General features: G+C 41.6%; 2 protein-coding genes and 1 pseudogene across 4 annotated transcripts; 1 reads left to right on the top strand and 2 right to left on the bottom strand.

The window, feature by feature from the left end:
* Positions 1 to 591: 591 nt before the first annotated feature.
* Slc44a3 (solute carrier family 44 member 3) lies at positions 592 to 82,680 on the top strand. 3 transcript variants are annotated; one of them, XM_046462125.2, is made up of 15 exons: positions 592 to 1,443; positions 1,806 to 1,913; positions 6,313 to 6,455; positions 9,270 to 9,406; positions 10,477 to 10,570; positions 21,417 to 21,577; positions 23,361 to 23,450; positions 24,611 to 24,735; positions 29,018 to 29,204; positions 39,850 to 40,015; positions 53,342 to 53,498; positions 56,138 to 56,224; positions 78,372 to 78,509; positions 80,861 to 81,097; positions 82,499 to 82,680. In XM_046462125.2, exons 1-15 carry the CDS (start codon positions 1,417 to 1,419, stop codon positions 82,601 to 82,603), a joined length of 1,962 nt encoding a protein of 653 aa, XP_046318081.1. In that variant the 5' UTR covers positions 592 to 1,416; the 3' UTR covers positions 82,604 to 82,680. The 3 variants fall into 3 exon arrangements, with proteins under 3 accessions (XP_046318081.1, XP_046318089.1, XP_046318112.1); XM_046462133.2 differs by having other exon boundaries at positions 594 to 1,443; positions 56,141 to 56,224; XM_046462156.2 differs by lacking the exon at positions 592 to 1,443 and adding an exon at positions 1,570 to 1,703.
* A 1,577-nt stretch (positions 82,681 to 84,257) lies between these two features.
* On the bottom strand, positions 84,258 to 113,098 carry Cnn3 (calponin 3). The gene is made up of 7 exons (XM_046462166.1): positions 112,779 to 113,098; positions 90,588 to 90,709; positions 90,312 to 90,378; positions 89,068 to 89,205; positions 88,579 to 88,695; positions 86,645 to 86,791; positions 84,258 to 85,390 (listed from the first exon to the last, which is right to left on the bottom strand). Exons 1-7 carry the CDS (start codon positions 112,833 to 112,835, stop codon positions 85,049 to 85,051), a joined length of 990 nt encoding a protein of 329 aa, XP_046318122.1. The 5' UTR covers positions 112,836 to 113,098; the 3' UTR covers positions 84,258 to 85,048.
* A 19,979-nt stretch (positions 113,099 to 133,077) lies between these two features.
* LOC124104317 (S-adenosylmethionine decarboxylase proenzyme-like) lies at positions 133,078 to 134,644 on the bottom strand (annotated as a pseudogene).
* Positions 134,645 to 144,179: the final 9,535 nt, after the last annotated feature.

Here is a 144,179-nt window from a genome sequence, read left to right on the forward strand (position 1 = left end):
GTTTTGAAAGAAGCACAATATAGTAAGTCTCATATAATGAAAATGAAATTTGGACTGTGATTTTATTTTAAGGAAAAAACTTCATTTCCAAGAAATGCAGTTAGGTTTCTGATGCAGCTTAGTGGCAGGCCACATGCTTAAAGTGTGGCAGGCCCTAGGTTCAATCCCCAGTGCTCGCTCGCATTCCCTCTCTCTCTCTCTCTCTCTCTCTCTCTCTCTCTCTCTCTCTCACACACACACACACACACACACACACACACACACACAGAAAGTAAACAATAATCTAGCAGCCCTGAGGGCTTGGAGGAAGGATACAAGTGTTGAGTGGAGAAAGGGGGACAGGGAGAGGCGATCATCTACAGTTGTTTTTATTAATAGTCACCCCAGCAGCGCTTCTCTGCTGATCTGACTGACCCGGAAAACTCCCCTGCCCGCCCTTGCTTCAGGGGTTGCTGACATTTCAACTGTACAGTCAAGCAATGATCAGCCCCACGCAATGCAGGGAGAGGTGAGGCCGGAATCTAAAATACTTGGTCCCAGCCGCCTCCCACACACTCAAGAAGTAAGGCAGTCTCCAGGCTCTGCAGGTTTGGTTCTCACTGTAGTACCCGGAACCCGGATTCTCTAGGGTGGACAGTGGGGAGACAGCCTGCAGCCTCGGGATATACCATCCTATAGAAACAGAAACTGCAGGGGAGACACCCAAGTGTTGCTGGAGGAGCCACCTGGAGAGCCTGCCTCTTGGAGTGCTGGGTTCAGTTCTTGCCTCTCTACAACTTCCTAGCTGCGTCTCCTCAAGTTACAACACCCCTGTTCTGTGCCTCCGTTTTCCTCACCTGTAGACTGGGGGTATCAGTAGCTTCCGCCTCGTGGTTATTGAAGAATGCCTGTAAAGCGGGCACAGCAGAATACCGCCCACAGTAATTGCTGCTCACCTGTCATACATCGCTCTCACTTCCCCACCCCGCAGGACAATGAGGTGAGACTTCACTTCCTGCTCACTGCGGTGGCAGAACACCTACATCAGGCCGCAGGAGGGCCCGCCCTGGGTCGTGGCGCGGCCGGCTCTGCCCGGGTCGTGGCGCTTGCAGAGGTTAGGCGACATCCTGGGAGCCACTGCCGCGCAGGTGGTTGATCCGGCCGGCAGCGAGGTGTCCGGGACCTCTTCTCCAAACAGGGCAGGACGCCGGCCAACAGCGGAAAGAGCTAAGCAGAAAATCAAGGCAGAGAAAGGGCGGACCTCAACCCAAGATCGCGGGGGAAGGCGCCCAGGGCCCAGCGCAGGGCGCGCGGAGGCGGCCGCTGTGCAGCACTGCGCCCTCCGCCCCTCCCCGGCGGACCGGCCCCGGCGTCTGGGCTCTGCGCGCACCGCGGCCGCGGCCGCTCGGAGTCCCCAACACAGCCGCCGAGGACACGATGCAGTGCCTGGGTGCCAAGTACCTGGTGAGTGCCTACAACTTTGGCTCTCGGATTAGAACCCGGAGGGAGGAGTCGAGGCTGATTCCTGCAGGCACCTGCTACCTGCCCAGCCGGGACACTGCTGCCCCCAGCCCTCGGGGATAAGCCTCTGGTCAGGCACCTCCATACCCCCGAGGGCACCTGGCCGGGAGGACTCTGGGCCCCCACTCGGGTGCTGGGGCAGAGATGAGGGAGACTCTGGCCGCGGGGCGGGACAGGGGGGCTGCGGTCAGGTGCACCTCCAGGTAAGAACTTGGCGGCTAGAGATTTAACATCCGCTCTGTGAGGTTGGGTGTCTACCTGGTTGTTTATTCTTTTTCTCACCTCTCCTTTTTTTTTTCTGGAAGGTTTCTGAAGAGAGAGCTCCCAGGCCAAGAGAGTGGCGACCCCAGATTTATAGGAAATGCACAGATACAGCATGGCTATTCCTGTTCTTTTTCTTCTGGACCGGTTTGGTAAGCGTAGCTGCTTGGCAGGGAAGAGGCCAGTGTGTGTGTTCCGAAATAAATGTGCCTCAAACGTTAATTGCTTAAAGTTTATGCTGCAATGAAAAACTTCTGTCATTAGTCCAGAATGAACCTTAGTCCGGGGGAATTCTTGTCTGGCACTTGCTGCGGAATCTGTCTTGCTGCAGGCTCCACTGGTTAACTTCATTAGGAAACTGAGAATCAGAGTTTGCTGTGGGATCATTGTATAGTAAGGCCAGTGAGAATTATCTGAGCTCTCTGAGTGGAAGTTCTCTTACCGTCTGTCAAACCCCTAAATCAAATATTTCTCAAGTTTTTGCTAGCCTCTAACAAAGGCAAATCCAGAGAGAGCCTAGAAATACATTACTTTTGTTTTCTCTGAAATGCATACACACTCTTGGTATATTGTGTTTAGTATCTCGGAATGAGCCCTTTAGGTAAGTAGGTAATAACTGTTCCCACTCTAGTTTCCAGGTAGTTGCTGGGAGACCTCATCCGGCTGTGCCATGTTAGTCCTGGGAGAGTCTCTTGGAAGCTGAACCTTGACACATTTATACTTATTTTAGAGTTGTAAGTGCAGCAGAAAAAGTCTCACTCAACTTTTTTCAAAGGCCATGTTCTTGAAATTTTCCATGCCAGGTTGAGGCATGCTATTTGCTGCATGGTAAATGATTAATTTATAAAACCTGATAATAACTACCAGGTAGTAACTATCTTTGTTGAAAGAGTTCAATTAGAATAGACCCTAAAATATCATGTTCATTGTTCTAAGTAAGAAAAGCATTCATGTGTTCACTTGTTGACTTTGCAGACTGGTTTCACATAGCCAGACTGGATTACAGGCACAGTGGCAGGTTGGCCTGAAATTTTATGTTGTTGCTGATGCTGTTTATACCATGGCCTCGAGGAGCTGAGAAAGGCAGTGCACCTTCAACACCTTCTGCCTCCCTTTCCCACAGATGGCAGGTGCTTTTATCTGGGTCTGCTATTGTATCAGTGCAGGGAGCAGCTGTCCTGCCTTGTGCCTGGCAGCTTTGACCTTGGACTGCTATTGTCATTTAGCGATCTTCCCTAACCCCTCTATGGTTCAAAGCTAATACATCACTTCCAAATCTCAGCCCAGCAACTGTCTGTGGGAAGGATTTATAGATGGTCCACTGCAGCCTGAAGAATTATGAACCAGCTGAAACATGACATGAAGCTGGAAAGTGCTTTAAAATTACACTGTATTTGCAGAATAGATCTGAAGATTTCCATATATCCAAGTTCTCTTCACTGAGTTCAGATTTAATAAGGAGAGTCCTTTCTTAGTTGACTTTTTGTAGCTTCTGCAACATTTTTAGCCACAAAACATATTTAAAATACAGAAAAAGGTCCCCCCCCCACCGTCTTTGTGGATCTGCTTCTTGTCTTGTGACAGATGTTCTAACGGGTGATATACTGGACAGGATTATTGTTGATAGTGCTGCCCTGAGTTTGGGCTAGACAATGAAGGCTTGGGGGAAGATGTCTGAATTACAACTATGGTCTTTTGCAGATAGGAAAAGCACCAGCTAGTGCTTATGTTTGCATAAAATACACAGAACAGAACATCTTCAACTCTGGGTCAACTCTGCTTCTACTTACCTCCCCACGATACCCTCCCACCTTGTCCTTTTCTATTCATATTTCAAGTCTCCATTTCCCTAATATCTCCCATGCACATTGACAGTAATCTCTTTGGTGACCACAACCTCCTATATCACCTCTCAAGTGCAATTGCACATGTATGTTTGCAATTAGAACAATGATGGTTTAGGGTACTAGTTGTGTTATGGCAGGGACTCAGGAAAACTCAAATCCTATTCCTACTTCCTCCTAAAAACTTTCCATTTCTCCCCACAAGCTTTCCAATGAAGAGATCACATACACTCTCATGGCAAATGAAAAATGTCACTTCATAATTAGGTCTCTAGTGAGCTGTGTAGAAGTATAAAACCCTTTTCTTCCCCCTGAGCCCAAATGCAATCAGGACCTTATTTACTGTGCTGCAAGTCAGAAGGACAGGAGGTGGGCATGTCATTGCTGGGTAAGCTTACCATGCCAGCTTTGGGGGCACAGAGTCATCTCTACATCCGCAGACTTTAAATGAGTGAGACCCTGTCTACTAGTAAGGGTGATCTACTCATTCTCAATGAATGACCTACTCATTCTCAAATCTGGTCTCAGATCACAGAGAACCCTGGAAAGTGTAGGAGCAGGAAACTCAAGGTCTGAGCTGAAAAGTCCTACTCTTTTCTAGGCTGAGTTTCTTTTTATTTTATTTTGTTTTATTTTTTATTAGTTCTAATTAGTTTTACATGACATAGAATGCATTTTGACACACCATACATAAATGGAGTATAATTTCTCATTCTTCTGGTTGTACATGATGTAGAGTTACACCTGTTGTGTAATAATATATGCACATAGGGTAATCATGTCCAATACATTCTACTGTCATTCCTACTTCCACACCCCCTCACCTCTTTTTATTCCTCTCTGTCTAATCCAAAGTACCTCTATCTTCCCTAGCCACCCCACTTTATTGTGAATTAGCATCCACATATTAGAGAAAACATTTGGCCTTTGGTTCTTTGGGATTGGCTTATTTTGCTTAGCATGATATTCTCCAGTTCCATTCATTTACTGGCAAGTGCCATAATTTCATTCTTCTTTAAGGCTCAGTAATATTCCATTGTGTATATGTACCACATTTTCTTTATCCATTCAAATATCTGTTGAAGGGCTCCTAGGCTAGTTCCATAGCTTAGCTATTGTGAATTGAGCTGCCATAAACATTGATATACTATAAATTGTATTATACTGATATTAAGTCCTTTGGGTGTAAACCAAGGAGTGGGATAGCTGGATCAAATGGTGGTTCGATTGCAAGTTTTTGAAGAATCCTCATGCTTTCCAGAGTGTTGCACCAATTTTCAGTACCACTGGCAATGTAAGAGTGTATGTTTTCCCCCATATCCTCTAAGCTGAGTTTCTTGAGGACAGGGACTAGGTTTTGTTCATCCTTGGATACTCCAACAGAGTCTCTGGCACACACTTGACACTTAAAGAATGTTTGTTACTTTTACTTCCAAATTAGCATTGAAAGCAGAATATCTGAAATGTATTTGACTTTGGATGCCCCTTTGGAACATATATCCATATAGTATGTTACTGAGTGGTATACTATATACTCGGTCCCGCAATGAGCTTGTTTGCATCAAATACTAAACAGTATTCTAAGTAGGTATTGTATTTTGGGAAACTAGCAACACTAAATTTGTGTTATGGGAAAAAACATATTCAATATTGGCAGAAGGCCTGGTAATGCATACCAGTGAATAGTTGTTTGAACTGAAATTTCAAATATACCGCATTCACTATAAAATTAGATAAAAATGACCATGAAGCCTGGCATGGAGGCCTCAAGCCTATAGTCCCAGCTAAGGAAGGAGGACTTCAAGTTGGAAGTCACCCTTAGCAACTTAGTGAAACTCTCAGCAACTTTGCAAGACTCTGTCTTAAAATAAAATTTAAAAATTAAAGGACTGTGGATGTAGCCCAGTGGTCAAGTTCCCCTGGTTTCAATTCCCAGTACAAAAAAAAAAAAGACTATTGATTGCAAGATATTTGTGTCCAACAGAATTCCTGAAATTCTTTTTTCTTAAGTTCTCTATTTTGTAAATTTAAGCAGTTACTCCAAAACACTATTTTAAGGCTTCTTGTAAATAATATTTTAATCCACTTCAACTGTGACCTTTACAGAGATCACTAAAAGACGCCCCAAAATTTTTTTTTAAGAAGAAAGGAAGAAAACTTGGGGGAGATAATGAGCCTGGCCTTGATGCACTTAGATAAACCAAAAACCTCAAGGAAAAAAAATTAGTTGTCCCAGTGAAATGTGTCAAAAAACAAAAATTGACAGATTCCTGAAGAAAGTCAGAAGGTGAAGAGGTAAGAAAATGGAGAGGAGGGGCTGGGGATGTGACTCAAGCAGTAGCGCGCTCGCCTGGCATGTGCGGGGCGCTGGGTTCGATCCTCAGCACCACATAAAATAAAAATAAAGATGTTGTGTCCACTGAAAACTAAAAAATAAATATTAAAAAATTCTTAAAAAAGAAAATGGAGAGGAATCTACGTGTTTCAGGTTGCTACCCCTACACACACACCTAACCTGCCAAAACCCAGATTCTAACAGCAGGATACTAAGCAGATTCAGTTGTTGCTTCTAAAGGAGGGAACTGCTGGGGACCTGGAGAGATTTGTGTTTCGCCTGGTTCCATCTTATATCGACATCTTCAGGGACACAGGGGATGGTGTCTTGTGTCCTGTGAGCAGGTCCTCATGTACCCCTGGGCTTTTCTAGATGTTCATCATGGGCTACTCGGCAGTGGCTGGAGCCACAGCAAGACTCCTGTTCGGCTATGACAGCTTTGGCAACGTGTGCGGCAAGAGGAACTCCCCAGTGGAAGGGGCCCCTCTTTCAGGGCAAGACATGACCCTAAAAAAGTAAGTGTCAGAGTTAAGTCCCCAACCTATAGAGGGACTGTGTTTCAAAGCTGTACGAATTTGTGGTTTAGAGTCCGGAAACTGTTTTCCTATTTAAAACTGTCAGCCTCTCTCATTAGCAGGAGGGTCGTGTGTGTGTGTGTGTGTGTGTGTGTGTGTGTGTGTGTGTGTGTGTACTGGTGAGGGTGCAGCTTTGTCGTCCTAGGTGCAGCTTCAACCTCTGCTGCTTTTCAGCTCTGTGGCCTTGGGCAGAATCCTTAGCCTGTCTGAGCCCAGTTTGCCTAATGATAACTGCGATAGCTAGGGCACAATAAATGTTGTTACTGTTATTATCCATAATGTAATAGAATCACTAAAAGGAAGGGGATTCCACTTAAGAGGTAGACAAAGTAGTTATCCTCAGAAACAGGAAAAGCATGGTTTCCAGAGGAGGAGCAGGGAGAATGGGGAGTTACTGTCTACTGGGAACAGAGTTTCCATTTTGCCAGAGGGAAAGAGGTCTGTGATGGACGGTGGGGATGGCAACACGTGGTGGCCACACAGTGAATGTACTTAATGCCACCCACCTGACTTAAAATGACCAAGACGGTAAATTCTATGTCTATTTTAACACAATTTCAAAATTTTTAAAAATAAAATATCTATTTTCCAAACACCCAGGAGATGGGTCCCCCTTCTCTTTGTGCACTGCCTCCCTTCCTGCCATCCTCAGCTGGAGGGAAAGTGGCTTCTGAGACCCCTCCTCAAGGCCTCTCCCATAGTAGACAGCCTACAGGGCTCTTCCTTTGACATTCCTGATTTCAGCAGCCTGGTTATGTGTTAGACAGTGGCCCAAGAGCTGCCACTGCCTGCAAATGAACCATGATTGGTGATACCAGTTTTTTTCTTGTTGTTGTTTTGTTGGGGGCTGGGGATTGAACCCAGGGGCACTTGACCACTAAGCCACACCCCAGCTTTTTTTTTTTTTTCTTAGTTTAGAGACAGGGACTTTTTAAGTTGCTTAGGGCCCCCCTAAATTACTGAGGCTGACTTTGAACTTGTGATCTTCCTGCCTCAGCCTCCTGAGCCACTGAGATTACAGGCGTGCACCAGATTGCTGGGCCTAATTTTGTTCTTTGCCCTATCTTACCCAGCCGCTGGGTAGCTGTAGGCAGGGTCTTCTAAATGTCCTGGCTCTTAAACTGCGTTTAGTTCCCAACATTGGCCACTTTGTCCTTTCCATTTGTCACTTCCCAGTATTCTGTGTTCAGCTGTTCTCTGGAGTTTATTTGAACACTCTTGGGCAGGATATAGTTGGCAGGGATGCCAGTGTGTACTTTATGCATCCATATCTGGCAATCTATGGGCAGTTTAACTAATGCCTTCTCTCCCTCAGGTACCTCTCAGAATTATGCCCTGAAAATGCTGAATCTAGAGAAGGAAAGTTTTGTTAACATTTGAGTATGGTTCACAAGCTGTGCTACTCTGTAGATGACCCCGGGTTGGCATAATATATATTCAGTGATGCTGAAACATTTGATTAAAAGTTTGCCTTATTAATTCTCATAGTTGGCAGTATGTAGATACTTTTTAAAAATTTTTATTGTTGGTTGTTCAAAACATTACATAGTTCTTGACATATCATATTTCACACATTTGATTCAAGTGGGTTATGAACTCCCATTTTTACCCCATATACAGATTGCAGAATCACATCAGTTACACATCCACATTTTTACATATTGCCATACTAGTGTCTGTTGTATTCTGCTGCCTTTCCTATCCTCTACTATCCCCCCTCCCCTCCCCTCCCCTCCCATCTTCTCTCTCTACCCCATCTACTGTAATTCATTTCTCCCCCTTGTTTTTTTTCCCTTTCCCCTCACTTCCTCTTGTATGTACTTTTGTATAACAATGAGGGTCTCCTTTCATTTCCATGCAATTACCCTTCTCTCTCCCTTTCCCTCCCACCTCTCATCCCTGTTTAATGTTAATCTTCTTCTCCTGCTCTTCCTCCCTACTCTGTTCTTAGTTGCTCTCCTTATATCAAAGAAGACATTTGGCATTTGTTTTTTAGGGATTGGCTAGCTTCACTTAGCATAATCTGCTCTAATGCCATCCATTTCCCTGCAAATGCCATGATTTTGTCATTTTTAATGCAGAGTAATACTCCATTGTGTATAAATGCCACATTTTTTTATCCATTCATCAACAATAAGAAAACAAATAACCCAATCAACAAATGGACCAAGGACCTGAACAGATGCTTCTCAGAGGAGGACATACAATCAATCAACAAGTACATGAAAAAATGCTCACCATCTCTAGCAGTCAGAGAAATGCAAATCAAAACCACCCTAAGATACCATCTCACTCCAGTAAGATTGGCAGCCATTAGGAAGTCAAACAACAACAAGTGCTGGCGAGGATGTGGGGAAAAGGGTACACTTGTACATTGCTGGTGGGACTGCAAATTGGTGCGGCCAATTTGGAAAGCAGTATGGAGATTTCTTGGAAAGCTGGGAATGGAACCACCATTTGACCCAGCTATTCCCCTTCTTGGTCTATTCCCTAAAGACCTAAAAAGAGCATACTACAGGGATACTGCTACATCGATCTTCATAGCAGCACAATTCACAATAGCTAGACTGTGGAACCAACCTAGATGCCCTTCAATAGATGAATGGATAAAAAAAATGTGGCATTTATACACAATGGAGTATTACTCTGCATTAAAAAATGACAAAATCATGTAGATACTTTTTAAAGTCTACAGTTAAATCCAATGAGAGGCCATGCTCTAAGACATGCTTTCTGCTTCATTTGTCTCCTTAGACATGTGTTCTTTATGAATTCCTGCAAACCGGATATCAAAGGTAGGAAGCTTGGTTCCACTGCCCTCTGTGTGTCCAGCTGTCCTGAAGAGCAGCTCAACACCTTGGAAGAGGTTCAGCTCTTTGCAAACACCAGTGGTAGGCACCAAGGGGCCAGTTTGCTCTCCCTGCCACACCTTCCCACAGTGGAGTAACCTGTGGGGATCTAGAGGGGGTAATTTAGCCTGACCCTGCTTTCTTTGGAAAGCTACTCCTTTGGAGGTGCCTCATCTTGTGTGGAAAAGGACTTAAACATTTTCTCATGAGCTTACTCAATTTCATTCCAGCCTCTCTGGATTTATGAAACCTAGGCTGTTTGGCGCCTGCTCCCTGCAGCAAAATGGTCTTCCACAGAGAGTAAGAAAGAGACATCAGACTCTTTTTTTAATTATATCTTTTTATTTTTAAGTTTTATTTTTCGTGGTACTAGGGATTGAACCCACAAGCACTCTCTCACAAAACTACATCCCCAGACTTTTTATTATGAGACGTGGTCTAAGTTGTTGAGGCTGACCTTGAGCTTGCAATCCTCCTGCCTCAGCCTCTGGAGTTACTGGGAGTATAAGCATGTGCCACTACCACCTGACAGACAGCAGATTCTTAAGGCCTGAGGCTTCAGGTCGAATTGCCTACAAGTTGGTCCTTTGATGAAATTGTCAGGGCTGGTAGATACTTTGTTGACCTGTTGAATAATCATAAACTGTACCAAAAGCATTCATGTAGCTGAAATACTTGCTCTGGACTCACTGGTTCAGATTTTTGTTTTAAGAATTAAACAAACAAAGGAAAGAAAAGGAATGTGAGGCAGCCCACTGCAAATTTTATCTGCCTAAGAAATACAGTGCCAGGTTTTTAAAATGATTTGCAAAGCCAAGTTAAAAATATCAAGCTCCTGCAATAAATTATCTTCAAATAACTTTCATGTCATTTTAGTACCAATCATTTAATGTTTAGTTTTGAATTTGTGGTTTTGGAGAGAAAAGAGGCCCTAACTCAATCTAAAATTGCATGTTTATTCATTTTGTTTTTAAGTCACCTGGTTCCTAAATCCAGGTAATGTATTCTATCTCCTTCTGGCTTGGCAAAATGATGTGATTTCTTTAGTGGTTTCCCCCAGGAAAATGGGTCTAATGTAGGAAAATAGTACTGTCTGTGTCTTGTGCTTTCAGGGTCTTTCCTGTGCATCTATAACTTGAATTCCATCAACTACACGCGGAATCCAAATGCAAACTCACTGTGCCCTAGGCTACCAGTTCCTCCAAGGTAAAATCTTCTGTACTTCTTTATGTATCAACAATAGCTATCAGGTACTTGTCTTCTACTCTTCTAGGCATGTTTTGTAGAAAACATGAAGGACATATTGAGTAAGCTCCTGCAGGGAGCTTAAGGTCCACAGAAGGCCAAGGACAAACAAGGAGGGATCATTTGCAACACACACAATGGACAATGTACTAGTAACCAGGATAAATAAGGAGAAAATTTAGCAAACAATAAAGATATATATAGTCTTCCAACAACACCCTACAGCTAGCCATATATATAATATACATAATATGTAATTTATTACCAAATGAGAGATTTTTATGAAGTAGTTGGTATGTGTTTTTTCTTTAATTGCAAAGTAAAAACATTGTGCTTTTTCATACAGCTACACATTGTTAATTTTGGTTTTTGTTTTGTTTTGGGGGGGCTGGTTTTTGGTACTGGGGATTGAACCCAGAGGTGCTTAACCACTGAGCCCTTTTTATATTTTATTTTGAGACAGGGTCTTGCTAAGTTGCTTAGGGCCTCGCTATATTACTGAGGCTGGCTTTGAACTCACAATCCTGCCTCAGTCTCCCAAGCCTGTGCCACCACACCCAACTATTGTCAGTTTTTATAACTAGATTCCTCCACAAGAAACAGCCTGGGAGAGCAAGGCAGAGTGGGTTCCATATCTTTCTTCTCAAGGATCTACTGGGTGAACTCCTTGCAGGTGTTATTCCTCCCTATCAACTATGGTACAGTGTAGGCAATTTACAAATATTTGTAGAATCAAGTTGTAATGATGAAGTAGTGATTGCCAGGGCAAACCGGTTCACATTGGCACCTTCACAAAGTCCTAAGGGAAAAATACAATTCATTATCACAGTCAGGCTACTGAGATTTGTTAATGGAGAACTTGGAATGGGTGTTGCTATCCTTTTGAAAAACATAAGTATATTTACAGTGAGTAAGAACTGAGAAAAAAATCCCTGAGAAATAATAATAATTTAAGTGAAAGACTTGTGACAACTTTCTAGTAGTACAGTCTTTGTTAAATTCTTGGTTGGGACCCACATAAGTAAAATAATATATCACAAACCCAGTGTATCTATACCATCAAATTTACTTAGGTATAGAAAACAGAAATAGAGATCTTGCAAAATAAGACTTCCCCTGCATAAGATTCATAATAATAGTTCCTATTCTGCTGCACTTTAAAAAATAATTTATTTCATGTTCTTCTAAGTGGTTGTAAGTACAGCTTGAAAAATACTAATCTTGCAGGTATTCAAAAAAGACTCAAATAAGTTTTAATTACATATGAAGCAGAATATAGTTAGTCATTTTGGTGACATTCTTTTCTTTTTATCTGTTCTTTTTAGGTATGCATGACAGTAGAGTATATTTTGACATTCTATACATATATGGAGTATAATTTCCCATTTCTGTGGTTGTACTTAATCTGGAGTTACACTGGTTGAGTGTTCATATATTGGCATAGGAAAGTTATATCTGATTCATTCTACTGACTTTCCTATTCTCATTCCCCATCCCTGCCCTTCATTCTCCTTTGTCTAATCCAATGAACTTCTATTCTTCTCCCCACTCCCCTATTTTGTATTAGCATCCACATATCATAGAGAACATTCAGCCTTTGGTTTGTTGGGAGTGGCTTATTTCACTTACCATGATATTCTCCAGTTCCATCCATCTACCATAATTCCATACCAAATGCCATAATTTCATTCTTATTTATGGCTGAGTAATATTCCATTGTGTAAATGTACCACGTTCTCTTTATCCATTCATCTGTTGAAGGGCACCTAAGTTGGTTCCATAGCTTAGCCATTGTGAATTGTGCTGCTATAAACATTGATGTGGCTGTGTCACTGTAGTATGCTTATTGTAAGTCCTTTGGGTATAAACCAAGATGTGGGATAACTGGGTTAAATGGTAGTTCCATTCTAAATTTTCTAGGGACTCTCCATATTGCTTTCCATAGTGGTTGCACCAGTTTGCAGTCCCACCAGCAGTGTATGTGTGAACCATTTTTCCTACATTCTTGCCAACATTTATTGTTACTTTTATTCTTGATAATTGCCATTCTGACTGGAGTGAGATGGGATCTCATCATTCTAAATGGAGAAAAATTAAAAGCATTTCCTCTAAAAACCAGAACTAGACCAGGATGCCCCCTTTCACCACTGCTATTCAACATAGTCCTTGAAACCCTAGCCAGAGCAATTAGACAAAAGAAAGAAATTAAAGAGATACAAATAGGAAAAGAAGAGCCCAAATTATCCCTATTTGCCAATGACATAATTCTATATTTAGAAGACCCCAAAAACTCCATCAGAAAACTTCTAGAACTCATAAACAAATTCAGCAAAGTAGCAGGATATAAAATTAACACCTGTAAATCAATGATATTCACACACCAATGATGGATCAGCTGAAAGAGAAATCAGGAAAGCTATTGCATTCACAGTAGCCTCAAAAAAAAGAAAAGAAAAAAGAAAGAAAGAAAGTACTTAGGAATCAATTTCACAAAAGAGGTGAAAGACCTCTACAATGAAAACTACAGAACACTAAAGAAAGAAATCGAAGAAGACCTTAGAAGATAGAAAGCTCTCCCATGTTCTTGGTTAGGCAGAATTAATATTGTCAAAATGACCATACTACCAAAACATAATACAGATCAAATACCATTTCTATTAAAATTCCAATGACATTCTTTAGAAAAAGTAGTCATAAAATTCATTTGGAAAACTAAGAGGCACAGAATAACCAAAGCAATCCTTAGCAAGAAAAGTGGTGCAGGAGGCATCAAAATACCAGACCTTAAATTATACTACAGAGCTATAGTAACAAAAAAGGCATGGTATTGGCACCAAAACAGACATGAAGAAGACACAGAGACAAACCCACATAAATATGGTTATCTCATACTAGACAAAGGGGCCATAAGTATACATTTGCGAAAAGATAGCCTCTTCAACAAATGGTGCTGGGAAAACCAGAAAGCCATATGTAATAGAATAGAATTGGTGGCATTCTTTTCTAAAATGAGCACTTGTGTTGTAGGTAACTGAAGGAAGCCAAAATTATTTGCAGAAGAGAGTACTCCGTCCACGTTTCAATGTTATCTTATTTTTTAAATTCTGGTTGTTGTCAGATATCATCAAATATGTCTCAACGAAACCTTACCCAGGAAAAAAACCTAGTATGTTTAAATGGGTTGAAGAAAAATTATTCAGTGCTTAAAGAAAAAGATTTTTTTTAGGAATCCTATTTGTACCTGTACCTACAGATGGAATTGAAGAGAATGGAATTGTTAAGGTTGCCACTTAAGCAGAGTTGGGTGAACTCTCCTCCTACAGTATATGGGATGACAACCCAAATTCCACAGCAAGCCTCTATCTTGATACTGATGGCAATCACAGAGAACATTTAACTGAACTTTCGATACTTAGTAGGTACTTTCTAAGTTCAAGTTTGTGATGTGTATTAACTTTTGGGGCCTCACAAAGCTTGTGTGCCAGGGGTATTTTTTTCATCCCTGCCCTAAACCTTCGAAGACTGATCAGAGAGAGGGGAAGTCAGCCACCCAGCCAGTGGGATGACTGGCATTCACACCCCAGCAGTGTCCGTGTTTGTTTCTAATCCAGTCTAAATGTTCAAGGCCAGGCTGAACCACCTGGCCAGTGGCCTCCTTAGGCTCCCACCAAGCTAGGAGGGAAACCATCCCTACCTTGTGTCCTTGGGTCGCCATCTTTCTGCCTCTCCCGCCAGTCCTAGCCCTTTCCACTCTCAGATTCAGACCTTTCCAATACTAACTTTTCAAGTGAAGACAAAACGGTTGATTGACTGGCCTTTTCTTGGACAGAGTGAGGAAAACAGAAATAGGCTCCAGGGCTCCGTTTCCTTTTCCTACACAAGTCAGTGTTTGTTTAGGATGGAAATTATCATATTTATCGTGGAAGAATGGTGCCAAGATTCAAAAGCTAGAAAACATGAGAAGTGTGGCTATAGGGCCAAAGAACATTTTCCAAATACCTCTTTTTGACTACACCAATTGTTTCGTCTTCCTCTGTTGATCCTATGAGGTATTAGCATCCCCTTTTTATGCAAAAGCTGAAAAAGGTATGAGCTTTCAAGAGCAGCAAAAAAGTACTGCAAAAGATAACAAGCAAGCATATCTTTTTCCTTTTGGTGTTCAATATAATACTGTATTTTGAGTCTCCTGTGTATTTAAAAATCTAAAAGGTTTGAGACTCCCCCTCCAGCCCCAGTAAATTCTAGTTCTAGCCTCTCGCATAGAGGTTCCAGCTGGGCGCTGCTATGTTTGCTCTGAGAATTCCACAGACAGGGTCACCTAAATATGCAGGCAGCTCTCCAGAGAACTTCCTGAAAGTCTGACTGGCTTTGCTAGTGGTAGGAAGAAAAGGAACATGGAGAAGAAACCTCAGACTGTGTCCTAAAGACAACCCCCTGCCTCAGTTAATGATATACTCTGGGGGCAACTAGTCAACTACCCAACCTGGGTGGCCCATACATCACATGCTTCTCTGTGTTGCCCTCAGGGTAGAGATGGGTCATTCTTTCCCAGTATATGGTCATTAAGTGCCTAAAAATCACTATAGTTGACAAAATGAAGGTCTTATGAAGAATTGTGTTTGAGGAAAAAACAAAGTAGCATTAAAGCTGTATCTGAACTTAATGTTCAGAAACACTGAATGAAAGCTCAGAAAACATGTGCTTTCATAACATTTCCGGGAGAATGGGGCTCAGAAGTGTAGCTCAGCAGTAAGATGCTTGTCTAGTATGCATGAGGCCCTGGGTTCCATCCCAGCACCACCATCACCACCAAAACAAAAAAGAAAAGAAAAAGAAAAAAATCAGATTTATTGGTGTTAAGAATCTGTTTAGTGGTAGAAAAAGAAATTAGAGGTTTAAAAATTGAAAAGCAGAACGTAAAATTACTACTCTGCAAATGGTATGACTATAGACCTGGAAACCTAATGACTAAAAAGCTCCTATGAACAATAAGAGAACTCATGTAGGTGGCATGCAACATGATTAACATACTGAAACCTAAACATTTGTGCTTTTACGAGAGCAAGAAAAAACACACAGAAAAACACAAAAGTGCCTAGAAGCCAATTTAACTAGGAATCTGCTAGATTCATAGGAAGAAAACCTGTACATGTTCTTCAAATACAAAGAAAACTTGAACAAATGGAAAGGCATACTGTGTGTTCTTTTTTTTTATTATTAGCTACACATGACAGTACAATGATCTTGACAATTCATATATTTGAATCAAATGGGGTATAATTTCTCATTTTTCTGAGTGTACAGGTTGCAGAATCACATTGGTCATATAGTCACGAATATACATACAGCAATAATAATGTCTATTTTATTCTGCTGCCCTTCCTATCCCCCCTTCCCCACCCCTCCCCTCCCATCACTTCTCTCTACCCAATCTAATGTGACACGCTTTTTTTCCCCTCTCATCTTCATACATGTATTCTGTATGACAATGAGGGTCTCCTTCCATCTTCCGTGCAATTCCCCTTCTCCCTCCCTTTCCCTCCCATCTCTCTTCCCTATTTAGTGGTAATCTTCTTCTCATGCTCTTCCTCCCTACCCCATTTTGAGTCACCCCCCTTATATCAGAGAAGACATTCAGCATTTGTTTTTTAAGGATTGGCTAACTTCACTTAGCATAATCTGCTCTAATGCCATCCATTTCCCTGCAAATGCCATGATCTTGTTATTTTTTTAGTGCTGAGTAATATACAGTTTGCTAATATAAAGAAAAAATGTCAGTTCTCCCTAAGTTGATCTATAAATTTATCATAATTAGAATAATAGGATTAGACCCAAATGCTTACAAGAATTTACTACATGATAAGATTATCTTCCTAAATAAAGAACTATTCAACAATAGTATTGTACAACCAGTTAACATCCAGGAGGAAAGTACTGGAAGAAGTCAAGGGAGAATTCTTTTATAACCTAAGAGTAGGAAAACTACTCTTTATGGCTTAAGATTCATAAGACAAAAAATTCATTAATTTGACTACATAAAAAAGGAATCATTTCTGCCATACAGAAACACTGGAAGCAAAGTTAATAGGAAAATACTCATAATTCATATAAGAAAAAAAATTGCTTTCTCTAATTTGTGAAAAATCTTGCAAATCGACTTTGAAAAGACCAAACTCTCAGTGTAAAAATGGGGTAGGGCCAGGCGTGGTGGTGCATGCCTGCAATCCCAACAGCTCCAGAGGTTGAAGCAGGAGGGTTGCAAGTTCAAAACCAGCCTCAGCAAAAGTGAGGCGTTAAGCAACTCAGTGAGACCCTGTCTCTAAATAAGATATAAAATAGGGCTGGGGATGTGGCTCAGTGTTCCAGAGGCCCTGAGTTCAATCCCCAGTAGTCCCTGCCAAAAAATGAGGTAGGAATCTGAATAAATGCTTCAAAGAAAAAAATAAAATGTTTCTTTTTTAAAAATATTTTTTAGTTGTTGATAGACCTTTATTTTATTTATTTTTATGTGGTGCTGAGAATCGAACCCAGTGCCTTACTCATGCCAGGCAAGTGTGCTACCACTGAGTCCCAGCCCCAGCCCCAGCCCCATAAATGTTTCTTAAACATAAAAGAGGCTGGACCTCCTTGTGATAGAGGACATGGCATCTAAGTCTCCACTGTCTTCACCTATCAGATGGTCAGCCTCTAAAGGTTTGATAATGCTGTTTTGGGCCAGGGTCTAGGGAGATGAGCACTTTCATAGATTGTTGAGCCAGTGCCCCAAGGAGGGCATCCTTGGCCCTGACAAATGTCATGGCCCTTCACTCTGTTGCCAAAGCCACTCTCCCTCCACATTTCCCAGGGTGGTTCAGATCTTAACCTTTGGGCTTCCCTAAGCTCAATGAGTTTCCCATGAAGCCCTTGTCTTCTGACTTAGGAGAGGTGCCCATGACTCTCTTTCCCTTGGGGACAGGGAGGGGGCACATGAACATTCTCCAGAAAAAAAAAGAAAAAAAGAAAAAAAGAAACCTTCAGAATTGCTGTTCTAATGACTCTCTGCACTTGTCAGCACCCGAACAGTAGTGAATTTCACTGTATACCAATAAAAAATAAAATCAGCCAAGGTGTCAGGAGCTCTCAGGATAGAACATAGACAATTAGGAATCTAACTCTATTACAAATATTTCACAGTCTCACTGAAGGAGGTGAAGAAGTTGTCCTAAGTGATTTTGGAAAACAGCTTTGTGACTGTATGCTATAAGCTAGAGACAAAAAGAGCCATATATAAACACTGCTTGATTGAGTGAATTTATCACAGCAGTACCAACTAGCAATTCTTTTTAAAAACTTTTAAAAATTATTTATTTATGGACTTATTTATTTGATAGTGGGGATTGAACCCAGATGTCGTCTACTTCAGAGTTATATCCCCAATTCTCTCTTAACTTTTTATTTTGCTGGGCTCAGTGGCCCACACTTGTAATCCCAGTGACTCGGGAGGCTGAGGCAGGAGGATTGAAAGTTTGAGACCAGCCTCAGAAGCTTAGCAAGGTTCTCAGCAACTTAGTGAGAAGCTGTGTCAAAAAAAAAAAAAAAAAGGCCATGGGGTGGGGTACTGGTAATGTAACTCAATAGTAAAGCATCCCTGGGCACAATACCCACTGCCAAAAAGTAAAATATAATAAAATTTTGTTTTGAGACAGTTTCTAAAGCTGGTCTTGAACTTGAGATACTCTTGCTTTAGTCTTCCAAGTAGCAGGGATTAGAGGCATGGGCCAACACGCCTAACCTGACTAGCAATTCTGAATGTGCCATGGGGGGGGGTGATTATAAGGGGACCTAGAATAGAGATACCTGAGTAGCAATAAGCATGTCCAATACTCAGGTTTTTGTTTCTAATTGCTGTTCTCTAAAGGATCTGTGGAGAAATGAAGGATTCTACAGCTTAGATGAGGAAAATACTAGCTAAGCCTGGTGTCATACCCAGAAAGTAAAGAAGTGCTCAAGGAAAAAATATAAAAAGGACCAGGCATATCAGAAGGACACAGGGGTCCACCTTAAATACCTGCTAGTGACTAATTAATGATCATATTAGATTTTAACAAAAACAATAGAATAAATACCCACGAGCCTATGCTGATAAAAATGAATAATTAAATAAGTAAATAAATGGAGTAAAGAGGCTAAATCTTTACAGAAGAATCCCCATAAGATAAATACTTCTCCCTCCAGGAGATAGAACTTAATTTCCCTCCCCTTAAGAGTGGGCAGGTCTTAGCAACTTACTTCCAAAGAATAGAGTATGGAAAGAGAAAAATGGCAACTCCACAGGGGAGAGACATGGCTATCCCACCTTAATCAAGCCACCAAGTTCAATAGTGATGATAATCATGTTCCCTAACCATGCCTTTCTCCGATCTTTTCCCAAAACCCATAACTGTGGTCTAACTGCATGAGAAGACATGACAGAATTCCTACAAATGGAAGGACATCTTACAAAATTCCTGACCATAAATCTTCAGAAATGTCAAGGTCATGAGAAACAAGGACAGACCAAGAGATTATCACAGACTAAAGAAGAGATATAACAACTAAATGCACTGTGGGATCCTGATTGGACCCCAGAACAGAAAACAGATATTGTAGAACATGATGAAGTCCAAATAAAGGTTGTGGTTTAGTTAATAGCATAGTGTCAATGTTAAGTCTTCATCCTCTCAAGAGCACTGTTTTGTGTAAGATGCTAACATTAGGGAGAAGCCCGTGAGGGGCACATAGGAACTCTCTTTCCATCTTTATACTTTTTCTGTAACTCTAAAATTATTTCAGTATTAAAAGTTTATTTTTTCAAAATGCTCTTCTAACCAACCCCCAGCCCTTTTTCTGTTGTTGGTGTGGGTGTGGGAGTTAAGAAAAATCTAACCCATTACCCCTTCCCCACCCACGCCCTCTTTTGGCAAGCTCAGCACGGCGGCATCTCACATTTTGTTTTTCGAGTATAATTTTTGTTATTTTTGAGCTCAGCTACAAACTTCTATTTAAATTTCCTGTTACATTTGCATATGCTAAAAAAAAATGTCTTTAGACTGATAGGCGAGAAACCAAAACCAAGGGTTCCTGTGAGGAAACAGACTCAATGACCCAGGAATGAGGATGGGTGATTTCTAAAGCTTTAGTCTAGTGTATTTTTTGGAATTTGAGCCAGGTGGCTGTTTTACCCCTTTCAAGACTTAAATTAAATTTTTCTACAGTGTTGCTTCTCTCTTAAATCACCATTTGGTGACTCAGGGACTATTGCTATAATATAGTCACCTCCTAAAGAAGTTCATTCCACGTTTTGTTCATTGAAGTTCCAGAAGCCTTTGCCTTCTTCATTGCATGGAGAAGCTTGCATTTGGGTCGTCCTTTGTTTCATCTTCATACATTTCACAAAACAATTAGTGACTCCTTAGTTTTTTTAGCAACTTGTTAGATAATTTGGCATTTCTTGGGTTGGTATTATTTCCATTGTTTGGGAACCATGGAAATAAAGAAAGCCAGGAGCCTATGAAGGTATTCATGGCCTCATTAAGATTCTTTAGAATTCTTTAAAATCTGCAGAATATATGTTACCAGGCTATTTTCACATCTCAAGAAAGAATTCTAAAAGATTAGCTTTCTTGGGTTGGGGATATAGCTTGGTTGGTAGAGTGCTTGCCTTGTATGGACAAGGCCCTGGGTTCAATCCCCAGCACCACCAAAAAAAAAAAAAAAAGTTGCTTTCTCATTTACCCAAGGTGTCACTCATATGTTATTACTCATTTTTTAAGCACTCACTCTGAGAGTGCTTCCTGGGAGGATATAATGAAGCTGGTACTGTCATTAACACAGCTTCAGGTTGGTCCAATGCATATACCTACCAGGGCCTTAAAGAAATCTGATTCTCATGTTAGAGTTGGTAGTTAGTTCAGAAAGGACTAAGACATCAGAGTCGAAAATGATGTTCCCCATAAATAAAATGTGGTATATACATATACATATACAACAGGATATTATTCAATCTTAAAAAACAAAAAAGAAGAAAAAGAAGGAGGAGGAGAAAATCCTGCTATTTGCAGTATAGTGAACTTGGAGGACGTTATATTAAGTAAAATAAGCCAGAAACAGGACAAATACTATATGATCTCACTTATAAAGAAAGTCTTAAAAAAATCAAGTTTATTACAACAAAGAGTAGAATGGCAAAGAGTAGAATGGTGATTACCAGGACAGAGGAAGGGAAGATGTTGGTCTGGGGTATGTTTCACTTATTAGGAGCATACCACAGACCAACTTTCTAAAGATATAGTGTATAGCATGGAAACTATAGTTAATAATACTGTATTGTAAACTAGAGTTAAGAAGAGATCTTACATGTTTCATCATAAAAAAAGAAACTGTAACTATGAGGTGATGGATATGTCAATTAGTTTGTGGTAATAATTTCACAATGTATATATCAAATCATCACATTGTACACCTTAAATATATACTGTTTTCATTTTTAAAGTATTGTTCTGGCTGGGAGTGTTGCTCAGCAGGAGCACCTGCTTTGTATGCACAAGGCCCTAGGTTTGATGCCCAACACCAGAAACAAAACAAAAATGTTGTTCCCCAAGTTCAGGTTTCAGGCTTCTGTGGGTCCCCATCACCTGCTGCCTGGCTTCCTAAGGTGTACAGATATCTAAACACCCTTTTAATACTACAGATCTTAGCCTTTCTTGGTTGTGCAGAATTTTAAATGAACATCTTTTTAAAGATGAATAATGAAATAAACATTTTTTTCTATCACTTCTTTTACTTTTAGCAAGTCTTTCCCATTGTTTAACCGGTGCGTGCCTCAAACACCTGAGTGCTATTCCCTGTTTGCATCTGTTTTGATAAATGATGTTGACACCCTCCATCGAATTCTAAGTGGAATAATGTCAGCAAGAGATACAATCCTTGGCCTGTGTATCTTCGCATTAGGTAATTTTAATTTTATTTTAGCAACTATTTGTGGAATGCCAAAATTTCTACTGCTTAAATATGTAGTGCCTTGAAATTAACTTCTTAACTTAAATATAAAACTTTATGTTTATTTTCTTTGAAGATATTTTCAACATTTCAGGTTAAATTTGGGAAAGGGACAGTGGGAATGGAAGAGGTCAGCTGGCTATCTGCCAGGAAGCCTCACTGGATTATATTCACCAGTTTCCGGGGGTTTTTTGTTCTCAGCTCTGCATGAGGGATGGATGCATAAAGCAGAGAGTAAGTTTGTACTTTGGCTCTGAAAAGTACAACCATCAGGGGATAAGAAAACACATCTTCTGGCCAACGTGCCTTCTACCTGTAGGTGAGCCAGATCAGCGGGCTGTCTGGTGAGCCCGGGAGGAGTGTGCATCCACATTAAGAGGGTCAGACTGCAGTGCCCGTGAATCCAGCTCTTCAAAGGAACATACCTACTTTGGGTTGTACTCAGAAGAAGTCCTTGGGCCAAGACATGCCTCTCCTGGGCATTTCTGGAAGCAGTGACCCACTCTTGATCCTTGACTTCCCACTTTCTCTCTTTCCACTTGCTGAGCCCCTGGAGCCAACTGTCTCTTTGAACAGGTTAATGCCCTCTGCAACTTTAGACCATAGCAATAACCTATTATCTAGTCCCTTCCCAGATGGTCATCCATTAACATATTTTGGCCAGTTCCACAAATTGAGTTTTCCTTAATTTCATTACCAAAAGGTTACTAATTCCCCAGTGCTTGGGGAAACTTCAGTAATCACCATATATAGGGTCCAAACATTTACTTAGACTGAGAATGACTTCAAATGACCCAAATAGTATTTTCTGACTCCCAGACACTGACGTGGTAACCACAGATACAAAAAAAAAAAAAAAAAAAAAATCCAGGCTAGTCCTGATATCATATACCTCAACCGAATGTCCCCACAAGGGCTGTACTTGTTAGATTCATAATGGCATTAACAGCTGTTATTTCCCAAGCAGTTCTCAGGTACCAGGCACTGTGCTTATTATCACATTAAGGCTTTAATGTGATAAACCCCATTCCGCTCAGAGTAGAGGAACCTGAGGCTTAGAGAGTTTAAGTGCCTTGGCCAGTAGTAGAATGGGTGGCAGCTAGTAGAATGGATGACAGAGCTGAGACTCAAACCCAGGTATGTCTAATTCCAAACTCCATGTTCTCAGCCACCACACTGAAATATCTTTATGCAATCCTGATTTTCTGTTTAGTAAAAAAATAAATAAAATAGCATTTATAGATTCACTGAAATATTTAGAAAAATTCATAAGCATACAAGCTCAAATATTGGAAAGTGAAATGCAATGCTTTATACAGCTTACTTTATATACTTAGACTCAAATTTTTTATTTTAAAGGCATTATTCTTTTAGGTTTAATAAAAGTACCTAAGGACATTTAAAGTCAGAACTTTACACAAGCTCAGTATGAAACTTAGTATAGTAAAATTTTTAAACAGTTCAGATAGACTTGTAAGGTAACTTGAACTTTTGGGAATAAAATACCTTCTTTTTAATGTTAACTCAGGAAGACTGGCATTGTTACAGCCTACTAAACCCCACATGCTTCAGAGGGTGCCCTGGTTGTATCCTGTATTTTCCTTTAGCATTTAGCAGGTGTCCCAAGACATTTGGAGATGGAGTAAAACCTGGGCCCTCACTTTTCCTGCTTCTGCCACCATCACCCTCACCCTTTGCTGCTGTTTGGGTTTATGTGTTTTACTTAATTTTTCAGCCTTGTCCTTGACCATGATGTTCACCTTCCGATTCATCACCACTCTTCTGGTTCACATTTTCATTTCATTGGTTATTCTTGGATTGCTGTGTAAGTATGTATTCTTGATGGATTTCTTTTTGATTAAATGAAAAGCCTTTACATTAAGTACAGAACTTTAAAGTTGGTATTTGTGAGCTAAATGGAGTCTCAGAGAGTGTGTCATCCAGCCCCATCGGTTTGCACGTAAGAAAAATCAAACCCAGGGAGATTGACAGGAGTTGCTCATGTCACAGATCATGGCAAAGTTAACGCCAAGTCTGTTGTCGCTTCTAGTATATTTTGCGGGCCTGAGATGAGCCTGGTACCCATAATACTAAGAGAGAGTTCCAGTGCCATCACAAGCATTTTGGAGGATCTTTTCTGAACCTGCACCTCACTCATTGGCACGTTGGTGACCACAGTTGTCGGGCAAAGGCTCTACAACCTGGAGAACAGGCCTGAGTAGGCATAGGGTTCTGAAGGCCCCTGTGGGCCCATCATCAGTTGCTGGATTGTGGGTCTTCCTAGGATCATTGGGAAAAGGGTATCAGTGTCTTTTATTTTTAATGAGAGACGGTAGTGTTTCATTCCTCTGAACTATCAGCTCTGCGCTTAGCATGGGAGCACCCCAGAGCCCTGTGCTGGATGGCAGCACTGACTTGTGAGGGGTGCTTTCCTCACCTATAGTTAATGGATGGCTGTGACCTCTGTAGAGTTCCTGTGGAGGTGGCTTATAGTAGTGTTTTATAGCTAAATGCAAAGTATTTGCAATGTCAAGGTATCCTCAGAGCAAGCCTCTGATATACGTGAGTCCCACAGCCTGTGTAAGTTGCCTGGATTTGGTGGGTCAGAAGCCAGTGTCCAGGCTCCTGTAGCAGAGATCTCCAGCAGAGTTTGCCTGATCATTTTAGTCTTTGGACACTAGCAGAGTTCCCCTCACTATCCTGTTGATGTAGCTATTTTCCTGTTCACACTAGACCAACCTGTGGGCTAGGCACCTGTATTCTGGGGCCACCTCCTGGGTCTCCCAAAACCAAAGGCTCTTATGGGCTGGGGGGTACTCTGTGGGCTACCCTGGCTCTGCCCAGCTCCTCCAGAGGGTAGCTGCTGGCTATAAATGCCCCAGGAACTTGGGACCCACCTCCTAAGCAGGGCCACCCAATGGGCTTACAGTGGGAGGACGGTACCCCAGGGCGTGTGTGCTGAGCCCTGCTGGTGTTGTTTTCTAGTTGTCTGCGGTATCTTATGGTGGCTGTATTATGACTATACCAACGACCTCAGCATAGAATTGGACACAGAAAGGGAAAATATGAAGTGTGTGCTGGGGTTTGCTATTGTGTCTACAGTCATCACGGTAAGAAACCCCCTCCAACTGGGTGTGGTGGTGCACACCTGTCATCCAGCGATTTGTGAGGCAGGAGGATCACAAGTTCAAAGCCAGCCTCAGCAACTTAGCGAGGCCTAAGCAACTCAATGAGACCCTGTCTCAAAATAAAAAATAGAAAGAGCTGGGAAAATAAATAGAAAAATAGAAAGAGCTCAGTGGTTAAGCACCACTGGGGTGAATCCTGATACTCACCCCTCATCCCCTCAAAAAAAAAAAAAAAGAAAAGAAAAAGAAAACCCTTTCAGCAGTGGGTTGAGTCACCAGCCAGAGCTCTGAAACCCAGATCATTGAATTTTAGTCAAAAACAACTAGCATTTGTTTTTCTTTCACCTCAGAATGTACCTACATGATGGGGTACCTTCTTTGGATTTCAGATACCTATGTAGGAATAAATCAAAACCTTCAAAAAAATAAATTCTTTCCAAGTCATTTCTGTTGTCCTCCAGAGGCTGATTCTATATCCTTGCTGTTAGGCCATTCCTACCCAAGGGGCTCCAACGGCGGACCTGCGGGGAGGAGGGAGCAGTTTATGACAGCTCTCATTTCCTGTTTGTGAGCCAGTGGGTACTGAGCTCTCCCAGGGTGTGCCAGCTCCGCTGCCCTGAGCACACAGGGCCCTTTGTCTCCACACCTGCCAGCCACTGAGTTATTTTGGTTGGCAGACAACCTGCTGCCTCCTCAGTGAACTCCCTAGTTAAAAACAGGAGAACTGGGAATATTGAGGCAGGGGATAGTGGTTGTTGGAGGAGGCTGACTGGCAACCAAAAATCATTTCAGTCACTCCTCAGGTGGCATAGAGGTGCTAGAATCACCAGGCTCTGGGCAGGGGGGGTTGGTGTTGAACCTCTGGTAACCCCAGGTCAAGTGCTAGCTGTTGCTCACTCACCGTTGTGCAGGAGAGAGGCAGCCAGGGCCTTCCACAGCCCATTAAACCTTTCTGCAAATGCAGATTCTCTCACCAGCTCCATTCTCTCTTCTGAGGAAATCCTTCAGGTCTCATATTGGGTACAGGCTTCACATTTTCTCCTTTCCACAGTGAGTTTTCAGGTTTATGTTCTTTACATAAGATGTGTCAGGGAGCAAGTGGCATCAAATAAAGCACCCAACTTCTTCCTCAGTCAAGGGCCAGGCTCGCTGCTAAACAGGGACTGTGAAGGAGGCTGTAGAGGAAAAGGCTCCCCAGCAGCCAGGCCTGGGGCTTTGGGGCTCAGGGGAGGAGGAGCGGGGCCCAGAGCTGGGGAGAGAGCCAGGTCCTCCCCAGCCCTCCGCAGGGTCCCCTTTGTCCTCACACACTGCACTATTCATGGCCACCAGATCTCAGGGTCAGGGGTGACTTCTCCTCTTTACCTAGTATGAGGTGAGGGAAAGGTGAGTCTGTGTCACCTGTCCCTGAGAGTCACAGGTGGCTGTACAGAGGGCAGAATCCAGCCTTGGCTCATGTGCCCTCATTTGGCTTGGGTTTCTCTCCTGTGCTGGCCCGGCTGGCTCTACTCTTACCCTCACAGGAGCCCAGATCCTTTGTCTCCGTCATCAGTTACATGCAACTTCTAACGTACACAGGGCTCAGCACTAAACAGTGGAGCTAGAGAGGCCCTGACACAAGCCAGCACAGCCTGTGACCAGGTGAAGTGCACAGCAGGCAGTGCCATGGCACAGTGCATAGGAAAAGAGCCCAGTCTCTGTGGTCCCAGGCCTGTGCCCAAATCCAGGGCCCACCACTGAGACCTGGGAAAAATGACTTGGTCTCTGAGGCCCTGGTCTTCTCATGCATCAAATGGGAATGCTGTTGAGAGGTATGGTCCCCAGGGACCACAGAGGACCTCCTAGGCAAGGATGTGTTCCTGTCTCCTGGAGTTCTTAGCAGGAGCCTTACAAATAAACTTGAGCACATGTTCTGGGAAGATGGGGGTCAACTGTGAATATCACTTAAGGAGTTTCAATATAACCACTCGAAACAATGAGGAAAATGGGGTGAGTGGCATTATATGCCCACTTCAGCCAATACTCTAGGATGATTAGCAGAATGCAGCTCCCTGCCACTTAGAAGTAAAGCCTGTGTGGTGAGCTCTGCCCACCCACTCGGTCCACACCCGCAGCACTGGGTGGTGACACTGATCTCCATCCAGATTGGGGAAAGGAACAAATTAGAGTCAACCCTTTCCTTGTGATGGACATGCTCACAGTGTACTCTAAGTGTGAGCAGGGCATCAACTGGATATTTCTAATACAAGTTGTAACACACACACACACACACACACACACACATTTAAATACTCACCTAGATTAAGGTTCCTCTTAGGAGCCAGAGCCAAATTTATTTGCCTAAAGATTATATTGTTTTGCTTCCTGAACAGTTAAAGTGAAACAGTCCCTTCCTTGTTGATTGTGTTAGGCATTGAGAGCCCTTTGCAGTTTAAAGGTCTCTTCTGGGCTTGGCTTCTCAAGAACCCCCCACAGTAGGGGTATGCTCTCAGATCCTGGAGTAGCTTCTGCACAATTTATCCTACTTTCCTCTGAAGTCTTTCCTCCACTTTGTGAGAGATCTTTGAGGGCAGAAACACTCCAGTCCAGTTGGAAGAAAAAGGGCAGCTCAGGCAAGGAAACAGAGTACACAGGGTCACATGGATATGTGCCCTCCATGAAAGTCTGAGGCAGGTACAGGGAGGGCTCATTTCTGTAAGATCCGGATCTGTGATAATAATGAGTCTGATCTTTATCCAGATGTTCTGGAGAACCATTGATGGATTTTTAGCAAGGAGATGACACCCTAGGCTTTACCCTTTAGAAAGGTCCCTTAGCTGTGAGGTAGAGGAAGGATTGAGGTGGGGGCATATCAGGAAAATTAAATGCAGACAACTAATGAGGAGGCTATTGGGGGCCAGATAAGAGATGATGAGACTGGACCTGGGACATCATCAGTGGTGTTGGAGAGGAGAGGATGACTTAAGAGATATTTAAGAAACTGAATCAGAGGTGACAGGGATTATGCTGTGTGCTAGCCTCAAGGAAATCAATCTAAGGGGAGATTCAGATATAAACATATGCAGTGGAAAATGCCAAATACTATGGTTAGGAAACCATAGGACAGAATGCAAGAAAGGAATCTTGGAGTCCAGAAAAATTAGGACCACTAGAGGTAGGGAATACAAGGAAGAAGAGATTTTGGTATAAAGATATTGAATTTGGTTCAGGACAGGGTGAGTTTGAGACATTTAGGATGTGTATGGCCTTTTTAATATCTAATATGCTTCTTCATCCAGTGCTTAGAGAAAGGTGAGGCTGGGATTTTTATTTGAAGGTCATAAACATCTGGGAAGGATGCTAAAACCACAAAGGAGCAGAAGATTCCTTCCCCACAATGATCCTAAGAAGCAATAACTGAAATAGTAGAGGAGCCAGAGAGATTGTGGAAGGGACCAGAAAAGGGAGTGAACAGTAGATTCAAATGCTATGCTGTGGCCAAGCAAGACTTGGAGGGGCTGGGGGTGTGGCTCAGTGGTAGAACAGTTGCCTGGCATGCACAAAGTCCTGTGTTCATTCCCCAACACCGCAAGGGAAAAAAAAAAAAAAAGACTTGGAATGTAGAATATTCTATGGGATCTAGCAGACTTCACATGAAGTGACCTTAGGAGGAGAAGTTTCAGAAGAGTATGGGGGTCTAGGGGTTTGAAGGCAATTGGAGATGAGTGTAGATGCCAGTGTAGACAAGCTAAGAAACTCGGCTGTGAGGAGAAGGAGACAGAAGACAGTGGCTGGACCAATGTGGGTTGGACGATGATTACATCTTACATGAGAGACTCTTAGATACTTATATACAGGGCAGAAAAAAGCAATAGAGAAGGCACAGAGGCTACCTTGGGACATACTCACTGTCCTTTTCCTTCACACTCATGTTCTCTTGCCCTTTGCTGTCTTCTTTGAGCATCTTGGGTTCTGGGTGGAGGAAGAGAAGATGGTTCCTGACTTAATTCTCATTTGCCTTTGCTTTGTGACCATACTGAAAGCTCCTTTGGGAAGGGACTAAGCAGCGTTCACTGTTCTAGCTACAGGATCTAGCACAGGGACCAGTACATAGTAGGTGTTCAATTCATGCCTGGGAATTGACCTGTTCAGTTATAACAAAAGTCATGTATTACTATCTTAAAAGAGCTATTTGCTGAAATGTCAGTAAAATAATAGGGCTTGCTTTAAGCTGTACCCAGTTCCCCCATTATTTTGAAATAATTTACTCTGAACCCTTTCTCACCAGGCAATTCTACTCGTCTTGATTTTTGTCCTCAGAAAGAGAATAAAATTGACAGTGGAGCTTTTCCAACTCACAAATAAAGTCATCAGAAGCTCTCCTTTCCTGCTGTTCCAGCCACTATGGACATTTGCCATCCTCATTTTCTTCTGGATCCTTTGGGTGGCTGTGCTGCTGAGCCTGGGAACTGCCGGTAAGGGACAGTGGGTGCAGCTTCCTTCCCTAGGAGTCACACGCAGGAGACCTCACCATTGTGAGAACATTGGCCTGCTTCTGTGGGCACCAAACCTCTCATGCAACCAGCGGCATCTGATGACAGCAGTGATAGTGCCAGGGCTCTGTCACAGGGGTGGGGGGGGGACACGGAAGTTCCCTTCCCTCTTTTGTATTGACTTTGAAGAAGCTGGGCTTGTGTTTCATGAGAGAATAAATTCAGTCAGGACTGAAAGCGTTAGGAAAAATTACAATCTAAACAAAGGCTTGTAGAAAGAATATTATCAAATGTCTCCAGGTTTAAATTTTATCAACCCCTATCAAATCAGTAGGTGATAAAGAACTCAGGAAGACTGTCAAAAGTTTGTTGTGCCCAGCAGGGCCAGCTGAAGTTTAACATGGGTGCATGCAGAAGTTTACCCTTTGTGGGTTCTGAAAGACAATTCCGCATCCTCCCCTGGTACCCAAACACTGGTCCCCTCCAGGAGTACTCCTCAGAGTGGACTGTGGTGCTTTGTTATAATACGAATACATGAACCCCATTCTCAGAGATTCTAATTTATTGCACTTGGGGTAAGAGTGTGTGGGGGTGTGTGTGTGTGTGTTTTAAATGTTCCATAACAGGGCCACCATATTCTAGAGCAGTGGTAGTCAAAGTGCTCTGAAACCAGACACAGAGCTTGTGCCTGGAATGTGTACCACTCCATTGCTATGAAAAAAAAAAAAGTCTTGCTATGAAAGAAAAAAAAAATCAGCTGAAGGAATCATTGTTCTCTTGATGCTGTTGATCTTCATTCTGGCACAAGCCTGTCATCTCATTGCAGACTCATGACAAACAGTGTGAGGGCAGACAGCTAATCTATGAGCCTCACTTTGAATGATCCTACTCAAGCTCATCTCTAACTCCTCTACTTGATTTGGTGACAATCCAGAATCACGCCCTGATGTGAATACAATATAGAAAGTTGCTTTCTAAGACTATCACCAGGCAGATAAGAACCACAGCACATGTCAAGTTAACAAGACTGATGCAATTCCTGAATGTTTTATCAAGTTTATTCTGCTCTTCATTGACTCCAGTGAATGGAGCCAATATGTGTGATCTTGCATGTCAGAGCAACTGCTGTGGTTGTTTCTTAGTGAACCTGGTACCCTTCCCTCTCCTCTGGAGTGAACTGACCCTCAGAATCAAGGTGGTCAGAAGCCCTGGGAAGCCCCTATTTCTGGCTTCAGAGATGCTGTAGGGATGGTGTCTTCTGCTGCAGGTCTCTGGAAGCTTCCTGAAGGCCTGCAGTGAACTTCTGATATCCAGGGAGGAACCTTTCAAACAGACTAATTAATCAGGATTAGGATTGTCTGGAAGGGATAGAAAAACTCAAAGGAAACATTGGCTCAAACAAGGTGTCAAATAATTTCCCTCCCATATAGATGAAGTCCACAAAGAGGATTCCTTATTAGCTGAGTCTTTCAGAGTTCCGGACTCAGGTGTCTTCTTGTTCTGCACCCCTACTACTTGCTTCTACTTCATAGTTGAAGTGGCCACTTGGACTCCAGCCACCATGTCTTATTCCAGCCTGTAGGAAGGTGGCAGGGAGGAGGATGAGCATGCACCCTCCTGGAAGTCATAGGCTGCACTTCCCCCTCCACCTCACTGGCCAAATCCTAGGTAGGTGGTAACACCCATCTGCAAAGGAGGCCAGAAAATGTAGTTTCATTTTGGTCAGTCATGCACAGTTTAAAATTTAGAGGTTCTATTACCAAGAAAAAGTGAAGCAGTGCTAGGGATATAGCTCAGTGGTAGAGTGCTTGCCTAGTATGCATGAAGTCCTGGGTTCAATCCTCAGTACCACCAAAAAAAAAAAAAAAAAGGGAAGCAGTTATCACGGGACAGTTGGAAGTCTCCCCTAGCACAGAACTGAACAGCCTTCCTCTAGCTCACTGGCTTGAAGTGCTCTTAGTCCTGGTCAGAAGGGAGCACAGGGGTCTTGGTACATGCTGTTGAAAATGTTCTGGATTCTAAGCTCTGTACTAGATTCTTCTTTGTGTGTTCCCCTTTGAGCATCTTAATTCTCTTGCAACTTATGTGCTATTCTCAAATTACAGGAAAGAAAGCTGAGTTCTGAGCAAGTCATTTGCTGAACGCCACACAGCTAGGAGCCCAATCTGAGAGTTGGGGGACTGAAGTCAGAGGGGAATAGCCCCAAGGCTTGACTTGGGGTGAGCTACCAGCACTGTGCCTCTTAACTTCCTCCTGTTTGGACCCTAGTTGGGCCCAGGGCCTACAAGGCATTGGACAGCCTCAATCTCAGGATCGAAAGCAGGAGGGCCAGGAAACGGGAGGTTCTTCCTCAGGGCCGAAGGTAGCAGGTTGCTCCACAGGCATCTCAGAGGATCGTGTATTGAAGTGTGGCAGTTCCCTATCAGTGGGAGAAGCAAAAGGAGCAAGAATGAGAGGAGTAGAAGGCAGGAAAGAAAACAGGTGCCCAGGACCTACTGTAAAAGTCTACAAGCAAGACTATCTTAACTTTACAGGAGAGAAATTTCCTCACAGGGCCACGCCCAGCTCTCTCTGGGAACTTGCTATGGTTTGGATGTGAGGTGCCCACCAAAAGCTCATGTGTGAGACAATATGAGAGGGTTCAGAGGGAGAATGTCTGGGTTGGAAGAGCCTTAAGCCAATCAGTGAATGTATCACCTGATGGGATTAATTGGGTGGTAATTGAAGGCAGGTATGGTGTGACTGGAGGAGGCGGGGCATTGGGGATGTGGCTTTGGGGTATGTATTTGTATCTAGCAAATGGAGTCTCTCTGCTTCCTGATAATCATGTGAGCTGCTTCCCTCTGCCACATTCTCCCGCCATGTTGTTCGGCCTTACTGGAGACCTAAGGAATGGAGCCGGCTGTCAATGGCTTGAGACCTCTGAAACTGTAAGCTCTCATATAAACTTCTCCTCCTCTAAAGTTGTTCCATTTGGGTCTTTTAGTCACAGCAGCAAAAAAAAAAAAAAGCTGACTAAAACAGACCTGCATAATGGAAACCAGATTTTTGGCCCACTCCCTCGCAACACCTGACTGCCCTTTCCACTCACCTGTGGGCTGGCCAAGTGCACAGAATCCCCTTTGTTCTCAAATGCCTTTTCAGTGCCAGAGTGACCCTGCTCTGGGCTGGGCAGGTCAGCAGCTGCATCACTTTTTGATCTTCAGAAGATGCCCCAGCTGTACTTGGGGGAGGCTGTGAGCAGCTTTCACTTCTTATGAAACTATACCCATCAGGTGATGAGGGCTGAGTGCCCTTTTCACAGAGCTGGAGGGTCTCACCTCTTGGGCAGCTACAACGAGGACAGGCTCACTCTTCAGTCTAGGGTCTAGTTGTGTATGTGGGGCTCCTCACTAGATAAATAGTTGTGAGGTTTTTTTTTTTTTTTTTTTTTTTTGGTGGGGGGAAAAAATAGGAGTGAATTAGGTGACATTTGTTAGGCCACATTTGTCCGGATGAGCTATTTCTCTAGTGACTGTTTATCAGTCTATTAAGAAGCTGACAAATTGTGGATTGGGTGCAGGTCATTTCAGCAGAGCATGTCAATCTCAGCCCCCACCCTGCCCAGAAATGACATTTATTAGTCCACCAGGATTTGTCTATGACAAGCAATGTGACAGATGTTTTCTAAATTCAGTGGGGTTTGGGGGGTGGGAGCAAAAGCTACAGGAACCATTGGGAATCCAGCAGGTGCTATTGGTGAGTGGGAAAGAACCCAGATATTCTGAGCACCCTCTATGGTCACTAAAGTGGTCTGGAAGCCTCAATCTATAAAATGGAAAAGTCCTGTGGGTGGAGGTGCCTCCCTCCAGGTCCTTGCTGCAGTTAGAAGAAGGAGCTGCAGGATGTACACAGCAGGCTTGGAACAGGCAACGGGCAGGATTGGAAAGGAGTTAGTAGATCCAGACAGAATTTTCTCATCAGAGGGCCTGGTATCCTGTGTATTAGTCATCTGTGCTCTCCTCTTGCAATTTGTTCAGTGGAAAAATGATGTGAGTCTGCCTCCCAAGGATGTTAGAAGACGGAGATGGAAAGAGAGCTTTGCATTGCAAATGAGGGGCCATATGTGTTCTTTTTATTAGGAATTAGCATTGACTAAGGAATATCTAGTACTAGCTTCAGCTTTGTGGTTTATTCTCTGCTTTGCCTGGCATATTTGAGAACACTTTATAAAAGAAAATTGCTGTATTTTTTTAAAAAATCAGAGATCTAAATGATAATTGAAGTTATTTCACAAAAGCCTGCTCATGGCCCAGCCTTGTCCTAGGAACAAAATGGAGACAGATTATGCAGAAGAAATTGGAAATGGCCCCTGCCTTTGAGACGTGTAGGAAGCCTCTGGCAGAGGCAGAGAACAGCAGCCTCCATGCTTGGCTCCCTGCCTCACCCCTGTGCCATCTTCTCTGGAATCTGCTCCCCACTTTTACCCCAGCTTCCCACCCTGGCTGCATCAGAAATCAGCCATTCTCCAAGATTCATTTTCATTATTAGATTTCTTAGAAAAGCTACAAATTTCTCAGGTGTACCTAGATATTTTTTCTTCATTTCTTAAATATTCTTCATTCATTCAACAAATATTCATTGCATGCCTATTATGTGCTCAGCACCAGAGTTGTATTGTGTGCCACCTACTGTGCGCTCTAGGTACTCAAAATACAACATGGAGCAAAACAAAGGCCCTGTTTTCCAGGCACTTAGTTTCTAATGGGTGGTGACAGTGGGGTAAATAAGTGGCTTCCCATGGTAATAAAGTGCACTGAAGAACTATAAAGCAAGATGTGCTGTTACCCACAAGAGCAAGCAGGCCCAAGGGCAGGGACCATACCTTTCTCTTTTTCTCCCTGTTAGAGATGCTGGAGATACGGCTTTCCTTCTAGTTTGAGGGAGATAGGTGTAAATAAAATAATTAAGTGAACTGTATAGAACTTTAAAAATCTACAAAAATCTATAAAGTCTCTTGGCTTACTGTGTCATGCTGGTGTGGGTACAGGGTCAACTGACTTGGAATTCAATTCACCTGTCATTGAGTATTGATTGTGTGTACAGGGAAGAACTTGATATTTTGTAGACTTTGTCAATGAGATATTCATATTCTCTCTCTCTCTCTCTCTCTCTCTCTCTCTCTCTCTCTCTCTCTCTCTCATCCTCAAGCTGCCAGAGCAGAGGCAGAATCCAGTGAAGACATAGACAGGGGGGAGGTAAGCAAGATGGAGGTTCAGTAGCATCCCTGGACCAGTTTGGTGGAAGGGGCCCAGAGAATTACACACAATGTGCTAAAAAATAGAGTCCTTTCAAGTTGGGCCTGCTCCCTTTGGATATTATGCCAGCTGGACTGCTTTCCTTAAGAATCTGCTATTTGCAATGATCACTAAATCACCTTAGTCTCTTAAAATGCTAAAGACTGCCAGTAATGTCCAAATTTGCAGCCAGGTGCATGGTGAATATCCTCCAAATTATTCTGATGCATTTATAGGGAGGTCTCTAGAAAGCTGTTTCCTGCCTCTTTAATAAAATGTATGATTTGTGATTAATTCATTTATTCATTCAACAAGTACTCCCTGAGCATTTACTGTACGTTAGACCCTGTTAGATATGCTGGAGATATAGCTTTATTTCTAGTTTGAGGGGAGTAGACAAATAAAATAACTAAGTAAATTCTATAGAAACTTGAAAGCTTATTAGTGATATGAAGGAAAATACAGCAAAGAGGAATAGGAAATGCATAAGAGGGCAGGAGTACAATTTGAAATTTGGTGATGGGGTGAGTCTTGAAGGAAAGAGCCACAAAGTATCTAACCAAATGGGACCATGTCCCAGCTAGAGGACACTAAGAAGCCAGGGTTCTAGGACACAACAAGGAAGCCCAATCAATCAGAATGGAATGGTTGAGGGAGAGTGTGGTTCAGAAGGGAGATTAGAGAGGGCACAGGTTCAGAATCTGTGGACTTAGTAGCCTTTGTAAGAATTTTGGCTCCTGATCTAAGATGGGAAGTCCTGGCAGGGTTTTAAGAGAATAGAAACATGACCTGATGTGCATCTTAATAACAGTGGCCCAATGTGATGGTGGTACAGGGGAGGGTAGTGTGACATGATGGATTCTACTCTACTTTGGAGGTAGAGCCAATAGGATTTCCTGATGAGGAGTATGAAAGAAAGAAGAGCTAGCAGTGACTTTGGGCTTTTTTTTGGCCTAAGCTACTGGAAGATAAGATGGTCATAAACAAAAATGGAGCAAGAAGTTGAGTGGAACTTTTTAGGAATAGATAAAAAATTAATTGTGGTTGTATTGAAATATCTTTTAGACTAACAAATGGAAATATCCAACAGGCAGTTAGTTATCTGTGTATGTCTGAGGTTCAGAGGGAGGTCCCCAATAAATTTTTATTTGGGAACAGATAAGTAGTATTTAAAACCATGAGATTAAGATGAGTATAGATAGATAGGGAAGAAATCCAAGGACTGCTTTGAAGCACTTCAATGTTAAGATGCCCTGGAGGGCTGGGGGTGTGTTCAATGGTAGAGTTGTTGCCTAGCGTGTGCAAAGCCCTGATCCCCAGCACTGAAGAGTAAACATGAAGAAAAAAAGAATGTTGTGTCCTTGAATTCAGATGAAGGGTTTCGAGAGGATTCGAATGGTCCAGTGTCTCAAGTACTGCTGATAAGTAAGGTGAGAACTAAGGATTCACTATAGAATTTAGCAACCTGGAGGTGAGACAAAATAATTTCAGAGATGAGGGGAAGGGGTCATGATTGGAGTAGGTTAAGAGAAGGTGGAAGGAAAGGAATTGGAAAGAGTAAATATGGCTAATCTTGAGAAATTTGGCTGTAACGAAGAAAGAGAAATGGGGAGGAAACCAGAGGAAAAAAGACTTCAGAATAGGTTTTCTGAAAGATGGGACTACAAACAATTCAAGGAAGAGGAAGAATTGCTGAAGAAATATCTTCAAGTAGGTAAGAAAGGTGGCATTTAGTGGAGAGGTTGGCCTCAGTATCATGGGCAACTTATCATATTAAAGAAGGGGTCAGATTGTGGAGATATGTTGATAGAAGGTAGATGTGGGGTGGGCATTAGCAGAGTTCTGTTTTGTTGGTACCAGGAATTGACTCCAGGAGCACTTAACCACTGAGCCACATCTCCAGCCCTTTTTTACATTTTATTTAGAGACAGGGTCTTGATGAGTTGTTTCAGGCCTTGCTAATTTGCTGAAGCTGGCTTTGAACTCTTGATCCTTCTGCCTTGGCCTCCCAAGCTGCTGGGATTACAGGCATGCACCACTGAGCCCAGTTTAGCAAAGGTTTTCTGGTTGCTTCATTCTTCTCCGAGCAGCAGCAAATGAGGTCATTGGCTGAGAGTAAGGGTGGGAAAGAAACTCACAGGTTGGAGAAGTTATAAAACAATTATTCAGAAGGAGGTTAGAAGATGAATAGATCAACATGGTAACATGTGAATTCTTGTTTCACTCAGATGGTATCTTCTTTCTGATTTTTTTTACCTCTTTTATTTTTCTAATATCCAACATAGTGCTAGCATGCAGATGCTCAATAAGTGTGCAAATTAATTTCACAAATGGAATCATTTATAACTAATCATGCATTGCACTTAGTATTCTAAACACCTCACCCATTTATTATACTTATTCTTAGTGGCTACCTGATTGGCATTTGGAACCACACTGAGATGAGATAGATCCTCAAGAGGGTGAGAAGTAGGTATTGCTATCCTCAGGTGACAGGTGAAGAAACAGATTTTGTATTTGGCCTCACAACTTGCCCAAAGTTGGCCAGCCATCAGGGGATAGTGCAGAGATGTGAATCTCAGCCTGTGTGACCCTCAAGCCCAAGCTGTAACCATGGCCCTGGCACTCATCTTGCCTACCTACTTTACCTTTACCATGGGAACTATGGCCCAGATTGCTTTGCACATGTGTCAAAGCTGAGCCTAAAACCAAGACTTATACAAGTGTGGGGCCTTTTCCACTACCATCTTCCAATTTCCATTATATCTTGGGATCTGTCTATAGTTCAGTTCCCACTATCACTTGCTGGCTACCCTTAACAGTAGTTGTAGTGTACAGTCCATAGCCATGAAGCACCTGGTCCTTTGGAGAAAGGATCTTGCCTGCACTGACACAGTCATCCAGAAGGGGGCGGTCGTATGCACAGAAACGCTCCTGCCCCACCCACGGGCTCTGTAACCCACAGGCTCTGCTTGTATCCCTCCTGTTTTCAGCCTTTCCCTGAAGCCAGCCTTTTCCTTTCAGCTTTTCCCTGCAGCGCCTGATTGCTCAAGCGAGCAGTATTTCTCCAAGAGTGATTTCCCTCAGGTGGCATTTGGCAATATCTGGAGATGTTTTGGGTTGTCATAAGTGGTGCTTAGAAACAAAGCATGCCCCTAAACATTCTGTAATGCATAGGACAGCCACCCTCCCCCAACAAAAAAGTATTTGGTCCAAAATATCAATTGGTGCATTGAGAGGTTGAAAAATCCAGCCCTAAATGAAAACTTGTAAACAGTCCATAAACTGACCCAGAGGAACAAATGGGAAATGACTTCAATATCAAACAAAGCAACTGATAAAAAAAAATAATATGTGGGAGCTGTCCTTCTTTGGGGAATGTCAAAGATTTTGAGGGCTAAGTGGATCTTGACCTGTCACTGACTGACTGTTGCCAACAATGTGCTGAGTCAGAATGTGTGTGAAGATGTGCTGTTGACCACCTGGGGCAGCTGAGAGAAGAGATGGTGCCCCTTACCATCCAAGGACTACATACTGTCCTTGTGTCTCTCTGAGGAAATGATCCTTCCTGTTGTGTGGAAACATTCTCTGTCTCCAAACCATCTGTGATGTTGAAAACCTGTTCTTGCAAAACCATAAGCTATGCTTAGAACTCAGCAGTGTGCTGGTCCCTGGCCCGAAGCACTTCAGATAGTCCCCAGAGTGGTTGTCAAGGTCCGCCAGCCTGATCAACATAAACTTGCATTCCAGTTGTGACATGCTACCCACCTCCTCTGGAATTGGGAATGTTCTTCTGAAACATGCCCATTTTGGAAAGCCTAGGCATTTACCCAGGACTTACCTGAAACAGATTGCCTCCAAGTCAAGAACCCAGTGTCCAATAACATATTCTCTGTGAATCAAGCCACTCCACTATTTCTCACTATGTAACTCTTGTTCAGCAGAACACAGAGCAGAAGCAATGAAGACCAGCTCTAGGCCATGGTCTCAGTTTTGTTCTATAGTACAACTATCTTCCTCTCTTTCCTTCATGCCTAGAACCTATTATGAGTGTCTAAAACACATGAACTATAAACCTAAAGACAGTTTATGACAGGAAGTATGAAACCATCTTTAAATTATATCCAACCTACAGGTGAAACCAAAGTAGTCACCCTCTTCCTTATAGTAGTTTATCTGACATGCAAAAAGGGAGGACATCTAGGAATCAAATACAGCCACAAAACTGGGATATGGATACCAGTGTCTACACAGCTAATTCAAGGGTTTTTTTTTTTTTTTCTCTCTCTCTCTCAGTACTGGGGATTGAATCCAGTGGCACTCTGCCACTGAGCTATATCCAGAGCCCCTTTTTTGTTTTTATTTTGAAACCAGGTCTCACAAAGTTGCCCAGGCTGACCTTTAACTTGCAATCCTCCCGCCATAGCCTCCTATGTAGCTGAGGTTACAGGTATGTGCCACAGTTCCTGCCTCAGGATCTGCTTCAGCAAGGGGAAAGAAAGCAGGGTATAGACATCTGAAAGGCAGAGCATTATTAGTGCTTTCTTGCTGGCTTCAGTTTAATAGAGTACTGTGTGCTCCTGAAATTTAATAATAATTATTATTATCATCATTATTATTATCACTTATAGAGTGATAGTTCTGTGGACCAGACCCTACACCCAGCACTACTCAGGTAATCTATCTCCATACTCAAACTACTACCAGGAAATGGGTACTCTAGGCAAGGATACTAAAACTTCAAGAAGTCAAAAAATGTGTCCCAGACTACCAGGAAAGGGTAAAGTGGAGATCTGAACCTAGAAAGGCAGATATTTTAAATGTGCTAAATGAGTTTGCTCTTGTTAAAATCTGAACTGAATCTCTGTCAAAAAACAAAGATCCTTGTCTCTCTTATAAAGTCTTAATTTAGGTAAAGTTAGGACCCATAACATATGGCTTGTGTGCTTTCATGTGCATAACACACTTGGTTTGCATCGCGAAGTGCATGGTATGAAAACCACGGGGTTTGAAGTCCAAGATGCCCTTCCACTGATCATAAGCAGTGAGACCACGGACATCCCTTGACTCTCTCAAATCTCAGTTTTCACGCCCTCAAAGTGCCGTGAGTTTTAAAGTATATGTCAAGTGTCTTGCAGATTGCCTACTGGTCAGTCACTGAAATTATTGTTGTTGATATTATTTAGATATGTTCTTTCTGGGTTTTGCTGTGGAGATTTCAAATTGCACTGGGTGTTTCAAACTTTTCTCTGGCATCTGTGTTTCACGGATTGCCAAAGACCAAGAATGAAGAATCATCTTTACACTTAGGAAAACACTGGTGTAAAATATGTTTGTGTTTAAAACTTTAGGCACTGCCCAGGTCATCGCAGATGGCCAAGTGGAATATCAGCCTCTTTCAGGCATTCGATATATGTGGTGGTACCATTTAATCGGCCTCATCTGGACTAGCGAATTCATCCTTGCATGCCAGCAAATGACCATAGCAGGGGCAGTGGTTACGTGCTATTTCAACAGGTAGGTCCAGCCTTGTCTCTTACTGGAGTGTCTTTGTGCTCCATGTTGTGTGTCTCAAAGATGTTTGGGAGTTTTGACCTGACTCTCTAAAAGGGGTTGACAAGAGTAAAAGGCTAAGCTAAAAACTTAGCTCAGACTTAAAACTTTGGATTTAAAAAAGCTACTAGGGGCTGGGGCCATAGCTCAGTTGGTAGGGTGTTTGCTTTGCATGCATAAGGCCCTGGGTTCAATACCCACCAAAAAAAAAAAAAAAGCTACTAGTCTCACCAGTTGTGGTGGTACACACCTGTAATTCCAACCACTCAAAAGGCTGAGGTGAGAAGATTTCAAGTTGAAAGCCAGTCTGGACAACTTAGTGAGACCTTGTCTCAAAATAAAAATTGTAAAAGAGCTGGGTTTAATCCCAAGCATTGCCAAAAAAAGAAAATAAAAAGTTGCTAGTCTACTTTGCATATACTTTAATAACTCTGGGTTTTTTGTTTGTTTGTTTGTTTTGGGTTTGTTGTTATTGTTGTTGTTTTAATGTAAAATTGGCAGAATATTTACCTGGAAAATAATTTTAAATCCTAAAGGAATCATGTGTAACTATAAGCTATACCTCATGTCCATATAGTTAAGTACTAGTGAATGAATTACTTGCTTCTATGTTAAAATTATAGACATTACCTCATGAAAATAATGGAAGACACACACACACACCCTACACACACCTGAACCCTTCGCCTCTCTTGTGTGTGACTTTACCAGCAATGAGACTGCAGCCGGAAGAGCAGGCCTGGGACAATGACAGGGTTGGACTCCGAACAGGAAGTTTACTCCTGATAGGGCTGATCCTCCTCTAATCTCTCAAACCAAATGAGTAGATAAACATGACTTTTTCCTGAGGTAAGAAAGTCAACCAGGGGTGATTCATGCCATTGACAGTTACCTCCCGACAATAAAGAGCACTGTGGGTTTTTAATATAATGGTGTTTTTGGGAGCCCCATCATTAGTGACTTTGGAGGACCCGCTAAGGGGCTGTTGCTCTTGGCATTAAGACTCCCCCCAGCAGCTGGGGGTGGAGGGGCTGCTTGCTCCAGAGTAGGAGAGCAAAGCTCATCCTAGCCAAACTGGCCAAAGGTAACAGTTGTCAGGCAGAGAGATCCTGTGTTATCTTAGAATAACAAAACCAAAGCATTCTCCGCAGGGGCTTTGATGTGGAGCTCAGTGAGGCAGACACATTTATCTCAGAGTCATCCCCCCCTCGCCAACCCTCCCCCCAAAAATAAGATCAGGAAAGAATGAAAAAGGAGTAAACACACAATCACAGTGAGAAACAGAGACTCAAGGACAGTGGATAAGAAACATGACATTAACAAAATGGCCAGGGCAGCAAGAGGTGACTGGCCGTGTTGGGCAAAGCTGAAAAGGCCTCCAGCATGTGTTGGCTTTTGAGAAGGTGCAAATAAGATACAAGCTGAAGTGAGTCACAAAAAATCCAGAGAGGCTCAGGAATTTAAGTGCAAAATGTAACCCTGGAGATTAGTTGTAAGTTCTCCTGAGGAGCAGTTAGAACCCAAAGACCCTCCTCCAGATGTGCAGAAGAGATCTTTGCTTTCTGGACAGATCAACTAGAGAGGGTCTGGACTTGGGGTATCTGGCACAGCCAAGGCTGGGGGCAAACTCAGTAATGAAGTGGGGGCGGGGGAGGGTAAGTGAGAGTCTAAATGCTGAAGAGGGAGAATTCCCCCACCACCAACACCCCACATTCCATAGCTCAGTTCCCTGTGTGTTGGCAGCAAGGCTGATCCCCTAAGGGGAGGCTAGGGGAGTCTTCTGGGAGAAACTTTCAAGCCCAAGGCACAGGCCCAAGATAGTACCACATGGGGGCCCCGGGTGAGATGGATTTCCTGACTCCTAACCACTGACCCTTGCCAGGCACCAGGCTGCACTCCTCACACGGTATCCAACCCATTCTGAAATTGGAATTGTTAACCAGAGTATTACACATTTGATGAAAACCACGAATATAAGAAAGAGGCGCCGGCAAGGTAGACGGAACTGTGACCACCCACAGAACAGGCCCAGCGGCCTGCTGAGGGGCAGAGCCGCCCCCCACCCCCCGCGCCTGCCAGGTAGGCGGAACTGTGACCACTGACAGAAAAGGCCCAGTGGCCTGCGGAGGGGCAGAGCTGCCAACCACTCCTGCAAGGTAGGCGGGCCTGCGACCCACCGGCAGAACAGGCGCAGCAGCCGGCTGAGAGGCAGAGCCGCCCCCTCCCCCGCTCCTGCAAGGTAGACAGAACTGTGACCACCAACAGAACAGGCCAGACCTGCAACCGACAGACAGAACAGGCCCAGTGGCCTGAGGAAGGGTAGAGCCGCCCCGCCCCCCACGCCTGCAAGGTAGGCAGACCTGCAACCCACTGGCAGAACAGCCCCAGAGGCCTGCAGAGGGGCAGTGCCGCTGCCTGCGCCTGCAAAGTAGGCAGAACTGCGACCACCAACAGAACAAGCCTAGCGGCCCGCAGAGGGACAGAGCCACCGCCCGCGCCTGCAAGGTAGGCGGACCTGCTACCGACCGGCAGAGCAGGCCCAGCGGCCTGCCGGCGTGGTAGGCACATTGCCCCAATTGGAGGAGGGGCAGAGCCACCGCCCGCGCCTGCGAGGGAGACTTTGCAATTATACAAGACCAATATAAATATATAGGGGGAAAATTCAATAGCACAACAGTTTCACCAAGTAGAAAGGAACGCGAACAGTATGAAGAGACCAGGAAAGAAAGGACCACAAGCAATGCAGGTCAACTCAACGTTAGAAGAGGTAATAGCTGCAGCAGATGGAATGTCAGATAAAGAATTCAGGATATACATGCTTCAGATGATCTGGAGTCTCAAGGAAGACATCAGACAGCAAAATCAGACAATGAAAGATCACTTCAACAATGAATTACATAAACAAATCCAAGAAGCAAAAGATCAACTATACAGGGAGATAGAGGTTATAAAAAACAAACAAACAGAAATCCTAGAAATGCAGGAAGCAATAAACCAACTTAAAAACTCAATTGAGAATACTACCAGCAGTGTAGAACACTTAGAAGATAGAACATCAGACAATGAAGATAAAGTATTTCAACTTGAAAAGAACATAGACAGCTCAGCAAGACTGTTAAGAAACCATGAGCAGAACATCCAAGAAATATGGGATAACATCAAGAGACCAAACTTAAGAGTCATTGGGATACAGGAAGGTACAGAGTTTCAAACCAAAGGAATGAGCAATCTATTCAATGAAATAATACGAGAAAACTTCCCAGACTTGAAGAATGAGACAGAATCCCAAATCCTAGAAGCCTACAGGACGCCGAAGGTGCAAAATCATAAGAGATCCACACCTAGACACATTATAATGAAGATGCCCAACATACAGAATAAGGAGAGAATTTTAAAAGCTACAAGAGAAAGGAAGCAGATTACATTTAGGGGTAAGCCAATCAGGATAACAGCTGATCTTTCAACACAGACTCTGAAAGCTAGAAGATCCTGGAATAACATATTTCAAACACTGAAAGAAAATGGGTTCCAACCAAGAATTGTGTTTACAGCGAAATTAAACTTCAGGATGGAAGATGAAATTAAAACCTTCCACGATAAACAAAAGTTAAAATAATTTGCAGCTAGAAAACCATCTCTTCAAAACATCCTTGGCAAAACATTACAGGAAGAGGAAATGGAAAATAACAATGAAAACCAACAGTGGGAGGTAGGACAGTAAAGGGGGGAAAAATAATCAAAGAGGAAAACAAACCATGTTTAGTAACATAAATAAACAAATATGGCTGGAAGAACAACCCATATCTCAATAATAACCCTAAATGTTAATGGCTTAAACTCACCAATTAAGAGACACAGGCTAGTAGAATGGATCACAAAACAAGACCCAACAATATGCTGCCTACAGGAGACGCATTTGATAGGAAAAGACATACATAGGCTGAAGGTGAAAGGTTGGGAAATATCATATCACTCATATGGACTTCGGAAACAAGCAGGAGTGTCCATACTCATATCAAATAAAATAGATTTCAAGCCAAAGTTAATCAAAAGGGATAAAGAGCGACACTACATACTGCTTAAGGGAACCATACACCAACAAGACATAACAATCATAAATATATATGCCCCAAACAATGGTGCAGCTATGTTCATCAAACAAACTCTTCTCAAGTTCAAGAGTCTAATAACCACCATATAATAATCATGGGAGACTTCAACACACCTCTCTCGCCACTGGACAGATCTTCCAAACAAAAGTTGAATAAGGAAACTATACAACTCAATAACACAATTAATAACCTAGACTTAATTGACATATATAGAATATACCACCCAACATCAAGCAGTTACACTTTTTTCTCAGCAGCACATGGATCCTTCTCAAAAATAGATCATATATTATGTCACAGGGCAACTCTTAGACAATATAAAGGAGTAGAGATAATACCATGCATCCTATCTGATCATAATGGAATGGAACTGAAAATCAACGATAAAAGAAGGAAGGAAAAAGCATACATCACTTGGAGAATGAACAATAGGTTACTGAATGATCAATGGGTTATAGAAGACATCAAGGAGGAAATTTAAAAATTCTTAGAGATTAATGAAAACACAGACACAACATATCGGAATCTATGGGACACATTGAAAGCAGTTCTAAGAGGAAAATTCATTGCTTGGAGTTCATTCCTTAAAAAAAGAAAAAACCAACAAATAAATGATCTCATACTTCATCTCAAAATCCTAGAAAAAGAAGAGCAAAACAACAGCAAAAGAAGTAGAAGGCAAGAAATAATTAAAATCAGAGCTGAAATTAATGAAATCGAAACAAAAGAAACAATTGAAAAAATTGACAAAACTAAAAGTTGGTTCTTTGAAAAAATAAACAAAATCGACAGACCCTTAGCCATGCTAGCGAAGAGAAGAAGAGAGAGAACTCAAATTACTAGCATACGGGATGAAAAAGGCAATATCACAACAGACACTTCAGAAATACAGAAGATAATCAAAAATTATTTTGAATCCTTATACTCCAATAAATTAGAAGATAGTGAAGGCATCGATAAATTTCTTAAGTCATATGATCTGCCCAGATTGAGTCAGGAGGATATAGACAACCTAAACAGACGAATATCAATTCAGGAAATAGAAGAAACCATCAAAAGACTACCAACTAAGAAAAGCCCAGGACCGGATGGGTATACAGCAGAGTTTTACAAAACCTTTAAAGAGGAACTAATACCAATACTTTTCAAGCTACTTCAGGAAATAGAAAAAGAGGGAGAACTTCCAAATTCATTCTACGAGGCCAACATCACCCTGATACCTAAACCAGACAAAGACACTTCAAAGAAAGAAAACTACAGACCAATATCTCTAATGAATCTAGATGCAAAAATCCTCAATAAAATTCTGGCGAATCGGATACAAAAACATATCAAAAAATTGTGCACCATGATCAAGTAGGATTCATCCCTGGGATGCAAGGCTGGTTCAATATACGGAAATCAATAAATGTTATTTACCACATCAATAGACTTAAAAATAAGAACCATATGATCATCTCGATAGATGCGGAAAAAGCATTCGACAAAGTACAGCATCCCTTTATGTTCAAAACTCTAGAAAATCTAGGGATAACAGGAACATAGCTCAATATTGTAAAAGCACTCTATGCTAAGCCTCAGGCTAGCATCATTCTGAATGGAGAAAAATTGAAGGCATTCCCTCTAAAATCTGGAACAAGACAGGGATGCCCTCTCTCTCCACTTCTCTTCAACATAGTTCTCGAAACACTGGCCCGAGCAATTAGACAGACGAAAGAAATTAAAGGCATAAAAATAGGAAAAGAAGAACTTAAATTATCACTATTTGCAGATGACATGATTCTATACCTAGCAGACCCAAAAGGGTCTACAAAGAAACTATTAGAGCTAATAAATGAATTCAGCAAAGTGGCAGGATATAAAATCAACACGCATAAATCAAAGGCATTCCTGTATATCAGCGACAAATCCTCTGAAATGGAAATGAGGACAACCACTCCATTCACAGTATCGTCAAAAAAAATAAAATACTTGGGAATCAACCTAACAAAAGAGGTGAAAGACTTATACAATGAAAACTACAGAACCCTAAAGAGAGAAATAGAAGAAGATCTTAGAAGATGGAAAAATATACCCTGTTCATGGATAGGCAGAACTAACATCATCAAAATGGCGATATTACCAAAAGTTCTCTATAGGTTTAATGCAATGCCAATCAAAATCCCAACGGCATTTCTTGTAGAAATAGAGAAAGCAATCATGAAATTCATATGGAAAAATAAAAGACCCAGAATAGCAAAAACAATGCTAAGCAGGAAGTGTGAATCAGGCGGTATAGCGATACCAGACTTCAAACTATACTACAGAGCAATAGTAACAAAAACAGCATGGTACTGGTACCAAAACAGGCAGGTGGACCAATGGTACAGAATAGAGGACACAGAAACCAATCCACAAAACTACAACTATCTTATATTTGATAAAGGGGCTAAAAGCATGCAATGGAGGAAGGATAGCATCTTCAACAAATGGTGCTGGGAAAACTGGAAATCCATATGCAACAAAATGAAACTGAATCCCTTTCTCTCGCCATGCACAAAAGTGAATTCAAAATGGATCAAGGAGCTTGATATCAAATCAGAGACACGCCGTCTGATAGAAGAAAAAGTTGGCTACGATCTACATACTGTGGGGTCGGGCTCCAAATTCCTCAATAGGACACCCATAGCACAAAAGTTAATAACTAGAATCAACAAATGGGACTTACTCAAACTAAAAAGTTTTTTCTCAGCAAAAGAAACAATAAGAGAGGTAAATAGAGAGCCTACATCCTGGGAACAAATCTTTACTCCTCACACTTCAGATAGAGCCCTAATATCCAGAGTATACAAAGAACTCAAAAAATTAGACAATAAGAGAACAAACAACCCAATCAACAAATGGGCCAAGGACCTGAACAGACACTTCTCAGAGGAGGACATACAATCAATCAACAAGTACATGAAAAAATGCTCACCATCTCTAGCTGTCAGAGAAATGCAAATCAAAACCACCCTAAGATACCATCTCACTCCAGTTAGATTGGCAGCCATTATGAAGTCAAACAACAACAAGTGCTGGCGAGGATGTGGGGAAAAGGGTACACTTGTACATTGCTGGTGGGACTGCAAATTGGTACAGCCAATTTGGAAAGCAGTATGGAGATTTCTTGGAAAGCTGGGAATGGAACCACCATTTGACCCAGCTATTCCCCTTCTCGGTCTATTCCCTAAAGACCTAAAAAGAGCATGCTACAGGGACACTGCTACATCGATGTTCATAGCAGCACAATTCACAATAGCAAGACTGTGGAACCAACCTAGATGCCCTTCAATAGATGAATGGATAAAAAAAATGTGGCATTTATACACAATGGAGTATTACTCTGCATTAAAAAATGACAAAATCATAGAATTTACAGGGAAATGGATGGCATTAGAGCAGATTATGCTAAGTGAAGCTAGCCAATCCCTAAAAAACAAATGCCAAATGTCTTCTTTGATATAAGGAGAGTAACTAAGAACAGAGTAGGGTCGAAGAGCATGAGAAGAAGATTAACATTAAACAGGGATGAGAGGCGGGAGGGAAAGGGAGAGAGAAGTGAAATTGCATGGAAATGGAAGGAGACCCTCAGAGTTATATAAAAGTACATACAAGAGGAAGTGAGGGGAAAGGGAAAAATAATACAAGGGGGACAAATGAATGTCAGTAGAGGGGGTAGAGAGAGAAGAGGGGAGGGGAGGGGAGGGGAGGGGAGGGGGGGGGATAGTAGAGGATAGGAAAGGCAGCAGAACACAACAGACACTAGTATGGCAATATGTAAATCAATGGATGTGTAACTGATGTGATTCTGCAATCTGTATATGGGGTAAAAATGGGAGCTCATAACCCACTTGAATCAAAGTGTGAAATATGATATATCAAGAACTATGTAGTGTTTTGAACAGCCAACAATAAAAAATTAAAAAAAAAAGAAAGGAAGAAAAATGAACAAAACAAACAAAAGGGATTTAGAGAATTTAGCGTACACAATGTAGGCTGCAAAGAAAACAAACAAACAACAAGAAGAAAGCCCTGTAATATTATCAGAAAGAACAGATATATTGCAACCATAAACAAAGCCCCTTCCCCACATCCCCCACCAAAAAGCAACAGTGAGATAGCAAGGAGGACCCTTTAATAATTAAAAATTGCAAAAGTAAAATTTTTGCATTGAATGATCAGAATATAATGTTGAAAAATTCTTTTAGAGGGCAGAATAAGACACAATTAGAAAATGGCAGAAAGGGAAAAAAATAGAGTTATTTAGGAGAGTCACCATCTGACTAATAGGAGTTCTAGAAACAGAGAACAACAAAAAATACATAAGTAAATAAATAACCAAAAAAATCTCCCAGAACTGGGCTGGGGCAGTAGCTCAGTGGTAGAGAGCCTGCCTCACACGTGTGAAGTACTGGGTTCAATCCTTCGTACCACATAAAAAATAAATAAATAAAGATGTTGGGTCCATCTACAACTTAAAAAAAAATTCCTAGGACTAAAAACATAAGAAAATATCGCAGAATTTTCTCTCGGGGGAAAAAAATAAATAAAACATGACAAAAGATCAAAAACCAAATGGGATCTGACCTTCAATAGCAACTTTGAATCAGAAAAGCAAAGGAGCAAAGAAAAGACTATTCCCAAGTTTTATTTTATTTATTTTCAAGACTATTTCAGAGTTTTATACCTATTCCCACCATCAATTCAGAGTAAAGGAGAATAAAGTCAGGCTCACGAACACAAAATCCCCAAAGGTCTCCTCCCCACACCCTTTCTAGGAAGACCGTTCCCAACCGAAACTCATGAGTAAGCCAAGGAGGAAAACATGAGTTTCAGAAAAGAAGGGAAGGAAATTCCCTAGAAGGTAGTCATGTAGCCATTGTTGAAGAAGAAGAAGGAGAAGGAGGAGGAAGGAGAGGAGGAGGAGGAGGAGGGGGAGGAAGGGGAAAGAGGAGGAGGGGGAAGAGGAGGAGGGGAGGAGAAAGAAGAGGAGCGGGAGGAGGGGGAGGGAGAAGAGGAGGAGGAAGAATGAGAGGAAGGAAAAGAAGAGAGGAAGAGAAAGAGGAAGAGGAGGAAGAAGAAGAGGAGGAGAAGGAAGAGAAGGAGGAACCAGTTCAAGATGGAACTGGAAGGCAGTAGGAGCAGTGGGCTCCAGGAGAACTCTCCAAAAAGACAGTGTCTCCAAAAACACAGTGACACTGAGAGGAGACTAAATGTGCTTGGATATTTTGATGAAGCATTCAGTGAAATCCATGGAAAACAAAGGGAATAAAAAATGTGATGTGATTATTAACTCCAGGAAAAACTGAAAGTTGTACAGGGAACAAAATAGAATTGGAATATGCTTCTTGGGTAAGTTGTGAATATTATTCACCATACATTTTACTTTTGTACTAATAGTGTGAACATGAAGCATTAACTAAAAATTTCAACATAACTCTATTGGGAAGAAGTCAGGGTGAAAGATGAGTGTGTCTGGTGGGGGCACCAAAAAGAGAAAAAGAAAAATGAAGAAATAGCAGTAAGAACACAGTATTTTAAAGTGTGGAGTTGTATTATGGTAGAAATAGCTAGATTATTATCTCTAGGGAAAGAATTAAGGATGGGTAAAGAAAACTACTCTTTTTCCCATTAAGCCCACCAGTACTGTTTGGCTTTTTAAGATGCTTTGGCTATTATTTTCATAAAAATAAATTAATTTAAAATAAAATGTGGGATAATTTCTTTGTAACATTACTATTTCATTTATTAAGAACTTCTGCTTTCTTTTGGGCTGTCTGCCTAATTTTGAAACCTCAAGCTTTTTGCTTATCTTAAAGTTCACAATGCCGTGTCTGCCCTGCACAAATGGTGAGGATTAAATCCACAAGAGTGCATTCACCTTTGTTACTCTTTTAAGCCCTAAAAGGTCTGAAGAGTTCATACAAAGACCACCAAGTACCAGGACATGGGCAAGCCCTAAAATTTACCTTCTACAATCATTTGCTTGAAAAGGGGTCAATGGAGACCCATAAAGATGCTACTTAAAGCCAGCACAGTGGTGCACACCTGTAACCTGTGCTACTGGGACTGTGAGACAAGAAGATGGCAAGTTCGAGGCCTGTGTTGGCAACTTAGAGAGACCCTGTCTCAAAATAAAAAGGACTGGGGATGTAACTCAGCAGCATAGCAATTGCTTAGTATATGCCAGGCCCTGGATTCAACCCCCAATACTGAAATAAAAAAAAGAAAAAGAAAGAAAGAGAAGGAGAAGTACTGCTTAGAGATGTAGTAGGAAGAAGCTAGAACTGTTCAACTTGGAAAAGGGACGTTGGAGGCATGACTTCATCATTATTTTCAAATACACAAGAGATGGTTTCCAGCTGCTGTGGATATGCTGGTGAAAAGGAAATGCATTCACAGCAGAGCATAAAGAATTGAGGTAGAGATGGGTGAATTTCTAACCCTAACAAGAATTGCCCAGGAGAGCTAGGGGGGGAAAAAATCTGTTCTTCATAATAAAGCCAGTTTCTATTTTCTGTAGGACTGGAAAGACTAACTCTATAGCCTCCCAGTCCCATCTTACAGTGATTTTGCTGAAAGAGACATCAGGAAGGGACAGGGTCTTTGTGGAAGTCACACCGTTCAGCTTCACTCAGAAGCTGAGTGGGAGAGGCCAGTCATCCCTTGCAGCCCAGACTTTGTCCAGGAGACTTAGACAAAATTAATTTTCCATTACATTTAAAGAGTGTTTAGTGTGCACTGAGCTGGATCTAACTAGAACTAAAACTTGCTTCTAGGACCCTGAAGTTGCTTGATTGGTTTTAGGCTCTGTGTTGTCTGATGCGACTACAAGTTGAAAAATGGTACTTATATATCATGACCTGAAGGTGCTATAGGACTTGTGTGGGTGGGACCATTAAACCCTTTGCCCAGCAATGTGGACTAGTGTAGTGTTCTGAGGACCTGGCTCTGCTGTATGGGGCAGGAGACCTTCAGCATTCAGGCAGACATGGCTTTAAAAGGAGAAGGAAGCTGGACTTCATGGGAAACATCCTGGAGTCCCCTTACCCTCTAACACTGCCTGGGTCTTCCTTACTGCCTTCTCTCATAAACTTGGGGGGAATGAAGCCCAGTCAGAAGGTTCCCAGCACATGCCACCTGTACCCCCAACCCCTAGAGACTGCTGAGTGATCTTGATGGGAGCCCTGGTCCAGCCTCCCCAGCCTCCTAAGGAACTCATCACTGAGTTACCCAGTGTGCTCAACACTGCAATGTCAATCCTTGAAATACAGTGAAGTCCAGAGCTAAGTATTATTTTAAGCTTCATTCAGTATAATTAAATCAGATTTTGCTGTTGTAAGGGAGCTGACATACAGCAGAGGAGGGATGACAGGATGCTGTTACCTGTGAATATAGAATAGAGTCTAAGGAGAGAAGGTGGTGGCCTCAAAGACACTACTCTTAGGCCCCCTTTTTTTTTCTTTTCTTTTTTTTTTTTTTTTTTGTAGTGCTGTTTCTAGTTTTGAGGGAAGGTATTGAGTGACTCCTGGCACAGTGAGCTGGCTTGGGTTAAAAGGACCTTCTTTTTAAGTTCGTGCTCTCATCATGTGATAATCCAGCTGCTGGAACCTCTGTATCTTCTTCCAGCCAAGCTCTGCAGAGCCTAGAGTCATAACCAGGGTATGTTATGGACTAGGGAAATAGAGGCAGTGCAGTCTCCCCTCTATTTGAAATGGCTCATATCACTACAGTGAAATCTTCTCAAAAAGCTCACATCCAATCCCAGACTTCAATACCTGGAGGAGCAGACCCTAAGAGTCCCATTCACAGAGGCCTGTGAATCATTCCGTTCCCTCCCAGATGGAAAGTAGGTGTCCTTCTCTTCTCCTCACCCCCATACTAATCTCTTCAGCACCATAATAAGTTCTAAGGCACATAAATCTCAATAGAAAAGTAAACATTCTTCCTTTAAAAAAAAATGAGAAAAGGGGAAAAAAATGTGTCAGATTTTCCTGGCCTGTGCTACTCTGGTAGTTTATCAGATCAGAATGAATTCCTCTCTGTGACAGCTTCCCTGGTCTTTCCATCTCCAACAAGGCTGGGTTGAAACACGGCACCCCTTTGTGGACAACTGGGTTACAGTTCTTCTGCGCCCAGTATTACTGTCATGTTCTCTTTTTCTTCCTGGATGATTTAAGTAACAGAGAAATGCAGTGGTTGCCAACTCTTGAAACATTTCTGGCTGCAGTTCTTTCCTCTCTCAAAACCCAGGCTGTTGTCAAAACCTTAATTCATAGTGACTTATTAGCAACCCAGGCAAGTTGTAGAATAATCTGTTCTGAAGAAAGCAAGCTTCACTTGCAATCCATGGCGTTGCTTCTCAGAAAGGGCCTCGTTTTCTAGAGCTGGTGTCCATGGGAATTCAAAAGGTCTCCCCCAAGGTCGCCTCAGCCCTCCTGTCAGGTTCAGGGCAGAGGAAAAACTGTGCCCATTCTGTTCTTTTTTACTCTTTTTCTCTGCCTGTGAAACTGACTTGGACACATTCTTGGGAGCTGTGTCAGGACAAGTCCTGTAAATGATTCACACTAAAGTGACCTTTAAAGAGTAGGGAGGAAATCAGCTGGATTTCAGGAGCCCAGAGCTGTGCTGAAGCCAAGCACCCGGGAGCTCTGTGTCCCTTCCCTTTAAACTTGAACTCACCGTTAACCTCACTGGCCTTGGTCCTGGTCATGTGATCGGGTCATGATTTTAATCATCAAGCTGATGCTGGCCACATTTACAAATGCGCCTGTGTAATTTAAACCTTGGAGATGGTGATAGAATCAAACTTCCGAAAATGAGATGAACGGGCTACTTGAAGGGTTGGTGGAAGGAGTAGGAGCCGCCGTAAAGAGGGAAAGTCGTTCATTTAACTCATCACCATTTTCAAAATAGTTTATTTTTTTCTGTTCTGTATTTGTTTGTTGCATTGAATGCCACTGAAAGGAATCACATTAGTCCAGAATATAATGAATGTCACCTTAGCAACCAAGGAGTATAAAAATTTTGCTGAATGCTTATTGCATCATTGCTTTGAAAGTTGTTAGTGCCATTGATGATTTGAACAGAGAAGGGTTTTTTGGTTCCTTTTTAACAATGGTTTTAAAAATACTCTTTTTTTTTTTCCTATTCCCAGAAATAAAAATGACCCTCCTGACCATCCAATCCTTTCGTCTCTCTCCATTCTTTTCTGGTACCATCAGGGAACAGTGGTGAAAGGGTCTTTTTTAATTACTGTGATGAGGATTCCAAGAATCATTCTCATGTGCATTTATGACACCCTGAAAACGAAGGTAAGGCTGCACCTAATAGAGAAGAGCTGAGGACTGGGCAGCTGCAGAGGGTCCCAGGAGAGGACCCCTGACAGTGGCCTTTCAGACTCCCCCCTACCCTCACCCAGACCTTGTTCCCAGCCTCTGCCGTGCTGTGCCATGTGGTCTTGTGTGTTGGGTGGAGGGTGGGCAGGGAGAAGTTCTGGTTAGCTGGCTTTCCTTCTTATTTAAATGCTGAAATAAAAGGACTGAATTCTGAAGGTGAAATTTAAGCAAGGTTTTGTGGCTATTTATCATGCTTTTTTTTTTAAGTAAGAAAATACTTTCTAAGATAGGGATAATATTTCTTTCAGTTTTGTTTGTTTGTTTGCACCAGGATTGAACCCAGGGGTGCTTAACCACTAAGTCACATCCCCAGCCTTTGTTTATATTTTGTTTAGAGACAGGATCTTGCTGAGTTGCTTAGGGCTTCCTAAATTGCTGAGGCTGGGTTTGAACTCTCCATCCTTCTGCCTCAGCCTCCTGGTCTTTCAGTTTTAATGCTCAAATATTCCTCGCCTGTTTTGTTTCCAAGAGGGTGTCCTAGGAACTTCCTGGTATGCATGGGGAAGAAATGAGCGGGGACAAGGGAGTTAGAATGAGTGTGTGTGAGAGACAGGGTGTGTGTATGCAACTGTGTGCAAGTGTGTGTGAGTGTGTAGGTATGTGTGTGAGAGTATATGTATGAACACACACACACACACACACATACACACACACACAAACACACTTGAAAGTGAGAAATGGGCAAGCTGACCTACATCTCAGCTCAAAGGACAGAAAACTGTAGGGCTTTTGTGCTGGGGTCTCCTCCCTGGTTTTTATTTCCATGCACATTTGGGTATGAATGCCAGTGGAAACCAGAACACCAGGAAAACAGCTGTTCTCATGGTATTTCTGTCCTGCCAAACAAGGGAAGATTGGACTTCCCCCAACTTTTTGGTTCTCACACAATGCTAATCTCTCCCCACCCCCACCTCAGGGTTCCTGATTTGGCCAGAGTTTCACAAACCTGCCTGATCCCAACCCTTTGTGTATAGTTATGTGTCCTTAGTATATTGGAGTAGTTTTACACATGGGGTCATATTAAACTTTAGAATTATTTTTGTTTTGGTCTTTTAAACAGAAATCTGAGTTGTTGATACTTTTAAATCCATAATCAAGATTTAAGGTTAGTATATCACTTAGGAGCAATGGATTCAATTTCACATAAAATTGTCTGGCTTCCTTAATCTTGAGATGCATGCTAAGCAGCTGCCCACTGATTATATTTTCTTCTATTTCCATGAAAATCTTGCCTGGTGACTTAAAGAGCCATTTCCACATCCAGGACAAATCTATTCTGGCTCCTGCATTTTGAAATTGTTCCTTCAATCTTAGGAAACTTGGCAAAGGATTTCTTGAGGGACAGAACAGCTTTTTATTTTAACTATATTGTATTTCTATGTATATTTACATAGAAATATGTATTTATATCTTTTATGAATACATATATTTACTTTTATATACATTAGTAATAGATAATCAAACAAGACATCCTAAACTCTCTGGGGAAGCCACTTTCCATAAATCTAAAAGAGAAATCAGTAGAAGACCCATGGTCTGTCTCACCAAGGTCTGAAAAGTTTTTATCACTCCTCAGATCCCATAAGGACCAAGAGGTCAAACTCCTTTTTAATGAAGTCGCTGTTGGAGAAAGATGTCCTTTCTCAGGTTAAAAAAAGAAAAAAGTGAAAAAGCAGTAGTCTTATAGCCCAGTACAGTCTACAGTTCAAACATTTCACACAGCTACCGGTGATCTTTTCTACTTAAAGAGCCTCATTCACAACGGCTGCCAGGCCCAAAAGTATCCAGATCAAGTTTCATCCAATTGAATTAACACTGGGACAAGAAAATGTCCATATAAGGCTGAGTTATTCCTGGGGTCTTCATAGTAGGCTATTTCAGGATTGTGAGCAGGGATTGTTTTACTCTGGGCCGTGGGTTGGTCACCCCTCCCCCAGGCAGCTCATTCAATTATTCACTCTTGAGTTATGCACAAATTCAAGTTGTATTTCGAAAGACTGATTTATACATTGAAATTTAGTCCCCAAAGTCTCAGGATAGGATTCATTTTCCCTAAGGTTAAGCTTGATTCTTTCTTTACGTGGGCCCACAACTAGTATCTGCAAGTGTACTGTTTGCTTGCTTGCTTGCATTTCTTTTCTTTTTATTTATCTATTTATTTCTTTTTCTGTCTCTGGGATGTGAAATTTTCAAGAACATAAACTTTGGGTTCAAAAGGCAAAATGCACCATTTGAGACACTTAGGGGCAGATGGAGAGGGAGGAGAGAATTTTTTTACTGGAACCAAAAGGCTCCCTTTTCCCTTGCTATTGAATATGGACTAACCATTTCCCTTTCTGTTGAGGTTATAAGCCCAGGAGAGAATCTGAGTTCTTCCCGTTAATAGTAATCAGAAGTATGCACAAAACAGAATTTCTCCCATCTTCAGTGAGGACTGCTCTGGCTTTTCCCTGGGTACAGAAGTCCATAGGGGAAGCAAGCATACCTCTCCAAAGCTGCCTGCTTACCTTCTATCTTTTGTTTTCCATTTCTCCTGTGGTCTGGACTGATCCCAGCAGCACGGCAAATGGTCAAGGGGCACATTCAGATGCTGCTACTGCTGTTTCTTGTGTCTTGACAGATACCTGCGCCATGTCAACCAGGTATGTGCCCTACCCTGTACCCCAGGAAAACACAGAGGACTTGGAAGTTAGTCTCCATCATTTAGGTCAGGGATTGGCAAATTGTTCCATAAAAGATCAGATTGTGGGCGGAGTGTGGTGGTGCATGCCTGTAATCCCAATGGCTTCAGAGGCTGAGACAGGAGAATTGCAAGTTCAAAGCCAGTCTCAGCAACAGTGAGGCACTAAGCAACTAAGTGAGACCCTGTCTCTAATAAAAATGCAAAATTGGGCTGGGGATGTGGCTCAGTGGTTGAGTGTCCCTGAGTTCAATCCCCCGGTAACAAAAAGAAAAAGACCAGATTGTGTAAATATTGTAGACTTTGGGGCCATATAGTCTCTGTGGAAACCACTTAACTCTGCCAGTGCAGCAGGAGAAGCCATTGACAAAGGTTGAATGAACGAGTATGGCTGTGTTCCAAAGAAACTTTTTGGTGGATGCTGAAATTTGAATTTCATGGGACTTTCACATGTCAAGAGAGCTTCTTCTTTTTATCTATTTTTTCCCAACCATTTTAAAATTGTAGGAATCTTTGTTAGCTCCAGCCAGAGGAAAGCAGGTTGTATGATAGACTGGCCACCGAGTTGTAGTTTGCAGACCCCTGCCATGGAACTTTAGGCATAAAAGGCATTCTTCAAATTCTAAAAGAAATGTGTTTCTCTTTTCCAAAATAAAAAGGAAAGGAAGTCTTTAGAACCCCAGACTAGTGAATACATTATCAACTAAGAGCTAAAGTTCAGGGTCTTCTTTAAGAATTATAATTTTCCTGAGCTAGGAAAAGAACTGCCTCCCTAATTTTTATATATTTTGCCAGGCTTTCCCTTTCAAGCTATAAATAGTCCTTTAAATAATAAAAATGATATCCTGCAATTGTTTGAACTTTAAATTATTTTCTCTTCTAAATCTTCCAAATTGGTGAAAATTTAAATATATGTTTTGTTTTCCTGTAGATCGTTTGGCAAAGTTTAATGGCCCTTGTCAAATTTACACAAAGCGGTATTTTTGTAAGAGAGCAGGCTGCTTTAAAATTTAAATGTTCATGCAAATCTCACTTCGAGATTATAATAATAGTACTTCTTATTATTACCCATCTTCCTAATAAGTATACCCTCAGAAGTAAAGGGGCTAATTAGACCATCCATGTTTATGTCTTAAGTAGTGTTTAAAATATCTTTCATTATTCAGGGAAAGTGTAGACTTCAGTACTATAATAGAACTTACAAGGAAGCTCTATTCTTAAGGCTTTTCTTAAGAATCTTGGAGTACCCTTTACAGTGTGTTTAGTTTTCATTTGCATTGCCACAAGCCCAGCACATATAAAGCACAATAAAATCCCATATCACCTTTGAAAATAGTGGATCCAGAAGCAAGTCAAGCCAAACCTCGGGAATACACTTGTCATGGGGGTAAGATGCCACGCCTCTCTTCCCAGAGCTGTGTGTGTGGATCTGGACACCAACTTACTCCATGAAGACTTTTGAGATGCATTACAAAAATATATGAACAATGGCAAGAATTTTTTTTGCACAAAAAGTCAAGACTAAGAAACATATAGGGAGACTAGAAAGACAAAAACTATGACTATAAACCCAAATATGTTGGCCATAGGGTCCTCCTGGGCTCCAAGCTAGAGTTGCCATCCCTCTTCACCGCTTTATGAAATTCAGGTTCTTTCTGCATCCCTCATTCACTCCTGGTTTCCAGCCTGCTCCACAAAAGCCTAAAGGTAGATGTTGCTGACATGGAGAGGTCAAGAGGGCAGAGAAGCAGGTGAGGAGGAGGAAAGGTGGCCTAGCTCCATGCCACCCACCCTGCCTGGACTTTCAGCCAGAGAGCTCCACTCATGTGGGTGAGGTGGGGCGTCTCCTGAAGCTTTCGTTTGAAGATAGGATTCTGCCACTAAACATATTTGAAAATAACTATCCCATACCAGCATTACACTTGTTCCCTCTTCCCTGTTATCCTGAAGGACATGTTTCCTGCCTTCTGAAATTTCACCTCTTTATATGAATTCAGGACCTTTTCCCTTGGGGGTTCAGGGTGTTTATAGTAAATCGTGTTAATATTAACTCCACTCTAATTACCATGGTAGAGGGGGTGAAACCTTGTAACAGACATAGGGTGAGAGTGATCTCGAATCACAGAAAGGCTAAGCTAGTCTTGACCCGGCTCTTATAGTGAATCAGTGGTGCAAGCAAGGATAGGTCTTTGGGATTCCAATCACGGTGGCTGAACACCAGGCTGTGACCTACACCACCTGTCACCGTATCCTTACATGGGGGTGATGTGGTACAACTGACATGAACACTTCAAGGACTCCCGAGGTTTAGGAGATTGAGGAAGAAGAAGAAGAAGAATGAAAAAGACAAAAGAACTGATGAGAATGTTGGCGGGGGTGGGGGTGGGGGTCACCTCTGATCTAAAATGACCACCAGAAAGCAGAATGAAGTAAAAATGTTTAAGGAGAAATATGGTAATAATGAAATGGTGACCAGAGCTATCGTAGGTCTCATCTGGAAACAAACAAAGCAAAGTGAGCTGAGAGAGAATAAATGAATTCAGATTAGGCTTTTAAGAAATGTCCCGGTGTTGGAATGAGTGGCTAGGGGAGGCTTTGGCATCTGTGTCTGGAAGTCAGATTTTGAAGGGCCGAGGGCCTACTTTATTTTCTTTGTTTTATGGAAGGGAAGCTGGGAAAAGCTACAAAGGGGTGAGATGCATTTGTCACCCTTGGCACCCAGATGTTCTTCTCTCTTTAACATCAAGGAGCTGGCTGTGTCTCGCCAACGCTTTTGAAAAGCCTCATCCATCTTCACTGTGCCCTGTGAGGGGAACAGGTGACAGTTGTCACATTTTGTGGACACCCAGCCTAAGACGGCACAGTAATTCACTTGCAGAGTGCAGAATAAAACCTCAAACCTCATCATTTCCAATCTACTTCTCTCTGCATTATAAATACCAAACATGGGTATAAATTTTTTAAATTGTGTCACCTCATGTGTTCATTTCTATAACAACCATTTGCTTATTTACACTGGATGCGACCAACTGAACCTGGCATTGTAAGTGGGGGCGATGAGGATTCAGAGTCAGTATCAAGCATAAGCTAGGCCTTCGTGTAGTTGATAGGCTATTTGGGGGCATAGATGGCGGAGAGAGGGGTACAGTAAGGGGTATATGCATGAGACACTTATGTAAGTGGTACAAAAAAATGCAGGTTAAGTGCTGGAATGAGGGCTGTAGAAGTTTAGAAAAGGAGAATCTTGGTAGTTGAAGGTCTTTTAATGCAATAATTAGGGTAATTCATAGAAGAGATCGGACCCCAGTGTGGAGCACTCACCGGAGATCAGCAGCTCATAAATCCCAATGATAGCTGTGAGAAGTTGGCACTTGTTATACTGCCAGTTGTAGCCTAAGCACTTTTCCTACATTATATGGATAGCATCTCCGGTTCACAGATAAGGAAACTGAGGCTTAGAGAAAGCACACGGTGACCGAACTAGAAGTTGAATCCAAGCCTGTTTTGCCTCCAGGACCAAACTTTTAACCACAAAGTGTTTTTTCACCAACCAGAGGACTCCGGACCACCATCCAGGTCTGTTCTCTGCAGCCAGCACCTTTCCAAGCTAGGACCAGACAAGCTAGTTTGCTGACAGAGCAAGTCTTGTTAGTGGCTGGCTGGTGGAGGACCGGAAAGGCGTAGGGCTGTCAAGGGCAGTGAACTCTGAATCATGCAATTGTAGAGGAGGAAAGCCATGTCAGGTGGGGTGACCCCACCTTCACTTCTCAGGAAAGCCAGTGGTCCAAGCCTCTGGCAGTGTGGGCTAACTCATTTCAGAGATTTACAGACAAGGAGCCCCTGTGTAGCCTCTCTGGTCCCTCCCAGCACTTTGGTGGGTCCTGTCTGAGAAGTCCCCTGTGGGACTATGCAGGCTAACCACTCAACAAGAAGAGCACACCTCTTAGTGTTTCATAAAGTGCCCACCTGCAGTCCCTTGTGGAAGTTCTTCCCCAAGTACACACAGGCATCTGTCCCAGCTCTGATGTGCGTCAGTGTTCCTCCAAGTGTGAAACCCACTGGTGGGCACGGCACTCTTCCCAATGGTTCCAAACTGATTTGAGCACTTCAGGAAAGCGCTTTCTCAATTTTTATAGGCAAATAGCAGAATTCTGTAGATTTTCATGTTTTGCTATTTACCAATAAGTAAACTAAAGAGTGTTTTTTTAAAAAACTTATTAAAATAAGTTTGATAAACTTATTTGATAAACCCAAATTGGTATTTCATGAGAACTCATATTCATTATTCTGTTAAGATATAACATTGCTGCCAAGGTGAGGCCTCCCTGCGAAGTTTGTGAACGTGCTCGGGCAGAGAATTGGGATTTTGCACATTTCAGGTAGAACGCCTTGCTACAACCAGTGTTGCCTTGAGTTGGCTGTGCTGTTCTATTGCAGTCATTCCTGGTGTAATGAACATTACACTTCTATTGATTACTTGGTTCTTATTTATTCATTGTATTTTTGTCACCTTAAGCATTGCTTTCCTTTTTGATCCTTTTTCCTTCTTCCAGCAGAAGTGGGAATAGGTAGAAAGTGAACTGTGGGTTGATGTCAAAAATATTTGAGATATCCAGGTGTAGTGGCACATGCCTATAATCACAGCTGCTCAGGAGGTTGAGGCAGGAGGATCCCAAGTTCTAGACCAGCCTCAGCAATTAGAGACACCCTTAGCAAGTTAGTAAGACCCTCTCTCAAAATAAAAAATAAAAAGGACTGGGGATGGATGTGAAACCCTGGGTTCAATCCCCAGTTAAAAAAAAAAAAAGTTTAAGAACCACCATTTCTGTCCAGTCTCCTGGGAGATGCTCCCAGAGGAAGATGACCCCTTAGTCAAGTGTAGCAGCAGTTTGCCTCTCTGCCTCTTCCTTTGTGTAACTTGGGTGAGTCACTCAACTTTACTGAGCTCCTGAAAATTTAAAGGGTAGAATCAAATAATCCCTAATGCCCTTTTGCAGCTTTCTGCCCTGTGTGGGGGTACTTAGCCCAGGGCTGGGCCATGTGGGTATCACCTGCTCCCCTGTGTGGGATCAAGAAAAGGGGAAGACAGAAGAGACATTTCTTTTCCTGTTGTGTTCCAAAATGACAGGGTCCCTTTTTTCATGTTGAACTTCTTATCCATGGCAAGGCCTTACCCTAGAATCACAGAGATCATTGATGCTTTATCATGTCATGATCCCAGAGCCTGTGAATGTGACTGGATGAAGGGAAGCCATCTATCTGTACCCACTTAGGAGATTCTGCCAGTAGTACGGCTCGGTGGTGGTAAATAAATAACTGGTAGTAAGATTCAGGTAAAATGCCAATCACCTCCGTTATTCTCAGCAGAGGGAGAGTACCATAACAGCCAGCGCCTTTTATATCCATTTCTCTGTGGGCCTGATAAACTGGTGCTACATCTCCTTGAGGAGGAGGGAAGAGGGTGAATCAGATGTACCTTGGTACAGGCTGTGAAGCGTGTGGCCTACTTTCCTTTGGCCCCCATTACATACAAGCTACTGAGCCAGTGCCCTGATTGTCGCCTCTTGGTGTTTGCTCAGAATTGCTGGTGGCTTCCTGTCTTCCTGATGAACAAATATACTGGCAAAAAAAGTCCCAGAAAGTCTCGTGGAGTGGAACGCAGAGAAAAACTTGCTGCTTCTGGGGAAATACACGCATCTCTCCCTCCCTGCCTCAGAGTCCCCCTCCACCTGCCCCCTCCACCAATACTTTTTCCAGTGGACATAATGTCAGTCTGTCTTCTAAGCCTTTGTGGTAGACTTGACCTTGTACAATCTCAGAGCCTTCTCTTCCCCTCATCCCTACTGTTAGCTCTATTTCAATGACTCCCTTTCTCTCGGACCATCAATAGCAGCAGCACCCAGTGACTTTTCCATGTCAGGTTTTGCTTCATCCCCAGCCAGTGGGCACATCTCCAGTTTCTCTTCTCTCCCTGCCCTCAGAGTAGCATGTCCATCTCAGGGGAAAAAATAAAAAGTGAATAGTGTGAACTTTCTCTAACTAGATTATAAAAATAATGTGAAAGTTCTTAAGAAGAGAGTTCTTCCAGAATTGGCAGTGCCATAAGAGGTGATCTTGTTGTACAGTATGCTATCAGTCATTTTTTTTATTCTTCCTATGACAGAGTTGGTCCTGAATCCTGCCTCTCCCACCAGCTGGTTTAAAGCTATTCTGGGGCAGCCAGCTGATGGTGAGAGCCCTAAAGAGATGCATCATGTGTGCGTGTTTTAGAAAGAAGCTCACATTTGTGTCAATACGATAGTTTGCATTAAGGCTCATTTATAGACAAAGGTAATCCCATTACCCAGCTGTTTCATGGCAAATGCTCCTACTATCCTGGCTTTAAATAGAAAGGAATTAAGGCACCTCTTTGTCAGAGGCCCCAGACTGTCTGAGAGAAAACAAACTGAGTCCTCATGTTTCCTGATGCATGGCTCCAAAGCTGGGGGTATGACCAGGTCTTTGTGTGGCTTTCTTGGGAGAGAAGTCTTGAGAGCCTAGCTCCCACCTGCTGTGGGTATGTTGCAAGGGCCGTGGCTCAGGAGGGTGGAGCCCTAAAGCCTTCTTCCCAAAGTGAGCCTCAGCCCCCTCTTCTCTTTGGGGTAGGGCCCAGTGAGCAGCTGCCATCTTAGACTAGACTCTAAAGCATTTCCTGACTTGAATACCTTCCGGGAAAAGCAATTAATGATTGTTCAATGAATGATTGCATCACTATAAGCAAGAGAGGGAAAGTTATAAAAAGCACTGGGACCATTAGGTCACTCTCTAGGGAGGCAACTGAGTGTTCACCATGAATTGCTTTGACTTCTTCAAAGTGTGTGGCTCCCCAAGACAGGCGTACCTGCCATTTATCAGGCACTTTCTATATGCCAGGTGCTGTTCTACTTTATATGTATTAACTACTCATATACTCACAAATCACCCTGGGAGGGATGTACTATTATTATGTTTTCTTTTTAAATAGATGATAACACTAAGATTCCAAAAGGTGAAGTAGTAATCTGCTCAAAGTGAGAGGGAAGAAGAGCAGCAGAGCTGACTGCTGAGGTTTTTGAGGAGCCTGTAAGGCCTCCTTCTTCTTTCTCCAAGTTTGGAACAATTGAGAGGCAAAGTGTCAAGCAAATGAAGATTTAAAATATCAGCTTGAATACCAAATTGGCTGGTTGTACAGTGCACCACAGGATCAGCTGTAGGCGAGTAGCTTGTCAATGTTTCAGCCTTAAGTTAGAAGGACTGAGTCCTTCTCTCCCAGGCCTGACCAACAAGGCAGAAGCTGGGTCTAAGAAGGAACAGTCTTCATGACAGGTGGATCCCGAAAGAGTGAGGAAGGGATGAGCTGTCTTGGTCACCTAAAAGCCCACCTCCCCGGAACTCTTTCACTCCTGGGCAAACCAGGACCATAGGAATGGCCATGGAAGAGTCATGTCATTTATCCATATTCTGCAAATACCAAACAGCCCTGGAGCCATGGTTGGGACACGGACTTCTGTTCTTAGTTCTCCTAAGCCCAGGAAAGTCTCATTTTCTATTCTGCAGGTAGAGGAAGACCTGCCTGCATTCTTACCCCTTGTTCCCAAACATTCTGCTCATACTGGGAATCCCTTACCTTCACCTTTCTTTCTCTGCTCCTCCCTCCAAACTCACCCAGTCCCTTAAGTCTGCCTCTTCCAAACAAGAGAGGTATTACCACAGAAGGTCTCTTGCCTTGGAAATACAAAGTCAGGGAGATCGAGGTTACTCTCACACCACTATTCAAGCCTAGGTTTCTCACCCGTCCACCAGGACCCTCCTTCCACAGACTTGGAACTCAGAACCCCAGAACTCTGTAGAGGTCAGGGACACCCTCCCCTCCTTGTAGCAGAGTCTGTGGTATGGAGAGCCTCACCTGGGGCTGCACGGTGGGCAGTGCTCTTTCTGATTCACCTCTTCTTTATCCTGTGTCTGCTCTTCCCCCGCCTTCCCCACTTCACTGAGAAGCCTTTGCTGACCAGTCGGCCACATTACACAGTGTCTTCTGCAGAACTAAATGTAGATCTCCCCTATCCCTTGAGCAACATGGAAGACAGGTACTTGAGAGACAGAAGGGTGAGGGGCTTTGGGTCCTAGGAAGGTCAGGGTCTTACCTTTTATTAATGGTACAAACTCCCAGCTTCCTGTGCCTTGCCTCCCCTATTCTCCTCACATTTAGCCCTTCCTTTCTTTCAGGAGACAGTTACCCACATCTGTGAGAGTTCCCTCTCCTTCATTCCTTCCCCCTCTTTGAATCGGGATTCATACGCCCTTTTCCCAGCAGTGTGATACAGTGGGAGGGATGCAGACTTTGAGGCAGACAGGTCTGGGTCTGAATCATACTCCTTTATTCAGGGACCTGGGATAGGATTCTTCACCTGTTTCAGCCTCTATTTCCCCACTTACAAGGCAAAATTCTTAACACCTACCTCACAGGCAGTTGAGAGGGTTAAATAAGCTAGTACATGTAACTATTAAGGCTTGGTGTCTGACTCTTAGTACATACTCCAAAAATAGTTTCTTGGAGTGGGGGAGGTTTTAGCCATCCTTGCTTTTTGATTCATCAAATACTGGAAGTCTCTGTGCCAGACACCTTTGTATCTGTTTCCCAGGATTATGATAAATAAATAGAGAATTTTTGGAAAGCTCTTAGTTTTGTGCTTGGCATGTAGAAGTACTAGTTGAGTAAATGAAAGTTATTCTTATCAACCCACTACCCAGTGTGTGAACTCCCGGTGAGATGCTGTGGCGCTTGGAATCACGCTTGTTGGCAAGGCTGTGCATCAAACCTGCTCAGTCAGGGCTCCGTCACGTCCACCAGGAACTCTTCCAAATACGCCCTTCTCTTCTCCACCCTACCCCCAGTCAGAGCCACTACACTCGTCACTTGTTGGGTAGAGCTGAACTGCTGAGAGCACCACTTCTGCCCCTGCAGTCAAGAAAAATGCCCAACTTTCCCCCAACGTGAAGGGCAACGAGGGAAGGGCCGGCCCTCAAGTGCAAACCTGTGAGCAGGAGACAGAAAATGACTGAAGATTGGAGAAAACAAAGATTATAGATTGGTTTCCCCCGCAGCCCTCAGTCCTCAGGTGGTGACCTCTGACCCTCCTCTCTTTTGCATCTGGCCCTCATTTTCTTCTCTTCACTCCCATCTTCAGCCATCAAAAGTAGTTATGTCACTGTTCGGCAAGGGCAAATGGGACACTTTCCAACAACACTGATTGATCCAAGGAACTGCCCTTTTTTTTTTTTTTTTAATCATGAGATTCCCTTCACACACCTGAGCTTCACATAGCAGGCACAATGCAACCCCTTTATGTTCTTTGTAGCTTCCCATGGTGACCTGTTCTAGGTACGCTGAGAATATGCTGAGGGAGACGGCGCATGTTTTTAACTTTGATTCCACCTTTGGAACCAGCAAAACCCAGTTTCCTCATAAATAAGGAAGGAGGTGACACATGTAAACACTGCTGTGACAGTGTTTGGGTGTGAGGACCTGGCAGCCACAGACTGAAGTTCTCCACAGTTCTTCCTTTCTGAAGGTTTGCATCTGCAGTGGGTGCAGGGTGTACCTGTAAAGCTCAGGCCCTGCTGGGCTGCCATCGGTGACCACAGCCAGGGTGAGGGATGTACGAGGAAACATTCACAATCTAACTTATCAACATTACCTCATATGCTTGGGAAAGGCAAAGATTATAGATTGGTTTCAACATTTCCCAAATTCATTTAGTGTGGGAAATGAAATTAAATCACCAAGTAGCTCTGACTCCAAATCTAATTTTCGTCAGGAGGGACAGCAGGTTTCTCCAAGGCATTTCTGTCTGTCTCTTCTTTTTGTCTTCCGGAGCTGGGTTGTTGTCAGAGGGCTCCCACTCCCCACCCCTGAAGCCCACAACCCCCCTCCCTTCCATGCCTTCTAAGCAAGGCCCTGGCCGTGGATACATTCCTCAGCTGTCATTCTCCAGGTGTCTTTGTCTTAGATATTGAGACTTGTTGAGAGAAGGAAGTGACTGTTGGCTAGAAACTAAAGAATTCATTCCTGAAAAGAAATAGCTAAGAAAGAAAGGAGATGTGTCATTGTGGTTAGGGAATAAAAGCCAGTTCAATGTAGCAGTCACTAATTCCTGTTCTGTTGTGAACTGGAATGTAATGATGCTCCCGGCTGCCACCAACTAAGTCCCATCTTGGAATGGCTTCCACATGGATGTGAATCTCAGCCACAAATGCAGATGTGGAAGAAACACTGTATCATGTCTCTCCACTGGATTTCTGACTTCAAGCTCCGTTCCACTGGATTGGCAAGAAATTTAATCTGTTATTTTTGGACTATTCCCCCATAGAGTTATACAAGGTTTCAGGTATCCCCAGACATTAATCGACACAGATCACCTTTGAGACATCCATCTTCCCATCGTCATGGTTCTTCAAACCCTGATTGGCAAAATGGGAATCTTTCACAAGGCCACCTACAGTCCTATCTGCCTGGATGTGCTAGTAGTAGGTGACCAACTGTCTTGGTCACCTAAAAGCCCACATCCCTGGAACCCTTTCACTCCTGGGCAAACCAGGATCTTAGGAATGGCCATGGAAGAGTCATGCCACTTATTCATACTCTGCAAATACCAAACAGCCTTGGAGACATGGTTGGGACAACGACCTCTGTTCTTAGTTCTCCCAAGCCCAGGAAAGTCTCATTTTCTCTTCTAGGGGTAGAGGAAGACCTGCATTTCTTACCCCTTGTTCCAAAACATTCTGCTCATACTGGGAATCCCTTTCCTTCACCTTTTCCACTGTGGCTAATGGCTCAAAGAGCTTAAAAGTTTGGATAACAAAAGCCAGTAAGAGTTGTAGACTGGGTATCTTCTTTCCCTGTAACCTCACACCTGGGAATGAGCACAGAGCCTGAGTTCTGCTTGAATGGGGAGTGGAAAGAGGAGAAAAAGAAGAAAATACATGAGGCTGGAGAAGCAGAAGTCAAGAGAACATCACACAGGTATCAGGGACAGCTGGACAGCCTTCCATTTGGAGTCTCATCTCTACAGACTTTGAGAACAAGGGACCTAAAAAGTCAGAGAGGAAGTGATGTAGATAAATTTGGTTTAATTAGCTTTTGTAGGTGGGGCTAGAAAGTTCCTAAAAGTTTTGTCAGTTGGTGGCAGGCTTTGGCAATTCTCCAAGTGGTTTCTTCTCCTCCTGTCGCCTTTTATGGAATGCCTCAGTTGGTACTGGGTGGGGTAAAGAGGGCAGGTGCTAGCCTGCATTCCTCCAGCAGCTGAGACTCCCTGACTTCATCAGGACGCACTCCATGTGGGTGGAGAGGGCTCTCTGGGCTTATTTGCCTTGTCCATATCTCGCCTCCATCAAGGCAACAAAGAAACTTGGAGAGGTCCAAAGGAAGGAGAGGCTGCTGATCTCACCTAGTGCCTGTCCGCACCGTTCAGCCTGGAACTTTACTAAGGGAGCCCTTCCCTGCATGTCTGGGGATTGAAGGGCACACGCTGCCTACATGGCTCTTAGCATCTGCCAAGAGTAGCAGGGAGGTCATAAAGAAAAAGGAAACACTAGTAAAAACGGTTGCCCTACTAGGTGCATTGACATACGCCTGGAATCCAGAGACTCGGGAGGCTAGGATAGGAGGAGGACAGCAAGTTCAAGGTTAGACTCAGCAATTTAGAGAGAACTATCTCAAAATAAAAAAGGGCTGGGGATGTATCAAGTGGTAGAGCACTTGCCTAGCATGTGCGAGGTCCCCGGTTCAATCCCCGGTACTGCAAAAGTTAAAAAAACAGCTGAGCTTTCTTATTGAAGCTGCTCTAACCACACTTAAAACTACAAGAAACATTGATTTCTAAGCAGAAATGCCAGTGGAGAGAGGAGGCTAAATTGAAAAGGCCAGTTGTCAGTCTTCTAAGCTTCAAAAAGAGAACTATCACACCACAAAGTTATACTAAATAATATGTATGGTTCTGGCATAAACATAGATATAGCTATGTCACATCTATGTATATAGATCTTATGGATATATAGAGCCCAGAAATAAACCCCTGCTATATATAGCCAAAGAGAACAAGACCACAGTGAGGAAATGACAGTCTCTTCAATAAATAACCTTTGGAAAACTAGATATTCACATGCAAAAAATTGAGGTGGACCCTTACCTTACACCAGATGGAAAAAAATTAACTCACAATGGATTTAAGACCTGAAAGTGAGACGTAAAACTATAAAACTCCTTTTTTAAAAAATAAGGAAAAGTATCCTAACATTGGATTTGGCAGTGATTTCTTGGATATAACACCAAAAGCTTAGGCAACAAAAGAAAATATAGACAAATGTAACAAAAGTTACAACAAAATTAAAAACTTCGGCACACCCAAAGGAATCCTTCACAGAGTGATCCACAGAGTGAAAAGTCAGCCTATGGTTTGGGAGAAAATAATCATAAATCAAAGATGATAAATGGTTAATGTCAGAATATAGAAGAAACAACAAGAAGAAGATCCAATTTTTAAAATGGGCAAAGGACTTGAAGAGACTTTTGTCCAGAGAACTTACACAGATGTGCGGCTGGGGATGTGGCTCAAGCGGTAGCGCGCTCTCCTGGCATGCGTGTGGCCTGGGTTCAATCCTCAGCACCACATACAAACAAAGATGTTGTGTCCGCCGAAAACTAAAAAATAAATATTAAAAAAAAAACTTACACAGATGACCCATGAGCACATAAATGATATTCAATGTTGCTAATCATTAGTGACATAAATCAAAACTACAAGATACCACCTCATACCCATCAAGATGGCCACTGTCCAAAGACCAGGAAATGGCAAGAGTTGGTAAGAATGTGAAGTTGGAGCCCTCATGCACTGTTGGTGGGAATGTAAATGGTGTAGTCATTCTGGAACATAGTTCAGAGTTTCCTCAAAAAATTAAAAATAGAAGCAGGAAGGGAGGGGAGATGGAAATAGGAAAGACGATAGAATGAATCAGATATAACTTTCCTGTGCTCATATATGAATACATGACCAGTGAAACTCCACATCGTGCATAAAACCACAAGAATGGGAAGTTATTATACTCCATGTCTGTATGATATGTCAAAATACATTCAAACTGTCATGTGTATCTAGAAAGAACCAATAAAAAATGAAAAAAAACAGAACTACCATATGATCTGATCTAGCAATTCTGCCTCTGGGTATAGGTCCACAAGAACTCAGAGCAGGTCTCAAAGAGATACTCGTGCAGCCATGTTCATCATGGCATTATCCACAATAACCAAGAAGTGGAAGCAACTCCCATCAACAGATGAATGGACAAAGAAAGTGCGGTGTATGCATATGGTGGAATATTATGCAACTTTTAAAAAGAAGTAAATCTTACTAGGGCATGGATGAACCTTGATGATATTATGCTAAATTAATAAGCCAGTTGCCAAAGAACAACTACTATATGATTCCTCTCTTACAAAGTGTCTAAAGTGGTCAAAAATACAGAAACAGAAAGTAGAAAAGCAGTTGCCCCAGGCTGGGGCAATTAGTGTTTCATGGGTATAGACTCTCAGGGCTGCAAAATGAAAAGTTTCTAGAGATCTGTTACCCAATGCGAATATCCAACTGAGCCTCTATACTTAAAAATGGTTAAGACAATGAATTTAATATTATATTTTTACCACAATAAAAAGAAAAAAAAGATGTGTTATTATGGGAAATATCTTTTAAGCAAATCCATTTTTTCTAATGAGAGACTTTCACTATAAGACAGACTAAGCTGTGGTTCAGAGCAGTAGGTATTCCCAGCAACTAGTGTAACCTTTTGATTTCATGATGCTTTGGATCTGGAGTGTCCCACAAAGGTTTGTTTCAGATCTTTGCTGTCTTGGTCACCAATGCAGCAGTGTTCAGAAGTGGAGCTTTAGAGAAGTGACTGGATTGTGAGAGCTATAACTTCATCAGTGGATTAATCCATTGGTTGATTCATAGCTGAATGGACTACTGGGAAAACTGGGAGGCAGGACCTGGTTGATTAGAGTGGCCCTTGATGTGTGCCCTTGGGGCCTATATATTGTCCCCATCCCTTCCTCTCTCTCTCTCTCTCTCTCTCTCTCTCTCTCTCTCTGATCCCTGGCCTCCATGAGGGGAGCAGTTTTGCTCCCCAGTGACCTCCCTGTCATAAAGTTCTTCTCATGCCAAAGCAATAAAACCAGCCAACCATAGACTGAAACCATGAGCCAAAATAAATCTTTCCTTCCTTAAGTTGATGTTCTCGAGTATTTTGTCACAGCAATGCAAAGCTAACAGATTTATTGCCAGATTCTCTTAGGCCCTTCTCATGTGACCTAAGAGGTCAGCTTTTGTTTCGCCAACTCCAAGGTCACCAACAGTGTGACAGACACCTGACTTAAAATTAATTCCCAAGATCATGAAATCCATGAAAAATGTGAATATTCCCATTCGCGCTCTTCATCTCCCTCTTATCTATTCCACAGTTCTGAGCTTCCAACCAGAGATGTTTGACATTCTCTTAACCAAAGAACCAATCATCTAAAGTCTTAAATACCGTGGCCATGTGTAGAGGTTTTACAATAGGATACGTGGTACATATTTTGCACATGCTGTCTGAAGTTATCCTCTCAAGGACTCTGTATTAGGTAGATGTTACCCCTTGGTACAAATGAGGAAATAGACCCAGAGGCTGAAGAGCTTATCTAAGATGATAGCATTACTATGTGGTAATCTATGTGACCCCCAAAGCCATGGCCTTATAGCTTCATTGTGCTGCCTGGAATTCCTTGTCAAGGATAAGGGTCAGGAGGAGGAGAAGACCAGTGGTCTTCGATCTACGTGTCTTCCTAATAAAGCCTGAAGTCAGTAACTGTATAAGCACTCCTCATGCCCTGCAACTCCCATTTCACGGGTCCACAGTTTACTTTTGCCTTACAAAACACCAGGCCTCCCTTTTGGCTTGCTCATTTCCTCTACTGATTATGCACAGGTCAAACGAGATTAGTGGGTGTGAGAGTACTCTGTAACTGGGAGAGAGCTTATTGGACACAGTCAGCACTTCTATGTGGTCCTGTATCCTGGGCCTGCAGGGCATTTGGAATTGTTTTGTTCTGCTGGTCTGTCCATTCCTCCTCCTTTCTGCCTGTGTATATTTACAGAGGAATGTTGGGATGAGGTCCAGGTTGATGTTAGTAATGGTCATTTCCTGGTGGTGGTAGTGGGGTATCGAAGTGATTTTCTTGCTTTCTTCTTTTTCTCCATCTGGGTTCCTCGATTTTTGATGATGAGCATGGAAATAATAGAGCCATTCTTAAAATTAAGCAAAACACACACACACACACACACACACACACACACACCAGGGCTTGAACCCAGGGGCACTTAAACACTGAGCCACATCCTTAGCCCTTTTTATTTTTTGAGACAGGATCTCACCAAGTTGCTTAGGGCCTCACTAAGTTGCTGAGGCTGGCTTGCAATCCTCCCAAGTCGCTGGGATTACAGGCCTGAGCCACTGCACCTGGCTAAAATACAAATGAAATTTAAAAAGAGCAAACTAGGCAGCACTGCCTTACCTCTGGCTTTGCAAGCAGCAGTGGCTCTCAGTTCAGAGAGCTCCTCCTTCCACCTACCTCCACCCTGGCCCAACCCTTGAGGGGACTGGCAGGTTTCCCAATCACCATCTTGTTGGACATTGGTTTGCAACCTTGGGTCCAGTGAATTCCTGAAGGGATATGAAGGGTGGACGCCAGGCCCTGGAAGGCCCAGAAGCTTTTGTGCTCTGCCCGCCCCTCTGCATGTGTTTGTGATAAAAACAGCTCAGGATGAAACTGCTTTGGGGTGGTTCCTGCAAGTTTTACTAAAGGGCCACAGAGGACCCTGGATGTACAGGGATATAGCCGGACTCAGATTTCACTGCATTTCTTTCATTTCTGAGGAAAGTATGAATATCACCAGTGTGTAATTTGTTCATCATCCTGTTTCTCAGTTGGTTTTAATAGATCTTGTTTTATTTTGAGTTAATAAATATTAGAACTCTGTTGGGAAGCCATCCGAGAAATAAAGCTGAGTATTCACGGCACATGGTTTTGGCAAGTACTTTCTCTCCTCGGAGGAAGGGAACTCTGTTTAACTTTTCAAAGTCAACAGAAACTCAGGTTCACAGTTCTGCCACCAAAAGAAGAAACCACTTCAGCTCAGGGGGAGGACTGCGGCTGCGCTCAGCTGACGCGGGACAGAGGGCTGAACTGTATGGGCTTCGGTTTTGACTTAGGGAGCAAAAAAATGTTCTTTCTATCTAAAAGCTGTGATTAACATTCTTGGAAACTCTCAATGTAAATTAAAGAGCTAATCTAGCTTTTTCTGGTACCTAAAAGAACACTTAACTCTTTCATTTTTCTTTGATATTTAGAATTTTCTGTAAAATGAGAATTGTAGGACTTATGGTGGTCATTTCACTGAGCTGTGGTGAGAAGTAGAGAAAATCAAATAAGGTGATAATAGGAAAGTGCCTGGTCCTCTATAAAGCACTGCACAAACATGAAGCATCTTTAACATAGGACTCTGGAGCCGGCAGGCACCTTACACAAGCTGTGAGATAGGGTGCCTGAGAAGCAATAGACTTACTGGAAGCCACTCAGCAAGTCTTTGAAGGCAACAGGATTAGAGCCCAGTCTCTTTCCACCAAACCATCTTGCCATGTTCTTGGCTCTTTGTAATGGTACATCTTATGAGAGCACCACTTTATTATTTTGAACCTTTTGGAAGGAGAATCACAAAGTGAACATTTTTCTGGGATGGGCCCAGATGAATCAGGCCTACTTGGTATAATAAGGGTACCACACCAGTTGTGTGCTTGTGTCCAGGGACATGATGCTTAGCTTCTCTATGCTTTGATTTCCTCAGTTACCTATTGGGCTGGATTGTTAGGAGGATTAGATGAGTTAATACATTCAGGAAGACACAGCCTAGAAGTTGACACAAGGCATATACACTCACACAGTGACCATGTAGTTACATATAAGTTGCGTACCTGCATCATGACAGAGAAAAATTTAAAAAGACGTAGATACAAAATCAGGAGGCTTTTGTCAGGTCTGTGCCAAACTATTTAGAACATGTGACACAGCATCTCCTGAGGTGAGGATCTTGGGGAGGTAGACTACCTAGGAAGAATTACAGTTCCTTCTATTTTCTCCCAAAGTAAGAGTCTGGCCCTTGGCTCATGACTGCTCATGGGGCCAGTGTGCTCCATGGATGTATGGTCACAAATTTATCATACCTCTGCAGAGCCCAGTGGGTATTATGGAGGTACTTAGAGGCTCCCAAGGTTTGAGTGGGAATCAGTCTGGGGAAGTGTTGATATTATGTCATCTATATATTTTTCTTTTATTTCTGTCCACAGTCCTTGGGTCACTACTACCATAGCCCTTGTTATTTCCTAAGTGACTAAATCGATGTCAGGGCATTTAGGCCTCAGAGGCAGGCCTCACAAAGCAAAGTCTCTCTAACCATCTCCTGCCCTCCTTTCACCTACTCCTTTTTCTTCCCAAGGCAAGCCATTAAAACTCTAATCTTAAATTTTCTGATCTATTTTGCTTGATAGTATATGATAAGCCCCCTCTGTTATGGTTCATATTTGAAGTGTTCCCCAAAAGCTCATGGGTGAAAAAATGCAAGAATGTTCAGAGATGAAATGATCAGATTATGAGAGCTGTAAACTAATCAACCGATCCACTGATTAGATTGGTAACTGTAGGCAGGTGGCGTGTGGCTAAAGGAAGTAGGTGACTGGGGACATGCCTGTGGAGCTTTCTTCTACTGGGCCCTTCCCCCATGATATCTGCTTCACTTTGAGCCCAGAGGAATGGAGCCCGCCATCTATGGAGTGAAACCTCTGAAACTGTGAGCCCCCAATAAACTCTTCCTCCTCTAAGTTGCTCTTGTTGGGTATTTTGGTCACAGCAATGCAAAATCCAAGTAAAACACTCTCATTTCAGAAAAGGGTCCTGCCCCATACCTCTTAGGAAGAAATGCTGAAGATGTGAACAGACAGGTCATATCCTTTGTGTTCATGTTTCAGTCATGTCTTTGCAATGAAGTCCCCATAAAAACCCAAAAGGACAGAGTTTGAAAAACTTCCAGATGGTTCCTAGAGGATGGGTGTGCCCAGACCTTGCCTATGCATCTCTTTGTATCCTTTGTAATACCCTGTATAATAAACTAGGCAAGGTAGTGTTTCCCTGAGTTCTGTGAGCCACTTGAGCAAATTAACTGGATCCAAAGAGGTGGTTATAAGAATCCCAACTCATAGCTAGTTCATCAGAAACAGGTAAAATGACCTGGGGGACTGGTGAATGGTACCTGAAGCCGGGTAGGGAGCAGGTTTGTGGGACTGAGTCCTCAACCCGTGGCATCTGATGATACCTCCAGGTAGACGGGGTCAGAACTGAATTGAAGGCCATTGAGCTGATGCCTGTAGTTGCACCATGGCTTGCTTGGTATCAGAAGTATGTTGTCAGGATTTTAGTAGAAGAAACTGATTCTGAGTTTGAGTTCATTTTTGCTTCTCAGAGGTGCATGATTTTGTGGCTCACAGAAGATGGTGATAAGGAACATCTGCCCTGAATGTTCCCAGGGCAGCCTGGGAGAGCCTCCTGAAGCATGGGGTAAAAAATCATGAGTCCCAAAACTTCTTGTTGATCCCTGAGTGCATAACAAGGCCTTTCAGCTCCCCCGAGTGTGGTTTGTGACTCTTCCAGATCCATGCCCCGTTGCCCTCGTCTGCTGGCCTCGCAGTGCCTGACAGGTGTGTTCGTGTTCACACGCACACCTGTCTCACTTGCTGGCTCCCAGTGCTGCCTCACTCCCCACCAGAGTCAGCCAACACCAGGACCAGCTCCAATGCCCCATCCATGAAATATCCCCTAAGTCCCCCCCATGCCCCACTTCCCTCACCCGCAGTTTGTTGTGCTACTTCTTGCTGCTCTCACTTTTGTGCTTCCCAGCAGCTTAGGACAGTCCCAAGTGGGCAGTCCAAGAAAGTCTGAGATCTGTTGACCTGGAACTGAGAGTCATCTTAATCCCAGGCAAGGGAATGAGAACAGGGACCTCGATACTGTTCAGGTGTGACCATTGTCAAGCCTTAATAGCTTTCAATATCAAGGCACAGAAATATCCATGTTTTGTTGTTTGGTTTCTTGGGTACTGGGGATTAAATCCCTGGGGTGTTCTACCACTGAACTACATCCCCAGCCCTTTTTATCCTTTTATTTTGAGACAATATCTCACTAAGTTGCCCAGGCTGGACTCAAACTTCTGATCCTCCTGCCTCAGCCTCCCCAGTAGCTGGGATCACAGACGTGTGCCACCATGCCAGGCTATCCTGAGATGCTAAAGAAGCATACCCACCGAATTGTGTGATACATTGGAAGCCAGAGATCACCACTGATCCTTGCCTCCTTGCTTGAAGTTGAGCCTTGGGGTCTCCCGATTAACTTTCATCACCAACACCGTGTGCTTCCTAATCCTCACCAGTTCCTTCCAGGCACCTTCAGGCTCTGCAGATGACCCTCACACATAAGCCCCCCGGGGTCTACAGCCCAGGCGCATACATACTCTCAGAACAGATCTACAGTATGGAAACTTCAGCACAATTCATCTTCCAGCTGTCTGATAAGGAAGCAGCTTCTCCTCTGAATAAGTATGAATTAGCTAATGCTGAGCTGGCAGAAACATTCAGGCCATATCCTGCGTTGAGTGAGCCTTCCCCCCTCCACCTATTCATCCAGACATTAATTCTAGGTCTCTCTGTGGCACTCAGGGTTGAATCCTGTGTTAAAATGCCGGTGGTGTAGTAACTGCAGGAAGGCACATATAATTTCCCTGTCAGAGTGGTTTTAATGTCCTCTTTCAGTGGCACATGAGACATTAAAGGAAAGATAAATGGCTATGGGTCCCCAAAAATCTGTGGAGTCAACACATGCATGAGAAACTATCACTTTAAACTTTAATCCTGTTAGCCAAGGAGCAAAATCTATTTTTATTGCTCATGAGCAATGGTCCTAAATTGATTATAAGGCAGTAGGCTTCAGGAAATAGAAGCTCCCCCCACAAACTGCAGTCCCCTCAGGGCTCAGGAAGTACACTGAGGACTTCAGTGTAGAGGGGGAATGTGAGGGGGTTGGTGGGCTGGGGACAGAGCTTGAATGAAAAGACAGGACGCAAGAGGCTTGTGGCATGGTGACCACACTGGCACTACCATCCTGGATCCGGGAGTGTAAGGGTCTCAAGCCTGAGGATAAAGGAAACTCGGGTCCTTCCCACACCTCTCCAGGGGTGCAGGGAGTTGCTCTGTGTTGCTGTTGTAGGTGAGGTCATTTCTGGTGAGATCGCGAGCTAATTACAGCCTTTATTGCTTGCTTTCCATTGCCGGGTTCTTTGCTGAACACTTTATAGGGAGCAAATATGTCCTTTAATCCTCCTGGCGTCTCTGTGCAGTAGGTGCTCTCCCTCCCTTTATAGACCAGGAAAAGGAGGTCTCAGAGAGATTGAATCACTGGCCCAAGACCAGCAACTCCTCACTGGTGGAACTGGGCTTGAAACCCAGAGACAGTCTGGTTCCAGAGCCTGCGCTCACCTCAGCCACCACACTTTTAATAGCATTTTGGCCTAATGAAAACTGCTAGTGTAATATCCAAAAGGTTAGAATAATAACAACAATAATAAAAGTTCTCTGTCTCACTGATTCACTAGGGATCTGAGGAAAATGCCCTTGATCTTGGTTTCTAGTCTATAAAAGAATAAATAAGCCACTCTTCACCCACCCACCCCTCACGTGTGTACGCACGCATGTGTGTGTTGTTGTTGTGTTGTTGTCTGTTTTGCAGTACTGGGGATTGAACCCAGGGCTTCACCCATGCTAGGCAAGCTCCCCACATGAACTATGTCCCCAGACCTTTTTAATTTGATTTTGAGACTCACTAAGTTGCCCAGGCTGTCCTGGAACTTGGGATTCTCCTGCCTCAGCCTCCAGAGTAGCTGGGATTCCAGGCATGCACCACCACTCCTGGTGTTTTGAGAACTAACGAATAAGTCATCAGGACTCAAAGAATCTTAGATGGTTGAAGATGTTTAGTTAAATAATGTGTGCAGCCGGACACGGTGGTGCACACCTGAAATTCCAGCAACTCAAGAGGCTGAGGCAGGAGGATTCTCAAGTTCCAGGACAGCCTAGGCAGCTTGTGGAGGAAACTGGTCACCAGCCTTTTGCCTTTGAGAAACAAACATTCTTCTCCAGTTGCTGTGGTGAAGAGGGAATTTGGTAAATTGGGGCAATTAGTTCTATTTCCTTCATCCCTACTAGTTACACCTCTCTCATTTCCTCTTCTGCTTTTTTTTTTTTTTTTTTTTTCCTGGATCTTTTCCACTAGAAGCTGGAAAACAGCAGTGGACTCCAAAATGGTTTCCTTATGAGGTTCTGGAAGGGTGTTCCAAAGTGTCGATTTGTAGACCATGGGCTAAAAAAACTTTTATTCTTTAAAGAAATGTCAACCACCGAGGCATGTGTAGTAACCTTGTGTGTTTTCCCAGGAAAGTGATAATTCTTACTGTGAACTGCAGTACCAGGTAGCATTTTGAAAGATTAAGGAGAAAATGGTCTTGAAATTACATATAGCCATAAGGGAAAGGTATTGTGAAAAATGGTCCCAGAAATCTTTCTGGAACCTCCACTTCCTTTCCTGTCCTCATACTGTGCTGTGCCCTGAAGAGTAACTTATGCTTTATCCATCATTTCTACGTTTGTCATGGGATGTTCGACCCACCGTATGGACCATATTTTACCTTTTCCATTTATTGCAACTATATGAAAATATTTTTCGAACACCATCAGAAAGTGAAAGTGACTTTGAAAATGAGTGGATTTGTTAAGGGTAAAGATAATGGGTTCATAGTCACCATCTTTCTGTACTTCCCCCCTATTCCGTGTTATCACTCTATTGTCTTCACAAGAATATTTTAATGAATCATTATATTTTTTACTATTGTCTTTTGTTTCAGAATGCTTATACTACCACTGCCATTAACGGGACAGATTTTTGTACATCAGCAAAAGATGCGCTCAAAATTGCATCCAAGAATTCAAGTCATTTTACATCCATTAACTGCTTTGGAGACTTCATGATTTTTCTAGGAAAGGTGAGATGTCTTGACTAACTAAAGAAACATGGAATTCCAAAAATTAAGTCACATAGCAGTCTGAAAGGAATGAATGTTTCTTGTGTACTTGCTTTATAATAAATGCTGTGCTCCATTGTCTCATTTATTCCTCAATCCTGCAAGGTAGTCCTGTTTTACAAATGATGAAACTAAGGATCCCATATTGGTAGGGTCAGGATTTAATTCTGTTCTTACTATTTTTTTTTACCTGTGACCTATTGTCTCTATCATTCTGATTCTCACTTTTTCAAGTCTAAAATGAAAATGCTGCTAACTTCAGCAAATAAGTATGTTTTTGTGGGTTATACAAACACAGAAATAAGGGAGCTGGCAATATAGCTCAATTGGTAGAATGCTTGCCTAGCATGCACAAGGCCCTGAGTTCAATCCCCAGTGCCACAAAAAACAAACAAACAAAAACAACAACACCAAAAACTAATATTGATTTGATGAAACTTGTACGTTATTTAACAGTAATAATTCTATAAATAAGGTAGATTATTAATATCACAAGTGGAGCCAAAGTTCCATGTCTATTGTCATCTGAATAATTTTTTAAAAAGGAATTTATCATAGTCTGTGGAGTAAAGGAACATCTTAGAGCTCCAAAATTTTATGGTGCAAAGGACAGAGCCCTGAGCTTGGAAGCTTTCACAACTCAGAAGTTCAGTTTTCAGATCTATCACATAATGATAACCCATGCTCTGAGCTATAGGGAAGAGTCACAGAAATGATTATGAAAATGGCACAAGCCTGCCCCCATGGCCTGACCATAATGTTTCCTTAGGTTTTTCTTGCTGTGCAACACAGTATGTCTCTTTCCATGTAATTTTCACTCAGTGGGTCTGCGCATCTCAGGTTGCCTGATTCCACTTCCTCTTGACTACAGTTCAGATTCTTGACTACAGTTCAGATTCTTGACTACAGACACTCGCCCAGTCCTCTCTAGCCCAAGCTAAGCTCTCTAGTCTGTGCATTTTCCAACCATTCCCTCCACATGTGACATGAATACGTTGGTTTTCAGCAGTGCCCACAAGTTAACAAGGGCTTGGTCACCAGTTGTAACCTGGCCAGTGTAAAATATGGGGACTGTGTTCTTCATTTAAGATTTTGTGCTTCTGTGGTATTTGGTTATGTCTCTGTTACCATCATAGTTACCTGTCAGTAACCAGTTGTAACTTGCTTGGCTTTCACAGGGGTGTTAATTGCATTTATATTTAAAGCTCAGCAAGGCCTCAGAGACCTTTCATGTGACAGTAGCAATAGAAGCACAAAATAATTATGCCTTTCAAATCAGCCCACGTACAATGAACTCTACAGTTGTATGTGTGCTTGTTTATTTAGCACTGGGGATTGAATCCAGGGATACTCTACTGATGAGCTATATCCCCAGCCCTTTTTGAGATAGGTCCTCATTAAGTTTCCAAGGCTGGCCTCAAACTTGAGATCCTCCTGCCTCAGCCTCCCAAGTAGCTGGGATTACAGTCATGTGCCACCCTACTCAACCTTATAGTATTTAAGTGGATAATACTGTTTATATTATGCTGACTTGGTAGGATTGTGGGTTATATAGTTTCTATAACTACTTCCAAAAACTTTAGGAATGAGGTCTCATCTTTTTTAATAGACTCCTTCTATTTTACATTAGAATTTATTTTCTTATATTTTCCATAAGAAATATATAATGACCCATGAGTTTTTAATAAATATGTGATATCTGGTGATTCTTAGGGTTTTGTTTGTTTTGCCATCCTGATCAAATCCGGGAGCTTGTGTACAATTCTTTGGGTTTTTTTAGTGAAGTAGCATTCGGGCATCCTTGATCATCCGGGGACAACAGGACCCTAGACAGACTCCATTACATCAGTAAATGAATTAGGTACATCATGGCCTATAATTATATGCCTTGAAATGTAATAATTGCATATCATAAAAGCCTGAAATAATCCTATTATCTCTCCACACCAGCATTGGAAAACCCACTTTAATCCCTGGGGTGGGGGGTAAAACTAATAACTTGTTCAATTACAATGCATCCACTCAGTGGATCGTTGCACAGTTTGAAAGTTATTTTTATAAAAAAAGCTCATAAGTAGAAATGCTTATTGGGATATTAAGTGAAAAACCAGAATAAAAATTTGGGGTATTGTTACATCTGCATAAAGATTAGGCATGGACAAAATGCCGGTATATTTATCTTCCAACCCACTCCCATTCACTTTAAACACAAATCACACACACAAAAATGATGACTTGGAACTGGGGGAAAAAATCATTACAAAAATATCCTAATTGATTTATAATTTTCAACAAACTCTCATTTCAAACAGGTGTTGGTGGTGTGTTTCACCGTTTTTGGAGGATTGATGGCATTTAACTACAACCGTGTGCTCCAGGTGTGGACAATTCCCCTGTTACTGGTCGCCTTTTTTGCCTACTTAGTCGCTCATAGTTTTTTATCTGTGTTTGAAACTGTGCTGGATGCACTCTTCCTATGTTTTGCTGTTGATCTGGAAACAAATGATGGATCCTCAGAAAAGCCCTACTTTATGGACCAAGATTTTTTGGTAAGCAAACCGTTCAGGTTATGTTGAAATCTCCAGCCTCACAATCTCAAAAGGCTCACATACAAAGGAGGCTCATCAAGCCTCAGTTCTCACCCAGAGGGTTCTGTGGGCTTCTGCCACCATAGCCTGTCCATCCAGAGTTGAGATTTTGGCTCAGCTTTCCAAGGCTAAACCATCTCCCTTACTGAAACCTTCTCCCTAGAGAAAAGTGAAGCTGACAACAATTAACACTGATTGGATAAGTTCCTCGTAGGAGCAGTACCTAAGGACCCTGGGTAGAAGGTATTCTGGACACAGCTGTAGTCCGTGTACCTTTCCTGTTCAATGGTATGGACTGGCCTCTTGAGCAGTCTAGGAAGTTTAACAATGATTGTTTTTTTTTTCCAAAGTCAGTGAAATTCTTTATTTTCTTTATTGTAGCAATGGGTACAAAAAATATTAGTTATTTGCCCAAGATTACATGGTTATCACATAGTTAACTTAGATGGGTTTTCTAAAGCAGTTGCATATCCCCCAATGTCACATCATATGCACTGAGCTTTAGGGAGAGCTGGCTCCAATGTAGACTAATCGCCTTCTGTGCCAATATTGACAGATCTGCAGCCCTCAGGCCCTTTATTAACCAAGGCACACCCTTTGCTCACCTCCCCCCTTATATCTGGAAATAGCAGGCAGCTGTTTCCAACAGCTTTTCAACACAGTTGTTGCTGGTTTGCCTTATCCTGTGTAGACAGGGATGTTTTAACAACCGAATAATGCCTCATCTTTCGGTTGTCAAGGTCATGTGACCTTTTAATAATTTTCTTTCCTTCTGTTGACGTAAAACTTAGGTTAAAGCCTGGTTAGCTTTCAGTGGTGCTCAAAACACTCAGTTCTACAGGCACTGAAGTTTAACAAGCATTTCTATAGTTTTAAATTAATCTCAATTCTAATCCACATAAAAATATAATTTTTACTTGTTTGACTTATTTGTATGAGCTCTAAAGGAAGTGCTTCTGAAGATGGTATGAGGCTAGCTTGGTCTTCTTTCCCTAATTTTATACTGTTCCAGTTAAACATTCACTCTGAGCCAGGCCAGTAGCACCTGTAATCCCAGAAACTTGAGAGGCTGAGGCAGCAGGATCAGAATTCGAGGCCAGCCACAGCCAAGTCAGACAGCCCATCTCAAAAATAAAATAAAAAAAGAGGTGGGGATTTAGCTCACTGGTAAGAGCTCACCTGGGTTCAGTCCCTAGTATGGGGGTGGGGCGTCACTTTGAAATCTATCCCTAAAATATGTTGATTCAACAGAGAAAATTTTAAGGATTCAGTTCCCCCAAGCTTTATGGCCAAGAAACCTAGTAAATGGTTACCAATGGTGCAGATACATCCACTGGTCTCACTCACTGTTTTGTTTTTCAGAATTTTGTGAAAAGGATCAACAGAGTTAACACTGCAAGGGCTCAGAGAGACATGGACTCATTAAGGACTGAAGAAGGAACAGAACTCGGGCCCATTGTGAGATAGCAGCCCAGGAGACATTTGTACCTGGAGGAAGTGACCTTCAGAATCACTGACAGAATAAAAAGTTAAGATAGACCCTATTCTTCCTCATTGTTTTTGCTTTTGTTTGACCACATTACAATACTGTAACCATAAAAGTTAGTCTTTTTTGTACCATGTAGGACAGAAAAACTATTTTTATAATGCATCAATTTAAAAAGCACAATATATATGGGCTGGGGACATAACTCAGTTGGTAGAGTACTTGCCTCGCACGCACAAGGCCCTGGGTTCAATCCCCAACACCAAAAAAAAAAAAAAAAAAAGGCACAATATGTAAACATGCATCTGAGTTTATGAGGGTTTAACTGTAAATAAAAATTTAAAGACAATGTTATCAGAAATCTCTGGAATGTGGCTCTTATACAGGGAAGGACCTTTCCCTACTCATCTAATCCTGGAAATGAGTATGATTATTTTCAGAGTATAATTATTAGTGACATAAAAACCCAAAGTTTGAACTCTTAATTAGAATAGGGCATACACAGGAGACAAGGCAGAAATTTAACCAGATATAACTTAGCTGGTTAAAAGCACTAGGCACTTTTACAAATTAGCATACATTCTGGGAAAGCAGTTTTCAACCACAGTCCCACCTGATAATTGCCTGAAGGAAGATTTTTTGGGTTACTTATATCTGCACCCCACCTGAGATTTAGATAGGGTTAGGGGAGAGTTTTCCCTTTTTAAAGCTTTCAACAAATAGGAATACTTAACATGTTGATTAGCAGCTTTATTTGTTACATGACTAGGTAGAATTAATCACCCTCCTAAGAGGATGCTCAAACTGATTTACTTGGCAGGGCAGGTAGGAAGATGTAGGGCTTCCTTCCCCTCCCTAAATGTCTCTTCAAAGATGACAAGAAACAGCCTGACTGATCAGGTCTACATTAAATACAATTTTTTTCTTGTTAGCACTGAGTTAATTTAGTTTAGAAGTCTCCTTTATGAAAGGGATTTGCAGAGCAGTTTCTCAGAAACATTAAACTTGGTCATAAGAATTACAAGCAGGTAAACTTCACTTTTATGGATTCATCAAAACATCCTCTCCTTATTTGCCTTAGCAAAAAATAGGCACTTTTTATCCCCAAGCCTAACAGCCAGTTCTATCAGAAGTCACTTGACTGGGACAGTGTCAGAAAGTGTGAGTTTCCAATTTCCTTTAGTGACTATATTCTTGTCATTTTGACATTTCACTGTTGTCATGATAGAAGGTTTAGGTTTGACTATAAACCCTCGGTTATTATTGAACAACACATCCTGTTTCGGACCCAGAATGTTTCTTATTTTCCTTAGGATATAATAAAATTCCCCCCTGCCCCCATCATAATTTCTGAAGATGATTTTAAGATTATTCCAAGTTGAATTTAAAATGAAACTGCGTCTGCCAATCACAGTGAAATCAATAAGATCAGATATTTCCTGGCAGTCATTTACTATGTGCAATGGGCAGGTCCCTTTATTTTTCTAAGCTTCATTCTCCTGAAGCATGGAGTGCAGTGTTATGTGGATTAACTAAAATATCTTATCACAGCAGCTGGGAGAGAATATTTTTTCCCCAATTTAACTCTGCCTATCTGGAAGCTAGCCAGAAAATAATCAGCCTGTGGTTCATATGAATGTTCAAAAAAAATATTTATTTATAAAAAATACAATGGGATAAGTTTATGCTGAGAAATGCAGCAATAAATACAGTTGGAGAAAACAGAGCAACTCTACATCGATACATTGGCACAAACGAAGATTTTGCAACCGCACCACCCAGACCTAAATGTCTGCAGGCCGTTTTCTTACATGCTCCCTTAGAAACACCACTCTGAAAAGATCTTGTCAGCTTAAGGAAGAGAATGAGTACACATATAATCACAAATGCACACTGATCATGACTTTATTTAAAAATTAGCAAACAATACTGTAGAAACAATGATATGTAAATTTCTAAAATGCTGCATCTTAGAAGATTTAGTTGGCAAAGACCACATTTAGCAATAAGCATGAACTTAAGTCTTCCATGTAGAAACCAGATACACTAAACTGTAAAAAAAAAAAAAAAAAAGGTTCCCTATTGTTTGAAAATACAGTAAGATTGTAAAAATGTATAGATCTTTAATAAAAGAACTGGCTGTACAAGAGTACTCCCCTTTCACAGTATTCCTTTTTACTTCATATGCAAGTTATTGGTTATGCTGTAGGATTTAACTGTTACAGCACTAAAAGGCAACTATTTAGGGAAGAGGCAGAAAAAGGAATGTATGTAAGGCAAGTTTTTTGTTTTTTTTTTTTATTTATTTTTAAAGGTACAATAAGCATAATAGTGTTTTAGGAAGACAAGATAAAAATTACTCAAGGCTAGCTTGGTTCTCACTGAATAAAAACAATGGACTAAATACTGAACTCCTCCACGAGAATCTAGTAATCAATGCCTTGGTCACCATACTGGTAATCTCTGGGGTAGTCATCTTGATACTCGCCATGGTACTCATCTGGGTATTCTGCCTGATAATCACTATCACTGATTTCTGAACCATTTGTTCCCGTGCCTTGGCTTCCATTGTGAATGACAGGTTCTGTCGGAGCAGCACAGTATTTGGGATCATACACTTGCCGCCCAAGCCCATACACACTCATGCCTTTCTGGGAAGCAACTTTGTTGGTACCCATCTGTAGAGAAATTGTCGAGTTGTCCACTGGCTGTAATGTCAGCTTTTGATCGTAGATGTCTCTTCTGGTACCTGGTGCTAACATCCCCGCCTGGTAGCAGAACATAGTATTAAAAGTTGAAATGGCAACTAAAATCTATTCTTGTCAATATTTTATAAATTATGAAATTTAATTTAGTTCAGAGGTAAAGCTAGCTTGACATCTAGATAAAACTAGATGTCAAATCACGGTTTTATTGCCATATTCACTGCCTTTCAAACAAGCTCAGACTATCCTTTGAATCCTTGCTTTACTATAGTATTGCTATTGGCCTCAACTAAGTTAACTTACTTTTAGTTTTAGGTTCTCATCTGCAAAATGGAAACAAGACTACCTACTCTGGGCCCAGGAGAGGATAAGACAAGCAGAATGTAAAATCAAAAGCATAATGCTGACACACCTCAAAGTCACATTTGAATGCGTATTATGACCACACACCCTGGTCCAGCTTACCAATTTTTAGCATTTACAATTCATTCAGCAAAAACTATGCTTCAGCATACCTGGAGGACTTCAGTCTCTTCAAATGGCTCTGGATCACAGAAAAGCCAAGCACTTCAAAAACAGCTTGCCCCCATCTTTTTCAGGATAATATAACTCATACCTCAGTTTCCCATTTAGGTTAAGCACACACTTTCAGATATAAAGTGGGTGAAAAAGCAAACACTTGAGTGGTAGCAAGGAAAAACTGTGGTGGGACATGTATCATTTAGGGCAAGTAAGTCACATCTTGGGGTCAGTGAGAGAGGATTTTGTTGCTTGTGGAATCATCTGAGGTGCTGTAATTTATTTTTAACAAGGAAGTACTTTATCTTGGATGTGGGGTTTGAATGCTGGTGTTTTCACTATGCTGCATTCCCATCTACTATTTACGAACTACTTTATTACTATTTTAGGAACTATTCAGCATTTCATAGGAATGCTAATTAGCACTTAATAGAAAGAATATCAGGTAATTTTATCTATCAACTTAAAAGGGACCCTTCAAAAGGCCAGCACTTAAATGAGCAATCTTTTACATGGATTTTTGAGCAAGAACTCTAATAAACATAACTTTTTTTTCCTCCTGGTTAGGTAGAAAGGTTGGCTGTTCTAATTGCCAACAAAAAACATAAGCCAGACCATACTTTCTTTGCTGTTGTAAAAGCCCTTTATGTTGCTTTCCCAGCAAAATATACTTTCCTGATGCATACACTCTAAATATACCAAATATATCTACTTTGAGCTTTTAGTTAATAAGGCAAGTGCTCATTTAAAACAACCCTTTTTTACTCTTTGCCATAAGTATTAAAAGTTATTGCTTACCTGACTGGCTCCTTTGTTGGTGCCCATCTGGAGACTGATTGTGGTCTGGTCAAAAGGTTTGTCAGTTTGCATTTTGGGATCATAAAGGTGCCTCCTAGTCCCATAGGCTGTCATGCCTGCCTGACTGGCACATTTGTTGGTTCCCATCTTTTAAATTAAAAATAAAATTAGCATTAGTTATCAGAAGTCAATAATATAAACACAAAGTTCTGTGGTACTAAAAAGATGGAAAGTGGACTGAGGGTGTAGCTCAGTGATAGGAGTGCATGCTTAATATGTAAAGGATCCTGGATTCAATCCCCCCCCCCCACACACACACACACAGATACACACACAATGATGAAAAGATACAACTGATGAGCTCTTGAGCCTAGTCTCTGGTCAAGTAGATACAAACTCTCCTTTATGCTTTTGCAAATAAATTTCTAATAATTTTAAAAAGAAAGTTTTCAAAAAATTCACAGTATCTAGAACTTCATAGCATAATTAACCATAAACTTGCACAATGAAAACACTGAAGGATGTATGTTATTAAAATGGCAGAATAACAAATTCCTCCTATTCTCTGTAGCACAGATAACCAAATTAAGGGGTATCTGCTTTAGTCACAGAAGCAGACAAAAGGCCAGGCAATATGCCTTCCTACTTTAGCTATGGTTTACATAAAACGGAAAGGCAAATGCCAGTCATTGTCTCTGGGAGCTTAACAAGTACTTCTTTAAGTTTCAAAACTGCCAACATTTTCATGGGAAAGGGATCACGTTTTACTCCTTCAACTCTCATACGCTAGCCAGAGCAGGAAAGAGGCAGAATGAGGAATCCTAACTCTACCAAGTTCAGAGGAACAATAATTAACTTCTCCACACAGAACTATATGGCTTCAGGACCAACTAGTACACCCTGTTCTACTGGCTGGAAACAAGTTTCTACCGTCCCCCCCCCCACCTTAAAAATAATATTGAATAAAGAAAACCTTTATCACTAAAAGTAAAACCCATTCATTAGAAAAGATTCAGAAAATATATATTAGCAAAACGGAAAAGGAAAAAAATATTATTGTAATACTACCATCCACACATTTGCTGTAATTTGTGAATGACTTTTAGCTTTTCTAAAAAAAAGGCAGGGAGGTGTCTGTGTATATATCTGTAGCGATGCATACAATAAGCACACACATTTACATACAAGAATATGCATGCACACTTTTTAATTAAAAAAAAGCCACACTGATCATAGTATTTTATAACCTAATTTCTTTTCCTTAGGCTATTTGTCAAACACAAGTGTATTTTTACATTACAAGCTCCTTTATGGAGTTATAATTTAACCTACTATTATACTATTTAGAAATTGAGGTTCCAATTTCCCAACACTTATATACTTTATAAAACTAAATCCACCTCACATAGATTCAATTGGGCAGTGCATTCAGCAGGTATGAGAGAGTGAAGCCCATAGTACTTAGGCAATGATGTTTCTGTGACTCTCAGGGGACAATGTGATGAGAAAAAAGACATCTTAACCAAGTATTTACCAAGAATTAAACCAATAACAGGGCTTAGTTGCTGTATGCTTTACTAGAGTAAATAAATGACTCTGGCATTAAGGTTTTGTAAAATTGCTTCATTTGGCTGATAATATTTAGGAATTAAAAAAGTACATTTTCTTAAAAATAATAATATGTTCAGGAAAAAAATTCTTTTCCTAGAGACACCATTTTCAAGTCAGATGACATACCTTAAGTTTCTTTAAAAACCATCATCACTGTCTCATAGACTTTAAGAGATATAAATTGTTTAAACACATTACATCCCAGAAATCCACATTATAGTACTTCTATCTAGGCTTTACTTATGAGAGATTTAACTTTTGCACAGCAAGGATTAATGGCATTGAACAAGTAAGTAACTCAAAAGCAACACCACTTCACTTACCTGCAAACCAATCACACTCTGGCCAGCCTTTAACTTCCCTTCATCAAAACGCCTTGTTTGTTTTTCTGCATACTTAACTCCAATATCAATGGATGTATGGAATCCTTTTGTTTTAGCCTAGGCAGAAATATAGTACTGAGAAGCAACCCTCAGATATTTTGCTGGCAATGTTTTATAGAAATGATGTCTTACATTTTACAAAAAATGATATGTCCACAGACACAGGCTTCATTTTTGTGAGACCAAACTGAAGGTGAGAAACATATGTAAGACTATTCAGCTGCACTGTCCCCTCTGATCCCCAAGGGCTCTAATTAACCTATCTAGTATAAGGCAGCTGATGTCAGCAGCATTCCATAAAGCTAACAGTTACAGAAGAGACAGCCCCTCTCCACCTGGTCTGAACCCCCAAGGGAGTACAATGATGCAATTCATCACCAATGTATGGGGGATTCTTTTTTAAATGAACATTGAAAGTCATGTACGTACCAGACCTGCTAAAGCCACCAGTGTAGTCTGAACCTGGGTCATGTTTCCATTCTCAAAAAGATCATTTGCTTCAAAAATGTCATGTGGCTTCATACCATATGCCTGAATAGCTTTAATAAAGTTGCCAATATTCTCCAACTACAAAGAAGAAGAGCAAGATACCTTTTAGAACTAAATGTTAACATTTTAAAAATCTTGTTATTGCCAGGTACAATAGCTCACTCCTGTAATCCCAGCTACTCAGGAGGTTGAGGCACTTGATGAGACATTGTCTCTAAATAAATTAAAATGGCTGGGGATATAACTCATTGGTACAGCACTTGCCTAGCATGCACATGGCCCTGTGTTCAATAACCAGCACCTCAAAAAAAAAAAAAAAAAAAAGAAAGAAAAGAAATCCTAAGTCTATGACTAGTTAGAAGATGCCAGACAGAAAGCTACTTGGCAAGTATTCTTAACCACATACATACTAAGCATAGTGTTCTCTCTTGCTCGCTCTCTCTCTCTGGAAAAGGAGTTATATAATGGTTTAATATTTTTAAGGCTTCTAATGGCAAAATCTTCCTTACATATTTTAAGACTTCTGTCAAAGCTATTCAGACCTGGAATTTTCTTTGTTAAAACTTACATAATGCCAGGTATGGTGGCACGTACCTGTACTAAGTGGTTCACGAGGCTGAGTCCCTAAGCAACTTAGTGAGACCCTGTCTCAAAATAAAAAGGGCTAGGGATGTGGCTCAGTGGTTAAGCACCCCTAGAGTCAAACCCTGGTACCAATCAATCAATCAATATGGCTACTAATCTCCTGTTCTCTCATCTCAAAACATACACAGATCAAATAAATTTCCAATGTTACATGTACATTCATGAGTTGAGATCATGTCTGACACAGTATTCTGTAGTCAGTCAGTAGTTATGTTAAATGCCTTGCTTTCTCCTTCACTTATTCTTATGGTCTAGATTGTATTTCTCTGTGTAAGTTGTGTCAAATCCTTTCTAAATGCATACACATTGAATATAGGAAAACTTCTAAGTTAAACACTACTGATATTAGAACCAGTTCAATAAGTAATAATGGAAACCCTTATTTAAATTGCATAAATAAATACAGCCACATGCATAAATTTCTGCTAATATCTCTATTTTAAAATTGTAATAAAAAATAAAACAAACAAAAACCCTGAAGTTTTCCTCTACATAAAGAGAAACCAACCAGGACAAGAGAGTGCTAGTTTGGCTGTTACCTGAGGCCAATTTAAGGAGGACTCGTTGACCTTCTTCACGGAGCCTGGCTGTAGCTTGTTTATAAGTCTAGAAACAAAAATATAAGTCACCTTACTGGCCACACATAAACAAGGACTGGAATATCACACTGGCTCCCTTAATATCAGTAAAGCAAAAACATTAAACACATTCTCAGAATAACAAGATTTGACACCCTGGACCAGGAGGAAGCAGGGTCAGACCGAAGCCTGCAGAAAGGACCAGAAGAGAAGTGGACTCCTGGAGGTCTAACTTACTCGCAGAGTATGATGCCATCCTTTAGGCCCAGCTGGAAGTTGGTGCCAATGCTCATGCCTGTCACCTCTTCTATCCAATTGCGAAGATCCTCTTCCGCCTGGTGATCATACTTGGAAGCAATCTGAAATACATGTGAACTAACTTCAGAACACCATCAAACTGCTGACTCACAATGCGCTCTGCTTTCGTTCACTATCCATCCAGACCACATCTGTGACAGGCAGTAAATTACACTCTAAATAGAGTTCATTGGTGAACTTAATCGACGGTTACAGCTTCAGGAACTAAGCACAAATTGTGAAGACAGTATGATACAAAAATCTGAAGAGCAAGCACATATAGAGAAGCTGGGGCTGAGAGCAGAAAAAGATCCATCAAGATAAAACAGTCCCATTCAAGATGCAGGGCAAATGACAAAAAAAGTGACAAGGATTTAATAGTGTGGTACAATCTGCCATCGACCATGGCTTAAACTTTAAAGATTAAGTCATTAATCATCATATTCTTAAAAAGGAAAAACAGATGGGAGAGGATTCTGATGCATGCAGCTATATCACACAGCAACTCAGCTGGCTGAAGCATATCATTCCGATCGTTGTGTTGCCTGGAAAGTACTGGTGTTTGCCTTCTATTCAACCTAATACTTGCTACACACTACACACACACACACACTTTCCTCAGTACTAACTGTACTTATGATATCTAAAATCTGTTAGTGTAGTTAGTCTCTGTCCTATTAGACTCCTCACAGGAAAGCAAAGCATTTAATTCACTTTTGGTACACAGCACAGTGCCATGACACTCAAAACATTTATTAAAACTAAAGAAAATTGGTTAATTTTTACAATAAAGTCAACTTACAAACACAGACACTATGGTATTATTACACATGTTAAAACTACCTGTTAAACACAGGTTTTAAAAGATCCCTTCATAATAAGAATACCACAGAACTCAAATTTTAAAAATATAAATTTTATGAAAAAAAAAATCATATACTCAAGTTCTTAAGCTATTCCTGCCCTAGAGGCTGGTCAATGAGTTATTAGGAAGAACACAGCAGGGGACAAGGAAAGATCATGTATCATTTGTCTCCATTCAGCACAGGCAAAAGTGCCAACTACATACACATAGGTGAAGCCCAAGGGACAGAGTTCATGGGGGAGTCAACTGCAGCATTTCTGGAAATGGAAATGAACAGAAGAAATGTTTGCTGTCCGTAAAACATAATTAGGTTGGATTACTGAACGAAATGGCACCATGACATTTGGTCACGAGGAGGCCCTTCCAGCCCCAGTCTAACAAGTCACGCAATAACCACGCACAACTGAAGGAAATACTTAGTTAGGCTCCTGGTGCCAGAGCGCAAAACTGGAGGCTACTCTCAGGTTCTTTTCAAATGTGAGAACTATGGTCAGCAGGAGCAGGACAGACATTAAGCAGGTGGCCAGCTTACTTTCAAGTCACCCAACAGTGAAAACCAGCACTGAGTCTTAAAAGCAAACTGTCATACTTGATTACAGTCCCTGTTCATGTGGGTCCACAGTCATGATAGCCTAGTTCCCAAGATAGGAAAAATATTCTGTTTCTCAAGTCACATAAGTGGAAGAGTCATGTCCCCCTCTTGCAGGCTCACTATGTGCCTTCACAGGCCCTGGAATGTTATTAGACTACACCTGAGGTTTTCAGTGATACTCTCTCCATCCCGCACCATCAAGAATGAGGTTCTACTCTTGAGATAGAGAGGAAATGACTTCACTAATCAGTGTCATTTAGAGCCAGTTCTTTATCCCCTATAAAACTCACTCCCCCAAATGAGAGAAATGACTGTACAGTATAATGAATAATTTAAACTGTAGATTTACTTAACCAGGAGTACAAAAGGAAACCCAACAAGTTGGTATCCGCCCCCCCCCCCCTTTTTTGGGCAGTACTGGGGATTAAACCCAGGGCCTTTCACAACTAGGCCAGTGCTCTATCTCTGAGCTATAATCCCAACCCTTTCTATATTTGGGGACAGGGTCTCATTAAATTGCCCATGCTGGCCTCAAACTTGCAATCCTCCTGCTTCAACCTTCTGAGCAGCTGGGATTATAGGCATGTTTCACCACGCCCAGAAAGTTTATATTTTCATACTAATATAACTAACACTGCAATTTGCATGAATCAAATATTCCCTGGAAGTTAGTTTATAGAAGAGTGCTCAGACACAATGCAAAGCTACCTGATGTGTGGCAATATTCCTGCCCCCTCATATCTTCATTCCCTGAAAAACACTGTATTTTTAAATTTTGTGTCAGTTTGGGTTAAATTGACCTCTGGAGGGGTTATCAACAAAGGGGAGACAGGGATGATTTTGACAGAGATGTACCTTGTCTCTGGTAAAGAGGAAGCAATCACGGATAAATATTCTTGGATAATTCATCTCCTCCAACATATCAAACAAATTCACTTATGTTATGGTACCTTTAGAAAATGGAATAGATATTAAGTTGTAGACAAACTTTTAACTCTTGACTATATTCACACCAGAGTATTGTTCTAGGTGGAGAAAAACTCTCCATATAAACAAGAGGCACAGACAGTGCTGGCAGCACTTCCAGCTGCCAGCAAGACAGAAGGGGACAGGCAAAGACAAGAAGGAGAAGCCAGTACGCTTTAAGTACTAGCTCCAGAAGGCAAACTCTGATCATAAGTTGATTTATTTTAATAGTGAAGGAGGCACTCTCAACTAGGAGATGTGTTTCAATAGATCTGAAGAAAGATATAGAATTCCAGGTGAGGAATTCTGCCTTGATGCCAGCTGTCTTTGCTATGGACCAAATTTGTCTAACTTTGGATCCAATTCCTGGCTATCTGATAGGAAGGCTGAATTCAATGAGTACACCAAGTCCCTTCCTACTCTAGCTATCTACACATTTGGTCAATCATCAAAAATTGTAAGGAGCCATGCATGGTGGCACATGCCTATAATCCCAGCCTCAGGAGGCAGAGGCAGGAGGATGACAAGTTCAAAGCCAAACTCAGCCAACTCAGCAAGGCCCTAAGCAACTTGGTGAGACCCTGTCTAAATAAGAAATAAATAAGCACTGGAAGTGTCGCTCAGTGATTAAGCACCCCCGGTTCAATCCCCTGTACCAAAAAAGAAAATGAAACTTTTGTGAAGAATTATTCTCAGTTTTTCAAATACAGAAAAATAAAAGTATGTGGCAAGTTTTTTTTTTTTTTAATCATGATGGTTTGTATACCAAATAAGGCCAATGTTATTTAACCAGAAAAATATGTATAAAAGCATATTTATATTCCCTTTGTTTAAAATGCATCCAACAGATTTGGTACCATACCCCAAACCACAAAGTGATTACAGACCTGACTCCTAGATCCCAGTGAGAAATTTCCATCTTGCTTTCACAGTTCTCCTCAAGGGAAATACAAAAAAAAAAAAAAAAAATCAAGTGATGGAGTCAAATGGACCTGCTTCACATCTCAGCCTTAACAATAATGGGTTGTGTAGTGGGGCTCTGGCAGGTGATTCTGACTCTGACACCTGCTACAACAGCATATGCACAGAAGCAATTCCCAAGTACATCCATGCAAAGCTTGATGCCTGATAAACTAAAACTCAAAACTAGGATTGCATCAGGTTCATAGTATTGTTGGTTTTGACTCACAGTTTCCCTTTAACTAAAGGAGTAACAAAGATTTTTTTCACCCAAGTACCACTAATATTTTTCTAAAAAGTGGAGATTCCTACAGTCAACCTAGCTAAATACTATTGCCTATTAAAATCAAGGGACTGAAGGCAATAAAAAAGTAAGCCTTGAGTAGGGTATGGGGCACACACTTATAATTCCAGCTACATGGGAAGCCTGGGGCAGGAGGATCACAATTTCAAGGCCAGCCTGGGCAATTTATTGAAACCCCATCTCAAAATAAAAAAAAAGATGGGGATATAACTGAGTGATGAAGCACTTCCTTAGCATGTGGGAGGCCCTGGGTTCAATTCCTGGTATTAGGGGGTAAAAAGGTAAGCTTTGGCTAAGAAAATTTATTCACTAGTTACATCTAAAAAGCTTTCATATTTCTGAAGATAGGGCAGAAAATGATGGTATTTTCTTCCTGTAACAACAACAAAATGTTAGCTTTAACAATCTTACACTCATATCTCATGGAAATTTCACTCTAATTTTTTTGAACGGAAAAAAGTCACCCTTTGAGCTGTTTAGTTTATTTTCATCATTCTTCAAGATTTATTTTACCTAAAGTTCTAAAGCTACTTTCTCAGACTTCCAGCCTGAGTCCAAGCAACAAGTCCACAGCAGCCCCTTTGTTTACATGCCCACTTTTCCTTCACAAGTTCTCCACAGAGGTGCCTCCCAACCTTTTTCATGTCAAAGCGTGCTCAACATGTGTGTTGAAGGCTCCTCACTGAAGCTCCCCAACCTCCTCTTATCAAACACCCTCAAGACCAAGAAGATGAAAACCAAGGGAAAGGCCTCAGAGCACTCGATGGGTTGACCATCCTCCCTGTCACTCAGTGCTAGCCTGTTCTGCTCTCACTCCTGTGGCTGTGCCAACTGTCCTTCCCACTCTTCCTGAGGCTTCAGGAGGTCCTGGGCTCACCCCAGGGGGCTTCTGGTTTCCTCATAGCCTCTGCTGTCTGCTCTCTCAGGATGGCACCAGTTTGGAGTCATGCTTCAGTTCAAATGCAAATCAGCCATTTCCAGTTGCCTGGCCTTTCTTTAGACCTCCCTCACTTAATCTTTAAGAGCTCTAAAATAACATTATTTTTTAAAGAAAATTAAACAGCTCATAAGAATGTAGAGCAGGCATTCTCAGCAAGCTTAACTTGGGGGTGATACTGACCCTAAATGTGGCCCCAAACTGGTCCTTGTGGATGGTGAAAAGAAAATCAGATTTTATAAAAAGCTTGGCACCCTCCAAATAAAGGAATATTATTCCTTTGTGTTAAATCTGGCAGAGCTGGGAGGCAACTGGGGAAAAGATCTAAATTATGAATTACTCCAGGGGACAGTGATAATGAAAACAAGGATAAGAAAACATTAAGAATAATTAAAACGTACTGGTCTCTCTTCACTTGGTATCCTTTGGCCACGTCTTCCTGACCATGGATATTTTCTATAGCTCATCGCATATTAAACAGCACTGGCATAAGATCCTCTTCAAAAACACAAGTCCCAAGAGCCTGTACTTCCTGATAGTAGGAGACACACCAGATCCCATAAAAAGCCTTCTGGTTACTAAGAAACAGTCTTCCTGGCACTAAAGGGCTTTGACAAGTTTCCTTCTCAGAATCCTCAAAAAGGGAGACACATTAAAGGGAGAAACTAAAACTAAGTTTCAAAAATATCTCAACTACAAATTAAAAAAAAAAAAAATTCAACAACTGACCTGAAACCACGACTCTTACACTGCTTTTTGGTGCTTCTTGGTCTAAGTAGAAAGCATTCAATGAAAATGCCATTCAGTGAAAAGATGGCTGGCATAAGGCAGGGTGATAATTCTCATGTATAAGAACTGTCTAACGGCCTCACTCACACTCAGGAACATTCTCGAGTGGACTGAACAATTAACACTACTTATCATATATCCACCATAGGGAACTGTTCCAGGACCCCAGTGGACCCCCAAATCCACGGATGCTGAGGTCCTTTAAATAAAAGGGCACAGTGTTTACATACAAACTATGCATACCCTGTATATTTAAATAATCTCTAAATTACTATAGAACTTAACATAATGCAAATGCTCTGCACTTTGGCATACTGTATGGTTTAGCAAACATCAAGAAAAAAAAGGTATGTCCATGTTTTGTATAGACACAATCTCTTCCCTAAGTATTTTGGATTTGTGCTTGGTTGAATTCACAAACGAAGCACCCATGGATATGGAGGGTCAACCTGTATATTCCTTTTCACTGTGTATTCTTATCAAAGAGCTTATTAAAACCTAGAATCACAATTCCAGGTTATTGTCTCTGGTGATTACAATACAGTCTCACAATCTCAGGAGATGGCCTGGTTTTGAGGCACTAGGATCAGTCAGTATTTTCCCAACCTTTCTAAGTAAAATTCCCCTCAATTTCAGCATCTTTCTAGTGTCTCCTGGATTCTTCTTGCAACTTCTCTCTCCATTACTAATTCTTTCTATCCTTCATTCATTCAAATGGCTAGTACATACAAGGCATGGTTCAAAGGCAAAGCTCTTGCCCTGAAAGCTCCATTTTCGAAAAGAGATAAAGAAGGTATGTTAAAGAAGTTTGAAAAAAATAAAGATATTTAAAATAAAGGGAGAAGAGGATAACAGGGGCTAAAATAGGAACAATCTCAAAATAGGTAACAAATAGATTTCCACCTCAATATCAGATTCCCCTTGCCTTCCTTTTTATTATCACTTGTCATTCTTACTACAAGGACAAACATTTCTCACCTACTTAAATATCTCCCACAACAGATCTTATAAACCTTTGCTTTAGGGAAAGGGGGATGTGGTCTTGCTAACTTGCCCAGGCTGGCCTGGAACTTGAACTCAGCCTCCAGAATAGCTGGGATTACAGGCATATGTCAGGCCACCAGGCCCTTTGAAATATTTTTGGGTATTCTCATTGGGGCTACAACAGACTAAAGATTACGTGTTGAAGTCAAATTTCAAAAATCTGTGTTCCCAATTCCATTGAGACCAAAGTGAGTAACTTAATCCTGGTCACCCTATTTCCACCCAGGGAAAAAATGGTGATCATCCCTCCAGGGCCACTACAGGTAAAGGAGCCTATCCCAGCATGTGATACATCTCAGAATTAATACCCTCCCCTTATATTAGCTGGGCTTTATATATAACAGAGGCACAAAGCTTTCTGTTAATGAAATCCCACTACAACCAGTTTACTTTATTGTCTACAATCAAACAGACAAGCTCAGCTGGGATGCCAGTCTTCTCTATGCTGCAGTCCCATGGCCCTTCTGGATGCTCCTGCCTGCTTCTCTGTCTTTGCTTGAACTCTCCTCTCAATTGTCTTGGCATGCCCCACCCCACCACCACCCCCACAGCTGGGGATTAAACCTAGGGCTTTGCCCATGCTCAGCAAGCCTCCTGCCACTGAATATACACCCAGTCTCTCTACTTAGAATGTCTTTGCATCCCAAATTCTCATTTTTTAAAGATTGTTGCTCATGAAAAGGATGAACTCTTTGTTAAAAGCAGTTTTAAATCTTACAGGGAGTGAGAGTATGCATTCTATAGGAAAATCACTTTACATTTGGGACAATGTCAGAAGAGACAGCATATGCATTTCTCATGGTTACTACAGGATCCTAGTCATTCTCTGGTGTGAACATGCTAAAGATATTTGAAAGCCACAGAAAATTTTGCTTATGGCAGGTAAACAAGAGTGAAGCTAAGAGCATCTTAGAGTCAGGCCTTTTCTTCAAAGGCATAGCATAACTTCAGATCAAGGTATCTGCACATGGCACCAGCATGATTGTTTTCCTCTAAATACACAAAGTCAGTGTATTAGTCAGCTTTCTGTCACTATAACAAAATACTTGATTAAAAAAAAGGAGGAAAGATTTATTGTGGCTCAAAGTTTCACAGGTTCTAGTCCACAGTCACTGGGCCCTGTTGCCTTTGGGCCTGTGACAAGGCAGAACCTATTGATGGGGAACACAGTGGTGAAAAGTGCTCACTGGGAAGGGAGAGAGAGACCAAGGGACCAGCATCCCAACAAACCCTTTAAGGACACACTCATACTGACACAACTTTCTTCCATTGGGCCCCACTTGCTTAAAGTTCCACCACCTACCAACAGTTTCACAGGCTGGCAACCAAGCCTTTAGCACGTGAGAATTTGGGGGACAGTCCAGCTCCAACCTATTACAGGCAAGCAACTACAAAACACTTGATGTACAAACACTTAAGGTTAAAGTTTTAAAGTAATCTAAAAAGAAGGCTGGTGCAATGCCTAAAACAAATATTTTTTAAAAGTAGGAAAAATGCAAAACAAGGTCAACTTTTGTCTTCTCTCTCTAGAAAATAAGCTTCAGACTATGGAGCTGAGAACATACACTGTCTAAAGTGAATTTTGAACATTCAACTCTAAACAAAGAGGGAATAAGTATGGAGGAAATAAGTCTTCTGAATTCCCAGAAGACTATTAGACTCAGAAATAGTTATAGGATGTGAATGTTGAACAGCTCACTGCAAGGAATCCTGGTAAAGAGCTTTCACAAGAACCCAAGATGGACCTGTTCCCTCTCTACCCCAAAAGCAAGGGTCTCTAGTACTGGCAGGAAAAGAGCCTAGGTGACCTGGAGCAGACTCCTGGGGGGCAAGTGAACAGCAGACTTCACCAGCAGCCAGCAAGGCACACTGAGTATGCCCAAGAACACCTGCCCATGTCCTGTCTTTGAAGTTGGGATGGGTACTTTTGTACTGTTTCCCCCCTCCACCAAAAAGCAGTGAACAGGTATGTTAGATCTGTTCTCTTCTGTTTTGTTAACTAATGAAACTCTGGGGTATAATTACTAAACATAAACTGGGAATCAGAAAGATCTTTAATGTAATAAGCTATTCGAAATATATGTAAAATCCTGCCCATGCCTGTGCACAATGGGTACTCATAAGTGAGTTTTTACCCACTGATAGGGTCACCTGACTAGGGAAATGCCTCAGACTCAAAAGAGCTATCTCCTTACAGAAAGAAATCTGCATTTGAATGCTACTGGCATCACATCTTCTTGATCTGCCAATCTAGTAATCTTAGATGGATCAATAAGGACACATTTGTTTCACTCTCTGATAAGAGTCTCCTATGTTTACTGCACTCCTCCAGCCCAGCATAGCAGTCCTCACAGAAGTCGGATCCTTCAGAAACACCAGGTCCACTGAGCTATGTTGAGGTAGGAGGAGCTTGAAGTGATATGGACCAGGGGGAGCCTGGTTTTAGATCTGTTCTCTTCTGTTCTGGTAACTAATAATTTGGAAACTCTGGGGTATAATTACTAACCATAAAGAACCTGGGAATCAGAAAGATCTTTAGTATAATAAATTATTCAAGATATATGTAAAATCCTGCCCCCAAATTTTAGAAGTAGCTATGTGTTATGGTTTGGATCTGGATTGTCCCTCAAAGGCTCGTGTGTTGAAGGCTTGGTCCCCCAAAGCAGCAATGTTCAGAGATGGAGTTTTGGGGAAATGACTGGATCATGAGGGCTCTAACCTCCTCAGTGGCTTAATAATTTGATGGCATTGCTGGAAAGTGACGTGACGGAAACTGTAGAAGGTGAGCCCGAGTTAAAGTAGTAGGAACTTGAGGTTATGCTATAGGCAACTACATCTTGTTCCTGGCCTCTTCCTGTTCTTCTCTCTCTGCTTCCTAACTGCCAGGAGGTAAGCAGCTTTCCTCTGCCCCCACTTCTGCCATGATGTTCCGCCTCATCTTAGGCCAGGAGCAATGAAGTCAGCCAGCCATGGACTGAAACCTCTCAAACCATATGACAAAGTAAATCATGTGTTCTTTAAGTTGTTTTTCTCAGGCATTTATCACAGCAATGAAAAGCCAACTCACATAATACTCCAGTGAATCGAGGACATTGAAAACATCCCTGCCTTCAAGAACTAATGCTATATTGGTCTGTACAGCTACAAACTCTTTGCTTGTATTATTTGCTTGAATCCCAACATCTCCATGAGATATTCAAGGAAAGCATTATTTATAAAAGCAACAGGTGTGAGAGCGGGATGTGAGCTGTAAAACCTATGCCTCTATTATCACCCTACTTTACAGAAAGGGAAATCCACTCACCAAAGCAAGGATTGGAGCCCTCCCTCTGCAGGAAGATGCCTCATCTGCCTCACCAGGTCCTTACATTGACCAAAGCAAAAGGAATTAGTGCTTTGTAGCCAAACACAGGAAGTGAGTTAACCCCACCATACCTGCTAGGTTAACCGTACCTGTGGCATTACTATGGTCCATTCCGAGAAATGAATTTTAAAAGAGGACACAGACAAACTGACATCAGTTTCTAGAAAAATCAAACTGGGTAGTAAAAGGATTAGAAAAATCAAGATACAGCCCACTAGGAGAAACCGGCTAACCAGAGGTGGCTATATACCACCTAGAAGGAACCTGGAGCGGGTAGAAGAACCAGGCTAACTACCATCTAAATATTTAGATGTAAGCCATACAGAAGTGGGAGTTGATTTACTCTGAATGCCACAGAAGACAGACCCAAATAAACATGTAGAAATTCCAGGGAAATGGATTAAAAGCAAAGAGGAATGAAGAAATACCCTGGGAGCTCCAAAGGAGCACAGGTGGGAGGACGAACTTTGCAAAAGCCTGCTGGAGAATGAATCTCTGGTAAAAAGGCTGGCCAGTCTTGAGTTTTAGAAATCTGTAAGATTTTGCTGAAAGGACCTAGTTGAAGCCCCATAGCTAAAGTGAATGAAAACAGAGATGCTCTTCAAGTTGTGTTTTCTTTTGTTCCACCATTAGAATATACACCACATTCCTATCTAGAGGTGCCAGCTTTTGGCTGTTGTCTAGATTCCCAAACACTTGATGCTTCAGCAGGACTCTGGGTGCTTGGTAGGACTGAAGTCACTCTGGAACGTGGAGGCTGCACCATTTCAGTATCTTTGGAATGTTCATATATTCATTCCTTATCAATTCTTCAGGAAGATCCTCTGAGTATGGGTCCTGTGACTTGAGGAAGTCATGAAGTCCACCTCACCATTGTGGGCCCAGGAGTCAGCTGTGTTGACCTGGGAAATCTTCCGCATGCCCATATCACTGACCAGTCCATTGCTCCCATCAGCCCACCAGGAAATGGAGTCAGAACACCACACCACTCCCTTACTATGAGCTACATATAGGACAAGTTGGGGTGGGGAGGCCAAGAAGAAAAGGGTCTCACAGCACTTCAGTCAGTCATGGGTAATTCTGGAACTCCTCTAGGGTACCCAGATCTAGGTCTAAGACCACGAATGCCTTTTTTGCTTACTACAATGGAGTCCATCCATTTGAGGGAGATGGTTTTACACAACCAGCTACAAAGGTGAAACATCTCATTTTAAATGTAGGACAGATGCTACTAGTGGGATTACACAGAAGTCTTGCAAATATATTAACTCTACAAGATAACACCAAATTTTTCTCCACAAAAATTAAAGATACGAAGTTTCCATTAAATAGTAGGATGGAATTTCCTATTTTTAAAATTTGTACTCTGCCTTATGAAATGGCATATAAAGACAAGATACTTTCTGAGGCCTTAAGTAAAGGGCTTTGGGCTTATTTTTATTTAATGGTATCATGTGAAAAAAGATTAAATCAGTGTTAAGGTTCACACACCTGCATGCCACCAAGTCCTACACAAATGCTACCCAAAATAGGTTACATGCACCCTATTGTCTAAGCTTCTTACCCACCAAGACAAATAAATAAATAATAAATTATAAGATTTACAGAGTTCCTGGGGAGAGTGGGGAGCCTGAACAAGGCTCCCTTTTCAGTCCTGAAGCTGGAGAGGACACTGATGAAGCACCCTGCATCAATAGTAAGGGCAACTCCACTTTTCACATGATTGTAATGCAATCTGAAAACATGAAAGAGGAAGGAATGAGTTCCCCAGAAGCACTGTGCCTTCCATCCATGTTATGCCCAACACAAAGGTCTCTAGGAGATGATGTGGCAAAGGCCTTCTATAGACAACCAGGCACCAACATAATAAACCCAGCTTCCCATCCCTTCCACATCAAGAGCCAAGGGAGTCAATGGGCAGAGAGAACAAGTATCCGGGCTACAAAGCGGCCTTCATAGGACTCAGCAGAGAGAAGCTGCAGAGTCAACAGTGTATACACTACATGCAGGCATCAGCCCAGGTCATTCTCTTCCTGCTGCTTACCTCATTTGCTCCAGAATACCAAGGTCAGGAGCCAAGTAACACCTCCATTTCACATAAGAAGAGGAACACAGCAAGGCAAAGGACACATTCTATTTCCATTAGTTCTGCGTTTCCACAGTCCTCTTCTTTACCTCCCCCTGCTAACCCTGTTCCTCTGCTCTTTGCTCCTACCCTGTCTGTACTGAGCCCTTCCCTTTACTGACTCTCCTACAGGCCCAGGCTAACCCATCTGGACCTGCTGCTAGCCTCAAACACGGACCTGCTTCTCTTATGTCATGCCAACTCCTTCCATTTCCTCATTTAGTATTCCTTCCTAACACTCTGGAAATCTGTTCCATTGAAGATGATCTCTCAAAAGGTCACCAGTGACTGCTCAGCAGACACCTCCAGTAACCCGTTTCCAGTCTCCTGGCCTCCCTGCAGCACCAGTGCTTCCTAGGGGGCCCCTCCATCTCTTCTTTCCTCAGCCTTTTGTTAAAGGATACTCTCTTGGGGCTTCACCCTCTGGCCTGCTCTCTCCAGATTAAGTACCCTTTTTCTCTTCCCCTCAAAAGACATCAATTCTCCCTGAGCTCTGGCCTAGGATTAAAATGGTTAGGAAAATGGGCTCTGGAAACTGCTTCCTTGGGTTAAAAATCTGATCTCCACTGTATACCAAGTTTTCTCTGCTATAAACCAGACATCACTAATGGCACTCACATGGCAGGGTTAACTCATGTACTCTACTAAGAACTTGGTGAGTATCAACACTGTCCTATCTATGCTTCACTGGCCATTTCTAACCAGATACTGGAAAGATTTCCTCCTTCAAATTGAACACAACTGTCTCTAAGTATCAAGGAGAGATTGGATCCAGCACAACTTTCCCAGGAAAACCAAAATACACAATGCTCAAGTCCTTTACCTAAGGCGGTAATTAAAATAGTATTTATGCTGGGTGCAGTGGTGCAGTTTGTAATCCCAGTGGTTCCAGAGGCTGTGGTAAGAGGATCACGAGTTCAAAGCCAGCCTTCTTCTCTTTCCCCTCAAAAGACAGCAATTCTCAAAGCCAGCCTCAGCAACTTAACAAGGCCCTAAACAACTTTAAAAAGCCCTGTTTCACAATAAAATAAAATAAAATAAAATAAAAAAGGGCTGGGGATGTAGTTCAAAGGTAAAGCATCTCTAGGTTCAATCTCCAAAACCAAAATAAATAAATAAAAATAGTATTTCCACATGACCTCTGTACATGTACCCTAAGCAGGTGCTTGACTTCTGAATTCCATTTAGCCTCCCTCCCCTATACTTTAAATTATTTCTAGATTACTTATAATACCCAATACGATGTAAATGCTCTATAAACATTTTTATCTTTATCTTATTTATTTTTAATGTGGTGCTGAGGATCAAACCCAGTGCCTCATGCATGTGAGTTAAGTGCTCAACCACTGAGCTACAAGCCCCTCTATAAACATTTGTTATACTGTGTTGCTTAAGGAATAATCAGGGGGAAGTTAGTACATTTAAAAATTATTATTTTGTTTTTAATATTTGCAATCTGCATTTGGTTGAATCCACAGATGTAGAACCTTCAAAGATGGAGGACTGACTATATGTCATAAAAGCCAATTACTCCAAACTGTTTGGTTGCCATTTTGATGCTGCCGTAAGCTTTCCACTTTAAGAACTATTTATATTATCAAATAATATATAAAGGAGATAACCTCACCCCTTCCCACTGCCAGCTCCCACATAAGTCTGATAGAGGTGAGATAGAGCAGGGATTACAGATGTCAGTGACTCAAGGCATTATAAAAAAAACCAAAGCAAGAGACTTAAACTTTGACAAGGCCACTTGGATATAATTTTGGACTTTAAAAAAAAAAAAATCATCCAAGGAGATCTTTCTCCTCTTTCACATCCTTGATAATAATTATAAATAGATTTTTCAAAAGAGCAATTTGATAATACCTAATGACACCTAAGTGTTAGGTCCAGAATTTTGCACATAAGTACTTTGAAAGAAATATCCACCAATAGGGATGCAGTTAATAAATGCTGAAAATTCAAACAGATTGTAATTCTGTTTCTAAAATGATTGATAACTCAGTTATACAAGTGGTTGGGGTGGGGGTGAGAGAGAGAAGATTTTTTCTTTCTTTCTTTCTTTTTTTACATTTTGGCACTGTTTACACTTTTTACAACAATATTCCATTCACAAAATGATGATACAAAGAAAGATTTTCATAACCAAGGAAGATGACAGGCAGAGGTAACCTATTCAAAAATTGTAGGCTCAGCAGGAATCTGGACCCAGATCTGGCTCCAAAGTCTGACTCTTTTCCACCACTGGCTGCTCCCCCCACCCCCATCTCCATCCCCACCAAACCCCTGTAGCCCTCTGCCCAGCCTAGGCAGGAACTCCACAACTGTGCCATATGCAAATCTTAAGAACAACAAGCAGGGAGAGTGGCCTGCTTAGGCTCTGTGGCTGAGCAAAAACTCCTTTTCAATTCATGAAGAAATTAAGGGACAGCAGATCCAAAAACACCTCTAACTACTGGGGGCGGGGGGGGGGGGCGGCTGAGGTGGGAGGATCCCTAGGAAATTAGAGACTAGCCTGGGCAACATAGTGAGACACTGTTGCAAAAATAATAGTAACAATAAAGTGGCTACCACTGTTGATACATAGTATCACTGTGGATACTTTGAACATGTACTTATGAACATGTTGCCAAGTTAAAGAGCACTGATTCAGCCCACCTGAATCTGCAGTCTCAAAGGTCTTTGCCAGCATGGTTCAAAAGCTCATAAGATTATTTGGCAGAGATGTCTCAGACTAACCCCTCTAAAAAGTAGCCTCCTGCCACATAGTTGGAAGATTCTGTAAGACCAACTGCAGGAAAGGCTGTTCCACAACCTGTGAAAAGATAGAGAGAAGGGGAAAGAGATCAAGACCAAAGAAGAAAGTTAAAAATGAAAAGCTGGCCAGGCAAGGTGGCTCACACCTGTAATCCCAGCAGCTTGGGAGGCTGAGGCAGGAGGATCACAAGTTTTCAAAGCCAGTCTCAACAACTTAGCAAGGCACTTAGCAACTCAGCAAGACTGTGTCTCTAATAAAATATAAAAAAGGGCTGAGGATGTGGCTCAGTGGTTGAGCACTCCTGTGTTCAACTCCCAGCATGCGTGCGCGCATACACACACACACAAAATGGCTGGCTGGCAAAGTACATGCCCGTGTGTGAACACAGTGGGGAGTGAAGGGTTTTTAATACAACATTCAGGTCTCTGAAGTAAGGTAAGGGTAAACCAGGACCAAACTTCAGAGCATTCCATTCAGGGGAAGGCATCTAGCCACATGTGGGCTGAGGAGCAGCCCAAGGGTTCCAGCTCTGCTGCTTTGGGGCAGGGACCCCCAAAAGCTCACAATATGAGGTTTCCTGTACACGTGTGCTTTCTATACTTGATCAGTAGTGTGATATAATTGTTGTTGCTATTTTTGCATTCAAAGTAGAATCACATGTTTGAATTAACCAACAGTAAGAGAGATTTGCCACACATGGAACTCATTATTTTCTCTCCTATTTCCTCCCACGTGAAACAAAAGGAGAGAGGAAAGTGCAACAATGAAGCTTATACTATAGCCACTGGTGCAGCCTGTGCAGCACCAAGGAGGGCTGAGAAGCTGCGGATAAAGAAGAAGGAAAGACCAGTGTCCAAAGATTCAGAGAAGAGAAGAAACAAGGCAGGAATCTCAGTCAGTTCAGTCCAGTTATTTCACAGCTACTTTTCCCTTAAAAAATTCTTAAGGAGAGACAGGGAAGTAACTATCCATGCTTAGGTTAGGACTAGCCAGAAAAGTTCTTGCTAACACAAAGGGATTCTACAATTTCCCCATCTTCCCAGAGACTGCAGATGCTGTAACTAAGAGTCACAGCCACACCCTAAAACTTCCCAGTCCTAGGGGCAGAGAGAAGATACGGAGGAAACTCCCTCCCTGCCTCATGAAGGCAAAGCAGGAATGTACTCTCTAACCATAGAGTTGCTTCACAGGCATTGAGGTAGAGACTTTAGCTTCATAAAAACATTTAAAACTGAAAGCTTCCAGTAACAAGCAAGATGCAAACACTTAAAGGTACAAAAAGTTTACCAGTGAGCTGAGAAGGAAAACAGCCCTATATAATCAAGATATGAAAGATTATCTTGTTTAAGAGGAATCAACCTTTTAGGAAAAAAAAAAAAAAAAAAGCAGAAGATTACCATGCCCAAATCAAAGACTCAGGCTTTATAGAAAGTACCATTTGTTAAGGGCAATGTGGACAGAAGGGAGCACTAGCAGAGATCCTGGGATTTCACTGTGAAATGCATCACAAGCTGTCAGGTAGTAAAGTCCTGGATAAGGACACCAAGGGCAGATCACATTCCTGACACAAAAGTGAAACACCATTGCACTGGTCCTCTACCGGCCAGAAGCCTCAATCAGATACAACAGATCTGAAAATGAATGTTCAGCTTCTGGAGATAGCATCAATAATTGCAAGATAAACATAGCTCAGAAAACAAGACAAAACCTATAAGCAGAGAGCCAGCCAGCCAGCCAGCAAAGTTGAACAATGGTTATTTTTATATGATCTGCATTTTTGGTTCCAGGCATTACTCTAAACACTTTGAATGAATTACATTATCTATTTCTCCCAACAACCCTGTCAATGTGAGCATTACCATATATTCATTCACAGATGAGACACACACAGGTTGTCACTGGCCCAAAGACGACATTAAGACAGAACCAGGATTCCCACACAGTGACTGTGTTCCTAGCCACTGACAAGAACAATGGATGAGAGCAGCCATAACATCTTCCAGTTCACAGGGATTCATATGGTGATGGTGGTGTGTGTGTGCATTTTGCAGTACTGGCAACTGAACCCAGGGCACTTTACTACTGACCTATACCCCAAGCCCTTGTTAAACTTTTTTTGAGACAAGGTCTCACTCAGTTATCCAGGCTGGCCTCAAATTTGCAACCTTCCTGCCTCAGTCTCTCTAATAGCTGGGATTACAGGTGTGCTTTATTTTCATAAAGCTTGCAAGATATGTTTGCATTTATTACAATGAGGACCTCAAAAACTGTATAAGCCTGAGTCTGCCTGATTTCTGCTCCAGAAGTCTTTAACAATAATCTAAAGGTACAAGAAAACATGATTAACAGTAAGAGTTCACTTATAGCTAGAAAATGTGTTCAGAATTAAGGAATACCAACACACAAGCCATAGGAGGCTAATGTCTAGAATAAAGGAGAACCTGCCAAAAATTCTAAGGACAAGCTTTCTTCCACCACCACCTAGCTAGCCATGATGAAAAGGAATGTATAGTATTTGCTCACTCTCCTTGATAAAAGGGTAAAAATATATTGAAAAAACAAACAAACCCATTCAATTGTGCTTTTTTTAAAAAAAAAAAGTCAGATAATATCAATCATAGCTCATTATTAAGTGCAGTGGGTAGATTGGGGGTGGGTAACCACTCACTAATCCTTGTGTTACCACCTGAAAGAGAAACAGGCATAGGGGAAAAAAGAGTATATTATCTCTGGCGGATGGTAGTATCGGGAATGTCTTCACTGTGAAGCCTATTTCTGAAATCTATCTAAAAAACTGGATAGAGGCAGAGAGTATAATTTCCACAAAGCAGGGGATACAAAAAGCTGTAGATCTCAGGACACTAGAGCACAAGGATCCTCATTAAAATTCCAAAGTCTGAATGAGTACTAGAGGAAGCATGGCACCTCTTCAAATGTCAGCAAAGTGTATATTCTTTATCTGCTTTGATCAAAACAGGTTAAAAAATAAATAAACAATAACAACAACAACAACAAAAAAAAAAACCCCAAGCAGACAAGCTTCAATGGCCAGTCTCTGCCTGGAGCAAAGATCCTGACCTGGGAAATCCCTTCTCTGGCAGTCTCTGGGAGACTGCCTTGCAGAAGGGCCCTCCACCACTTCTCCCTAACTGAGGAGTCTAGGAAAGAACCCATACAAATCAGCAACAAAGACAGAATTATCAGTGATAAAATGTCAATGTAATCTTAAAATGAAATGCTTAAGAAAAACAAACTATAAAAATTATTGTGACCAGCAAAAGTATCTTACATACACTATAGAATCGTCTTATGCAGAATACTTTAACAGGGTTAATTTTTAGTTTCTAAAGATCTCAAATTCCTTTCATGGTAGATAAAGCCATTAAATCAACAAATGTTTATTGAGCAACTACCATGTGCCAGATTATATTCTAAAATATAGACCTTGAAATATATCAGTGAATATCTCTAGTGGAAAGAGATGAACAATAAACAAAAACATTTTTTAATTCTATGCAATTTTTTAAGGATACTGGTACTCCACCTTAAGATATAATTTATAGCTGGAGTCACTTTGTGTTTACTCTCACTTTCAGCTGTGCAGACAGCTGGGAGTACCTTGTAGGGCACCAGTTTATTAATATAAATGGAACACTTACTCTATGATTGTTTAACTTGTTCTTCAATGACTTAATAGTTGAGTAATATGTCTTCCAAAGTGGTTTTCAGGTGGTTAGGAATATAATTTTGTAACCAACAAGGTTCTGCAAGCAGCTACTTTGCTCAAATAAGATATTTCATGTGAACAGAAGACTGTAAGAATGTATAATCCAATTTCATTTTTTTTTTTAACACTTCAATTAGCCTCCTCCCCGAAAACATACTGAGGAAAGGCCATTTGAGGTCCCCTGCAAAATCCTTTCCACCCCAATTTATTTTCTCTACTTTCCCTGAGACCTATAAGAAGAGTTCCTGTAACATTGGCCCTGACTGGTGAAGGTATGCTTCCTTGCATCTTCAATTTTCGGACATACCCTGACTCCAACATTTTGTTTACAGCCAACTGTCAGGAAATGTTGTGCTTCTCCTGAGAACATTTTACATTTTGTTGTTATTGTTGTTGTTTTTATAGCTGATTAGGCACAGAGATGATTCTTTTTTGTATTTAGGCCCCAAGAAGCATTTAAGGGCCTGGCTCAACTTTCATGATATAAAGCATATCACTTTATGAGTATTTTCATCCTCCAAGAAATGATCTGAAAAGCTTCTACTCTCTCCTTGGTCTTCTTATGGTACTTTGTAGATTGTAAAGTTATTGGTCCTTTTGTTGTTGTCTTCTTTTGTAGTTATTAAAAGAGACTTTGTACATATTCTAGGTTAAAGGAATCAAGTTTCTTGGACTGGTTTCAACATCTTCTTGCTTCATTAAAAAAAAAAAAAGTTAATTTGTATGTTCAGCTAGATATCATCAACTCAACCAGAAAAATGTCTCAGGTTTAAAGATTTTTCCTGAAATGATGTTGATTAAAAATATTTAAGATCAAAGCCTCCTTTAATTTATTGATGAACTGCTTTCACAGCTAAACTGCATGAAGATCAAGGCTTATTAATATAAACTGGACCCTTAGAGGTGGCAGAGACAAATCCAATAAGTGTAATACTGAAACTAATTTTCCATTACTGAGTTATTAGTTACAATACAGCAATTAAATAACTTAAAACTTAAGTCAGGATGCATCTCAACAATGCAGTGATTTGGAGGTGGTAACTATTTTTCTCCCCATTTTACAGTTTGGGAAACCAGATGACCATAAACAATTTACCAATGCCATACAAGGCAGTAAGTTGGGGGGTGGGGGGGTCCAGAACCCACATTTGCTTGATTCAAAGTCTACTCTACATTGCCTCCCCAAGATGTTTATGCTTGTTTCCCTCATTAAATGAGGTTTTTAAGAAAAATAAGTCTGACATTTAATCAACACATGAATTATGCAATAAACAAGCAGCAAGAAGGAATTGAAAGGTGCCCAAACCAAGCAACGTCAAAGTTTATGTTTCTATATAGCCACTCTTTTATCCAACAGTCCTAAACCATTAGTTGAAATGCAACACCTGACACAAAAGCGTAGCAAGCATGGATATTTGGTTTCCATTGCCCAGATTAGAAATAGCACTACACAATTAACCACAATATCCAGAAATGACAGGTGTACCACCAAAATAGGGAGAAGGGGCAAATAACAGTGACTTGTGGTAGAACAAGTCTAAGTCCTTCACTAAACTAAGACATAGTTTTTAGGATTGAAATTCTTAGAATACTCCAACTTTGTGATCCTGAGCCCATCACACCCTTTCTGAGCTTCAGCATCCTGATCTGTAATGATTCAGGATAATCCCAGCAGTACTCCCCACCTCACAGGGTTGCTCTGCTGTTAAGATCAAAAGACTTCCTATGAAAGGATACTGTATGAAAGGACCACATTAATGAAAGGGGTTATTAAAAAGTGGGTTTGGTGCTTAAAGGGATAATCCCACAGCCTTTATAACTAATTTTTCCAAAGGTTTGGGAAACTGAGGTTTTACTGTTTTTATTCTTTAAAAACATTTATAATTATAGTGATCTAGCCTCAGTCTGTGCATTTCTTAGGGGTCTGCTCAGTAAGAAGTAGAAGGGCAGAAGCTGCTACCTTAGTCAGCAAAAAGAAGACTAATTTGGATATTAATATCCAAGAAGTCAGTCATCTGAAGGACAGCCAAAGTTATCAGTACCTTATTTACAATACAAAGGTAAAGAGGCTTAACTGCTCCCAGTTGGAAAATCACCAGAGGAATTAAAATTAGTGTATACACGGAGTGAGGGGATTGCATCCAACACTTTAGACATGCTGATTCCCTCAAAGGTTTCCTAAAGTTGGTTTGTAAACTTTGTTGCTAAGTATTGAACCTTCCTACCAAAGTTTTCAGCTGATGAGGTGATGAGGTTAGTACTCAATCATAAAAAAACCACTCACAAAACAGTTTAGAAAAAAATGTTTTCTAACATGGGCAACATATTTGAAAAGGTAAAACAACTAAAGAATTCAACTTTATATACACGGGACTCAAAAATCAACTCCTTGTTCCAAAGATTGTTCAAAATCTATTGGCTGATTAGAATGCGGGAGAGAAGATTCACAATTCTTGCTTGGGTTTGACAACGGTGCGCTTCGTTACCTCTTTGTAATTCACACCGCGGACACCGGCAGCCCTGGGATGTTACAGCTCTGCCAACGCCAGAGTATTCTACCAGCGGTGGGACGGTGCGGTGGCAATCCTGACATGCCTGGGCTCCCGGGAGGTTAATGGGAATTAAACCACAGCAGCCCTCCTTTGTGGCGCTTTGGCCGGAACAGCAGAAAGAAGACAATGAGCGGTCTGTGCGCAGTTCCACGCCGATTGGCTAGTCTCTCCCCCCAGAAACCCCTTATGTCATGGGCTTGGAATGCAGGCAGGGAGGAAGGAAGGAGAGGATTTGGGGAGGGGGACGCCTCTCATCTCTTTCCCAGGCCAAAAGTCCCAAAGATAAACCCGACGCATTCTTAGGCTCAGAGGCAAAGCTGAGTGTCACCAAATCTCAGACACTTCAAACTATAACCCGTTTCAGCAAATAAACCCTTCACAAAAGCAACCCACAAATATACTCTTTGATATCTTCGACAGTCTCTGGTAATACAAACTTCTCGGGGTTTTACAAAAAGTCTCAAGTCTACAGCAGATACCACTCCCAAAGCAGCGTTCTCAAGGCTTTGTCTCGGTTTTCTGCAGAAGAAATAATTTGCCCCAAGGTATATGGATCGGCTCCCGATCTTCTGAGGGGCCCAGGGGTCTACGCTAAGCTCAGGTCTCCCGCCCCAGGAGGTGGCGAGGAACAATGAGGGGCCCCCTTTGGCCACGTAACCGGCCTAACTTCGCTCAAGGCACAATTCGGTGGGGAAGGAGGGGGTCGAGGTGGGAGGAGGCACAGGGTCCGAGCGGACGGTGGGGGAGCCTGCGGCTGCAAGCTGGGTCCCAGGAGCGCGGATAGGCCCCGCCTAAGAGCGAATGACCACGCAGGAGCGCCCTCTTCCCAAAGGGGCGCAACCTACAGCCACCGAACAGCCCCCGCAACCCGAGAGGCCGGCGCTGCGGGGTTCCAGACACCCGGGAGCCCACAGCCCTCCGCTAGTCCCGGCCCTCGGCGCAGGAACAAAGCCAGGAGAGAGCCCGGGAGCCAGCGCCTGGGGACAGGACGCGACGGGAACACGAAGCAACTCTCAGGCCGCCTTGACGTCCCCTCTCACGAAGCCAGAGGGCCAAGGCACTCCGGGCGACTCACGGCCCAGCGTCGTCCCCAATTGGTGGGGTGCCCCGGGCAGGGTCTCACCACCCACCCGTCCCGGGCATACCTTGTTCTTAACCTCGGCCGAAAGCCCGTAGGAAGGGCCCTTGTTGAAGTGGGTCATGGTGATTCGGATGGCGGGAAGAGGCTGCGTCGGGGTTCGGAAGTCTCTCGCACTCGGCTTCCCCGCTCTTGGCCCGGAGAAGTGGCCACGAGAGAGATGCTCAGATCTCGCTCCTTTGGGCCGCGAAGAAGGCCCCCGGACTCGACGGTGGGGCGCGGGCGGTGCCTCGCAGACTCGGTGGGGCTGGAGCCTCCGGGTGCGCTTCAGAGTCGCACTGGCCGCCTCTCGCTGCCGGCACCGCAGCTCCGCACGCACTGCCCCCAGCCTGCTCCCCGCGGGCTCTCGGGGATTGGCTCGCGAGCCCGACCAATGGAGGGCCGCCTCCTCCCGCCTCTCCCGCGAGGGGGCGGTGCGGCCAGTTGAAGGGCAGCGGGCGCCGTCCTCCCTCCCCGCGCGGGGCCCGGGCCCCCGCCCCAGCCCCAGCCCTCACGCCACCGAGGCCCGCGACGAAGCGGCTCCTCCTCCTGGCCCGGCCCCGCGGGCTGGAAGCGGACGCTCCTCCGCCCCCGCCCCTGGCGCCTGGGGCTTCCGAGCCGCGGTGGTTCACAGCAACTTTCAGGCTTCCGCTGCTGTGTTGGGGGGGCCTCGGAGCTCAGACGTAACCCACCCCGGCTGGCCCGAGGCTGACCGCCATCCCTGTCTGCCTCCTCTCGGGATCCCAGCAGCCCAGATGGAAGAAGGCAGGGTCCCTCCGCAAACACCAAGAACAACCTCGGAACCCAGATGCCAGAAAAACGGAGGCCCTCCACTGAGGGCTTGTTCCTTCCTCACCTGGCCGCCTCCCACACCTGTTGGTCTGACTTCAGAAATGGTCAAGGTTCTTGGCCAAATTTAAGCTGGAAAATGTGCAAAACCTGGGGCTTTTCAGCTCCTTGACATCAGGGGACCTCTTTGAATCAGGAGTTGATTGTATGGGAACAGATATTCTTTAATTCAAAGGAGCGCCTCCTTTTTTTCCCCCCCCCACCCTCCCTTTCTTCTGATCCGGAACTCATTTGATAGATGAGGAAGGGAACAGAACACTCAACTCTGGCTTGTGGGCATGGCACTGTATTACACTATATGTCTGCTGAAGATTATCCAATTAACTTGCCCCAAAGTACTATTAGGTGGTCTTCGTACCCGTTTTAGAGGTGAGAAAGCTGAAACTCAGAGACCCCCAAGTATCCAGGTCAAATTCTACCACCTCCAAAACTTCACTCACTTCTTGCCATTGCTTTTTTGTGCACACCTAGGGCTGGTTTCATTTCTCTGAATCCTAGGGTGAGAGCTTTGTTTGCCAAATTCCAGCTGACTTGACAAAAGAGATCACCGTACCAGGTGTGGCAACCTGCTTGAAAACAGGAACCCAAATATCTCGCCATAGTTAAGCCATCCTGGAATAGAAATGAATAAGGCAGATTGAAAAGGAAATGTACAACACTGCTAATTAACTTTGTAAGAGTTTTCCAATGACTTTGGGAGATAGAACTTGAGGGAAGAGGGAGGAAGCAAATAAAGAGAAAAGTGAAATGCTTTATAAATGATTGGCTAATTGAGTCTGGAGGTAGTAAGCATAATTAGGGCATTCTTTCCACACAAAGATATCACAATTGACACACTATTTGTGGGGCAAGAAGTTTGGGCTGTTTTTCCAGTAGTGTGACAGTGGCGATGTGTCATTCATAAAACCTCACCCACTTTTCTTCAATACCAGTGTGTGTGAGAAATGGCAGAATCCAAATTCTGATCACAGTCCCCAACCTGTAAAGCTTCCTGCAGCAAAGTAAGTCTGACACCTTCTGTTCCACCACAACAGAGATGGAAAGCACTGTCAAAATCATTGTAATCTACTTAAAAGTTATTCCTTACAGTATGTTCAAGAACTGTATTCTGGCTTGAAAAACACAAATTTTGTTTAACAGGAGTTATCATTTAAGAAATAGAGTTTCAGGGGCTGGGGTTGTGGCTCAGCCGTAAAGCGCTCACCTAGCATGCGAGAGGCCCTGGTTCGAACCTCAACACCACATAAAAATAAATAAACAAAATAAACGTATTGTGTACAACTAAAATAAAAATATTTTTAAAAAAGAAATAGAATTTCAGGTGGAGATGATGAAAAAGTTCTGAAGATGGACATTGGCAGTGGTTACACAATGTGCTTAATGCTGCTGTACACTTTAACAGGAACATTAATATTTGCTACATTTATTTGGTCAATTATTATCCTCCCCAAGGTACTTAAAGTACTTTCTGACATTAGTATTGAAACGTATTTATTGTTGGCCCTATTGGATTCCACTAATGGTCTTGAGGCTTCCTTCTTCTAGTTTACCTCATTGCATAGGAAAAAGTAATGCTATGTTTAAGATAAAATGAGAAAGGATTTTAAAACTGGGGACAATTGCTAAGAGCCTTATTGAGATATAATTGATATATAATTATCAAAAACTACACATATTGAAACTGCATAATTTGATACACAAATACATATACACACCTGCAAAACCCATTATACAATCAATGGACATACCATTTACCCAAAAGTTTCCCCATGTAACCCTTTCCTTTTGCCCCTCCTTGCAACCACGCCTCATTAGGCAATCATTGACATGTTTTATGTTCCTATACATAATACCATAGAGTTTTACATAAATGGAATCATTCGTCGTATACTCTTCCCTATCTGGCTTCTTTCACTAACAAAATTATCTTGAAATTCACACGAGTTGTAGCATGTATTATTGGTTAATTTGTTTTCATTACTCAGTAGTATTCTATCATAGGGATATACAACAGTGTGTTTATTCATTCCTTTGTTGATGAACATTTTGATGTTTACATGTTGGGGCTATTATAGATACATGTGCCTTGACTTGTGATGGGGTTCTATCCCAATAAACCCTGGGGCTTCCTAGACGTGGTGGTTCACATCAACTTTCAGGCTTCCGTTGCTGTGCTCGGGGCCCTCAGAGCTCATGGTAAGTTGAAAATATCATAAATTGAAAAGGGTTTTGATGCACCTACTGAACACCCCGGTTTAATAACAGTACACTGTAGAACATCTATAAGTTGCTTACCCTGGGAATCATATGGCTGACTAGGAGCTGTGGCTCACTGATGCTGCTCAGCATCAGGAAAGTATATCACACTGCGTATGACTTTCCCAGGAAAAGGTCAAAATTCAAAATCTGAATGTACTGTTTTTACAGTACATATCACCACCATAAAGTTAGAAAGTCATTAGAGCAAACCGTTGTAGGTCAGAAATCATCTGTAAAGCCACTGTAAACATTCATAGGCAAGGTATTGTATGAACATATACTTTCATTTCTCTTGGATAAATAGCTATAAGAGAAATGACTGGACCATGTGAGAAGCATATATTTAACTTTTTAAGAAATGCTTATCTTTTCAAAATTGTTGTACCATTTTATACTCCCACCAGCAAGTAGGAATCCAAGGTCCTGTACATGTTATCCTAGTCAATACCAGGCATGGTCAGTCTTTTTAAATTTAGTCATTGTAATAGATGGAGAGTGGTATCTCATTATTGTTTTAATTTATATTTCTCTAATAAATAATGATGTTGAACATCTTTTCATGGGCTAATTTGCTGTTTTTTCATGAAATGTTTAAGTCTTTTGCCCATTTTTATTGGGATGTGTGTTTTCTTAATATAGTACATATCTTTTATCTTATCACTGTTGAGACAAATATATGAAATCCTGACCAAATTCTAACAATACAGTGTTATGAGTAAAATAATACCAGCATGTGGCAAAATAATCTTAAGTATTTTCATGGGAAGTTTCCTTAATATGTTGAATACTTCAGATTGAAATGAATGCTCTTAAATAAATCAACTCTTCCAAATTCCCATTAATTAAATGCAAGTATTGGAGAATTGTGAGAAAGTATTCTGTCACAGATACAAATCTGTGGATGATATTTTCATATCCCTTGCCACCAGGATAATAGTAACAAATGTTTGGTTGATTACACTGTGTCTTAACAAAAGTACCCGAGACCAAGTAATTTATGAAGAATAGAGACTTCTTTATTTCACAGCTCAGGAGGCTGGGAAGTCCAACAGTACAGTGTCAGACTCATGGTGCCAGCAGCATCAGTACATGGCAGAGGGAACCACATTGCCAGACAGAATGTGTCCACTCAGGTCTCTAATCTTCTTCTTATAAAGCCACTAATGTCACCACAGGGTCTCCCGCCTCATGACTTTCTCTAATCCTAACTAATTTTCTCCCAAAGGCCCTACCTCCAAATACCATCAAGATATAAATTTATTTCCAATACATGAACTTTTTTTTTTTAACCAGGGATTGAAACCACGGGTACTTAACCACTGAGCCACATCTCCAGCCCTTTTTTAATATTTTATTTAGAGACAGGATCTCGCTGTGTTGCTTAAGGCCACACTAAGTTGCTGAGGCTGAACTTATGATCCTCCTGCCTCAGTCTCCTGAGCCACTGGGATTACAGGCATGTGCCACCACACCCAGCATACATGAAATTTTGAGGAACACGTTCAAACTATAACAGCAAGTAAATCCACAATGTCCAAGAATTACAAAGACCTAGAAATTGATCAGCTTTAACAAAGGCAGAGGAGAGCTTAGAAAGTTCAGAGACCAAGAGACTTTTAAGTACCTGCTGTGTACTAAGCATTATGGGTGGTGAGATTATCACCCAAACAGAGACATGGAGACACTTTTCAAAAAAAATTTTTTTTAGTTGTTGATGGACCTTTATTTCTTATTTATTCATACATATGCAGTCTGAGAATCGAACCCAGTGCATCACGCATTCTAGGCAAGTGCTCTATCACTGAGCAATAACCCCAGCCCAACAGAGACACTTTTGAGAGTGAAAGAGGCACTATTTTGTGTGAGCAATAAGCACTGGGGACTCAATCCAGGGATGCTTTACCAATGAACTACATTCCCAGTCCTTTATCATTATTATTATTTGTAATTTTTAAGACCGGGTCTCACTAAATTGCCAAGGCTGGCCTCGAACCTGTGATTCCTCCTGCCTCAGCCTTCTGAATAGCCGAAATTACAGGCATGAGTCAACTCCCCCACCAGGAATAGGTGCTAATGATAATATCATTTTGAGTGTCAGGCAGTTCAGATAAAACCCTATAAGGAGTGCTCACTTTCACCCTCAAAAGTGTCGTTGTTGAGATGATCAAGCACTTAGTCACCCACTTATAAGCATCGCTCATAACAACCCTGTCATGGTGAATATTAACTATGCCCTTTTTATAATAAAAAAAAATTACGATTTAATGAAGAAGGATACACAACTTGGCCAAGGTAAGATGAATAACAGAGAGCAGAATTGGGATTTGAAACCAAGGTGATTTCTCAAAAACTAATTTCCCAAAGCCCTGAAGAATCTGAAATCACTTTTTTTGTGGGATAATGCTCAATGGAATTCATTATTAAAATGCTCCTTTCTTTATTGTCTTTTTCCTTATAATAACAACTTTGTACAGGATTTGATCATCATCTTCTGCTGTTGTTCATCTTCATGTGAAATCAATTTCCCCAAAGGATGAGCAGCCAGGTGAAGGAGAAGCAGAGGGCATGGCAGGGAGAAGCAGCAGAGAGCTTCCATGCTTTCTCCAGGCACACCATCCTTCAGGAGCCTCCCAGTGGTCAGCTCTCTGAGATCCCTCTCATAAGTCACATTTGCTCCTACCCCTGTCCCCTCACTTCATTTCTCCTCTTTGAGAGTGCTTGCCACTCACTCCAGGTGACACGTTAGTGCAGCAGTATCCTTTGATGCCCCTGGATAGGTTCCAAGACCCCCAGGGGATGCCTGAAACCCAGGACCCTATACAGACCATACTGTATTTCCCCCTGTATACACATACCCATCATAAAGTTTAACTTACAAATTAGGTACAGTAAGAGATTAACAGCAACCATAATATATGGAACTATGTTGTAATAGAAGTTACATGCATGTGGTCTCTAAGTATCTTATTGTACTGTACTCACCCTTCTTCTTGTGATTCTGTGAGATGATATTTAAAGGAAACCCTTTACAACTGCTCTTTGGCACATCCAAACTGCCAGCTTTGCTGCTCTTGCACTTTGTGGCCACTATTAAGTAAAGTAAGAGTTACTTGAACACAGGGGTTGTGGTCCGCTCGTAGATCTGATAAGCAAGTCCACTACTGAATGAGTAAAGGAGAGTGTGCATATGCTGGACAAAGCAATGATACACATGCCAGGAGGCACAGAGCAGGATAGTGTGAGATTTCACCATGCTGCTCAGTCAGTGTATAATTGAAAACCTATGACTTGTTTATTTCTAGAATTTTCCATTTGATATTTTCAGATCAAGCCAGTAGCTGAAACTATAGAAGTGAGACCATAGGTAATAGGAGTCTATCTATGGTACTTCAATCACACTCCACCTTTCCTACAGAGGAGTCATGTGGAAGATATCAAAGCAATTACCATCTCCTCCTAGGCCCGATTACCAAGCAGGTCCCACCAGAGTTCTTTATGGGATAGATACAGAAGCTTAATGTTTCTATTATAGCAGTTATAAAATTAAGTTAAACTGACTTAGGCAAAGAGTAGACTCAATTGGTTCATGCGACAGAAAAGCTAGGAGATCTAGCTTCCACCATGATTGGATTCAGGGACTCAATCAAAGGCATTATAAGCCAGCAAATCTCCACATACTTCTTCAGTTGACTTCCTCAGCCCTTCCCTGTTGGTGTGGAATTCACCATTTCAAGGTCTAGGCCCATCCCCTAGCCTCCCCGCAGCACAACAAAAGAACAAGCATAGCAGAAAAATGAATAATTTCCCCCATAGTTCCAACAAAAGCACCAGAAATGGCTTGGTTTGGGTCACCTTCTGTATTAGTCAACTCTCCATTGCTGTGACAAAATGCCCGAGAAAATCAACTTCAAAGGAGAAATCATTTGGTTTGGACCATGCTTTCAGAGGTTTCTATCCATGGTTGCTTGGCCTGATGGCTTTGGACATATGGCCAAGCAGAACATCATGGCCGGGAGAACATGGTGGAGAAAAAGCTGCTTACCTCATGACAGTGGGTAGTAAATAGAGAGGAAAAGTTGGGATTCCAATATCCCCTTCCACAGCAAGTCCTCAATGATCTGACTCCCTTCCATGAGGCCGTACCTGCTGAAAGTTCTATCACCTTCGAATAGCATCACAGTGGGCAACCAAGCCTTGAACACATGGCTTTTGGGTTTCATTTCAGACCCAAACCATTACACCTACATCTTCATACTAATCACGGTAGCCACAGGGAGGTGGGTCTGGGTATGTGACCAACAATGGTGTGGGAGGTGCATAGGCAGCTTTGCCAGCTCCATGGGAGCTGAGAGAGAGAAGAAGTATAATCCCAGAGAAAATTGGAGGGAGGAAGGGGTGGCCAGCAAATGAAAAGATGCTCACTGCTTTTCCTCCTTAGGTCCACAGGAGAAGGGCCCCTCACTTCCATGGGCCTCTTCAGAGTTCTGTACTTCATCTTTTATTATTTATTTTCCATTCTTTTGCTCAAGGAGGACCCCTAAAGTTAGACAAGCTTCAGGACTCCCTAAATCTAGAGCTACCCTATAATGTCCACATCCCCTTCAGTTATAGCCAATCAGGCACCAAGTTCTTGCCAATGGCCTAACAACATTGCCTTCCTCCCACCCAACAGCTTGAAACGGACGTTCTTATCATCTCTTGTCACAGAACGGCATCCTACCTCCATCCTCTCCCAGATCCATCTCCAGAACGGAAGCCTTATATCCTGCTGATTCCTCAAAAAAAATTAAACATGGAATTATCATGTGATCCAGCAATTCCACTGCTGGGCGTATACCCAAAATAATTGAAAGCAGGATCTCAAAGAGATATTCATATACTTTTGTTGGTAGCAGCATAATTCACAATAGCCAGAGGTGGAAACAAACTATGTCCACTGATGGGTGCACAAGTAACAAGAGGTGGAATATAAATTCAATTGCATAGTATTCAGCCTTAAAAAGAAAGAAATTCTAACACACATGATAATACTATGAACCTTGAAGCAAGTCAATCACAAAAGGATAAATCATTCCACTATACCATACTACATAGCATTCTAAATATGATAGATTCAGCCAGGGGAGTTATTGTTTAATGGGGACAGAGTGTCAGTTTTACAAGATGAAAAGAGTTCAGTGGGTGGTTGGTGGTGATGTAGTATAACAGTGTGAATGTACTCAGTGCCACCTACTTGCACACTTTTAGTGGCTAAAATAGTCAATTGTATGTAGACTTTGCCATGATTTTAAAAAAGAAACCCAAAATTGATGCCCTTAATAACTTTTCTAAATACACATGAGATTATGGTATCCACCCTACATTTAAAAGCCCAGTGGCTCTTTATTTGGCCACTGAACCAAGCCCAAACTCATCAGATCTCAAGATTGCTCCTAATGAGGATTTTAAAATCATAAATGCAAAGTGCTTAATTATGTAGCACCATCTAATACAGAGTAAGTGCTCAATAATTGGAGGTGATTACCATTATTATTATCGTGTTATCTGGCTTCTCCCTACCACTCCAGTCTTGTCTTCTGCCACTTCTAACCTTATGTTTCAATTTCAACAAGAGTGCTGACTGGGTCATGCAGTGTCACACATACGTGTCACACAGGTTGTTTTCTTGCTTCTACTTGTTAACATTTATCCTTCAGAATCCAACTCAAATATCACCTTTCCCCAGAAGACTTCCTTGCCTCCAATAGATGTCTTCACCCCCCTTTGTAGGCGTCCTTTCTGTTTGGAAATGTTTCTATTTTTGCTTCTCACACGGTGTCATGTAGGGTATGGGTTTCCATGCCCCTTCCTAGATTGCAAGCTGATTTGGGGCAGAAAACTGTTACTCATTGCTTCATTCCTTAGGATTTTGTATTGAATCTGGCATAAAGTAGATGGTTAACAAAGGTTTGCTCAATACGACAAGCACTTCCTTAGATATTTTTACAAATTTTACGCCACATAATCCTCAAAACTACAGCTATGAGGAACTATAATATGGCCCTGTTTTTCTTCAGATGAAAGCCAGGTTCAGAAAAGTTAGTAATTTAAGGTCACATAGAAGTGAGATCAGAATCATAATTTCTTACTTTTTTTTTCTGTCTGAAACCTTTCTCTCTCTCTCTCTCTCTCTCTCTCTCTCTCTCTCTCTCTTTTGGTACTGGGTACTGAACTCAGGGGTACTTAACCTGAACTACATCCCCAGCCCATTTTACTTTTTAATTTTCAAACAAGGTTTCACTAAGTTGCTTAGGACCTTGCTTATGAATTGCTGAGGCAGACCTCAAACTTGTGATCCTCCTGCCTCAGCCTCCGGAGTTGCTGGGATCATAGGCAGGCACCACCATGCCTAGCTGAAATCTATGTTTCTCTTGCTACACCATATTACATCATTATAATCAATAGTTTCCTCATAGAGAGAGTGTAAAGAAAATTTAAAAGTGAGAGTTAAATCCTGGGGTTACTCAGATTTGGAGGAAATGAAAAAGAAAAGCAAATAGATTCGCAGAGTACCAAAAAAAAAAAAAAATCACTACTATGAACCCAGGAAACAAGCAAGAAGAACATTTTAAAGGAAAACTAGTCACCATACAAGGTAAACAAAGACAGAAGACAAGACTATTTTATTTTTCAGTATGGTCCTTCTCATTGAAAACCTCAAGGGCACAGGTCCATTTGGAAATCTAATTATTGAGTAAGGGAGGGAAGAGATGGTAAAGAAAAAGAGGCAGCAGATTAGAACACCATGGCAGGGGGAGGAGGCAGAGAAGGGGGAGGTCCTTAAGAAGGCAGCTGAGTTGAGAGGAGAATCCAGAGGGTCCTAAAGGAAGCGGGCAGGAGGGCAGAGAAGTGGTCCTTGGATTCCAGGGAGCTATCAGGAGCCCAGGGAGTCAAGTACTTATCCTGAACATCCGGAAGGGAGAACAAGCTACTTCCCCCATCTCCCACCCGCTGCCCGCTCTCCTTTTCTTGGTCTCTTGCCTTCATCTCCTCATTCCCATACTGATTCATAGATTCAGTCCCATTTCTTCTTGTTTTTTTTTACTTTTGTCTCATTCCTCCTTGTAGCAGTTGGTAATAACCCCATTAACTTTACTAACTTTACTGTCACTCAGAATCCAAGAAAAAGCAGACTATCTACTTGAGGTGTTAACAACCAAACGTAATGCCCCAGGACTCAACAGCTTGAAAGGTAAGTTTAGCCAGAGGGAAGGACCCAGTCAGGGCTATCTTGTCTGGTGTTTGAAACCTTCTCAAGACTCTGATGCAATGATTTTGTGTGTGTGAATGTGCTCATGTACATTTTTTTTTTTTGGGGGGGATAGATTCCACTGCTTTTATGGATTCCCAGAAGGAAAGAGGATCAAAAAGTTTCTCAGCCCCACTGCTTTTCCCCCTCTGTCAAATAGTTGCTCAGTTTCAGCTCTTTCATAATCATGTATGTCCTTGATTTTCATAAGGACATACCTTAAAGCTTTTGTTGGTAAAGAGTAGGGTGAACAACAGGAATCTCAGCTAAGGAACTCTTTAAAGTACAAAACAACTTGAATTCCAGTGTGACATTCCAGTCTTCTTTGTTGCTTATCAGAAACCTTAGGTAATTTGATTTAAGATCCTATCAGAATACTAATGCAGTTTAATTCCTTTGTAAACTTGTTTATGCTGAATGGCAAAGGCCGGAGATTCCTACTGAAATGCAGTTCCTTTAGCACTGTTCTGACAAAGAAGAGTAGTGCTGAAAGTAGTTCAGTATCTGTTTCTTTTGAAACAAATGTGTTTGGTTCCATTCCCAGCACCAAAAACAAACAAGCAAAAAACTCCCCCCAAAATCAAAACCACACACACAAACAAAACAACCAAAACTAAAACTGTGTTTGCCTTTTGATAATGAAGATGCTGGGAAAATAGGCACTTAGTTCAATGGTATTAAAAACATTAAAAGAAGAGCAGAAAAATCAACTATCTGAATTTTTTAAATTTTACTTCTAATTAGATTATAAACCCCTAATCACTTTTTGGCCTTTTGGCTAGATCAAGCGTAGATTATAAACTACTAGAGGTCAGGAATCATTCTTTTCAGCATTGTATCCCCCACACTTTGTACACAGTAATCATTCAATAAGTATCTTGCTTAAATAATTGAGAGGCCATTAAAACTCAACTCGGCTGGAGTTGTGGCTCAGAGATAAAGTGCTCGCCTAGCATGAGTGAGGCACTGGGTTCGATCCTCAGTACCACATAGAGTAAAATAAAGACACTGTGTCCACCTATAACTAAAAAATAAATATTTAAGAAAATAAAAACTCAACTCGATAAAAGGAGTAAATGAAACATAAGCTGAGCCAATCAGAAATCAGAAAATCACCAACCATCCTCTAACCAGGTACTACCCACTTTAACTAGTCAAATATTTTCTTTGCCTTGCTTTGGCAAACACCTTATACAACTCTCCCCTCACACCTTCTTGGTGGAGCGCTGAGCTCCCTGTGGTCTGCTGCTTCCCGATTCATGAATTGCAGTCTACTCAAATAAACCCTTAAAATTTTAATGTGCCTAAATTGATCTTTTTACAATCTAGTAAATGAACATAAAAAAACAGATAACAGAATATATACTTTACAGAAAACATCTTTAGAGGCATAGCATTACTTCATTTGGCTAACATTATTTTATTCAATTTATTCATTAACTTATTTGTTGGGTGCCAACTCTGTGCAGAGCTCTTGTAGGCCCTGGGAATACATGGGAAATGAAATGGTTAAGATTCTTCTGGCCGTCTACAGTGGCACATGCCTGTAATCCCAGCAACTCTGAAGGCTGTAGCAGGAGGATCAGTAATTTAGGGAGGCTCTAAGCAACTTAGTGAGACCCTGTATTAAAATAAAAAATATAAAAAGGGCTGGAAATGTGGCTCAGTGATGAAGCACCCCTGGGTTCAATCCCCAGCACCAAAAAAAAAAAAAAAATCCTTCTGTAGGAGTTTTTAGTCGAGTGGGGGGCAGGGCATTGACCATAATCAATCAAGTACTATAAGGAAGATTATTTCAGGGAGCCAAGCACACCAGGAAGACTGTCAATCAATATGGTTCACTAGTGTGAAAGTGCTGATTAAGAGAAGGTGGTCTGGGAAGAGGGAATGCTCAAGTGGAGATATGAATGCAGGAAAGATAAAGGAGAAATGTGTTTTTTGTAAAAAAGTTGGCAGAGCAAATTATTGAGAGAATGATCTTGAAACACAGAAACAGAGAGAAGTGGCTGGAGGCCTTGAGCAAGGGGGAGAAGGATGAAGTGGGAGGGGTAAGGAGAGGCCATATCAAGCAGGATTTTGAAGCCGGGAAGAGTGTGGCATTAAAGGGGTAATGCTGTGATTTGGGTAGGATTTGTCCCCCAAATGTCCATGTACTGGAGTCTTGGTCTCCAGTGTGGTGGAACTGTGGTTGTGGAACCTTTAAAAGGAGGGGCCTGGTGGAAGGTAGTTATGTCATTGGGAGAATGAACCTTCTAAGGGTTGATGTAGTTCTCTTTGGACCCTGGTTAGTTCCCAAAGAGTGAGCTGTTATAAAAAGAGCAAAATAGGCCCCTCCCTGTCATCTGACTTCCTGACTCATCATGTGATCTCTCCTTCTTACATGAACTTCTGCCTTTGATACAGTTCATGCCATTGATACCATGTTGTAATATGGCCAAGGAGACCCTCATTAGAGGCTCTCCTATGAGGTTGCTTGTCTTTGACTTTTAGCCAAAGTCTAAGAAAAACCTCATCTTATTTATAAAGTATCCAACCTTGGTTATTTTGTTATAGCAACAGAAACAGACTGATTACAAGTAACAATGGGGATCTGAGATTGGAAAAAAGTCTTTGGGCTTGTTTCTGAATTAAAGAAAAATTAAATAAGTCCAGATTAGTTAAATATTGTTACTAGTTAAATATTGAGATGATTTAAAATAGAAAGTACTTGAACTGTAGCTCAGTGGTAGCATGTGTGAGGTACTGTGTTAGATCCTCAGCATCACATAAAAATAAATAAATAAAATAATGGTACTTAAAAAAAAAAAAGGAAAGCTCTGAGTGGTGTATCTGATAACTCATCTAAAAAAAGTAAATAAAACTAAGCAAGTGGACCCATTGTCCAGTTTATTCTGGATAAATAAGCTTCTATTATGTTATAATACTGGTTCATCTGAGAGCTTATGATTTAGGGGAGGAATGTGGTCTAAATAATAGGAAAGAATTTTTCCACTCCTTTTTGTGTGTTTAGAATTGGCCACTATACTAGTTTCCATTTTCCCCCCGACTTTGCATTTTAAATTGCTTGGATCATGATCATGGATTTGAAAAAAAAAAAAAAATAATAACCTCCTCTAACTCCCCCCTCCAAAAAAACAAAAGTTTTGAGGAAAAATTTGTAATGTGACTTGAGCTCTTACAACTTTTAGCTCTCAGCTGAAAGTATGGATATGATTTATAGACATTATTCCAAATGCCTCCTCTGCCAAACACACACACACACAAACATACACACACACACACCTAAAAAGGACAAAAACAAAACACTTCAGCTCTTAAAACTTGCCTTTGAATTGCTTGGTTTTACTGCTGTCTTACCAGAGGTGCTAGGGTCTTAATATGCCTCCCTAAAATTCATTTGCCATAGTATTAAGAGGTGGGGACCATAGGAGGGGATTTGGTCATGAGGGCTACTCCCTTGTGAATTGAGTTAAGGCTGTCAAGAAAGAGGCTTCACACAGCAGTTGGCCCTTTTAGCTCTTCTGCCTTATGCCATAGGAGATGTATCAACAAGGCTCAATCTTGAAGTGAAGAAAGGAACTCCTGCAGTCATTGAACCTTCTAGTGCTTTGATCTTGGACTTTCCAGGCTCCAGAACAATGCGAAAGTTCTATCGTTTATAAATTACTCAGTCTCAGCTACTTTGTTACAGTAACATAAACAGACTAAAAGTTATACATAGGTGGAAAAAAAAATCAAGAAATCTAGCTACTGGCTGCTTATGGCAGTATGCACCTGTAGTCCCTGTTACTTGGGAGGCTGAAGCAGAAGGATCATTTGAGCCCAGGAGTTTAAGAGGAGACTGAATAACATAGCGAAATCCTGGCTCAAAAGGTTGAATTAAAATTAAAGACAGAAAAAAAATCTAGCTACTGAATTTGATTCTTTTTGAAACTACAGTGTACATACACTATAGTTTATTTGGTTTATTTCTCCTAGACACATTTTCTGGAGCTGATTTTTAATAAAAGTTTTGAAATTAAGTAGGAAGTACAGAAGAGGAGTTAAGAGCAGCCTCCATTTGACCTGAGTCTGAAAACATCTAGCTCTGTGACCTCAGGCATATTTTTCATCTGATCTTCGTAAGCTTCAGCGGTGTCATTTATAAAAGGAGAATACTTACCTCATCTGGTTGTGTAAGATTTAAGTGATAATGTATCATTATTTCTAAGCATATGTTCTCAAGGCGAAATTGCACTTGCTTTATAAAAACTAACCCTCAATTATTTTTCCTTACACTCCATTTATTCCTGAATTCCTAACACATACAAGTTAATTCATGCCAGTCACTATTACATGACTACCCATGGTAAGACCAATCCTTTTTTATGCATGCTATTTCCATCTTTACATACATCTTACATCCATGGGACAGCGGTTATTCCTGAGTTCTGAGGACAAGTAGTACAATAGTTTGGATCTGAAATGTCTCCCAAAGGCTCTTGGGAGGTGGTGGACCTTAGGAGGTGGGGCCTAGCAGAAGAAAGTTAGGTCACAGGGGGCATGCCCTTGAAGGATATATTGAGACTCCAGCCCCTTCCTCTTTTTTTTCCTTCCCAGCCACCATGCGTTGAGCACCTTTTCTATAACATGCTCCCTGCCACGATGCTCTGTTCGACTACAGGTGCAGAAGAAATAGGCCAATCAGTCATGGAGCTGTGAGCCAAAATAAATCTTTCATTATATATTTATTTATTTATTTATTTAAATTTATTTACTTTTTGATTTGTAGGTGCTGGGGATGAATCAGGGCTTTGCACATACCAGGCAAATGCTCTGCCACTGAGCTACATTCCCAGTTCACTCTTTTCCTTTTAAGCTGATTATCTCAGGCACTTTGTTACAGTGATGGAAAGCTAACACAGCAGACTTATTATTTCGGCCCACATATTATTTTTGAGTTATACTTGCTGTAGACTTGAGTCCTCTTGAGGATTGCTGTGTCATCTACGTAACCTCCCAAAAGACTGGTTAATTAAAAATTAATAACTTGTTGGCTTCTTCAGATGTAGAAAACACTGTTCTAGTCAGCATCAACCCACAAAGGAGGAACAAAGCTTGGCAATATACACATCTTAAAATATATACATCTTTCCGTCCAGTTCATTCACTCACTCAACAAATAACCATTGAGTGTCTATCGCATGTTAGGTTCTGTCCTAAACTCTGAGGACTCAGGAGCCAGAAAGGCAAAATCTATGCCTTGAAAGTCATGGCTTTCTTGCTTGGGTTTTATTATTTGAACCAAACTATAAAAAGTCAAGATGTTTGTTTTTATGTCTTCCATGTAACCCAAACCACATGTGCCCAAGGCTCTCAGCACAACCAACCTGTCCTTCCAGTGCAGGACTCACCTGTGTTTCCAGGATGAACTCTGATATTTAAGAGTTTAAAAATTCCTCTTCACCTAAAACATCTCTTTGGTAAGTAGGATGGGAAAAACAGAGTCTCTGAGCCTTCCTATTCCATTTTCATATTGTGTTTTAGTCAAAGACTTGCTTTTAGTAATCTAGTAAAACATTTGTGTCCAGGCAGCCTTGTTCCATATGGTCCTCTCCTGCTCACTTGCTTTCTCTCACCGACCTCAGTCGTCCTTGTCGCCCATCTACCCAGTTTGGTTACATACTCAATTCTGGGTTCTCATGTATTTTATTTTATTTTTATTTTTTGAGAGAGAGAGAGAGAGAGAGAGAGAGAGAGAGAGAGAGAGAGAGTTTTTTAATATTTATTTTTCAGTTTTCGGTGGACACAACATCTTTATTTTATTTTTATGTGGTGCTGAGGATCAAACCCAGCGCCCTGCGCATGCCAGGCAACCACACTACTGCTTGAGCCACCTCCCCAGCCCTATTTTTAATCTCTGTCATTGAAGCTAGTGCATTATAATAGTCTCATCAGTCTTTTCACTAACACTGTATACCCCTTAAACTTGTACACTAATTATGTTGTATTTGTAATGACTACATTAAAAGAAAGGGGAAAAAAAGAAAGAAGAAAGGGGGAGTATGTGGTAAAGTGGATAAGAATTCTCCACAGGACCTATTTTTTGGAGTCAAATTCACTTGGTCCAAACCTAGCACCACCAATTTTTTTTCTATTATTCTTTTTTTGTTTCTTTTCTTTTTTCTTTCTTTATTGTGTGTGTGTGTGTGTGTGTGTGTGTGTGTGTGTGTGTGGTGCTGGGGATTGAACCCAGGGCCTTGTGCATGTGAGGCAAGTACTCTACCAATGAACTATATCCCCAGGCCCCTATTATTTTTTTTTACACTATAAATACACACAACAGTGGGATTGGCCGTTACATATTTGTACATGCACACAACGTAACATAACAGTATAATTTGGTTAATATCATTGCAATTCCCCTTTCTCCTCCCTCCTTCTCCCACTGGTCACCTCCCTCTACTCCACTGGTCTCTCTTCTGTTTTCATGAGATTTTCCCCAAAACACCTTTTGTTTTGTTTTCCTTTTTCCCCTGTAGCTCCCATCTATGAGAGAAAACATATAATCCTTGACTTGCTGAATTTGGCTCATTTCACTGAGCATGATGTTCTCTACTTCCATCCATTTAACAGCAAATGACATATTTTCATTCTTCTTTATGACTGAGTAAACTCCATTGTGTATATATACCACATTGTCTTTATCTGTTCGTCTGTTGGTGGACCCCTAGGCTGGTTCTATAATTTGGCTATTGTAAATTATGTTGCTATAAACATGGGCATGCATGTATCACTATAACATGCTGATTTTAAGTCTCATACTGAAGAGTGGTACAGCTAGGTATTCTAGTCTTTTGAGGAACCTCCATACTGATTTCTATAGTGCCTGTACTAATTTACAGTGCTACCATTGTAGAAGTGTTTTCTTTTCCTTACACCCTGTCTAGCTTTTATTGTTAGTTGTTCTCTTGATGGCTGCCATTCTAACTGGAATGAGATAAAAATCTCAGTGTAATGTTCATTCCCATTTGCCTGATTTCTAAAGATGTTGAATATTCTTCACTTATTTGTTGGCTATTTGTATTCTTCTATTGTCTGTTTACTTTATTTGCCCATTTTGTTGATTGGGTTATTTGATTTTTTGATGATAAGTTTTTAAGTTCTTTATATATTCTTGATATTAATCCTCTGTCAAAAGAGTAGCTAGCCAAGATTTTCTCCCAGTCTGTAGGTTCTGTCTTCACATTCTTAATTATCTTCTTTGCTGTACAGAAGCTTTTTAATTTGATGCCATCCCATTTATTAATTCTTGGTATTATTTCCTGAGCTTTAGGGGTCCTATTGAGGAAGTCGTTGCCTGCAACTGTGTCAGAGAGATGACTCTATATTTTTCTCATAGAAGTTACAAAGTTTCAGGTCTAATTTCCAGTTAGTTGATTCATTTTAATTGACTTTTGTTCAAGAAGAGAGATAAGGATATAGTTTCATTCTTCTACATATGGATAACCTGTTTTCTTAGCACTACTTATTAAAAAGGCTGCCTTTTCTCCAATTATGTTTTTGGCATCTTCAACAAGGATCAGGTGACTGAATCTGTGTGGATTTGTCTTTGTGTCTTCTGTTTATTTCCACTGGTCTATATATATGCTTTTGTGCCAGTACCATGAAGTTTTTATTACTGTACCTCATCTACGTAACCTCCCAAAAGACTGGTTAATTAAAACCAACCATAAATGAAATCCTCTATACCCCATGGTTTAAAAGCATAAACTATAAAGATCCATAGTATTTGGTCAAGTAGACATAAAACAGATCAACAGAAAATTTCTGATTATCACTAGACAATTAAGTGAGCCAACTCTTATTTAAGTTTAATTGTGATACAGAAATACATTTCAACTGATTTAAGTCCAACACCAATGAAGAGAAAAATTATAGCACCAAACTTTGCCTTTTTCTATCAGGCTAGAATAGATTCTATTCTTATTTCTATTCTATTATTATTTCTCTAGGCTTTGTTCCACACAAATTTGTGCAAGATTTCAACACTGGAAGTCTTAAGTCTATGACGGAAAAGGGAAATAAAATAAAATAAAATAAAAGTCAGACCTCAAGCCAACAAAGGTTACCAAACTACTGGGATACTGCTCTGAAACAAAATCCACCTTGAATATAGATCCTCACAGCAGAGCAAAACATTAGGTGCTGTGTTCATTACAGAACCAAACAGATCAAGTTGATGGAAAGCTTTGTTAATGAAACATTCCATCAGCAGTATGCTTGAGATATAAGTCAAAACAGTGTCCAATGACTTGATTTCAAACCAAGTATATTTTATGTTTAGAAACACTGAAAAAACATATTTCATTTGTAATTATGGAAGGAACAAAGCATCGTGGCATCAATCCAGAAATTATCAAGAAAATATTGTGAGTTTAAGAAAGACAAAATACAGTCAATTTTGCTGTTCTCTCAGTTGCTTGAATATCACAGTATTTGCAAATATAGCTAAAAGATCCCAACTCTTAAAAGCCTGTATTACTAGTCATTTTCCACTGGATATTTTTAGGATTTTAATGTTTTTTAATCTATCTATACATTCTGCTACACGGTAATATCTGAATAGCCTGGACAGTTTTCATTCTGGGCAGTCATTCATTTGATCCTGTGAATGTCATGGTGGAAGAAAGATGATACAGGAACAAATGAAGTCAGAGTACTCACATGTGTCAATCACAGAATTTCTGTCTTAAGATGGAAAACCACTGATTCTTCTTTGAACCAAAGTTTACAGTATCCTATTAAAGGAAACGAGTGGCAATGGCTACTAAAAGTTAAGTGGATGATCCAAGAAGAGAGGACTTAATGAATCCAGGACAACCTATATGCTAAATTTCCCTACTTATTTTACTTAGTGATAAAAATCCTTTTATACCACTTCGTAGCAAGTTAGTAAAGGCATGGTACTCCATTAGAAACTAATCTCATTTATTATAGAGCACAGTGTACAGTTCAGTCATACACCCTAACCTTGATCTATATATAACTCTATGCCTCCTCCCTGCTAGTCAACATTGGAGATGCTTAAAATCTTTTGTGGGAGATGTTTAATTTTGTCACTTATCTTCCAAAAGAGCCCATGTCAAAAAAAAAAAAAAAAAAAAAGAGGCCAAATTAATATGCTCTTCAAAGAAAATTAAGCCCAGAGACTTTTCCCCATTTCCCCACCCCGGGGTATAAGATTAGTATATAAACCCACAACATAAGTGTATTGCTTCATTTGTGGGGATGGAGGGGAAGACACCAGGTTGAGAGAAGAAATCAAAGGACTCCAAATGCAGAAACAATTATTAAAATAGTAATACACAAAATGAGTAATGGGATCCATTTTCTAAAGACTTGTCTTGGGAAAGAAAAATTTAATTGCTGTTGCACAAAACATCTGTATGAATTAGAAACTGGCTTCAGTAACATTAGCAGATAATATGTTCTAGAAAGTGGAGGCAACTGGATATAAAATTCTGGCAGCAATTTAATAGAACAGTCCCAGATGGTTAGGCTGAGGCCAACACCTAATGAGGACAAAAGCCTTGTCTGTGGGGAATTTTGGACAACACTTGCAGAAATAGTATACTGTGAACCAAATTGAATTGTTTTCACAAGTGTTGTAAAGTCTCATATAGTTAAAAAATTTTTTTCCACATGCAATTTTAATTTTACAACAAGAGTGGCATAGAATACCTAAACAGAGAGGAGAACATTCATGCAAGATATCTAACTCCTTGATATAATAATGCATACACTCCAAAATGATCACAACATCTAGGGCTTTCTACAACTACAGGTGGTGGTTATTGAAAACATGGCCCCCAGTACCAACATCTATAAAGCAGCCACCACCTTCTCTGTGTGTTCTCTTTTTGTGTTTTTTTTCCTTCATTTTCCTTAATTAACTCTGCTATTGTTGCTGCTGCTTGGAAAAACTGGTAAAAACAAAATTGTAATCATTGAACATAGCACTCTGGCAATCAAGACATTTAAAACCTTCAATCTTTTGGGGTGAAGAAAGCACTGTGTGACATTTAGAACTCTGATTAACAAACATGGTGTTCAGAAATTTTCCTGGCTTGAAGACTTCCACAACTTTCCTGGTCAGGTCATCATAAGAGATCTGACTTACGTTTGTTTCAAAGCTAACATAAGAAAATTCTGGTTCTGGAGTGATGAGAATAGTCTAATGAGTTCCATCCGATTTCATTCTATTCACTGAATACTCCCACAAGGATTGAACACTGTGGTGTCAATGACAGAACCTGCATCAGATCACAAATTCCACGCTGATGAATGACATCCTTTGCAGTAACACCATCTTTCATGTAGAACTGGTCCATAACTATTGGATCAAGCTCACTTAACAAAATTTCCAGGGTCTGATCTGGCTGACTTATTACCCAACTCTCTGGGAAACCCAGAGTATACAAGTACCAACAGTCAGAATTCATATGTCCCATACAAAATGCTGCTCCATTTGAAAAAAAAATCTATTTCTTCCCAGAAATTCTGGTGTGGGCATCCTTAATGAGAAGGCTTCATGAAATCCTTGCAAGAATAAAAGATGCTTTGAATTGAGTCAAACCTGCCGTAATCCCTAGCAAGCTTTAACAGGGGAGCCAGTGCTTTCAGCAAGAGGGTGGTACCACATGTCTTTAGAAGGAAACATCTCTTGGAGACAAATATGCTGTCTCGCTGAGTATATAAGCTTCCTGCTTGTCAGTTTTTGTCACACTTGTGATTGAACATTGCGCATCCTTCAAAAGTACATCTCATTCAGATCTTGGGATAGTGCGAAGATCCCCAGACCCTTGGTTTGCATCATGTTGCTGCCGAGAGAACCAAACCTACAGCAGCTTTTTGGTCCCTTCGAAAAAACGTGCACCTTCCATCACCACGAGACTGCGAACAACCAACAACCACAGAAAATCAACTAAATTAAATCTCTTCTCAAACTGCTGCCAATGCTGCAGATTATTCCAGCTGTCATCCTCTGACAAAACAGCATTTTTGGAAGGTCTATGTGAGAGGACAAGATCATTCCCTAGCTAGCCATTCTACTCTCACATCCAAAGGAGGTAAAAAAGAGAGAGAGGTTTCCTTTCCAATTTCCAAGTTTCCCTTCTCACTCACTAATCTGCTTAATGCATTGCTTGGCTTTTCCGTGTTATAAATTATTTATTTCTAAGACAACATACATGCCTTTAGAAATGGTTGGTCTCAGTACATAAATATGGGTCAATAACATAGATGAAACTCTATAGAGAAATGGAATCTCCACTTCACACCCCCCAGAGGCTGGGTGAGCTTCAGTAGCTAGGCTTATATTCTCCAACTCACCCCTCTTAATTTAGTTGACTGAAGACGGCCAGTCAGTTCTCTTGCCTGGATAGTCGAAGTTGAAATCCTTGTTTATCACTTCTACTGAGGCCTGGTAAACTTAGAAGGGACACAGCTATCATTTTCCATCTTATATGTAGAAAAGTAGAGAAAGTAGGTGTATTAAGTTATAGGTTCTAACTTTTAAAACAAAACCCAATCTAATTCAAGCTCAAATGACATACAAATCTTCTCTTTTGTATAATAGTTTGAACCTAAGTAGACTGGGAAGGGTTAATAATCACATGAGCTCCATGGAGCTGGGGACCCGGGCTCCTTTCATCTTGTTGCTCTGCCATCCTCAACCTGCAGCTTCCATCTCTAGGTCAAAAACAGTAACTTCTCATGTCATGTTAGCTTACAACTAATCAGCAAGGGGGAAAAAAAAGGAGGATCTCACTCTTCTTTATACCTGGAAATTTTACATCTTGCATTGGCCAGAGTTTAATAAATGTCTACAGTTGTGGTAAAGGAAACTTGGAAGAAATTCTTTAGCTGAGTAACCCCATCTGTCCAGCTAAAACTCTCCTCCTGTAGAAGAGGAAGAGTGATAGACAGGTTCAACATGTAGTCTGAACTAGTCTGACGCTGATTTAGCTGGTCAGCTGGGAATGAGCATCAAGTAGAGGCTCAGAGAAAAAGCAGCAGAGAAAGAGTTGGGCCTCCAGGAGGCAAGGACAGTAATATGGGTTCCTGTTGGCACTCACTTCTTGTGTTCAGTCCCTCATTGAGACCCAAAAGGTTTTCTTCCCTTGTTTATAATAATCCCTGGCTTTGCATGAACCAGCCCAAGTGCTCTTCTGCTTCTTGACACCAAAAAGCATTGATTTAAAAAAAACAAAAAACAAAAACAAACAAACAAACAAAAAACAACCAACCCAATTATTTGCTCCTGGAGGGCGAGGACCACCTTCTAATTTTTTATTCCTGACCCAGGGTTTTGGTAGTACCCATGCCAAGAAGGTGAATATTGTTTTATTTAATGCATTGCTTCTTGTGGCAGCTGGATGAATTTAGCATCTGTCTCCACCATTTTTGCCAGTTATATAACATAAGACTTCCAATTTGCCTCAAAAACCCAGAAAGGGTGGAGTACCAAGGCAATTGGGAATGTCTCAGTTCCAAAACTGAAGAGGAAAATATTAACTATTTGGGCGCAGGCATTCCCTGAAATCTGTCAGCACTCCGAGGGCAGGGCTGTCTGCCCAGCAAAAACCCAACATCAGATCTTCACCGCACTGTTATGCAAACCAGAAGGCTACAGGGTTTGCTTCCCTCCCCAGAGTGGACAAATGCTTGTGAGTTAAATACCAATGCAATCAGCTCACCCTCAAATGAAAATGTTCTTTGCCTAGATCTGGAGAAGAGTCTCACATAGAACACTTTTTTTTTTTTTTTTAAATTTAACCAACTGGAGAGAAGCACCATTTTATTAAAACTTTTTAAAATGAAGATTTGCTTTTTAATGGGAAATCTGCATTCCATCAACGGAATGAAAAACAATACTCTTGACTAGTTCATTTGATACAAAGCCCAGTACAACACAACTCAAATACACGGTTTTACTGATCATCTCCAACAGAAAATAAAATACGGGGATGTGAGAGGTTTGCTTCACAAGGACTTTTAAACCGACTTCTGTGTATTATAATAAAAACTTCAGGATTCATGTTAAACCAAAGAATTTTACATGTTTGCCTGGCATGTGGAAGGTGTTCAACTGATTTTTGCTGAATGTTTCAATGGATGCTGACAATATAGACTAGAAACATCTATAACATGGTACATTAACATGTAACTTTTAAAACTTACAGGATTTGTGACTGAATATTGCAATTAGTTTCTCTTACCCTGGGAAGGAAATCAAGCCTGTAATGGAAGGATAAATGACATTGGGGTGGGAGGACTGAGCCGCAGAGCTTTTAATATATAATTACCTAAAAATTGTAAATTACAGCATTGCTACTTTCTGCTTCACTCTAGGCAACACAGCTAAATTTTATAGCACTGAAGTTCTTAGGTCCTTATAATTTTAAAGAAGGCTCACTGCCTGGTGTGGTGGTGCATGCCTGTAATCCCAGCAACTTGTAAGGCTGAGGCACGAAGATTATGAGTTCAAAGCCAGTCTCAGCAACTTAGTGAGGCACTTAGCAACTCGATGAAACCCTGTCGCTAAATAAAATATAAAAAAGGGCTGAAGATGTGGCTCAATGGTTACGCACCCCTGGGTTCAATCCTCAGTACCAAAAAAAAAAAAAAAAAGATTCACTGATGACAGGGTATTACTGCTGGGCAGCATTTTTTACTTGCTCAAGAATATTTTTTTTAGATCCTCTGATTCTTTTTATAGAAATGATATGTTCACCTACATAGGTAATGCTTCTATACCAGCATTCCCCCCCCAAAAAAAAAAGTTTCTTGCAGAGGTAACTAGTTCAGCACTACACTGGGAGACCCCCACTATCAACCCCAGGTTTTCTGATTCTCCAGGAGGACTCCTGGGACCCACATGCAATTGCACTCACAACTGTGACTCACTATAGCAAAAAGAGGCCAAAACAACCAGCAAACAAAAAAAGGAATACGGGGTGAAGCCTGGGGAAAACCAGGCCCAAGCTCCCAAGGGCCCTGTCTGTCCCAGGAGAGTCACAAAGGACACACATCCAGCAATGAGTTCTTCGATAAGCACAGGTGAGAATTGTTGTCAACCAGAAACACTCATTAGAGACTCAGCACCCAATATTTTATTGGGAACTAGTCATGCAGGAAGACTCTACTTGGCACACATGCAAATTCCAGACTCCTCAAAGGAAAGCAGGTGTTCATCATAAACCATATTGTTTGCACAAACAGCTTAGGCACAGTGAGCCACTCTTATCAGTTAATGATGGGAACCCTTGCAAAATCTATATTCCCAGACACCAGTCAACGGCCAACCTTGCAAGCAGGACTTCTCAGGGATGGTAGTTTAGGCTGCTGTGTTAACTCTTTTCTGTGCAAACACTATCATTAAAGTACCAGTAATCATGATAGAGACATTAATACATTTGATCTTTCTTTCTCTTTTTTCTCTCTGTATATTTCCCTTCTTCCTTCCTGTCTTATTTTCTTTTCTTACAGTGCTAGGACCAAACACAAAACCTTGTGCATACTAGGAAAGCACCCTACCACTAAGCTAAAAACCCCAGATCCTAATTTGATGTTTTTTTTCCCCAACAAGTTGGTATCTAGTCCCTTTCCTAAATCATTTTGTAATTAATACATATGGAACTTGTATCACATGCCAGCACCATGATTTAAATCATTTAAATATTAAAATAAGCCTATTGAACAGATCCTATGTTTTTCCCCCCATTGTACAAATGTGAACATGTAGATCCAGTTGAGTGAGTTAAATAACTTGCCCAAAGTCTAACAACTAATAATTGGTAGTGCTGGGATTGGACCAAAGGGGCTAACTCTAAAACATGGGCCCAGAAGGGTTTTGAGCAATTTCATTAAACACCTCTTCCTTTTCTCCTCCTCCTCTTCTTTCTTTTTAATATAGTCATACTCTCTCTCTCTCTCTCTCTCTCTCTCTCTCTCTCTCTCTCTCTCTCTCTCTCTCTCTCTCTCACACACACACACACACAACACACACACACACACACACGACCCTACATCTCTCTGTGTTGTATTGATAGAACACAAACACAATGAAGTTTAGAACTGGTGCAGGCTGGCCCTCAAGTCTGTGTTGAGATGAAAGTGTAATTAGGCACAAGAACTGATTGTCTAGCCTTTATATGCTGCATCCTTAAAATGTAAGCAATATGTTAACTCTTGAAACTCAGCAGAAGGATTCTAATGCAAGAAACCTGGGCCAGCTCCACCAATAAGTACTTTAATTGCTGTTCATTTAGATTTTTGTAACTTGTTTTAGTATTTTTCAAAGTTTAGAAGACCCAGTGTCTGATTTGAAATAATACCCATATTCATCACCCTTTTTTAGTTTTTACAATGTGGAAAGCACAGATTACTTTTTAAAATAAATTTATAAACAATGGGAACCTATTTTTCACTATTCTTGGGAGCTAGGAAGCACAAGACAAAGGTACTGGTAGATTTGGGGTCTAGTGAGGGCTGGTATCTGCTACCAAAATGGCACCTTGAAGACTATGTCCACCTATTGCTTTCTTTTAAGAGATGGGTCACCTGTAGGTCCACTGGAGCTTACCTTCAAAAATTTAACTAAGGTTCTCACTCTTGCCACCTCTGCTCAAACCCATATGGTTGGATTGGTAGACACAGACTCGAAATGGGCTTCTGTTTCTGTCAGTGTGCACAGAATACAGGCTTCATCAAGTGGGTGGAGTCATTCTGGAATGGGTTATCTATGATTTCTACTCAGCAAAGGAAGCATGCTAGCTCTTTATACTTAAGATACATTTAAAAAATAAACTTCAAAAATAGAACAAAAGAGGGGCTGGGATTGTGGCTCAGTGGTAGTGTGCTTGCCTAGCTTGTGTGAGGGATGCATTGGGTTCGATTCTCAGCACCACATACAAATAAATAAAATAAAGGTCCATCAACAACTAAAAAATATTTTTTAAAAAATAGAACAAAAGAGTCAGAAACAACCCAAAGAATCTGAGGCCTGCCTGCCTGGTGTTCCCTGTTGCCATTGGAGCTCACTGCTGCCCAAGTGAGGTCAGACACTGTTGTCACACAGCAGACACAGCCAAACATGTGGGTTTGGTTTCTCAGAAAGCTAAGTTGAGGACCCTCTGCTGTTTGAAGGACACAGTCTGCTTCAGAGACCTTACAAAGGGCAAGCAGGACCCTGTACCTGGTTGCTAATATCCTGAAGGAAGGGAGGGAAGCAAGTTTGGACAGAGCACAAAGAAGCACAAGACTGTCAAGAAACTGGAATTGAAAATACTTCAGATACCATGAAATTTAGAGGATGGTAATAGTTGTTTCTTTGTAGTTGATTCTTTCAGGGCTGTATCCCCAGGTGATGGCGATACCTTCGCTGCTTTTTTTTTTTAACCGTAAAGTGTTTTCACACTTATCATCTCACATCATCCTCACAGTAGCCTGGGAAGGAGGACAGATCTGAATTTACTATGCTATTTCAAAGATGGAACTTAGGCACAAGGATAATGAGACTTTCCTCATATCTTAAGGCTAGTAACTAGTAACTTTTAATCTTGGACAGTGCTTCTCAATCTTTAATGGGCAGACAAAACATCCGGAGATCAGTAGGTACACTAGGTCTGGGGTGGGGTCAAGATTATTCATTTCTAATAAGCTCTCAACTGATACACATAAGAAATATGATTGCAGAATGCATTACAGATGGTAATGGGTAGATGTGATTTTTTTGACTATACAATGGCATGACACATACCCATGCAACCATTCTGTTTTTCACTTTTAATACAGTGTTTAATAGATTATATAAGAAGTTTAAGTCTTCATTATAAAATCATGTCTGAGCATGTTTAAGGTAGGTGAGGCTATGATATTTGATAGATAAGGTAGATTAAATAATTTTTCAATTTAGGACATTTTCAACTTACTATGGGTTATCAGAACATAACCCCATTCTATGTCAAAGAGCATCTGTACTTTAAATTTGACTTTTTTTTTCTTATAGTGATATAACATTCACAAAGAGCATAAAAATTGCATGAATATTGGTCAGGTGCTGTGGCATATGCCTATAATCCCAGCAACTCAGGAGGTTAAGGTAGGAGAACCACAAGTTTGAGCTTAGCCTCAGCAACTTAGGGAGATCTTGTCTCAAAAAATTTGGAGATGTAGCTCAATGGTAGAATACCTTTTGGCTCAATCTCTATTGCTGAAAAAATATTGCATGAATATTTAAAAAAATTATTACAGAAGTGCTGGGGTTGTGGCTCAGTGGCAGGCACTTGCCTAGCATGTGTGAGGCACTGGATTCGATCCTCAGCACCACATAAAAAAACAAACAAACAAACAAATAAATAAATAAATACCGGTATTGTGTCCATCTACAATTACAAAATACTGAAAAAAAATTATTACAGAGAAAATACCTATAATCCTATTACTAGGTAAGAATTTGAATATTACCCAAAGGCTTCTTCTCCCTCTCTATTCCTCTTCCCAGAATAAGACACTATCTTGACTTTCGTGGTAATTATTCACTTGCTCTGGGAAATTGATGTTTTGAAGAGATTTTGTTTTGTTTTGTTACCAAGTTCCTATTTTGGAATCACCAGTGTTTTGCATCTGGTAAAGGCACAAAGTCCAAAGGAATTGATCTTGTCTTTTGAGATCTGTGATAGGATAAAATCCCCTAGAGGAGGATCACCAGGACCTGCTCAGTCCAAGGGTTCAGAAGAGAGGGTATGACTCACACACCAAATACTGACTTCCAGCACAAGGTATTTTTGAAAAAATGGATTTGAGATCTTCATTACTATATCAAGTCACTATTTATTAAATCAGTTATAGTTGTTGAAAGTCTATCACTGATGGCAGAACCGATAAGAAATACCTGCCTCTAGAGGAGACAGTAAAATAGACAAAGGCGGTGTTCCAACGTGACGTCTACCTGAGTGGTCTGGCTTCTAGAAGTTCCAATTCCCCTCACTGGATGAAACCAACAGTCCTGATTTTTCAATAAACAAAGTTTCCTAAAGCAGCTGTCTGAAAATATGGATCTTCATTTTTGTCTAGCTCCCAGTCTGATTAAAGATGGGACTGGCAGCATACTCAAAAAGTCAAAAGCCTAGGAGCTGTCAGTGCTTATCCTCAGTACCAGGAGTCCAGGAAGTCTTGGTGAAACCAAGGGAAAGACTGAACCTCCCTGACAGCTTGTGAATAGGTCCAGGAAAGCAAAAAAGAAGAAGGAAAGACTCAAAGCCTCTTGTATAGACCCTTCCTCATGCAACCTGCACCATGTGGGTATCAAGTTAACTATTGCCGGGCAACAAACCACCCTCAAAACTTAGTAGCCTAACACAACAACCTGTTATTTCCTAGGATTCCTTGATTTGGGGGAGAAGATCTTATGCTGATTTCTCCTGGGCATACTTCAGCTGGGAGTCAGCTGGACTGGAAGGACCAACATGGTTTTACACACAGCTGGGAGTTGGCACTGGCCATTGTCTGGAGTCTCTTAGATTTTCTCATTCTTGAGTTTTGTCCCAGGGCATCGAGTCCCTAGGATGTATATTAACCAGTTATTAAACCACTGGTAGCTTGACATCAGTCATGATGGGTGTATTTATATGACAAAAACTTGCAAATGCTATAAATCAGATCTTCTTTTTCTGGATGGCTGACTTACCTGAATGCCACTGCCCACACCTGTATGTGCCCTGCAGAGCCTTGCATTGTGTGTGCCCAGTTTGTGTTTGTGAAATGGAACATTTAGTCAAGAGGCAGAGAGTTGCCAACAACGCTGCAGTCCTGTCAAAATGTCAAATGAGGCTGGAGATGAGGCTCAGTGGTAGAGTGCTTGCTTAACATGTGCAAGGCCCTGGGATTTGATCCCCAGAACTGAATAAAAGAAAAAAAAAGTCAAACAAATTGTAAAATGAGGAGACTACATCCGAGACAGGTGAGTTTTTATATGGATACACCGTGATTACTGTACACACACACACACACACACACACACACACCCCACATACTATAAACAGCACAACAGCTCTGCTACTTTAAATACGTAATTACATACCTATGCCCTGAAATAGAAATGGGATAATCAAGTTTCCCATAGGATGGTAAGTTGTCCATAAAACCACACTGATGTTGTGACTGTGGGGGACAAGAAGGTGAAGAAGGGGTGAGACAGTTCAAGAAACGCACCTTTTCATGCACCCTTATCTCAGCCCTCACTGTGTTGTCTCTGTTCTGTATATTTTGATTTCTGCCTTTTTGGAAGCTGTCTCTGCACGTCTCTATCTCCTCTGGCATGGATTAGAGTGTCTAAGTTGTCTGTTTTCCTCCCCATTTGTTTGGGTTTTCCTCAGACCTCTGTCTCAGGGAAAGCAGAGTGTGGGTACCAAGCCAGGTTGGTTGCTTTCTTCATGTGGTTTGCTCTGCTTCTTAGCTAAGCATTTCCCCAGAAACCTGGACGGCAACCTTACAGGTCTCATCACTGGCCTGTTGTGTTCCAGGGTTGTTCATATCCTGAGAATGAGTAGTTAGGTCCTGGGGACTTCTTTGCATTACATACCACCCTGGGTATCTTCTCTGATTTTCCTACTGACTTTTTTTTTTTTTAACCCTCCTTTTATGACTGAGAAAAAAAGTGAAGGATAAAACCAAAGTACATAAATATATCCTATCCCTTTTTAGTTGCATTGCAAAACTCAGTCCCCTCTACTGGCTTCCCTTCCTCTGCCCATCCTTAAATATTAGCGTTCCCCAAGGCTTTGCCTTCTGACATTTGGCTTCTGCCTCCTCTCACTCCCTAGGTGGTCCTGCTAACTTAATCTACTCTCAACTGCTGAAACTGATGACCGGATCCAGACATCTCTGATCCACCCTCCACCTCTCTCTGGACATTCTCCTGGAATGCCCCAAAGGCTCCCAAGGCTTATCCCACCTTGGTCTGAACTCATCTATTTCCTTAAACCAATTGATGAGACTCATTCTAAACATCTTCTTCACTTTCAGACAAATCCTGTGAATCTACCTGATTCAGTTATCTGTTGCTGCATAATGAACCACCCCAAAGCTTTGTGGCTTAAAACAATGATTTGTTTATTGCTCATAATGCTATAGGTGGGTTGTGTGTTCCTCAGCTCATTAATGTACATGCAAACTGCTCATGTCAGCTGGGCTGGGAGGCCCAAGATGGCCTCATTCACATGTCTGGTAGTTGATGTTGGCTATTGGTTATTGGCTAGAGTGCCTCGGTTCTTCTCCACACAACCACTGGTCCTTCAGTAGGCCAGGATGGCTTCCTTCCATTGGCGACTCAGGCAGGGCAGCTATCCAAACCAGAGAGCCTGAACTTGCCAGGCCTGTTATGCCTAAACTTCAGAACTCTTACATCATGTCTACTGCATTTAATTTGCCAAACCAAGTCACAAGGTCAGACCAGGCTTAAGGGGTGGGAAAATGTTCTCCATTTCTCCTGGGAGAAGTAGCAAAGTCACATTGCAGAGGAGCATACTGGTACCAGAAAGAGAGGAATTTGTTGACATTAAACAAACTACTGTGTTACCATATTAAGGCCCGTGGAATTTGTTCTATTCAAGGTCTGTCACGACCTGACCTGTTTTAGGAAGATAACTCTAGTAGTTTGTGTATGAGTTGGAAAAAACAGAGATTGGAGATAGAAATCCCAAAGGGAGCTTGTTTCAATAGGCCAGGCAAGGAAGCAGAAGGCATTGTTCATTGGACAGGGATGGGGAATTCAAATGGCAGGATGAAGTAGAATTCATAGAATTGAGTGTTAAGTGTAAGCTCAGCACTAGCATAGGTGATGTGTTAACCATAGGATGTGGTTAACCTATTAGCATAACATCATGCAGCCAAAAAAAAAAAAAAAGTACTCAAACTATTTGGTAATGAGAACTTGAATTCTTAAAAAAAGGAAAACAAATTTAAAAATTTAGACTGTACTGGCCTGTG

This window comes from Marmota monax, unplaced genomic scaffold (genome assembly GCF_021218885.2).
Source record: "Marmota monax isolate L192 unplaced genomic scaffold, Marmota_monax_Labrador192_F-V1.1 WCK01_AAM20220418_F8-fsc00070, whole genome shotgun sequence".
Taxonomy (NCBI): Eukaryota; Metazoa; Chordata; class Mammalia; order Rodentia; family Sciuridae; genus Marmota; species Marmota monax.

Bases quoted from the DNA above. Each gene is read 5' to 3' on its own strand.
- Slc44a3 (XM_046462125.2), top strand. From the start codon at position 1,417: ATGCAGTGCCTGGGTGCCAAGTACCTG. The intron at 6,456-9,269 runs GTAAGTGTCAGA...TTGTCTCCTTAG, and splicing joins CAAGACATGACCCTAAAAAA to ACATGTGTTCTTTATGAATT. The intron at 10,571-21,416 runs GTAAAATCTTCT...TTTTACTTTTAG, and splicing joins AGGCTACCAGTTCCTCCAAG to CAAGTCTTTCCCATTGTTTA.
- Cnn3 (XM_046462166.1), bottom strand. From the start codon at position 112,835: ATGACCCACTTCAACAAGGGCCCTTCCTACGGGCTTTCGGCCGAGGTT. The intron at 89,206-90,311 runs GTAACAGCCAAA...TCTTCTTTGTAG, and splicing joins CCTCCTTAAATTGGCCTCAG to TTGGAGAATATTGGCAACTT. The intron at 86,792-88,578 runs GTAAGTGAAGTG...TTAATTTAAAAG, and splicing joins AGAGTGTGATTGGTTTGCAG to ATGGGAACCAACAAATGTGC.